General features: G+C 33.0%; 2 protein-coding genes across 3 annotated transcripts; both read right to left on the bottom strand.

Annotated features, from left to right (window-relative positions):
• Positions 1–20075: 20075 nt before the first annotated feature.
• Positions 20076–44445, bottom strand: LOC134852887 (caspase-3-like). The gene is made up of 6 exons (XM_063868732.1): positions 44155–44445; positions 43783–43995; positions 25199–25286; positions 24554–24833; positions 23147–23271; positions 20076–21518 (listed from the first exon to the last, which is right to left on the bottom strand). The coding sequence occupies exons 1-6, from the start codon at positions 44164–44166 to the stop codon at positions 21127–21129; spliced, it is 1110 nt and encodes a 369-aa protein (XP_063724802.1). The 5' UTR covers positions 44167–44445; the 3' UTR covers positions 20076–21126.
• Positions 44446–67964: 23519 nt separating this feature from the next.
• Positions 67965–93339, bottom strand: LOC134853009 (metastasis-associated protein MTA3-like). Of its 2 annotated transcripts, XM_063868923.1 has the most exons (14): positions 93267–93339; positions 92029–93036; positions 85966–86099; positions 84127–84244; positions 81647–81886; positions 78395–78564; positions 76352–76519; positions 75914–76042; positions 75422–75674; positions 71248–71345; positions 70553–70670; positions 69766–69930; positions 68933–69076; positions 67965–68569 (listed from the first exon to the last, which is right to left on the bottom strand). In XM_063868923.1, exons 2-14 carry the CDS (start codon positions 92167–92169, stop codon positions 68189–68191), a joined length of 2259 nt encoding a protein of 752 aa, XP_063724993.1. In that variant the 5' UTR covers positions 92170–93036; positions 93267–93339; the 3' UTR covers positions 67965–68188. The 2 variants fall into 2 exon arrangements, with proteins under 2 accessions (XP_063724993.1, XP_063724992.1); XM_063868922.1 differs by having other exon boundaries at positions 92029–93333.
• Positions 93340–103248: the final 9909 nt, after the last annotated feature.

The following is a 103248-nucleotide window of genomic DNA, read 5'->3' on the forward strand; positions in this document are numbered from 1 at the left end:
GAATAAATCGCTTAACTTGTTCGAAATTAAATTATAACTTCGAGCCAGTTTTTCTCAGCGCCTGGACAGTTTTTTCAATGTTTTTGATATTGATTAAATCACGGCTGAAATGACATCAATGTGATACAACCTTCGATTTCAATACATCCCAATGATCTTTTGCGTCACGATAATTTTGCTTGGAAAACAGAAATAAAATTAGGAAACAAACTAAAACACACCCGACAACAAAGATATTCCACTTTTCCAGTAGTCGTAACAAGTACACACATTAAATGAAGAAGAATTGAAAAAGAAACTAATTCAAAAAAAATTTAGACAATTGCATTACCTTATCTGGCATATAAACTGGAATACAGTCGAATGGGCCTTCAAAAATGCAATAACTACTACAGAAAATTGGTTTATCAATATTTGTACAAAAGTTTGATCAAGAGATCTACAGTGCTGATTTAAATTAACCGGACAAAACGCGTCAAAATTTCTTCTCAAATTGGGTTGTGAGTTTAGGTGAAAAATTATGAATACAAAACTTGCTTGAAATTTTAGCAGAATTAATATAGTGTAATTTGTTTTGCGAAATTCGGGTCCGAAATTTTACCCCAAAAATGGGTCATTTTAGCTTTTCTTAGTTAATCAAAAATTACGCCAAAAATACCCTTTTGATCACAGACATAATTATAGCAAAGTGAGCCCCTTACGTAGCCCAACAAACTTCAGGAAAGGTATTATCTCCAAAAAAGTGTAAAAATTGGTCTATTTTTGTTTGATAGACAAAAAAGGTTTTTTTTTTACTATATAAAACACCAACTTTTTTTTAAAAAAAACAATTTTTAAATAATTTGCAATTTTTTTTGGAAAATCAATCTTTCTTAAAGTTTGTTGGGCTAAGTGAGGGGCTCACTTTGATTTTTTTATGACTGTGATCGACAGGGTATTTTCGGCCTAATTTTTGATTAACTAAAAAAAGCCAAAATGACCCATTTTTGGGGTAAAATTCCGGGCCCGAAATTCGCAAAACAAATTACAGCACATTGATTCTGCTAAAACTTAAAGCAAGTTTTGTTTTCATAAGTTTTCATCTAAACTCAACCCAATTTGAGAAAAATGCGTTTTAAATTTGTTTATTTCTATACAATTAGTTTTGCTAGTTTTTAAAAATTTAAACGTAGATGTTTAATGGTTTCTTGATTAAAATTATGTGTAAATTTAACAATAGCTTCTTGTTCGAACAAGACTTTAGCTCCAAACTCATCTTTCTTTTGAAAAACATACAATGCGAAAGAAGTCACACAACCGATGGAAGTCAAAAACCTAACCACTTCTTTGTCTTGAAGAGGCAAGCTTTCCTTCAACAAAAAGAAAAATTAAATCAAGATGACAACCAGATCTGCGGGTAAATAAATAAAGTTTTTTTAAATATCTTATTCAGCATACTTAATCTTGCGAAAAAAAAAATATTTTACTTGTATTGGGCGACATTGAAAGTGCAACAGCAGCTTTTTGATGAGCCAGCAAATCTTTCAGGTTGTTATGTTTTTTAAAATTCGAAAAAAACTTTATGTTTGCTCTGATACACTAGCAGACAAAGGTAAACGCAACTTCACGTTTTTATTACCTAAAATAAAATTAATTGAATGGAAAACTTTGAACAATAAACAACTAGATTTCTAAAAAACTTTCACATCAATCGACAGCAAATGATCTAAACTACTTTACCTGATAGTCTCAATTTTTTATTTGAAGCATTTGCCAGTTTTTTCACCATATGAAATATGTTTTCTGTGGGAGTGAACACTTTTTCAAATAAGCGGATTAGAAAAAACTCGATCATGCCTTGTGAAACATGTTAAACCAGAAAATGCAGTTAGCAGTGTGACAATTTCCCTCAAATCTTTTCTTTCCTGCACTTGCGGGCAAAATTAAGCGCAAGTTCAGAATTTTTTTTCTGCAAAAAGCCAGTTTTCAATCTACCATTTGAAATTGTTATCTTTAAAGTTCAGTAAAAATTTTTACGTTGACCGTGAGAAAATGATCAGATAAATAACAAAAATGAAATTATCAAAAACGAGTTATCCAGATTTTCACACTGATTATTCCATTTTCTCTTTGCATGAACAATTGTTTTACTCCGCTTACTCGAGAAAAATTTCACTAAGTTGGAAAGTTAGTGCACATGAGGAAAACTTGTATTTTCAGATCCCGATCACATAATTATGTCATTGAAACTAAATATTGAACCTTTTTGATCCGAAATGTACCATAACTACTCAAAATTTTCTCTTCTTCAGTGAGAGATATAAATTTAGATGATGTTTTCTTGTGCGGCTGAAAAGCTTTCGAAAAAATGGCATTATATTTTCAAAATAGTGCTTTGTGTAGTTGTTTTTTAAATGTTTGTGCTTTTTGATATTTTCTCAGAACCTAATCAGGTAGATCACAACCTCGTCTTGCATCATGAGAACGATTAGTTTTTAACTTAAATGCAACACGCACTGTAGATTTGAAATTTTGTAAATATAGAAAATTTAATGTTTCAACTAACTTCCTAAAGTTTTGAAAATATCGAAAGTTTAATGTTTCAGCTAATTTTCAAGCGTCGTGAAGTTAATTTTTGAATTCATCAATACTTCCATTTGAAAAAGGTAGCAGAACCGTTCAAAAGACTGTTACTTTTTATTGTACCTACAGACTTTGCCAATCTTAGATTGGAGTTCCATTAAAGTTAGGCTTCAATAGAGTAATTTTTTTTCTCATTGACAATTATTTGAGTTTAACCCAAGAAATTCAAAACCGTATTTTTTTCATGTAGTTTATAGTCTGCTTTTTTTCCAACAGAAGCCAAAAAGATCTGGGCTTCAAAAACTGCTCACGATTTGGTTAATAACTACAATTCTTTTCAAGACAATTTTTTTAGTAGTTGTGAAGGAAATGGTTTTTTTATTTGAAGTCAAATGTTGCTGGAATTGATGGAATTTTTTCGAAAAACAGAAAAAATTAAACTTTTTCTGTTCAAAATTTTTATTCTTGAAATAAATTTGCAGGTTGTTTAGCTGATTATATGAGTATGAAAAACACAACTATTTCAATCGAATTAGCCTTGTTTATAAGTTGAAACACTTTTTTGCACAGTAGCCATAAACTGAAAATGTTGAGTTTTGCAGAACAAATGATTTTCAGAGACAGTTACAGGACTAAAATGATTTTAAGACACGTACATAAAACAAACTGGCAAAACGAAAATAATAGTTCCCTCTTTAAAGCTAGTTTAGCCTTAAATTTTCTTTTATTAATTGAATTGGGGTTTTTTGTAGCCTAATTTTTTCACCAGTCACTATTTCGTAGCCTTTGGGAATCAAACTGTGCTGTGTAAAGTTATTTTATTCAAAGCTCTGGCTGCTCAATTTTTTTCCGATGTCATTAACTTTCATTTTTCAAGAAAAGATTACCTTTTCAAATACGGTGTAGAGCTTACAAGATTGTTAAATTGTAGCAAAACCAAAGATTTTGCTAACTTTTGAAATGAATTCAATAAAAATTGAAGGCGTCTAAAGAAAATTTTTTCTTGCGGTTAAGGGGAGTTTGAGTTTTATGGAACCAACTCAAAATTGTAAGTTCTGTTTCTGGTTGTTTTTTTTTCTGGTTGTTTTTTCAGGTATTGTTTTCCAATAGAAGCCAAATTGAAACTTATCTAGTTTTCTCACGGTTTGATTACTGCCCACCAACAGTTTTTAAAAATTCCTAAATACCTGAGATTGAAATCTCCTAGCTTTTTTGATTAAAAATGCCTTTTTTGGCCTGTTTTTTGAAAAGGTTGTCTGCGGCACTGAAAGTTTGGCCGATCTAGGGTCTCCATAGTGGTTTGGGAGAGCTCAGTAAATCAATTTGGTCTGCCTAAAAATTGGTCGAGAAAAATTTCATCAATTTTTTAAAAATCCCCCCCCTCAAGAAATTCCTAGATCCGCTCCTGTTCCTACTTTACTTTTTTCATTTTCCTTTTTTCCTTGGTGATTTTTGATTTCACTATAATTGAATTCAATTTTGCATTTTTTTTTCTGATAACCTGCCCAAAGATATGAAAAATTCGGAAAAAGTGTTAACTAATCACAGTTCCAAATTTTTAGTTATTCTCATTGTGACATTGGCAACTTCCTCAACTGTGATCCAATGCCTGAAAAACTTAAATGATCACATTTCAGTTCGCAGAATTTGCACATTTCTGAACAGAAAATCTTGCAAGGAAGTTGTTCGAAGAATATCAGCCTTCGGGTGTACAGAAAACGAAATACAAAATGCTTCTAGTCAATGTGTTAAGACGAATAATGTATCTGAAATGGTCGAGTGTTTACGGACAAAATGTGTCAAAGAAGGAGGAAGGTCACTTTCTAACAAAAGAAGTGAGATTTCATTTTGTCGCTGATCCTAGATTTTCTAACTGGTGGGGGGGGGGGGGGAGTTTGGCGAGAATTAAGAAACGAATTAAATTAAGATTTTACAATGCATGCGATGGATTTGTTAAAGGTTTTCCATTTTTTTGCCATAATCTAATTCGTCCGCTTATTACGGAGAAAGAAAAAAACGCATTCAACATGAATATTGAAGTATATTTAGGTCACCATAACAATTTCAAAGTTGTCAATAAACTCAAACTTATTGCAAAAGTGTTTACATTTGTTATAATTGTTTCCTTTTCAAACGTTTTTGTGAGTATTCGATGAAATCTTCCATTCTCTGAAAGTGTGTCGACCCTTTGAAAATGCGGAATAACTTTGTATTTGGATGATTTTGTGTTTTTTTCTTATTCATATCTATCTTTTTTTTTGTTTTCCACGTAAAATGAAAAATGTTCATCGGAATGGGTTGAGTGATATAACATATTGAAGCCCTTTCACTCGTGATGGGAACGAAGTTAAAAAATTTCAACACCGAAGGTGCTTGCGACCGGTGAAATCCCAAGTACTGACTTAAATCAGCGATATGCTATGGGTTGCGTATCTAAACACTCTCAACCCAATGACTCCAAATAATGAATTTATTCGGTGTTATTTTTCCAAAACTATGATCCCAAAAATTGTTTGCTGGGATATGTGTCCCAAATATTAAAAGTTGACATCCACCGATCTAGTTTACCAATGTTTTAAGGTTTTCTTTTTCAAAATTTTGAAAAAAAGATCTTACTAATAAAAGATCTTACTATGAAATAAAAGATCTTACTATGACTAGACCAGAATGCTACAGTTTATTTTTGAAAATATTTTAGTGGTTTTGAGAAAACGAAGCCAAGGCGTGGATTGCGATTACTTGCGGGAGAAACGATGGAAAAAGGACATACTTTGGAAGAAAGAGGAAATGGTGACAACGCTTGCTGCTTTGACGACAGTTATCAGCAAAGAGATTACTGTAATGCTTGCTATCTGATATCTTCAGCAGCAAAGCTAATTGCTGTCATGATGCTGATTAAAATGTGTACTAATTGATTTAAAAAAACCGCAGACATCATTTTCAAACAAAATCTAAGAGTTAGGGGCACATATTCAAATTCAGAATCTAAATTGCAGCGCAAAAATAATATATTTTATAATATGTTGATTAAAACGCTTTTTACAAAAATCAAATTAGAAATTTTATAAATTTTCTGAACACAAATTTGGTTATTAGTTTCTGGTGCTTTTGTACATTAGTATCATTTTATAAAATGTGCTTGAAAACAAACTCTTGAATCGTTGTGAGAACTGCAAGAACAATCAAATCAGTTCTTAAGAAAGTTGTAGCTCTTGTTGCTCCCTAGCAGTTTTATGATTTGATCTTTCAGATACCTAATTAAATTGTGGCGCTTTAAGAAGAATTAAATTGTATCCTTCAGTCAGTTACAGGGCATACTGAAACTTAATTTGATTCTAAGAATATTAAGTATGTTAAGCGGTAATACGTTCTTTGAATTGTGAGATCTTGTCAGACTAAAATTGAATTGTAATCTGATTAAATTAATTTTTTCTTCAAATCTAGGACATATAGTGAGTCATCCCGGGAATTCTACAGGAAGATATTGAAAAATGATTGTTACGTTTTTTTCTATCGGTAGACCAGTGTTTTTTTACGTATATTTACGCAAATTTGTTAAAGGCTATCAAAACTACAAAAAAAATTTTTTTCCTTTTATGAATTGGCAGTTCTACATCAAGTATTCAGCGCCAATAAACACACCGTTGTTCAGTGATTGCTCAGCAATGAAACATCGCTAAATCACCGCTTATCGAGCCCTAAAAATGAATTATCATTCAATAATAAAAATTTCTTGAACTTTTTTTCTGAGATCAGACTTCTGTTTTATATCTTTTACACACTTTTAATCAATTTTTAGTAGAATTGCAAAAAAAGTCATGTGAGTGTTTTGTCTCAAACTTTTATGGCCAAAAAATTTAAGCAAAGAAAAAGGATATCAAAATTGTTTTATGGATGTAGGGCTTTGAATAGACATCGATTGCTGGTTCTGGTAACGAAGGGTAAGGTGCTCTCCAAAAAGACATTCCTAAAAAGTTATTATCAAAATCGATTTAGAAAGTTAAAACTTAATCTAAAAAGCAACCGAACAATTTTTTGATAGTAAATTTTCATAACAAAGTAGCATCTGCACCATCCCTTTTCTCCAAACAATTATTTCCCTGTAAACAAAAATATTTGAAACAGAAAGGTATATATTGAAGAGCAAATAATTGTTACTAATGAAAAAAACCTATAAGGGTTTTTAATATCTTTCATATAGGCATTTGCCTAAAACAAAAAAATAATCAAATATAATTTTTGATAAATTTGGCAGAATTATGTAACGATAATGAGGTAAAAAAAAACGATTTTCCAGAAAGAAGACGCGAAATTTACGCGCGAAATTTCTTTAATTAGCGATCAAGTTTAGCATCGTTCTATGATCTCAGAGTACTAACACAATCAAAGGAAGATTCAGTAAACATCTCTGCTGACTGTTTATTTTTGATTTTTACGAAAACTTTGATTATCATTGGTACGTTTTGCTGACTTTAAGTCTGCAGTAGATTTGAACAGTAAATTATGATTAATCAATTTTTGTTGGAACTCTAAGGAAATGTTTTAGGCAAGTCACACTTCAGAAGCTCCTTTAGATAGAGTACTTGCTTTCTGACACATTAAAAATAACTGTATCTTTTTTATCTGTCATTCGCTAGAACAAAAAACAGCAGTTCACGAATGATTTAATTGTTTTGTTGTTCAGCAAAAGTAAACTTTAAAAGATCTCTCTAAATGAAAAGACACTTAGGCTAAAATTATCTTAACGCCTTTATCTTAAAATCAATCTTTTCGGCAAATTTTGTAGAAGGACTGACAAAACATTGGAAAACTCAATTTTTTAAAAAAATTGTTTTTGTTTTAAGTTAAAATGCATTTTATTGGTTTTAACATTTTTTTCAGGTCAATCCTCTGCACAAAAAAATTATTGTGTAGATTATTTTCCTTCTATTTATTCATATAATTAATGGGCGAGCAAGTTAAGAGTTCCATTATTCACAAAATCCATATAAAATCAGTGATCATAGGCGGTTTATAAGCGGTATATAATCTGAACATTATTTGGAGATAATTTGAGTGTAATCCTCTGATATCATTTATTTATAGTGCGTAAACATTTTGTTAAAGAAAAGAGGCCTGGATTTTGATAACGTTTAAAACAAAACAATATAGTGCAAAAACTATCAAAATAATCAATTATTAAAAGTTATTAAAAGTTTTTTATTTAAAATAACAAATGAAACAAAAATCTGTATTTTTTATCCCATTTGTCTCCGCGGCCGGTTCATAAAAATTGTTTATGAGATTTAATGCTCAGAAACTGTTTCAAGCTAAATTAAATTAACCCCTCGCTATAGTTTTTAATATTCAGCGGAACATAGCTGCTGAATGAAGACCCTATTGTGCTGGAAAAGTCATAATTGAAATTTAAAAATTGGAGTTTTCGCATTCAAAACTTCGCTCGACACATAAAATGACAGTAAGATGTTCCCACATTTTGTGCAGATATAAACTCTTTGTTTCTGTTAGCAGCGATATGGTTACCCGGGTGACACCCATAGACCGAAAATGCTAATCATACAACTCCATATACAAGGTCTATGAAAAAATGGTAAAAGAACAAGGTTCCTACAATTTGCTAAAATGATGTCATCGAATTTTCAAAAAATTATTTTCTTGTTACTTGCGTAAAATTTGGTGTACCATGCTAAAAAAATACAATTTTCGTAAAAAAACGCTGACCATACAATTTTCCATTCATTTGAAATTCCGAATTTGTCCCAAAATTAGGACTGCTTTTTCTCAACCGCAAAATGAATTTTTTACTCAAACAAACATATCCAAAAAAAATATGCAAATTTAAATTTTGTGTGAATAACGCAGTCCTGAATACAAAAAATTGACCTTTCTTGCGTTTTTCTGCATTATTTTTTTCAAAAACGCTTAAATTTCCTACTTTTTGCTTGGCATGTTTATGTAATTCTTGAACAATGTCTGATTATTTAAAAATTCTAAATTTAAGAACTTTCATCTTGGAAACTTTTATACAGTTCAGCTCGTTTGCTATGTATTGTAACTGCAAGAAGGTCAAACCTTTCATAAATCTATTTTTGAGTAAACGTTGGTTTTCATCACGTGTGTTCACTTACAATCACATTCCAAAAAATTTGACAAATTAAATTTTTTTTAAAATCACTCTTTGTAGGTTTATGGAAAATTACTATTCACTCAACTTCAATTAATGAAAAACCACTAATCATAAACATCATTCAATTTTCTGTCTTTATAGAATTGCATGAAAAGTTTATGATTAACATTTTCCATGTAGGAAAGTTGTATGACTAGCATTTTTGGTCAACCCATGCATTTGTGAAGTTTTGGACTTTCCAAGGTTTTTTGCTCAGTCCACTCCAATTCATATCTTAAAGGGAAACCAGCAAGGTAAAAGCTCAATTTCAGTTGGCTGAAACTGAGTTTGCTGCTAAATGCTAGCCGGACAGCTGGTTCATTTTAACAATGAAACGTTTTCAAGTTATTTTGAGTGGAATAAGTATGATTCAGACCAGTCTCGGATTGCAACAGAGAGAGCTGATGCCATTTGAACCGGAAACTATAAGTTTATAAAGACAATTCTTAGTATGACAAGGCCAGAATTTTACCTATCTTTTTTGAAAACATTTTTAGTGGCTTTTACTTAGCCAAGGCGTGGATTGCGATTATTTACGCGGAAAAGATGTAAAAAAGACTTACTGCATAAAAAAGAGGAAATGGTGGCAACGCTTGCTGTTTTGAAGACAGTTATCAGCTAAGAACTAACTGTAAAGCTTGCTATTCAATATCTTCTGCTGCAAATATAATTGCTCTCTTGATATCAATCAAAATTTATGTGTACTTATGATTACAAAAGCAGCAGACATCAGTTTAAAAACAATCCAAAAGTTACTGGCATAGAATGACATTACGAATCTCAAGTTCGATTCGTTAAAATTATCTTTTAAAAGTCGATTAACGTAATTCAGGCTGTTAGGTCGCGATTATTTTTCAGGAAAAATCCTAAAAAATTTTCGGGCTCAAACATAACTTTTGCGGTTTGACCATTAACTTCTTTTTAAATTCAGTTCATTACATTTGTTGAAAGAGCGAACTCCACCATCGAGCAGCAAAAGTGTAAAAGTCGAGAAAATTGTGATCAAAGTTAAGTATCAAAAATGGAGTTTAGTTTTTAGATTTCCCAGCGAAATGAAAAACCTATCAATTCAATCCATTAATCCCATGAATTTTTCCTAAAAGAACATCTACTTTTTATTCAATTTCTACAATTTTTTTTCTGTTTACTTGCGTTCATGAACTCTTTTTCAAATGTGTGTGGGCTATCTTTATAGTAAATTGATTATAGTGCTTTTTTAGATTCATTATTACACATGAAAAAATTGATCTGAACACAAAATTGATCATTGTTTTCGGCGCACTTTTGGTCTTTTACTAAATTATAAAATCTGGTTGAAAATCAAATTCTTGAAAGGTAGTGACAAACTGTAAAAGCTGTCAGATCAGTTCTTTCAAAATCATTTGAGCACTTTTTTCCGCATTAGAAAATTTATGATTTGACCTTTCAAAAACTTCTACATGTATATACCCGGTTCCCTTAGTCTATGGAAAAATGCTAGTCATACAAATGTCATGAACACAAATGGTAGAACACAAATTTGCAAAATGAATTTAACCGAGTTTCAAAGGTATTTTATAGTTGTTTTGGTATCGAAATTGGTGTCTCTTCATACAAAAAAGGAAACAAATTGGTATGACAAAAATGCTAATCATACATTTCCATATATGGAAACTGTATGATTAGCATTTATTTTTTAATTTTTTTTGTGAAAAAAAAGCTTTGAATAATTGATTCAACTGCTGACAAAACATTTAAGCGTTGTTTGGGCTGCTAAAACTGAAAACTTTGACTTTTTATTGTTTTTGTTTCTAAAAAAAAACACTAGTCATACAATTTCCATATATGGAAATTGTATGACTAGCATTTTTTTGATGGCGAAGTAATTTTGAAATTGCCCCCAAATTTTTTTTGTGTATTTTTTTCAACCGCAAATTGATATTCGTATTCAAACAAACATTTTTTTGAAAAAAAATTTTCTACGCAAAATTTAATTTTTTGTGTGTATAACGTAGTCCTGGATATACTAATATTGGCTTTTTTCCTTTTCTTTTCATATATTTTTTTCATAAACGCTTAAGTTTTCTCTTTCTTTCGTATGACATGTTTTTGTATGCCTTGATCAATGTCTGGTAATTTAAAAATTCAAATTTTAAAAATAATCTTCTTTGAAAATGTTTGCCAAATTTAAAAGTTCGTTATTTTCGGTATAATATTTGTGTGACACAAAAATAAAACATTTCAGGCTGTTTGAAATGCATTTTTAAGGCGAGACGGCCAAACCTTTGGTTACTACGTTTGATTAACCAAAGTGTATGTCATTTGTGTTCGGTTACGAACACAACCAAAAACTTTTTAGAATTTATGGAAAAATGCTAGTCATACAATTTCCATATATGAAAAAATACTAATCATAGATCTTTCATGCATTTTTCTGTACTTATAGAATTGCATGAAAAGACTAGCATGACTAGCATTTTTCCATATATACGGAAATTGTAGGGCTAGCATTTTTGGTCAACCGGGTAAAAGATCTTATACTATAATAACAATTTATTCCATATAATTGTGTAGGCTTAAAGGTATTTTGTATAAAATTTTTTGAAACGTGAGATCTTTTTAGTCCATTATTGAATTCTAATCGTATCATATAATTGTTTTTTCAATTCTAAGGCAAGGAGTGAGGCATCACCGGGTTGAGGTCCCATAAATCAGCTACGCGAGTTCTTGAAAAGTTCATCTTTTGTTTGTAAACATTTATTGCTGATTCAGTGCTTTTTTACTGTGATGTAGATGTGTTGATTGCTATAGAAAACTAAGAGAACTTTTATAACATCAAGGTTTCGGTGCTAATAAGTACAAAGTTGGTTTGTGAAATCAGCGATGAACCATTGCTAAATCCCCCCTATTTCAGAATTTAAAATAACTATCATTTAATAGCAAAAACATCATCAGCACGTCTTTTCTGAAGTTACTACATTTTTTATGTCAGATGACCAATTTTGCGCTTGTTTCTTAATTTTCGAATCGAATTGAAAGAAAGTTCTATTACGCATCTTGTGCCGGCTCAAAATGGCCAAAAACAGCTAAAATTTCTGAAAAAGATATCAAACTGAATTTTGTGGATATAGGGCTTGCGAATGACATCGTTTGATGATTGTAGCAAGCATCATACATTAAAATAGTCCCGAATCAAGACATTCCCAGATTTAAAAAAATAAAAACGACTTCAAAATTATTCTTAAAAGCCACCTTTTTTTTCGAAAAACCCTCATGAAGGAGTAGCAGCCGCACCACCAGCCCCCCAAAAAACTCCGTATAAACAAAGTCATTTAAAACAAAGACATATATTGATCACCAAAAAGTGAGAGCAAGATCATCAAATATATACTTAAATTAAAATTGTAAATATTAAGATGTAAGAGAACCAATGCTCCAGCAAAAATGCTGCAAATATGTGAGAAACCTTTTCATTTTTTTCATGGCTATCAAGTTTGATATTTTATTTAAACTTAAAATTCTAACTCAATCAAAAAAGATTATGTATCAGGGAAACATCTCTGTTCATTTAATTTCTTAAGATTTTTTCACGAATTCTATTTGAAGGTATGTGGTAAGTTTTGCTCTTTTTTTGTGGAACACCTAATTCTCTGATTCAACCAATTTTTAATGGAATTCCAAAGAAAATTCAGCCCAAGTACAAATCAGAATTTTAGGTAGATTGAATAGTTGATTTTTGATAACATTCTAATTAGTAGATGTTGAGGTTAAAGTGGGGGAATCATGGCTGACTTGATGTATTAGGATACGTTATAGAATTCTGGTCAACCATGCTATGTATCAAGATCAATTATAGAGTCTACAATGTAGTAAGATAAGGAATAGACTTGGTAAGGTTTCATGCTTTGTGTGGTGGTAAGAGATTGGTAAGAAAAATGGTATTTTTTAGATTTTGTGTAGAAATGTCTAGTTTTTTCGCAAAAACTCCGGCGCGCGTTTTTTAATTGCTAATTATCACTGGTTAATTACGTGTTGATTTTGGAATGAAGGTCTTATAAATAGTTCTTTGGTACATGGTAAGTCAATGGTAAGAATATCAAAAATTTAGGTTTTTTCATTAAAAAATTGAATTTTCTTTCAAAAAACGTCAAAACACTATAATATTCTATTTAAGTCAAGCTATGACTTGTTTTAAATAATATTCATATAATGGACCTAGCTTAAATCTGCTTCGAGAAAAGACAAATTTCATGATGTGAGAAAAAAAATAAAGTCACAAATAAATATAAAAGTCACTGCGTCGTATTCAAAAATTGCAGCATTTTTATGATAAAAATAATAAAACCAACAAATTACTGCATCGTACACAATTTTTTACATGGCATCATTTCTTATAAGTTCAATGGTTTTGTATGAATTCCATCATCTTGAACTTGTATTTTTGGATACAAATAGCTAAGTCTTTTCTTTGTTTGCCACAATATGGTTCGCGGTTCTGAATCCTCTATATTTTAAGATGTTAGGTTGATTGCTCACCAAGTTTTCTCCTCTACTTCGACATGGGGCCGTCTCCAAAACCTTCTAGAATTTGTTTTTTCAACATTTACTACTGAACTTGAATTTATCTGAGTCGTTGTCATAGCAGCAATATGTCTTGCTACACATTTAGAGCATTTCTGTGATCTAAATTCTTGTTCGAAAAGTCGCGGCTCCCGTTTACCGTTCTTTTTGTGTAAATAGCAACACGTTCGAGGGAAGAATATAGATTTTGATTCCGCCTTGGAAGAGTCTCTGCAGTCATTTTCTCTCATTTCTTCACAAAAATCTCTCTTATCTGGCTGGATACAGTGGTAAAATTTTCTATACAAGAGTTGAGTAAAGCAAGTTTTTCTCCATCCTTAATTCTTTAAGCTTCGGTACATCACAGAATTTGTCAAAGAAGTTATAGTCGCGCTCCAACAGGATCAGTTTTGCAAACTGCAGTATGAAAAATCCAACAATTGTGGGTTCTCTGTGTTCAATGGTCGCTTCAGCAATTCGAACTCATATAAGTTTTCTCAACTGTGTTCAGTCTTTTAAACAGTGGTTAATTGATTGTCTTATGAGTTTTGTTGTCGTTCAGATAATTTATGATTGTATGTCCGGATCTATTCATGATCTGATATCCACACGAGGAACTACCCTAAACTTTCATTGTTTTGGCTACAACTCCTGATAAAGGGTGTTCATCTCCTTCTGCTTTAGCATCAATCAAAATTTTTGAAACAATTTTGTGGAGTATACAGAACAAAACGGGAATTATTGGTGCACGGCAAGCCAAATTCCAAATAAAAATTGAAGATTTCTTTCAGTTTTCGTGTTTTTGAAATTTGAAAGAAGTTTCGTAAAATCTGGAACAACTAAGACACACTGATGGCTGGCAAAAACAGATTCATCTTTCATTTTTGCTAGAAGTGAGGTTGTAGAAAGAGGTATTTTCTAAGGAAATTTGAATGGGCTCTGACATGATTTTTAATTATGTCCTTGGTTTTGAATTTTTTCTACCTATCACACTCCCACATTTCTTGAATTTTGTATCAATTCCCTTATTGTATTTTCGTTGCATATCATTCATCTCTCTCTTCTTGTTTTCTCGCTCAATATCCTGATCTATTAAGGAGGGACGAGCTTCTTGACAGGGACAGATGTGGTAGTAGCATCCCATTGATTCGAATACTGTTTTACAGTGATCACAATAACCATCAACATTGAAACAATCGATTTTTTTCTATTTATCAGATGTGAAAAAACTCTCAATTTTACATTTTGGTCTTGTTTCCTGGTAAAAAGACATGACCATTTTCTCAAAGTTGCAAAATTGGTTAAGTCTAGCCTCGAATTTCTGCATATCCGTGTCAAACCCCATCTCGACTAGAGTCCGGTTGACGTATCTTGAGACATTGACAAGGGTAAAGCTGACTTGTATACATTCCAACGATTGATTTACAAACATTTGAAGAAACTCTGATGAATATTTTTCAGTTTCAATTTCTGATTATAGTTTTTTGAGTGAACACAATGGAAGACCCCCCCCCCCCCCCCCGTCATGTCTTCTCCTATTTTATCACACAAATTTGCAAAATGGACAAAAATTGTAATTTGTAGATTTGTGTAGACAAATGTTTGCTAGATTTGAAAGATTACACCAAAAATTTAAAATATCTATCCCCTTGCTATGATAAAACTGAATAAAAATTTGCCTTGTTTCTAGGGCTGGAATTACCTCCTTGTTTTTGTACCAATGGAAGAAAAATTTGACTAAAGGATTATTGTTTCTAAGTTCAAGGAGAAAGGCTTCATACGGTGGTAATTCGGGAAAATCAAGCTTGTCTGGGTTGTCAAACCACTCATAGGGGAAGAATCCTTACGTTTTGCTAACTTAATAGGCTTTGAGAAAAGAGTCTAGGGTATTTCCTCACCCAGAAATTTCATTATGTCGAGAAAATGTACATCTCCAAACTCAAAAATTTTTCGATTTTTTGTGAATGATGTTTTTTCTTCTTTATCGCGAATCAAACAAGGGATTAAGTAGGACTTGATCAAGTTCCAATCATATCACAGCCATTAAATCCAAAAGTAAAGTATTTACATATCTGTCAAAATGTTGTTTCAAACAAATGAGTCGATTTTTCTGAACTCCCAAGAATTGTGCTGACTTATCTGCTTCTTCCGAATCTTCAATGCGTTCTTCTTTGTACTCAAATATTTTACTTGAATAATTTTTACCTCGTTTGGTTAGCTGATCAAAAATCTTCTTCATTCGTTCTTTGACAGCTTCTTCAATATCCTGAAATTTTGTTCTCATCTCTCTAACTTTTTCAGCCAACAGTTCGAGGTTGCTTAAAGTCAGTTATCAAGTTCTTTGGATCCTTGTAGTACAAAAAGATGGGTTCGTCAACCGAATTTGATAATATTAAGAAAGAAGTTGGAGTATGTGTTCCAAGCCAGCTTGTGGTTTGTGTTTCTGTTAATTCTGTAGGAACACAAGTCGACTCAGAATCGAAAACTGTTAGATTATTGAAAAACTTGTTTTTTTTTCAGAAACTGAAGATTGAATTCTTGTAGCTTCCCAAACAAGGTTTCGGGTAGCTCATACACGTTCTTGGGATAAATATGTCTCACTCAGGAGATGCTGCTTGAAGTGGTCTGATTTGTGGAGAAAGGTGTCACAGCCAGGGCATCGGAGGCACTTGAAGAAACTATCTGTATCATTTGTACGATTGATATTATTGTTAAAACTCAGTAGGTTAACGGTTTTATCAATCAAATTTTCCAAAACTTTGTCGAGCTAATTTTCCTACATATTCTCCTTCTTGAATATCGAAATCGTATGTAAAGATGTTTCTTTGCTCAAATTTTTTGACAACATCAAGGTCTTTAGTGGAACTCCACGAAAACCTTAGAGATCATGACTTGACTTTGATTCAAATTCAGTAAATTAAACTAGAAGGGTGAGAGTCGAATTCATTATGTCCGTTCATGCACATGGGCAAGCGCGGAAAAGACACGAATGATCTTTTTGTGGTTCCTTGTCTTTGTTAGATAAAAGACAGTTAACTTGCGTATGTCGTAGTGAAGGGAGTGCAGACATCCCATTGGGATATTTTGAGCAAAGAGGCAAAAACTGTAACCTGTATAATCAACTTGAATCTCCAGCTTGTGTTTTGACGTTCTTGGGTACATTGCTCTACAATATCTAATTTTTCATCCTTTCCTTGGATTGTTATCAAATCCGGTTTCATACACAGTGAGTGCGATCTTTTAAGCAAAGAGTTGTTTTCATGGGTATAGAATTATCGATATTCACCAGTCTCACTTTTTTGAAGAACAAAACCCAAAGCAATATTGATTTTTGCGGCAGAATCGAGCTTATTGAAGACTCGTTCAAGCTTCTCGTTAACTCACCATTGGACAGATAGCACAATAACAGTTTGCACACTTATTAGAACCGATGCACAAATGAATGATAGACCTGTTTCCCTGAATAGGAAGAATCTCTCACAATATGTAATTAAACCTCGATCAATTGCAATAACAGATTTGTCAATATATCTAGCGAACAACATTCAACCGAACAAAACCAAACACACAAAAACCGCTCTTACTCACTATAAAAACCTCTCAAAACTACTGAATTTAGATGCAGCTCAGCTCCTAATGTTTTAACACCATTGACGAGAACATATTTTATGGGTTGAACGATCGGAAACGCAGATACCAGTAATTTTCTAAGTAGTTGTCAATATAGCCTGGTGGTCCTTTTGTCGCCAAAAAACTAAATGTTTCAAAAATATCGTATTGCTTGGATAAAGTTATATCAATTACTGATATAATATTGAGTTATCATGTTTTGTGGTTTGTAACAACCCTGTTTTTTGTCTGAAATTTGAGACTACGTTTTTTCTTCGTTAGTTTTTATGCGGATTAGGTTAGCTCCATTTGTATTGAGTGAGATCAGAGTAGCGCTGAATCTTTCTGCAAGGAAGCCTGGTCGTTTTAAAAAAATCAGTTCGGGTTTGTGCAGTTTTCTTACGCGTTTAGTTTCTCGCTGAGATTTGTAAAATTTTCCATAGGATGCTTTTTATTAAGAAATAATTTAACAGCTGTAACAAATTATGTAAGCATGGAGTGTTTGATTATTTTCATCTTTGATACTTATTCGAACATTCAACCAGGAGAATTAAACAAGTCCCAGCGATTTATTTAGTGAAAACCCAACGCATCAACCAGAATAAATAATTTAAAAAAAATTAACCACATTGAAGAAATTGACTCATTGAATTCAATTGTAGAGTTTAGCTCACCTGAAAAAATTTTTAGTTTATCTCTGAAGATTTTAAATTGAACAAAAAGTTTTTTTTTTTGCAATACACTATGCGCTTTATAGATTCGTAATATAAAGCTGAAATAGTACTGCGAACCATTTTTGCGATGCAAAATAATTGAGAAAAGCTAATTGATTAATTTGCTTGTAACTGATCGACTACCTTTTTTATAGCATTTGTAGGGAATTTCGACGATCTTACTTTTTTCATCAAGAGTTTTATTAGCAGTTTTGTTTTTTTTTAGTGTCTTGTTTTTGCGAAAAATTTGCTATCTTAAATTTTTTTGCGATGAAAAAAAATTAAGATCGTCGAAATTCCCTGCAAATGGTATAAAAAATTTAAGATAGCAAACTTTTCCAAAAAAACACTAAAAAAAGAAAACTGCTAATAAAACTGTGTGGGTGTTTCTAATCCGTAATACAGGATCAGAATCATTTTTGAGATTTTTTGCTCTTGTTCAAGCGTATGCTTTCAATAATTTCCAGACTGTGGTTATAATGTTTCGAACAAAAAAAAATTCTTTTGCAATAAATCTCTTAATTACACATTTTAGCCATTCACAATTTTGTGCAGAGATTAATCAGCTATGATAAATAAAGTAATATAATTTGAATGTGTTTTATGCGGTGTTCAGGTAAATATCTTAAACAATTAGCTGTTCCTTCATCAAACTTGTCTAGCAAATTGCTAATTGTGTCCTATGATATGAGTTACCGCTATTTGCCTCTGTAAAAATTGTACTGCATAGCGGAAAGCTTCAAGACTGTTCTTTATTAAAGATTATTTTAGTGTGATATGAACTTTTTTCAAAACTTTTGTTGGAAGAGTTATTATCGGAAAAATCACTATCTTGAATACTTTTAACACACTACGTATATCACATAAGAAATGAACTTCACTCAAAATTAGAAAAAAAATATTTAGCAGATGGCTACGATTCATGAATTTTGAAAGTCTCAGAGGTTGAGAATCTTGCTCTGTTTTTTAGATTATTTAGAATCTATGTTCGCCCCTTAAACTGAAAAGTACAAATTCTACAAACTGGGACCCTTGACGCTTTTATGTATCACGTCTGTGCAAGGACTACGCTGTACAGACGTTGTAAAACGTAGAAAATTTTGCATGCAAAAAAAAGAATTTTGATGGTAAAAGTAGTTCAGCGACTAAAATGATAGCAAGTTTTGAAAGTTTTGAAAGTTTTGTAATGAAAAAAAAAGCTAGTCATAAATTTTCATAAAATCACGAACAAATTTTTTTAACATAAAGAAAAAATGTATCATACAATATAAAAACTTTGAAAAGTTCACGTTTGGATTCGCTTAAAGACATTTGTCTTCGGTATGAACACTTCTTTGATAAAAGAAACTCGATAGTATGGAAAATTTATTTTTCTTTGGTGAAAAAAATGTCTTAGTCGTTTTTTTTTGGTATGAAAAATTCAAACCAGACTATGTGATAGAGAAAAAATAATAATTTTGATCATTCTAATTTTTTATAAAATTGAATTGAATTTGAAATTGATGTTGCGTCTAAAGTTTGAGAAAAAATTCATTGTACTTTGAATTTTAGACATTTTTCCATACAGTCCCTTTATGAAATTTTACGATAAGCATGAATTGATTTGAATTGTATGATACAAATTTTTCGTGTATGGAGGTCAACTCGGGATAAAAATGAAAAAAACTTACGGTTACAAAGTAACCGCTCTGTTCATGTCACTTTCTCCATCTAAAATTTAAGCATTAAATACGGAGATCCGCATACATTTTAAACAAGAACTTACTTCTTAGTGCCATACTTTTGAATAATTTGAACCAAGTTTCAGAAGCAGAGATAAGTTACAAGGCCAACCTGGGCACTAGATAGTGAAAAGATAGCAGGTCATTGTTCAAAGTATGCAGGTCATTGTTCAAAGTATACAGGACACTGAAATAAGTCTTTAAACAAGCTAAAACTTTGTCGACAAGAGAAAGAGGAAGCACAAGAACAGTAAAAGATCAGAAAAAGCGGCCTTGTTGCGTATTTCAATTTTCATTACCAAAATAAACAGTTTCCCGGGTTGACGAAAAAATGCTTATGTTGACGCTCTCAAATGAGAAGTTTTATAGTTTTTCTGTTCAGGCGAAGCACAAAAAAATTACAAAATGCTTATCATACAATTCCAAACTATGAAAAAAATCCTTATCATACCTTTTCATACAATTCCATAACAAAACACCAAATAAAATTCGCATGACAAGTGTTTTCCATACAATGGAATTATATGACATGCTTTTTTCATTGTCTCTAATTGTATGACAAGCTTTATTTTCACGTAACTTTTTGGTGTTTTGCTTTGTTTCTGTATTTCACCTAAACACAAAAATTAAAGATTTTTGATCTCAGAGTCTCAACAGGTGATACGCCATTGAATTCAGATATAACTACGTATTGCTAAAAATAACTACATATTGCTAACTACGTATATCGCTTATTAATTGAAACTCACTCAAAATTAGAACAGAAAAGTTACAAACTTGTATTTACAAAATAATTTACATCACTTAATAATTATTTACATCACTCAATAATTGAAATTCACTCAAAATTAGAAAGAAAAATTTTTAAATTTGTATTTACAAAAAAATACAAAATTTGTATATGGATACAAGGCATCTGTTTTGAAAAACTCAGAGGTTGGAAATCGTGGCCTGACTTTGGCCAGATTGAGGTTCTATATTATCCCCTAAAGCTGAAAAGTAAAAAACTGCCATCACAGAGAACCTTCAATGTGACCCTTGATGCATAAAGTCTGCGCGTGGAAATTTTTTTTTTGTGAAAGTAGTTTGGCGACTAAAATGGATTTAAAATTTTTGCATGGAAAAAATGAAAATCTTATGAGAAGAACTTTCTGCCCAAATTTTAAAAAAATTTAATGACCATTATGTTCTTTTTCAATTGAAACCGATTGTAAGCTCATTCAAATGTAATTAAGAACCCTTTTTGGTAGGATTTTTGAGCAAAATGAAAGAGTGGATAAAAAGCTAATCATATTTCATAATTGCGAATCTGTGTGATCAAGGTTTTTTCCGTAGAACGCATGCATGGAACTGTGTGATAATCTTTTTTGTACGGAGTTGTATAATAAGAACTTTCGTTGTATGGAGTTTAAGCCGGTTTGGCCTCGTGTTTGTCCGAACACTTTCAATTAGACTCACAAAAGAATCATTTCACAGAATTCACCACTATGAAATAGGGTAACTCACCTTTTTAAATAAAAACTACATATATTATGATGAACGTTTTCTCGCGTAGACGGTAGCAGCTGGGCAATTCAGTGAATTGATTTTATTTAAAAAAAAAATTGTTTAAAGAGTTTGACAAAGCATGGATTTTAGTTATCGAAAAAGGTTGCGAACAGAACCTGTCAATTGCTAGTTGAAATCCCTTTTTTATATCAAAATTGAAAAGATTTTGATTTTCAGGATAGTTTGATGTGCCAAAGTGGTTAAAACAGAAAAACACAACAAACTAAAAACGACAAATCTCCTAATGAATAGATTGTGCATGGTTTCATCAAAACGACTCGTTCTTGGTATCATCTCCTGTGGACTTCTTTACAATATCTGGAAAAAAGAAGAACTTTGTCAGATGGTTGTAGTACAACGGATTTTGCTTCACTATTTTAGTCACGGTTTTTCCATTTTCCTTTGTCCTCATTTCCAAATCGAGCATCCCAACGTCACGAATTGTCGCAGTCATAATTTGTGTCAGGTCGAGCTTGTTTCCATGTGCTCTGACTCTTTTCACTAGATTCTGTATGAAAAACGAGCCATCCGTTTCCGGGTTTCCGTGTAAGCGATAGCTTCGGTAGGGCGTATTGGATGATAACGCCACGAAAATATCTGCGAGTGATCCAACTTTGTTTTCGTTGGGGCCATCAGATCCACAGTCAGCGGTTGTGTCAACTGAAACATTTGTCAGATCGAATTTCAGCTAACAAAAACATTAGTATGCTGACAAGTGCAACAATAAACTAGAATGGCGCGGCGCAGAAAAAAGTTATCCCTTTGTCGGTACTCGGTTTTCTTCGCTATTGCTAGGATTCAAAATTACCGTCGCGACCGGAGCGATATAAAACATATGCCTGAGTTATATGTCACTTCATTGAGCGGAACCAAAAGAATTCTGCGCAAGGTTTCGTGATTCAAAAAATATGCCATTTTTTTTTAGAAACGATTGACCAGAAGAAAGCGTGATAACCATCAAAATAGGATAGCTTTGTGGTGTAAACTTCATCATTTACTAAGTGTTTGGTCGAAAGCGTTTGATTAAAACGTTGCTGGTGTGAGTGTCAGTTTTGTTTTATGTTTAAAATATGATTTATAAGGTAGCTGTACCTGATTTAATTGCTACGTTTAGATTTCAGTAAAGTTTTCAATAACTTGAAAAAATAAAAAAAAAGTCATTACGAGCCTATACATTTTATTAATAGACCTGTATAAGAATCTGAATTACTTTCATTGACTCCTTATATTTTTAAAACTTCTTTTGTTACTAGAAAAGATCAAAACTTTTCCTGAAAAAAAAAACAACTGAAAAAAATTAATAAAATTTGTTCTCGGAGCATATCAAGATTTTCCCTGAAGTCATCACGACCTGCATAAGAGTCTGAACTATTTTCATCGAGTTTTAATAATTTCATAACTTCTTTTGTTATAAGAGCATATCGAGACTTTACCTGAAATCATCACAAACTGTATAAGATTGTGAACTACTTTCATCGGCTCTTACTATTTTTCAAAAAATCGTTCAATGTATTTATACGAATAACTGCACTACATATAAAAGTTTAAATGCATTTATTTTTTACAGAATATCATGAGTTTTCCTGAAAAAAAACGACTAAAAAAGTTTGTTTATAGATTATATCAAGACTTTTCCTGAAGTCATCACGACCTGTATAAGATTCTGAACTACTTTCACTGACTCTTAATAAGTATTAAAAAATCGGTTAACTGCACCTTTTAGATTATTTTTTTTGCCTTGTATTCCTAACAAAAAACATAAAAAAATAATTTCAACTAAAAATCACAAATATGCACTAGTTCGTCTGTGCATATATAAGTATAAATGCATTTCCTTTGTTATTAGAGAATATAAAGACTTTTCGTGAAAAAAAAAACGTTATTAGAAATTTTATAACTTCTTTTGTTATTAGAGCAGGTCAAGACTTTTCCTGAATTATGAATTTGTGCAAATATGAACAAATGCGCATAAGTAGCTCAGATTCTTATACAGGTTCATCAGTCAACTGATTTTTTCAAAGTTTTTAAGAGTCAGTAAAAGTAGTTCTGTATAAGATTCTAAAAAGAGTAAAAAGAGTCTGTATAAGAGTTTGCATAAGAGTAAAAGTATTAGTTCTGTATTAGAGTCTAAATTACTTTCATCAATCTTAAATTTTTTTAAAAAAAAAGTCGGTTAATTGCTTCATATAGATCAATTTATTGCCTTAGGTTCAGTTGTTATGACTTCGGATTAATTTTAGAGAATTTTGTACCCTCACCAATACCTTCAATTCCTAAATAGGTTGTACCTGCTATATAATTGGGCAGACGATCCATTCCGAGGTCCAATGTCGTCCCTTGACACGCTTGAAAGAAAAATAACTTGGGTTTTTCTTTCCAAAATTCGTTTTTAACGAACTTTTCAATAATATCGCTGTTTTGAGGATCAGATTAACATTCATACAGATAATTAAAGGTAAACTTACAAATTTTAAATACACGTTTTCTTGCGTTTTTGAGGCTCTGTCTTCGATTGTCCTTTTTTCAGTAAACCGCAGTATTAATACTTCAATCCTTTTTTCAAACAAAAGAACTATTCAAAATCAGTTCCCAAATGGATGGAAAATTTTTTTCGGTTGTGCAAAAGAGCTGTTAGAAAAAAATAACTGAATTAAACTCTGATATTGATTACCTTTTGGCTTACCGATCCTTAACGTTCACTGTTTTTTGTAATGCTACTAATTTACTTAATTTTTCCAATTTTTGCGCTTAAAATTACTATCCTGGTTTGACAAAGATCTTATAAAATTTCAAACCATGAAAAAATTTTTGTCAGTTAACTTGAGTTTAATAAAATTTATAAAAGTAGCCAAATCAGCTTTTTTTCGACACATTGTTTGTTTGAAAACAAAAACGAATCTTTTGCCTTTACATTTGCCACAAAAACCAAATAAAAAACACTCATTTTTACAATAAGAAGTTGAATGGTTGAGGTTTTCTCATTCTACGAAAAAGTTTGTCATTCAACTTTTCCATTAGAGAAAATACAAACAGTTTCACTTTGAAAAATTGTGTTTTTAGTATACTTTAGCGTTCATGGATACCTTAACAGTTGATGATATTTTCTTGCATAAAAATCCATGCGGTCAGGGGCCGTTATCGCAAAGTTAAACTGCATTTTCTCATGTTTTCAAATCAAATAACTGTTAGAGTATTATATACACTATATATTATATATTATATACACCTATTATATACACCCATAAATATATAACAAAGACCTAAATTTTTGTATTGGGCTAGAAAAATTTATCTTAGAATAAGTCGGTGGTTGATAGAGTTTGATTTTATCTCTAGGCAAATGCTTTTTTTACTTAGAAGAAACTTGTGATTTTTTGATTTTGAATGATTTTGATTCTGGATTTATTCTGTGAAAAACTCAGCCAGTACTACGTTATCTATAGTAGGGATCCAAAATTGTTTGAAAATTTTCCCACTAAACTGTTCTTTTGAGCCTAGATTTGAACTTGCATGAAGAAAAAAATTTCATGTCACAACTTTCAAAAAATAAAAATGCATGATCACTATTTTTCACTCCCTGTATGAAACTGTATGAAAGACATTTTTTTGTATGAACATCCACCCAGGGCATTCATATTGTTTTGATTTCCTAACAGACTCTTCCTTACGCAAAGCGATTTCTGTTAATTTGATCCCTGATTTGCAATCTTAAGTTCGATTCCAAGTCGTTTCCCGAGATGCATCCAAACCCTCCATGAGACATGATGAAAAGAAGAACACATCCAAACGTCTTTTCTGAGTTATTCTTTTTTGCTACAGCTTTAATTGTTTCCTCCATTTCGGAAACTTTCAGATTATTTGTCATGCCTTTCTCATATATTTCAAAACCCATGGATTCCAAGAGTCTAATCAGTTCATCATAGTCATGACTAGATCCATGTCTTTCGGCAGACGTCCCGTTTTCGTATGTCTGACCTTGAAAAACATTTTTTGAACTGAAAACTGCCAGAACAAAAATTATCATTTTAATTAGTATATCCTTGAAAAAAAGATACAATGTTTGTCAATAAAATAATATCCAATTAAAAAATTTACAAAAATTTCAGCATCGAGATCGCTTTTTTCGTAGAATTATATTTCTTTGAAATTGATTGTAAACACATGTCGGTAAGGACATAATCTGATGTTCATTCTAAGGCAAACGAAATAATAAACAAAGTATGAGAGCTTAATGATTAAAACATACCTTTATTAGCGAATGTAGCAGTTTTGATCAGTTTTGGCCAGAAAATTGTCTTAAGATTTTTTGAATATGAAAACAATTTGAAAATGAGATTGACCTTTGAACTCGTTGTTTATTACCAGTGCTATACCGGGCGAATCTCCTTCCAGGCTATACACAAATTCTTTTCCAAGCTCTGACTCGATCTATAAAAAATAAATAAGTTCTTCAGATTTATAAATAAAATTATTAGCAATTCATCTAGAAAATCAGATCTAAAAAAAACAAGCGGGAAGAGAAGTAAAAGAACCAAAAAGTAAAATCTGATGCTTTGATATGCTAGGTTCCCTTCAACTTATTTTATTTTTCATTCAAAAAATTAGGCTTGAAAATCAAAATAGTAATGTTTGTAATTGAATTGTTTTTATTGTTTTTTGAAACAGATCTCGAGCGTGAAGCTCTCTTTAAATTCATGTTCAATCGGTATCAGATTGTCGGCTGTGTTTTTCTTCTGTTAGTGTCGTTTAGTTGTTGTTCAAATACTATGATCGTTCATTGGGAAACGAATCAATCGGCAGATAAGGTCTGAAAAGCTGAAACATATAATAGTACTGTTTTTAATGATTTTTGGAAGATTTCTCAAATGTGGTTCGTTGTCTTAATTCGCGTTTCATTCGGAGTCAGACTGTAGACTATCTTTTTTTTCTCTCGCTAATGCCATTGAGTTGCTCCTGGTGAACAGTGATCCTTCAATGGGAAATTCTTCACTCGGCGTTTATATGTACATAACATGTTTGTATTCATGTTTGTATGTATGTATGTATGTATGTATGTATGTATGTATGTATGTATGTATGTATGTATGTATGTATGTATGTATGTATGTATGTATGTATATATGTATGTATGTATGTATGTATGTATGTATGTATGTATGTATGTATGTATGTATGTATGTATGTATGTATGTATGTATGTATGTATGTATGTATGTATGTATGTATGTATGTATGTATGTATGTATGTATGTATGTATATATGTATGTATGTATGTATGTATGTATGTATGTATGTATGTATGTATGTATGTATGTATGTATGTATGTATGTATCTATGTATGTATGTATGTATGTATGTATGTATGTATGTATGTATGTATGTATGTATGTATGTATGTATGTGTGTATGTATGTAAGTATGTATGTATGTATGTGTGTATGTTTGTTTGTGTGTATGTATGCATGTATGTATGTAAGTATGTTTGTATGTTTGGATATTTGTGTGTATATTTGTAATTTTGTCTGTTTTTATGTTTGATGTAGGAAGGTATATTTGTAATTATGTTTAAATGGTTTTATTTATGCCTGTGTACATGTATGAATGTATGTATGTTTGTATATAAATTTGTTTTTGTGGAAGTATGTTGGTTTAAGTAAAAATGTCTTTGTGTATCTTGGACAACTCATGTTAGCAATGAAATTTTTTATAATTGACTAAAATGCTTTCATTCCGTTTTTTGAAAAATGGAGTTGGGGTTTAACTGATTTCTGGATAAACTTTAAAGAGTTTTTGTTTCGGCTTACTTTGTTTTTCAAATGAGTGTGTTTGTGTTGTGTCCTTCTCTATTGTTTGTTCAACAGCTTCTGAATCAAAAATTTTTCATCGTGAAGCTTAACAAATTGTGCAATGATTATTCGAGCAACCATAAAAATGTACCTTGCTTACGAGTTTGCTGATCAAAATATCTCTGATCATTCTTACAGGTCACTCATATTCCTCTGTAGATTAAAATATTGTATTTCACATGACCTTGAACATTTTCTAGTTGAATTCTCCAATCAGAAATTTTTTTTTTTTTGAATTTTAAAAAAATTGGTTTCTTTACAAATATTAGACAAAAAATTGCAATTATTAGACTAAAAAAGTAGATTTGAAAAAAAATTGTGTTTTCTTTCGACTGTTTTATCTAATTGATTTTCTTTAGAATATGTTTAATGAGACTTTGCGAGGAACAATACAATTGTGTGACGTATTACTGGTAAATTTAGGATTACTCTCTTACTCAAAACTACTGAAATGAAAAAGAATAGAACTATAAATGCTTAGAGTCAAACTTTTTTTTCTCAAATAGAAAATCTAAATTTTTGAATATAATTTGCTTTGTACAATATTCGACCATCAAATTTCGACCATTCAAATTATTTTAGTTTCTCTATTCTTTATCTGTAAATTATCTATATAATCGCTGCTATAAACCAATTGTCTCCAACAATTATTCATTTTGATTTTTTAAAACTGTTTATTCTCCTGAGGAGGTGTTAGTTGATAATTTTGCGGTCTTGAGAATATTCGATATGGGCAGAATTTAGTTATACTGAGTATTCGTGAAATAAGTTAGAAAGTATTTGGTTAAATTTTAATTTTTCTGAATGAAACCACTTTTTCTAACTTATACAAAGTAGGGTGGTAATTAATTTGTAGTTAAATTATAATATTTTTTCAATAGGTTGCATACATTCGTAAATGACTAAAGAACATTGTTGTGGGGCTGCATGTAAGCAAAATTAAAAAAAAATTTGACAAATGCAATCGTAGCTACGAATAGTGCCGCGCCATTCTGTACTTTTGATGATTTTCATGATGTCAAGAAAAAGGATTGACAAGTTAAAAAGAAATCTGTAATTGCGATGGGCTGTTTGATATCCCTGTTGGAAATTATTTTGAGTTAAATAATAGTATGAGCTTGTATGGTTTATTTTGATGTAAAAATGGATTTTGTAAAGCATTCAACTTTTTTTAGTTGCTTCGAAAGATTAGAATAGTTGAATTGATTTTGCTTTCTATTTTGCTTGCATTTTTATTAAACTAAAACATAATGGTCAGTTTGCGGCAAAAGTACAGTCGCTATTGATTAAAAAAATCTCAGTTAACTGGTTTTTAAAATAATTATCATAATTAGCATTGTTGGTGTCTCGATTAATGCGATGAGAATGATGTTTATTATAGATGATTGAAGTAGTGTTTTAATGTTTTTGGGCAGGTAGTGTTTTAATAAAATGAGAGTACCGATTGGTGAAATTTGATTTCAATGAAGTTTTAACATCTGAACATTAAGAGGTTAAGTGTATGATAAAGTGAGTATTGTGGGAAGTTTGAATGGTGAAAAGCGGTATCCGCCTTCAGTTTCAAGCATTAATAATCGATTATAATCGATTATTTTTTTCCGAATTATTCAATTAATTCTTTTGCAGAAAAAATCCATTATAATCGATTATAATTGCATATAATTTCTTTTGTTTGCCCATTTTGTCTTCGACCTTCCACCCTAAATGTTTATATTTTAAGCTTTTTTAGACGTTGGCTTACGTGAAAAATGGGAAAATTGTTTTAACAGTATTCAAATCAGTTCAGATTGTAGCGTTTTTTTTTTCATTTCTTCTTGATTATAGTTGTTTCATTATGCACATTTTAAATTTATGACAACCAAAATATTAGCACACTGCTTTAATTTCATTCTTTTTTCAGAAGAGTTGTATTTCACCTACCGCATGTTTCTTTCAACTATTATGAAGGGATCACTATGAAACTTTTGTTTCGTGGTAAAATTTTGTGTTCAAATGAGCCAAAGAGTGACAATACATCTCACTTTAGATGTTTTTCACAAAAAAAGGATTGTAATCTCTTATAATAGATTATAATTGATTATAAAAGATTATAGGAGATTTTCGGAAAAGCTATTATGAATTATAATTGATTATAATTTATTATAATGTCACGAAAAATGTTATCATTGTAATGGATTATAAATCGTATAAACATCTAAACTGGGCGCTTATAATTAATTATAACTTTGATAGTTTTGACAATTGTATTTGTAAAACAATCTTTATTTTCTCTTTTTACTGAGTGCGGGTATTGTGGTGTTTTGGGTTGAAAAATAGGTTCTGGTCGACTATGATCCTAACAGTGATTTGTCTGGCAAGTGCTGATTTTTTCTGTAAACTTTGAACGCGGTTATATTGTGATGCTGATGTGTTTAATTTAGTAGATGTAATAGTCGTTGTTGTTGTTTATACACGTGACGTATCAAATAAACTTTTGGAGTTCCTCTTCTAATTCTGTGTCGGACTGAGTGTGAGTGTCAGGTTACAGACGATTGGTCCTGGACTATATATCTTTGCTGCAATTGAGGAGAGTAGTTGGTGTGTCGCAAAGAGGGAATTCTCAAGTGGGGCGTAGAGGGGGTTTGTGCTATCGTATTGTGATCGGAAGAAAAAGACGAGTCCATTAGCTCGCCAGGAGAAAGCTTTTTATTAGTCTGGGATCGAAACCAAAAAAAAACAGTAGTTTATATACGTTGCTCGATGACGAGGAAAGGAAGGTTGGTATACATTTTTCTTAGGGTTCCGGCCTAATTTTCAATTGTGGGCCGAAAATAGAACTGGTTCGGATCTGCATTTTTGGTGTTATATACTCTTTTCTAAATGAAAAAATATGCTCTAAGAAAAATAAAGTTAGGTTTGAGACTTTTCCTTTTTTGTAAATACTATGGTAGTCTTAAAAATCAATGAATCGAGCTTTGACGCGCACCAAGCTAAATTATAAGATTAAGAAGCTGTTTTGAAGTGGTATCTGAGGAAAAATTATGTATTTTCTTGAAAAATATACTTAAGTTTTAGGTGTTTAAATCTGAAGTACATGATTTCTGTAGTAAAAAAAATTAAAGATTTTGGTCGACGGACTGTAATTGAGTTTCATCCAAAATTGTGAGCTACTCTCGGAGCTGTGGTGTCGCTCATTGTGTGGTACAATGTCTGATTTTGAGTACTTGCCTATAGATTTTAAATCTTTATTCATGTTTGTAGCTACTTTTCGAACGCTTTTTGGAGATAACATTTGAAGTGTTTCCATCTTTGTTGAATAGGCTGCGAAACAAAATAAAACAAGACTGCTCGAATCAGGTCGAAGCTCTGAATGTTCCGACTGCCTTTTAAGCTTTATGAAGCAGTAATAACATTTACAAAATAAATGAAAAAAAAAACTATATGAAAAAATTTTCTTTTCTTAATTTTTAAATTTTTTTCATTAAAACCATCCCCCCACACGCCATATAAAGTACAAAAGGACAAATTTCGCCCCTTGTAGCAAATGAATTATGGCAAATAACTTTCTTTCAACCAATTCGGAACGATTTCTAAAACATCGCGCGTTAATTGTCCCAAATTGGCCAAAAAGTTAAAACTTAAACCCCCATAACCTTACAAAAAATGATCACAGGTGAAATATCTTTTCAAATTTGAGCTCAGGACAACAATACCTTTTGAATGATATTTTAAAAAATCCGTCAAAAATGGCTAGTTAAAAAAAACGAAATTTGTCCGAAGAGAAAAAAACCCAACCCGAGCACAAATATTCCGTCACTTTCGTATCGAAAGTCGGAACAACAAGACTGCTCGTATCAGGGCGAGGCCCTGAAGGTTCCGACTGCCTCTTACGTTCTATGGAGCAGTAATAACATGGAAAGTTACAAGAAACAAAATAAAATGAAAAACAAAGTTCCTAAAATTTGAAGTTTTTTATGGAAATCATCGCCCCACACGCCATATAAATTACAAAAGGATCTCGCGAATTGTATTAAATCAATTATGGTGAATACGCTGTTTTCAACCAATTTGTAACGATTTCTAAGGCGGATTAAATCTCCGCTTACGCGTCAATAGCGCGAGCATATCACGCGTTAATTGTCCCAAATTAGCCAAAATGCCAATCATTAAACCCCGTAACTTTACGAAAATTGATCACAGGTGAAATATCTTTTCAAATTTGAGCTCAAGACAACACTACCTTTCGAATGATTTAAGAAAATTCCGTCAAAGTGGCTAGATAAAAAGTCGAAATCTGTCTGAAGAAAAAAACCCATTCCCGAGCACAAATCTTCCGTTACTTTCGTATCGAAAGTCGGAACAAAAATGACAGTTTTAATTTTGTGTTTTTTAAAATTGCTTGATATTTTTTGTCATCTACGTGTTATTTTTCCGAATGGTGAGTGTTTTCAGAACCGGATAGATGTTGTTGTATACGTGGGCTTTTGTTGTTTTTAATTGTAATCCGGTTTTTATGCCTGCAGTAAAAGATGCAAATTGTTTTGGTTGTTTTGGTTTAAGTAAAAACGTCGATGTGCATCTTGAATAACTCTTGTCAGTCCTAAATTTTTTACATTCGACTTATATGTCTTCATAATATGTTTTGAATAATGGAGTTGGGGCTTACAAAAAGTTTCTTTATGTGGATAAACTTAGTTTGCGATAGTTTGCATTCAAGTTGTTGTACTTCTATATGGCTGTCTTTGAGTTGTCTGGCGTTCTGTGTTTTTTGTTCAAGTAAATTTAATTCAAAAATCAATTGTCGTAGAAGTTAATTTTTCGTGCAAAAGTGTTTGCTGCTTGACATCTGGAGCAATCATACAATAGTACCTTATTTACGACTTGTTGCATCACAGTATCCTTGATCATTTTTATAGGTCACTCGTATACCTTCGTAGACCATTGTATTGTATAATTGCATCACATATATGCAAAGTTTTTCTAATTGAATTTGGAAATCAAAATACAAAACTTCTGAAGTTTTTTGGAAGAAGTGGGTTCATTTGTGGGGGTGATAATAACTTAACTAGTTTTTTGGTATGTGAAGCAGAAGTTTGGGTTAACGAGAACTGGTTCGGATCGGCATTTTTGGCGTTTTTCAAATGGGAAAAACCATCAATCTAAAAAGGTAGTTATCGTAATTTCATTCAAAAACTCTTCGTTTTATTTTTTTAATTTGCTTTGAAATGTGTTTTGTTTTACTGTTTTATAAACAAAACAAATGAGTGAGGTGATACTGTTAAATTTGTGATTGCATTCTTTTAGTGAAACTAAGAAAGTGAGTACTATAACTGCTAGAATCAGTAGTTATTTTAGATAAAAAACCGAACATTTCTTGAAATCTGTTTATTTGGTAAATGAGTCAGAATTGAACTAATCAGAAATTGAAAAACGGTTTCGTTTTTTTTTTGCCAAAAGTATTTCTCAGAATTTCAGGAGCTGTTTTTATTAACACTTTTACTTAGTTCTTTTTTGATGTATATAGCGATCATAGAAAAATTTATATTCAATCTTAGGTAGAAATTGGTTGTACGCTTTTGACTGCGTCATTTCCTCAGGTTTTTTTTCTCAATTTTTTTTGCTAATGTGGAGTCCCTCATTGTTGTGTCCGTTGTCTGGTTTTGAATATCAGATTTTCCGGCTATTTGAACCAAAAACAAAAAATATTGATGTCAGAATAAGCAAGAAATAAGACTACTTAAATTATTTTTGTTCACTTTGACATCCCTTTATACAAGAAACTGAATTATACAAGCAAAAATCTTCACAAAAAAGACTCGCAGAATTAGAACTCCTTAACAAATTGTGCGAGCTGTAATGAATTGAATGTAATTGTACAACCAAAAACCCTAGCAATATTAAAAACCCCTCGGACAATTAAAAAGCCCTTATCTATTGTAATTATTAGAGTAACAAAGGTACATTTGAAAAAACTATGGTTGTTACTTTTGATAGTTTCGTCTCAATCTAAATATTTTTCTTTACATTGTGCTTAATGATACTTTTCAAAAAACAATGCAATTGCGTGATGTGCTACTGTTAAATTTTTGATTACTTTCTTAGAACTACTGAAATAAAACGGAATAGTACTATATGTGCTAGAGCCAGTATTTTTTTCTCAGATTACAAAAAAACTCATTTTTTGATGAATAAAGAAGTTTCGTACTTTTTGACAGTGGTATAATTGGAAAAATGTTGCCTTGAAAACTGAATTGGAAAAGATTGCGCCAAATTGCAGACCTAACTATTGTATTATTTTTATTGAAAATGTGAAATTTTATTTTTGTTGAACTTTGGGAAAATTCGATAATAACAAAAACAAATGACAAAAAAATTATTATAAAGAAATTAAAAAAATTTAATATGAACAATTTTTAATTCTGAAGACATTAGAGACTGTCTCAGTCTTAGTCTTTGAGAAATTGAAGCTGAGTTTCATTTTTTCTGATAATTTTTTTAGACCTTTAGGTGTGGTGTTAAATCATTTTTGAAGTCTATGGTAGTCAGAGGAAGCTTTTGGGTGAAAATGGATCGTTTGCCTCTGATAGTGTAATATTTTCAAAGAGTTTTTCAATTTTTGTCTAAAAATTTTGATGTCTACGAGGCGATTTGGAAAACATTTCGCTCCAGGCTTATTTGATTTCAGTTGTAAGTGTTGTTCCCAAATGAAATAAAGCTTTTTTGTTAAATTCTCCAAAGTTTATCATATGTGCAGTGGTGAAATTTCAGTTATGAATTGATCTTTTTTTTTGCATTTTCAGGATGATTTGATGGTGATTCTTTAAACTTGCAAAGCGTTTGTGATGTTTCTATCCTTTGATTTAAAATTTTTTTGCTCAATTTATTTTGATTTTAGTTCGAATGTCTTCTTTTCTTTATTGTTGTTTTTCTTATGGTCAGATATGTGTCCTTGGGATGCTCTGAATGTAAATTGTATGCGTTTAGCTGGTGATTGTGACTGTGATTGTAACTGCGAATGATTAAATTGCTTTATTTCGCAAAATTTACTTTCATTTTAGTAGCAGAGCATTATTAGCTCTCTTTTATATGAATTTATTTGTCTCAAAATGATTCATTGTTTCATATGTGAATTCAGTGTATCGAATTGATTCATTGTTTCGTTGTTTCATCTGAGAGTTTTCGTTTTTATAGGTAGCTTTGTTAATGGTTTGAGTTTTGTAAACATTTTTAAAATGCATTGACTTTTGTTATAAGAACATAAATTTGTAATATCGAGTCTGATGCTGGGGTAAATCTAAAAGAAAATTAAGATGTGTTTTTTTGTCTTTGACGTAATTCCTGCTCACATTTGTGTATGTTTTATTTTTAGTATAGTTTTAGAAAAACCATTTTTTAAACGCGTGAGGCAAGTTTTTGAAAATTTGGGTGATAGAAGTCATTGTCATGATGTATACTTTTGGGTAAGTTGTAATACTCTTGGTGAGCTACAAAAACCTTGCAAATTTTTGTCGAAATCGCGTGAACTAAAATTAGTTTTCTTGGTTTTTGGTTCCACAACTAGTTTATAATGCAGAAGCACAAAGTTTTAGTAACTTTTTTGCCTCGGAAAAATGTTCTACATATCTTGACCACTCATGAAAAAAACTTTCGTTACCATTGAGTAAAGATCTAGTACCTTCCTTTTAATTTCTGTTTACTTCTAACTTTGTGTTCCGGAGTTCACAGGGTGTACTAGGTTTCATCGTATTAAGATGTCTACTGATTTCGTGTTTATGAAAATAGAATGGTCAGAATATTTCATTTCTCGAAGTTTCTGTCTTAATTTGATTAATTTGGTAATGCTAATAAGGAGTTTGATGTCTTCTGAATTGTTGACTTTGCGAAGTATCCCGATTTGATAGATGAGTTTTCTAAGGTCTGTTGTCGTGCATACTTTGATCTTTTTTCATCAATCTGTAGTAATTCTGAGTGATTGCAATAATTTCTGATCTTTAAACCTTCCTTTCTACTTTAAAGTTTTGTGAATTAGTTCTACTGTTTGCTCTATATCTATTGTGTTTATTTATAATTTGACGATTTTCATCTGAAAAAATTTGGTTCTGTTCTGTCGGTCTTGCGAGTGTGATCAACTCTAGATGTTATACCTATTTTATATCCTAGATCTGCTGTCATTGAATTTCTTCAAGTTTTTGGGTTCCATCTGTTTCCGTCAAAATATGATATTGATTATGATCTATATCTGTTGTTGTAGTTTGATAAGGGAATCGTTTACTCTAACTGTTCTTTGACGACTAGCTGGGTTTTAGTTTTTCCATGTTTTTGAGAAACAATCGATTTGCGAGTTTTTGTTCTTACAGGTTTTTGTTTAATTTTTTGTTTATCTTTTCAGATAGCTATGCTATGCCACACAATCAGAAATATGAGCACCAGCTAAAAAAAGCTTTCTATTTTAACTAAGGGTTTGTTACGTCTTGAGATGTCGAGGTATTTCGTTGTTTGGTTTGATAGTTTTTTCAATTCATGTATGTTGCTTCCTTGTGAAATGGGATTTTGTGAAACTTGTGGTACATATTGTAATTTTTTGTTTTATGTTTTACTTTGTTTCATAAAAATAATTGCGCGCTCGAGTAAATTGCACTAGTTTTCCGAAACCTAGGTCCAAATTATTGCTTTTCTGAAACTTAAATTCGGTTTTTTGAAGAGTGTGCGATGCTCCATTTTCAATTTGTAATCGTTTCTATTTTGCATTTAATTTCATATTTTTGCTGAGAAATTTGTGTTTTCATAGTCAAGTATTTTGTAAGAGTATTCTTGTCTTATTACCGTTAGTATTCTCACTGCTGAATGCACAATTGATTCGATCGTTAAGCCGTTTGTTTTTTCATTAAGCAAACTTCTTTGATGTTATTTTTGTTTACAGAGTCAAACTATTTACACTGGTCTAAACGTCTATGTCGTTTTGTATGTTGGGTTGTTGGGGTCCACTGATTTCGTGTTGCTGCAAGTAAAATGGTCAGGATGTTTTGTTTCTCGAAGCTTCTGATTTGTTTTGATAGATTTGGTAGAGGTAATGGGGAGTTTGACGTCGTCTGAAGTTTTGATATCCCAATTTGATAGAGGGGATGGGTTTTGACTGTAGATTTCTTGCAATGACCTTTTAATCATTTCTAATTTTTTGAGTTTATTGATTTTTTTCTCGGGTGTTTCTTTTTAAGTGAAATTACAAGTCCGCGGCGTGTGAGCCAATTTGTTTTTCTTGATTTTTTTTATAATTGATTTCGCTAATATCACTAACTTTGATTTTGAGTTTGTTGGTTTATAAGGTTACCTTGCTAGATGATTTGATGGTTAGCTGGATGTTTTTGTTGTCCAAGTTCCATTTCCGTTATGGGTATATTTCAAATTATCATGTATCGAGGCGGACTTTTTTCCACTTGATGTTATCTGAAAAAATTGTTTTTAGTTCTTTCTGTTGCGCTTGACTGTTGAAAACAAAGTTTTAGGGCCAATTATTCCACATTAGATTTTTAAAATAATGACTTTGCGATGATCGTGATTGTATCTTTTCTTGTGACTTTTTGTTTGAACGTATTTTTGCTGTTGACTGTGAAACTGACTGAATTATTAATGGTGGCGTGTTTTTTAATTGTTTCTTTTCAATTTAGAAAAAAAAGTATTTGGGCAAAATTACAGGATTAAACTGTAATGCTTCTTGAGTTGCGGTGGTCTTTTAGCCTTGGGAAAACTGTGTTATAGATAAAAGCAAATGTATCTTTAGTAAATGAAACAGTTCAAAGAAATTGCATCTTCAGTTATTGCAATGAAAATTTTTACTGCTTCATTGATTTTGTTCGAGGGATGTTGAAGAAAAACTTTTCTTTATAACAAACGTACTCTGCCTTGTTTCTGAGTGTTACTGATTTTGGTTTTTTTTTGTAAAAACCTTATCTTTTGTACCAAATAGTTTACAAAAAACCATGCTGGCTTTTTTAAATTTTGCTGTTGACTGTAACATTTTGCGTTTCGTGCGTCTTGTCTGGGTCCTGGACGACTTCGCGTTGTGTCTTGGACGACCTCGAAGACGTGATTTAAAGCTTTTTGAAGATTGTTATTTTGTTTTTTGCTGCAAAGTGTATTGATGGATCCGGTGGGCAGGGATAAGTATATTTTGTGACTTTATAAATAACAATGAATCAAAACAATGAGAAACAATGCATCAAAACAATGCGTCATCAGTAGGAACAAAAAACAGCTTTTATGATGTGATAGTGTTTTCCTTGCTGAATTTTTTTTTGAATTCAATTTCATCTGTTCGCATAGTGTTTTCTATCATTTGAACTTCGGGACTTTGGTTATATCATGTTTGCATTGGTTTTTCCTGCCTGGAAGATATGTTCATCAATCTTGCCAAAAGTTTGAAAAGTTATCCGTTTCTATCTGCGTTTGAAGTATCTCGAATGGTAGATTTTTGTCTGTAGCTATTGTTAAATTGGCTTTACTCAAATTTGATTTTCCTTGGTACTGTTGCTAAAACTATACTTCGAGCTTTATGGTTGATCACGAGCTCAATTGATTAGCAATTAATCTTGTTGACCTAAGATTTTTGTAATTTTTTTACGGCTAATTTCACTGGTTTTGTGTCTGAGTTTGAATAAAAAAAAGATGTGCACTTATTTCTATAATCTCTCTATAACTATGCATAATTTGTTTCAGAATATGATCGTTTGTGTGTTTTTTTTTCGTGGAGTGTGAGTCGAAACCAATTGACTGCTGAAAATTTTCAAAATAAGGACTTTGTTTAATTTTCTGAAAAACTCTGCTTTTGCTTTCACATTAAAGATAAAGACTGCGCGAGATATTTATCTTAATAAATACCATCGTTTTTTGTGTTTCTGTTTTTTTTTTGTTTTTTTTTCAGTTGTAGTTTTCTCAATTAAAAATTGAAAATTATACACGATGGGTTGGAGAACTAATGTTGGAACAGTTTGGGAATCTTACTGTCCAAAATTGAATCTTTAATTGATAAAAATGGCTCAATTTTTGCGCATGTTTTTTTGAAGAATAAGTTGTCTGTCATGTTTGAAATTGAAGTTTGAAAACTTTCTTCGGATAAAATGAGACTTGGAAATTTAATTGTTTTATTTTAAAATAATCGACTTCATTTTTTAATGTCTTTTTTGAGACCCGCTGATTGAGATTTTAAGCAAGGTCCGGCTAACTCATAGAGTGATTTCAGATTGAAAAACAATTGTCTATTTTGTCAAGCTGTTATATTTTCAACCAGATAGTTTCATGCAATTTCTATGGTTAATTCTCATATCAATCTTACTATTTTTTTTTAGTTTTCAGTGAATACTAAGAAGGACCCTATAAAAAGTTTGACGGTGATCAGTTTTATCAGTTATTCTCTAAAAGCTTTCTGACTGCAAACACTCATGATAAAAAATTTGCAAATTAAAAAATATTTATGGAAACCGATTGATTAGAAACCAATTTCAGAGCAAAATTTTTAAAGCAATAAACAAAACAGAAAGTCCGAGCAAAACCCAAGTTATACCATCTTACGCTGGCTGACAATAATTGCTAATCCTTCAACATCCCTAACTTGAAAACTGCTCTCGTAAAAACAATTCTATCTCAACTTTATGATAAGCTTTTTGCATAAATAGAAATTGAATTACTTCCACTTTCTATAAGAAGTTACATGAGATCATTCTACAGTGTTGTGATGTCTGAAAGCAGAATAAGAAAGGTTTTTCTCAAAGTTAAGAAATCATTGGCTAGGTGGAAATTACTTCTCAACTAGTATAATATTAGTTTTTCAATGTAAATTAATGTGATTTTTTTTTAAAAAAAATAAAATGAAAAGAGAAGTTTAAAAAAGTCAAAAAAGTTTTAGTCCTATCCTGAAAATCAAGACATGCTTAAAACTTGTTTAACCATTCAAAAAAAAAGAAAGAATAACTGTGATTTTGCACAAAACAACCAGTGTGATAGTCATAAAATAATGATTGATCCTTCAACAATAAATGAAAAATAAGTTAAGAACTTCCACTTTGATTAAGAATACAATTAAAAACTCTCACTTTGATTCAATAGTTATCCAAAAAGATGTGAATCTTATAGTTGTATATAATTCTCCAATCTACATAAAGATAAAACCCTCTATTTCGAAGCCATAAACTTTTGAATTGTTTTATGAGCTTTTTTGATATTTTTTGTTCTGGCATTTCCTGTAGGGAATCAATTGATAAGCATTTTTGCTTGCATGCAGTCTCTCATCTCATGGCAAAGTTTTTTAAATTGTTTGGAGCTTTCAATAAAAAAAATACGATACTAAAATTGTGATTATAAAGCATTATTATATCTTTTTGGTGAGGTTTTATGCGAAGAACCCATCAATACCCTCGTTGATCAAAAATACTTTTTCCAGATTGTAATTGTCGCGTCTGGACAAGAATTTAGAATTGCTGTCAAAATCTAGAAACAAGCGGATTTATAACCTGGATATCAGTTGAAAAAAGTCAAAAACTAGTCGTTGTTCAATATGGTAATGAGAAGCGAGTCAGGACAAAAAAATGATGCCATCTGGAAGATAGTCAAGATCTCAAGCAAAAATTTCACGGGTGTGGTGGATGTGAATTGTCTACCAAATAATAGAAGGAAAATGAATAATTCTCAATTAACATTGATCATTGTCTAGGTAAAATCTCTACAGAGTCAGATGCCTGTTAATAGTGTGATTTTTAAAGTCTGCTTAATCGCTGCAAAAAATAACACTCTCTCGACTATATATAATTGCTCAGTCATTCTATTGATATTTCTATATACTCAATTACCGAACTACTATGAGCGTTAATTTACCTGATGTGTGTTTATTACTATGTGTTTATTATGAGTGAATAGATTGTTAATTTTTGCACCTATTCCAGTTCAAAAAGTAACACTCTCTTGACAATATAGTTGCTCATTTATTCTATTGATACTTCTATGTACCTATTTTTCTGACTATTTTAATTCAACTTTTGAATAAGTCAGTGTAAGTCAAAGTTTTTAAGAGATGCCACTTGGCGCAGCCAGCAAACTTTTCATTAGTGAAACCGACGGAACTGTTTCTTTTTTATGAAGAAAACCGACATCTTACCCCCCATATCCTTGTGAGATATGGGAAGGACAAATTTTCTTAGCCGTAACCCTCAATGAGAAATGTGACCCCAATATTCTTCTTCAAACCTAGCTTCGATATTCAACGACGCACTGAAGCAAGAACATCTGATGTCCATCCAAGCCAACACAACTTGCAGAACCGAATGAACAGAGCACTAGAGAAGGGAAACTTTAACCCAAAATCTCAATCAGGTCAACAATCTTGCAATCAAGCTCTGCCATGTTACTTCTGCTAAAAAGTTTCATACCAGAGCATAAACCGAAAAGCACCACCATAGAAGACAAATGTCGAGGATGTGAGGGAAGAGGACACTTCACCGAGTTTTAAAATAGCACACAGTTAGCCAAAGTTAAACAGCGAAAACCGAAGTTCATTCTGACCCAAAAATCTCAGAATCTTCACAGCAGACGGAAACAGTAAAAATCTCGATGTAATAAGCCAGAGTTAAAAAGAAATGTCTCAAGGGTACATTGATATTTGAGAGAATCACTGCTAAGCGCTACTATCGACACAAGAAGTCCTGCATTTTTTGTTAACATACAAACGGCCAAATTACTATTAGCAAAATATCTCAATGCAAGCATCTGATCTCTAAACCAGAGCCTAACTATAACTGCATATGTCGACTACAACCATGCCATAATTCATTTAATTTATATATGGGACATTATAAGTAGAGGTATTTATTTATTCAAACGTTGGCGAATCAAAGTCGAAAAAATCTTGATTTCAGAAAACAAGACCAGATGCTTGTTATGATAAGATCTACGACCAGATCTAGTTGTACCAGTGCCCAGAGATAGTTAGTTCAACACAGAACACATCAGATTCAGAAATCACCATATCACCATCGCGTTAATCCCAATCAAGGAGATCAACAAAGATGATTGATCGATCAAAGCTGATAACGACTAGCAATTTGCTTGAGGGAACCGTCATGTTAGAACTTCACATGACGCATGCAGGGTAAGAGCCGATTTTTATGACGCCGCTTATTATGGTCACCAAAGATGCACAGAGATATCATCGATGTCTGCCACTTCTGCAAATCATTCTCAGCGTATGATTGAACCTTACAAAAACCACCGATTCAATTTTTTCTTCAGAACCGTTGTTGACAGATCTATCCAGATCAAACGAAGAATTTCAAATGGATTTCGCAGGAAGTTTTATTGCTTCAACAGGAAGAAACTCTTTGCTTAATTGCAATAGTTTTTTTTCTCATCAGCTTTAAAATACATCAAATACTTTTTTCTCATCAGCTTAAAGTACCCATCAGTTACAAAAAGCTGAAAGTTAAGGAGTAAGAAATTACTTCCATTTTTGAATGGTTATTTTTGCTGAAATACTATTCCAAAGAGCTTGAGAATTGATCAATGTTCATATTTAAAAGTTCAATATTAGCCGATTTTCTCAAAAAAGATCATTAAAATTTTCTGCTCACCAGAGGACAGAAACAAATCAATGATGAAATTCGTTTCAGAAGATAATCGTAAAAGGCGACACGCTTTTAAAAGAAAACTCCATTCAAACTTGACTAAGGTCGGAAACCCAGTGCTCAAGATACGACCAAATACAACAGAAAACAATGAAGCTGTACGCAACATTTACGAAAATCAAGGAGAGGGACTCTCCAAATTTGGTAGTCAGATATACACTCTCGCCGATGGTACTTTGCAACATTCCCAGCGGTGAGTTCATCGATCTTATAATATCTTCAAGCTGTTTGCCAGTAAATGTTTGCATTATCAAGAGTGTATTCAGAGCCACAAAGTAGGGAACCGCCACAATCAGCGAGTCTTCAATATAGTCAGTGCCCTAAGAAGCAGGGAACAAAGAAGGAAACAGCCACGCGGCAACAAAAACTGTTTTCAAATTTGTCAGTGCCAAAAGAAGAAGGTAGCAGAGCTTCGCTAGCAAAGATAGTACAAATAAAAGCAACCAACTCGAAGAAAAAGATCAGTATAAAGATACTTAAGAAACGACAAGAATCTCTGGATGAGAACACCGATTCAATTAAGAACTTAGACAAAAAGGCGAATACTTTCAGTAGTGGAAACTCAAAAGGAAGGACGAAGAGACAAACAAGTCTCCCGGGTTGACCAAAAATGCTTATCAAACAATTCTCATGAATAAGAAATTTATTTTCGTGCAATTCCATACAATTCCTTACGTACAGACTATGATAAACATTTCCCATAATGGAAATTGTATCATAGGTGTTTTCTCCAAAGTTGTTTTTGTTGCTGAATTTATTTTCTGGCAAATTTTTGGTTGTGTTTTCAACTGAACAAGAGTGACAGCGACCTTGGTTACTCAAAGCACCAAAGGTTGGACGGTCTTGCATTAACCATGCATAGAAAACGACCTGAATTGTCTTCGAGCTGTCTTTTATAAATGATATAACAAAAGTAACAAACTTTTATTTCTTGGCGAAATTTTTTAAATTTTTGAATTTTCAAATTATCAGACCTTGATCCAGGCATACATAAACACGTCATACAAAAGAAATAGGAATTTTCAGCGGCGTTTTTGAAAAAAAAAATGAGTGAAAAGAAAAAAAGCCAATATTATCGTATCCAGGTGTACGTTATAGTTATGCACACAACAAATTAAATTTTGCATGCAAAAAAAATTTTTTTCGAAAATTGTTTGTTTGCGTACAAAACTCGGCGCAAACAAACAAATTTTTTTTGTCACCAGTCTGTTCAATTGTTCTCAAAAAGCCGCAGAAATGGTTTATTTTTTTTCTATTGTTTTTCGAAAATGTTGGAAAATTGTATGACAAAGCATTTTCTTCATACACTTGATGTATGGAATTGTATGATAATGATTTTTGTTGCGTGGAAACGTATTATAAAAATTTTCGGTGTATGGAGGTCAACCCGGGCTAGTAGGGAAGATGCCAACTACTCATAAGCTTTGAGCGCATCGGAAAATTCCCTGGGAAAAAAAGAAAGAGACCCGGTTTTTGGTGGTCCTTTTTCTGTGAAAAATGTGGAAGACAAGATGCTACATACAGTACCATTTTCGCCCGGGGTCATTGCAACTGCTTCTGAATCCACGTCAAGAACATCACCACGCAGAAAAACGAAGGTGCCTAAATTCGCAGCTTTAAAGCCAGAAAAATTTCAAGGGAAAAAAATGTTAGAAAATTTTTCAATATTTCTTAACTTTTTTATTAAAAATTTTATAAATACTAACTATGTATGAATTTTTCCTTGAGAGGGATACGTTGAAAAGGTGAACTGTGTTATCAAATAGTTGAAACTTGATATTGAAAGTTATTTTAACATTAACATTAATCATTGTGTAAGTGTAACCTCTATGAAGTTAAACCCCTGCCAATCGTGTATATGTCAACGTAATCGGAGCAAAACCAATCACTCTCTCTTCATAGCGATTGAATTGTTATAGCTGTTCATTTGTTAGCTTGATATTGTACGGTACTGTTTACTTCACTATTAAAATTCAATCAAGGTTTTAGGAGATATCACAACAATGAACAAAACTTTTTTTCATATTCGGTGATATTCGTGCATATAAAGTGAGTTTAAAATTTTAATTCGCTCGTCATGTTAAACAATTCAATCACAACAATTGAATTGAAACAATTGAATACGATACAAATCTCGGGAAATGCAAAAAAAAACTTCCCGTAAAGTTAAACTATGAAAATGTGTTCTGTACTTTTTCTCTTTTTGATTTCAATCTCATATAACGCGTAATCCGAACATAAATTTAATCACAATTTTGGTCCCGGTCATTATATCAATGTTTCAACTTTTTCACCTGGAAATTGCCTCAAAACAACTACTCCACTTACATTAGGGCGAACTATCTTTTTTTATGTCATGTCACTTACGGTTACTAAAATAAAAGCATCGAGTCCTTCTCTTTACAAACTGACTCACAATGAGTATTCTCACCACTTGTCTTGTTGAATTGAATTTGGCTGCCTTGTACTGGCTGAAATCACTCTGATAGTCCTCATTCTGACTTTGTTCTGAGCCGTACGAAACGTCTGGAGCATCCGTCAAATCTGCATCGTTTTCGCTTTCGCTCAACACATCCCCCTGCTCCAGATGTTTCTCAGTTTCCTCGTCGTATTTGCTTCGCTTGGAGCAGTTTGGACCATCTTGCTGCACAGAAACAAATTTAAATGAAATCGAGTATTTTAAAACAACGCTAATTTTTTTTATTTAACTTTTAAAAGAAAAACTGAATAAGAAATCGATTATGTATATATCCGTTGTTTTGAAAATTGTGAAAAGAAAACAAAAGAAAAAGTGTTTACGTACCTTATTGTTCATGACGCCGGATTTTGTTTTGTTGATTTTTTCTTAGCTTTTTGCAGGTGAACGTCAGATTTTTTTGTAGCACACTATAGTGGGAATGCGTTTGCGCTTTTTTATAGTATGTTGTTAAATGCAATAGTGAAACGATTGCTTTTTACTGGGACTGCGTACGAGCAAAATTAAACCAGTTATACTGTGTAAAACGAACATTTCTTGCTACATGACGCATAAGAGCAGCATAAAGAATCTTGCAAACTCAAATTTAAAGAGAAATTTTTTCTAATAGTATAGATTTGAACATGCATTAGCCAATTTTTATTGTATTATTTATTCAATAGACAAATCTTACTGTATGAAACATCCGCGTTAAAAGAAAAAAGAAAACGGTTTTTGCTACATGAGTCATACAAAAAGGATATAAAATCATAGAAAAAGGAAATTGGAATAGGAAGAAACTAACTTTTTAGTGAAAAAGTTTGTTTGAACATGCAAAAGGCAGTTTTCCTCTTTTTTTGTTCAAAAGACAAGCTTTACTGTTTAAAACAGCAGCAATAAAAACGAATGGTTTTTGCTACATGAGTCATAAAAACAGGATATGAAATCTGTGATGTTAAAAATTAAAGAGTAGTTTTATTGATATTATACATTCGAACATGCAATAGTCGGTTTTTCATGGTCCAACTTTTGAAATAATTGTTGGAATGTCTAGTCTTGGTATGGTTCTTTTCATCCTGTCAAGATTCAACTTTTCAGCTAGCAATTTTCACGGATTTATATATAATTGGGAAAGTTTTCATAAACTTCAAAAAACTCGAAACGCGAGATGAACAATAAATATTTTTTATGAATGAAAAATTACCAAAGTACGAAGCAGAAATCAAAGCCTTGGCCAAAAACAAGGGTTCATAATGTCACCAAAAAACGTTCTGTATCTATTCTTGTCACGAAGAGCATCAATACCTTTGGATTTGTTGCAGTGATTATAATTGCTGAGTTATTGAATGAACGCAACCTAATAAAAATAGATGTGAGCATGAAACAAAAGACCGAGATGGGCTCCACATCTTCAGAGAAAGCGTACATATCAACTGAAGCATATCAACTAAAACAACAAAACTGCTGTGGGAAAAGGAGAAAAGTCTCATGAAAGATTGAAATCCTTAAAAAGTGAAAACAATTTCAAGAGCAATAATTTAGGAGTATATGCTACAAGCAAAAATTTTGTGTTGTTTGAACCGACTATAATTGTTAAGATTTCAAGTAAAAAAAATTTTTTCTTTGAAAACCTGTTTTTGATTCGAAAATTAGAACCACTAACATAGTCTCTGCAGTCTGAGTTTTTCTAGCCCATTTCAATACATTTAAGCTTTTTTTGTCGATTACTTTTAGCGCTAAGAGTGATGTCCCTCCCGAGCTTCAGACAGAAAACACATAAGTGACAAATTTGCGAGAGTTAGCACTAGTTCAAAAAAAGGAAAACCTCCATGCATTGGGTAACCTTGCGATATTCAAAAGTTGGCTCAGCTAAACAGTTATTCAGCAAAATCGTTTATTTTTTGTATGAAAAACAAAAGTGTTTGTGTACCTTGAGATAGTCGTGGGGTGGCTCAAATAAACCATATTTGTAAATTTTTAAAGAAAATATTCTAAATTTTGCAACATAATTAAATAAAAGAAAAAGTGAGATGAATGTTTGTATACTAATGAAATGTACATGAGTATCTTGAAATATCAGCAGGGTATCTCAAATTGAATAGATTTTCACTTCATTGGAAAAAAAATGAATACGCTGATGTTAAAACTAAAAAAAATCTGAAAAGAATATGACACCTGTTTAAAAATTGCAAATGGTTTCTCTGCGATATCCGCGGAGCAAATTTAAAAACAGGAGTTCATAGCCCTTGATCTCCTTCACTCGTTGTATTGCTTGACAAAAAAGTCTTCAAAGTCCACCGATAAAAAGAAACATAGAACCATAGAGAAATCAACATTTTAAAAGGTTAATTCGATTTCAATAGAGGGTTATTAAGCCTCATGTGTTATGGATTTTAAGTTTTCACAAACTTATTAGGTTTTAGCAAAACAACTTAGGAAATCACAGGCGTGTCTTTTCACTAAAATTGATTGGAAATTTAATGGTTCTGCAAATAGTTAGATCACTGAAGGAAAACATCAACCAGCTGCAGCTTTAGGGGGGTAGGTTAGCTTGTTCATAACTTTTACCGCGTTAGCAGTTTCATCTCAGACCAGTATCAATTTTTGACTATCAAAAGTTTAAAAAAACTGATTTTTGAGATGGTATTTTTTAGCCATAACGTGAAACTGATTGGCTCAATGAAGAGCTTGACAAAATCTTGCATGGAATTGATAAAGCACGCAATGATAAAAATGTTTTTTTTTTGGATTCTTCAATATAGACCATTCATAACTTCAAACTAAAAATTCATGCAAATATTGTCTCAGAGCTTTAATTTCAAAATTTTCAAAGCAGTTCAGTATCAACTTGCCAAATGTCAAATTGCAAGATGTGGTGTACTCAAGTTTGCTACAGTTGTTAATGAGTAAGATACAATAATAACAGACCGTTCAACAGTAATCAAGTACCTGGAACAATCAAAAAAGAATCTCTCGAAGAAATTGTCCAAGCAGAAGCAAAAAAGAGTTCTGGCCTTAGAAAACTGGAGTAATTGAGAGGAAAAACTTAAAATTCTTTATTAATTACAAAAGAACGACGATGAAATTACAAACTTAGATTGGAAGTAGTCCTTTCAATTTTTTCATCGGATGATTGCAACTAACTTAAACCATTTCAATCCAGCTGAAAGTAGAGAAAAGCAAAACCAAAAACCTGAATACCTTATGAAATAAAAGAAAGGCTAGCGCAAAAAGGAGAAGACCATAGAAACTACACTAGCTCAGTAACTGACAACCATAAAGCGAAAAATGCAAAAACTAGAAATGCATTACAGAGCCTGATAGTCAAGAAACGCAAAAAACAGTTGCCAAAACAAATTTTTAAATGACGCAAAACAAAACACGGGATTTATTTAAAAGACTTTTGAAGAGTTATCAGGTAAAGGCAAAAAATCTGGTTCTCTAAGACAAGAAAAAAAATTTTAATCAGTTTTGCAACTAATGGGAATCATCTCGAATTACTCATCATAATAGATCTCCATAAAATTTTGTCTGATATAGACAGGTAAAAAAAGCAAAAGCAAAAAAAATTTTCAGGACAAAAAGTTTTTCAGGACTGTCTTTAGTTAGTCTTCGTAATACCGATTGATACAAGTGGAACAGAGAAAGATCCAGATAACTATAGAACAAAATCTACTTTTTCTCAGAACAATTTTGATTTCTTTGATGAACATGGTGTACATACTAAATGGTCAACAATAGATACTTTGGTAAAATTCATAGAAGACATCAGAAACGATTGGAACCGAACCCCAAATTAACACATGCATCTTTCATAAATCTCAAAATGCTGTTGAAAAGCTGAAAAATGCGGTCTACGAAAAGCTGAAAACTGCGGAATACATGGTTCCCTTCAGGCATTGTTGCAATCATTTTCGACCAAAACATTACAAGTAGTCAGAAGAGGCTCTAAAATAAAATATAAAATATTTACTGTGGAGTTTCAAAAGGGGTCAGTACTTGGACCACTATGTTTCTATTTAATGATAAAATTTTTACCAACGATTTTAAACTCTAGTATGCTAAAACAATTATATGCTGATGATACAGCAGAGAAGTAAAATGATCAGAATTTACATCAAAAAAAGTAAGTTGTATCAAAAATAGGAAATTGGTTGAAAATTAATAAGCTAATTCTGAACCTTGACAAAACAAATGACATACATTTCAACGGAAAAGATTCATAGGAGTAGATGAAACAAAAGTGTGACCCGATGATATTAAAGAAGGTCTCTATACTAAAACTTGAAGCAATTACTTAGACTCATTCTAGGTTCCGAGTTCATACTGATTTCCTTGTCAACAAACGAATTTTTTTCAATATTTCAAGGGTTGCTCTACAGGTTACATGACGTACTAACAACAGCTCAACTAATCGAAACCTAACTCAGTCATGCTCAGCCAAAATTGCAATATGTGGTTATAGTGTACAGTAAAACTCTCAAAACATCACTGCAAAAACTTGAAAAGAAAAAAAATCAAACTCTGAAAGTATTTTCGAGAACTGAGATAACAGTCAGTAACATATTCTGAAAAAATCTACGAGATACGCTCAGAAAAACAATTGCACACATATGAGCTATTTCAAAGTTTAGTTCACTTTTTACGTAATTAACTGAAAACTGACTTCCTAATAAACTCAATTTTGGACTTAGATTAACGTACTGAATGGGAAAGAATCAAAAAACTAAACCAACTCATAAACTTACTAGTAAACATCCTTAAAAAAAGTGTATGGATTGGATGTTGTTTGAATTTATTCAAAGATTTTTCGCAGACTTTGCTGATACAATCAGCACTCTTAATCACAGCCAATTGAAACTTTTTCTATAAATTTCCCAATTTAAGCATCACAAATAATGAACAAATGATAGCTCTTTTTATCGAAAAGTGGGTTGTAGGGCTTGGACAACAAAATGTAACCTATACTTGAAATTTCATAGTAACCAGGGGATTATGAAATTCTTTTGCCTACTTAAATCATCACTTGACTAGGTCTACAGGGTCTTTTGATGTATGTCCTTGCATATCAGAATTATGTAAAGTGACAAATGTCTCTATTGAATATTCTCCGATATGTAAACAAGTTACTATTAATAATTTGGACCTCAACTTTTTTATCGTCTTTTATCGACCGATATTTTTTTGTCGAACAATGCAACTTCATTACGAGGCCAATCTGTGCATTCTGTGCGTTGTAAACTGATTACGCACAATGCCAAAACCAGATTTGTCGCAGAATCCGCAACAATGTCAAAATTATTTGATCTTTTTTAATGTTTTGGATTCAACAAACAAATAAATAAAACAATGAACCTCTCAAAATCATTCCAAAAATAGGCGAATTTGCGGAATCAGCAATTTTATTTGCGGAATCCAAAACAATTTATGGAATCTACAATCAAATGATAAGACCTGTGTATAGTTACATTAAGCTGTTGCGGAATCCGCAACTGTAAGTGGAATCCGCAAATTTTAGGTGGAATCCGCAAGTTTTAAGTGGAATTCGCATTTTGTTTGCAGATTCCACTTAAGTTTGCGAAATCTGCTTACATTTTGCAGATTCCTTTAAAATTTTGCGGTATCCACCTACAGTTGCGATATCCAGAACATTTTGCTGTATTTGCTTGTTGCGGAATCCGCAAAAAAACAAATGTGCCGACAAAATTTACCGTACAGGTACTTGAACGCGGAATCCAAAATTTTTTGTAAGTGGATTCCACTGACATTTTGGAAAAAGTTTGAAAATTTGTCTCTGAAATCCAGGAACATACAGAGACGAAAGTGTTGGCCTCGTAATGTTACGTCAAAAAACGAATATTGGTCGACCCATACCGTCAAAAAATATTTCGACAAAACTTAATTCAGCCCGGGAAACTTTTAAGACCTCTGCGTGCAAGAATTGGCTTTTTAGCCTCCTATTGAGTCATTTTAAGCATAAAATGTTTTAAGCAAACGTTTCTTCATGCTAAAGGGGGACAATAAAATTCGAGTTCATTTTTCTATGCTTGTATTTCAAGAATTCAGCTAGGGCAATAATTGTCTACAGACGTCTGTTCGGCTCAGTTGTCGCTTGCTTTATATGGTCTTAAGCTAACTTAATGGCGCCAGTTGTCATTTTCAACATGATCCTTCTAAGTTGGTTTTCAGTCGAGACATGCGACTTTTAGGAGATATATATATTGTTTCCGACTTTTGTGATCGACTTTGACTGCCTTTTGTAAAAAAAAATCACATTTGTAATAGACATCCATGCTATGGTTGCCAAAAATGTAAATGTACTGAAGAAAAACGACTTCAGCAACAAACAACAAGTTGGTCGTTCCTTTTTTTTCCGATTGTAGCCTAAACTCTGGCTCTTTTTTTTTCTGGTTATATCCTAAAAGAGTGGAAAATTAACATGATGAAACTGGACGAATTTTTAAACTAGTTATTAAGTCAAACTGGATCAACATTTTTTTCTTAAAAATGCCAGATTGATATTCAAGGTTGAACCAACTTGGAAAGATAAAGGAGAAGTAAACGACAATTGAAACGTATCGGTTCTCATTTTTTTCCAGATTTAAGAGAAACAAACAGATAAAAAAGCAGAGCAGATGGCATGGTTTTTTCATCGTTTCATGCGCCTACCCAGTTTTTCTTGTTTTTAACAATTTAATCATATTCGGCGGACGCTTAGTTGTGCTCGCTAAGATCGTTTTAATATGTAAGTAGACGAAATTAGGATGAAGAGTTGGTAAATTTACTCAAAAACATTTTTCAATTGAGTTACTAGAGGCCCAAGAAAAGCTGGAGGCGCCCGTTTCATTGTTCAAATTTGGTGCTCTGATGCAAGACGAAATGGGTAATTTCAAAAATTGGTTTTCACCTGATTCCTTAGCTGTTTCTTTGTTAAAATTTTTGAGAAATTGGATTTTTTCCAAGGACAAACATTTTTCTCTTATACTTTAAGGAGTAGCCGCGTTTGCACGGAGGCTTCCCGCAGCCTCATGTCTCAATTTCTTTTTTGATTACAGATTCGACTGGGTTATTTTGAGAAAACCGCAAAAGTTTCAATAAGCAGACAAGAAATCAAAAGTCAGATTTTTCTGAGGGCCATAACTTTGAAAAAAATTCTTTGTAACTGTTTAAGCAAGGGAGTTTCTGTGAACATTTTTACTGATTGAATCTAAAATAATAAATTAATTCGTAGGTCAGTTTCGTCAAATAAGTTTAACAATCCCAACTTGAAATTGGGGAGGGGCATATCTTTTCGGTTAAGAAAAAGAGGGGCTAACCGCTTATGCAGGGGATTTTCTCCTAAATTCTTTTGATTGAACCCAAAATTTCTGATTTGAAGGGATAGTTTTAGAGAAAAAACAAAAAACCACAATTTTTGTTTTTCCCGATGACGATGATTTTTTTGACAAAAAAAAAGAATTGAGCGTAGCCTCTAAAATAGAGAACCACATAGTCCGTTCTTTTCCATCAGAATTGGGAGTGTAGTTTTGAGAAAAGGAAACGAAAAAGTTCAAAAAACTTTCAAAACTTTTTGTGCAAAAATATGGGCGTAGCCACAATTGCAGAGAAGTTTTCCACAACATAACTTGACTAAAATAACATTTTTTCTCAGTTATGTTTTTCTCGATGACGATACTTCACTAAAAGGAACAATGGGTTGTTGAAGATATTTTTGTTTCAGTGACTTATTAGGAATAAAAGTCTCAGTTGTAGGTATATCAAAGTAAAAAGACAATCCCATCTTAGATTTAAAATGATAGTGATACAAACAGATAAATTAGAAGGGATGATTAAATCGAAAAGAAAAAAATATATATAATACACAACTGTTAATTGTTACCAACGATGAGGGAGTTTTTTTAATTAATTTAATACATTTCTCTCCCACAGTGTTTCGCTTGGGATTAGTTGAGAGAAGCTGGGAGGAAGTTAGTATCTCGCTAATCGTCTAGAAACGGGTTCGATGTCCCTTGTCCGTGGAAGAAGTTGTCCGACCCAATGGTGGTTGCTTGTTGTTTCTTGTTTGTTAAAATCAATTCATTTAATTTAAAGAAAAAGATTACTGAAAGCTTAAATTACTTAAGGAATATATACAAAAATTGCGATAAGAATAGATGGAATTTAGAATTTTACACAAAGAACAAAAGAAAAGTAAGAAAAAGTCAACCGTCTGTTTGGGCGAAGAAAAGAAAGGCCTGATTTGCTTCGTCGAGTTGGTTTATTCTGTACCTGATTTTTAGATTTCAGTCCTCCTTTGATCGCGTATCCTCTTTTCGATCCGAAGACATATATTAAAAAATCACTGTTTTTTTTACTGAAGGGAATCATAATATTTTCATCTGCTTAGCTACATATATATTCAGAGCGGTGGGATACATATGTTTCCAATGCCAAAACAAACGGCATTTTCCGCCTTGATTATCTGTTCTCTTGATTAACCGTTAAGCTTTTTGGAAAGTTTGGCCTTTTTCATAGTTATTAAAGCTGATGGTTTAAAAAATTGTATAGATTTTGGCAAATTAAATATTTGGATTAATTTTTGAAGTTTTAAATCAAGTTGCTCAATGGAAATCTGAACCGGATGTTCGCTTTCTATGACCTTTTTATCTCAAGGAGTGAACGAATTAAAAATAGAAAAGAGTCTACTCAAAATTGGAACTGACTTTTAAAATTTTAAATAAAACACAATTATAACACAATTATACAAAATTGTACAGAATTACAGCTATTAAGTTATACCCAATTACAACAAAAGCCTTCTATTTTATTGCAGCTTTTGCAATACTACAGCTCGCTCGCTATTTTAGATTAACAGTTGTGAAAACAACATAACCCCTCAATTTTTGCATTGATTCAATGGCTTTTGGTTTTACACCTCTTTGGTAAGGTTTCATTTTATGTACTTATTAGGCGAAAAAAAAATCTACAAAAAAATTGAATTGTACAAGCTGAAAAAGGTTTTTAAAAAACGGATATTTGGGCACTAATTAACCCCTATTTAAAAAATTTTCACCTGCGTTTCCCACAGGCATACTAATGCTCACCATTTCTAGGTAAAAGGTTTATAAAAAACCGGTGGGGGCACATATACAAAATTATCATCAATACAAATGGGATTTTTGGTGTTTGATTAGACATCGCTTGCATATTTTTTTCCCGATTTTTGTGTTTTCTCATTCTGAAAAAATGTTCGAGAATAAAAACTATTCAGAAAGAAATAACATGATTTATAAAAGTATCAAAGGGTGTTTTAAGGTAAAAAACAAGGGTATTTAGCCATGGGAAAATGATTACAAGCGTTGGAATACTCATAGTTTATATGACAGATAGGGCAATTTGTTGTTGATGGAGGAAAGCAATTACTGCAAGTTTTTTGAACCGGTTCGCTGTAACAAAAAAAAATTGAGGATAAAAGTCAGCGTATGTTTCATTCCCTACCCGGATCATATCTTCGATTTGAACAAAACGTTTTCTCATCTAAGACAGCAACTTATTGAATGGAAAGTTTACACCTAAGACTGAACTAATTGATATGAAATTAAAAGAAGAGGTTTGGGAGAAGTGTTTATTTGGAGTTTTTGATTTTTTTTCTTATCTCCAGACAGACAGGTCATTTAGATGCCATATCTTTTTTTTCAAATTAGTTCAAATCAAAGAACTTGATACGATATAAAACTTGCGAAACAAAAAATTGAATGACAATATTTGATACTTGGTTTCATCAGGCTGGTTTCATAAGGCTCATCACTATATAAACTATATGAAAATATACAGAAACTAGAAACTTTCAGCTATTACAAAAGAGCGCTGTAATCTCATTGGATGGATAACTGTTTCATCGTAAAAGTTATCTTTTTATTCAAGTTTCGAAGTTTTGCATTGAATATCTTTGAGTCAACAACCTGGATAATTGATTAAGTGAAGGAAAATAGCCCATATCAGGGAAATGAGTGAATGCACCACAGTTCTTCCTCAGAAAAGTATTCGTTATATTTGATAAATTTTTCTGTATATACTTTTCGATTGGCCTGAAATTCAAAATTTTTGCAATATTATTTACGGTAAGTGCCGGCTCATGTATTTTGAGCATCTTATTTTCAATTCGCAAAAAGATAGGGTTCAAAAAAATACAGCATTTCCTTTCGAAAGCCTTAATATGAGAGGTTTTGAGAAGTAAGGATGGTTTTTTACGACTTTGAATTGAAAAACTGAATAAAGCTTGCAAATATGTAAAATTAGTTTCCGGAAATCTTTCAACTCCGATTAGCCGATAACGCCAATTTGGAAAGCGAAGTAAGGGAAAATCACTTGATTCAAGATTATAAATGTTTTTTTTTCTTCAGACAAATTTCAACCTGACGGGTCTAGAAAGAAGTTCGATTATTGAGAAGACGGGTACTTTTCAATTATCCCACGTCTCACGAATCAATGTAGTCTTAAGAAACAGTAAGCATCGGGAATTTTTACCTGCTGTTAAGGTGTCAAAATATCTTTCAATTTGACGTATAGTTGCCTATCGATGGTTTTTTCCGAAACAAGTTTTTGTTTTGCTTATGTAACGCCAATCACAAAAGTGTTTTCCTTCTACGGGTTATACGATTATAGCATATAATTTATTTCTTATAATGGAGTAACTTGCTATGTAACTCTCGTTTGTTAACTCTGCTGCTGACAATTTGTGATTATTTTGTAACGTTTTGAATTACATATTTAGAATAAACGGCCAATCTGGTGTATCAATTAGCAATTAAACAATTTACACAAAAATCTGAATTTTTTATTACGCTTCATGTGCGTCGGTTATGGCGGTAATAAAACTTTTTATGATAAATTGTATACACAAAAATTAAATCCTCAGCGCTGTGACTTGAAGAAAGGACCAATTAATTATACTTGGCCTCAGATGAACCAATTTCTATTTTTTGAACAATCTCCTAGTCAACAAGCAGAAGTATTGTTTGGCTGTTAGTTCCTATTTCAGGTTTTTAGCTGCTGTCATTCTCGTAAACAGACGACATGAATAATCTGGAGATAGTATTAGAAATCTAAAATCGAGGTCAAAATACCGACTATAAATGTTTAGATTTTTTTAAGTTTTCTTCTGAAACAGATAAATTTAGATAGGAGCTATGAGGTTCTTGCCTTATGGTTATTGTGCACCGCCTCTTGATTGTGTTCTGCTATTGTTGCAATTGTTGCAGTTTGGTCAGTTTTATCTGAGAGGTCGGCATTCATGCCAGATTCAATTCTAATGTTTTGTTGTAATAGGGAAACTGTAAGAGCAAATCGTTCTCCCATATTCATCAATATACTACAACTTGGGTAAAGTTTATCGTTCATTTGTCGGTTATGAACTATTTGTTTTTGTCGTGTGCTATTTATCGTGTGTTATGAACTTGTCGTTTTTTTCGTGTGGTAAAGTTTCAGTTAAAAACCGACAGAAAGAAAATTTTATAAATTTTACCTACTTGTACTGTCCAGAAGCTCAAAATAAGATAACTTATGTCAATAAGTTCTTTAAGTTTTGATAAAACAAACGGATTTTTTAGCAGAACATTAAGTGAAAGAACAAACGCAAAATAGACTGCAGTTTTTTCAAGAAAAAAGAGACGAAACCAAAAATCCTAAAAAGTCATTTATGAAGAAATCTGATGAAAGTAAAGAGACTTGATAAACTTTTTGGATTAGTACCATTGCGGCGGTTGAAGCGTCGAAATATGGAGAAACCATATGTCGTTTTGTGTGGCAGGGTTCTTTTATTTTTTTTTAAGAATTAATGCTGATGCGGTTTTATGAATGACGTTATCCCGAAAAAAAGTTTTCAGTTGTTTTGAGGTATACATGCCTGCGCGTCGTAAATCGGAAACGAGAAACTTTTCAATTTGATCAATATCATGCGGAGCAAATACTGAAGGAGTTTTTAAAAGAATAGGAGCCGGCATTAAATTGTACTAAAATGAAATAACTTCTAAGCCGAGTTGAAGTTTTTTTATAGTCACCAATCCAATGTATTTTGTTGGCTAAGGAAGTTTTCGGCGGTTGGATGGGTTGGATAAAAAATGTTTGTCCATCTCAATAGATCGGTAAGCAATCAAAAAGTTTTCAAAATTTTTACGAGGGAAATTTTCTCTGGGCAAGGGCATTGGCAACCAAAGAATTCGTCAGTTCCAAAAATATAGACCGAGTTTCACTTAGCATATTTTCTGCTAGTCTTGTGTTTTGTAAGGTAAGCATCAGCATGTTTTCTTTTCGAACTCACTTTGGCTCTTGTGAGGTTTTTGTGATGATAACGTCAAACAATGAGACAGAAATCTAAATAATTTGGCTCTGTTTGCTTTTGAGTTGTTTTATGTTCGTATAAGACTATTTAAAAATTGTTTCGATTTATTTATTGTAGGTAGACGGGTAGCCGATGTAGTCAAGAGTTTTCTAATATAAAATAGAACGAGTTTATTAGCTTAGTGAAAAAATCACATGTTAAATAAATGAAAAAAAAATTAAGATTTTGAAAGATTGATAGTTCGATACAAGTAGGCCTTGCAGGTATAAACATTAAATCGCTAAAATCAAATGACCACATATTAAACAATAACGGTTAAAAATGATCAATTTTCAATCAATTTACACTACATAGAACAGTCTGGTTGTGGGTTGAAAAGTTTCAAACTTTTAGAAAGGATTCTTTTTTCTCAGAATCTACGAAAAATTTCAATTATTTTTCCTTTTCAATTATCAGTCAGTTCATGTTTTCAATGGAAATGAGAAAAAAATGTTTGGGTTTTTTTCATTTGATTTATAAAAAACTGATTCTTAAAGCGCTCTAACACATTGTGGGCATCCATAGACACAGCTACCAACACCGGGATTATTTGTGATATTGAGGAAAAACAATAAAAGACAGTAAATTCAATGATTTAGGTAGACTCGCATTTTAACATGCAAAATGACATTGAAACTGACTTTTGATAACCGAAGAGTCTTTTTACAAATAATATTTCAAAAAATGTGCATTTAAAGATCATATTAAGAAAGTGCATTAGATTTCATCTTTAGATATCCTTCTTCTTCGAGTTCGTTTTTACTAATTCGGTTCCATACGCAATGCAAATACAAGGGCACTTGTAGTCTTAGGTTTTATTGTTCTTTTTCAAACTTTTCTGGTGTGTTGTGATAGTAGGCAAAAGATACCAATACTTTGGTTTTCCACTTTTTTTCCACGTGTCCTCCCACCAACTTCCTCGCTTTTTCATGTTTCTGATTTGTGGGAGCGGCACTCGTGCAATTTACTGGATAATCGACTCCAACAGTCACGTTGAACATTGTTATTGTAATCGAGATATTGATCCAAACAGTTGAGCGGTTTCAGGAAGTATCAGGCGTGATCATGCTCTTTAGTTTGAGAACAAACTACAGGAAAAGCATTGAAACTAAAGCAAGTATTAGAACATCTGTGGTCAAATACAAGTCGTTGTAATCACAAAGTTAACCACACTTCAATTCGATGACAATTTTTGAAGTAAGATTGTACTCGTTTCTGGTAGCGTTCACATCTCCACCGGTTTCCACTTTGCTTGCGGGGAAAATCAAATTTCCCGGAATTTTTCTAATGACTTGAAGTACTAGTAAAGATAATGCCGCTTTTAATCCCTGATACCATTTTTTTCGACTGAATGGCCGAGCGTCGCGAAATACATCTCCAGCAGGAACAAAAACATAAAAATGTAGAGCAAATCAGCGACAAGATTTGTCAGCGGTGCTAGCGTGCTCCGGTACGATTCTATGCATCTGAGTTTCTCGTAGAGCTTTTCGGCTTTTTGAGTTTGGTTCAGTTTACCTTTTATCATATACCGAGATTCTCAAAGACATTTTTTCTTATGCGGATATTTCCGAAAGATGGTCTTCCGAATTGCTTTTTTTTCAGCGGTTCGATTATCATGTCTAAATCAATAATTGACAAAAATAAGTTTAAGCTGGAATTCGTTTGTTGTTTTATATTAAAATTAGATTCAAAATGAGCCAACCCAGACACCTGGTAGTATAATGGCAAGTTTTAAAGTTTTCTGATCATTGTCGAATAAAGGGTTCTCCCAGGTCCTTTAAACCGTAGCAACTCCACGTTCCATGTTTACAATAACAGTGAAAAAAATATTAACGGGTCCTCTTTCACAAATTTGATAACTGCTAAGGCCTAGCCGCACGGTTGATCCATCTTAGGTAATTGCGTGCTAGATTTTAGAGGATCAATCTGCGGTCCGTATAGTCGCAAGATCAGTGACTATGAAATAAAATCTAAAGCGTAGCCGAAAATCTACTGCTATCCTAAACTTTCCTTTCGGCAATCAGTTTGCTCATGCTTTCAATATGATTTTTTTGTCGACTGACCGATGAAAAATGGACTCTGAAAGCGCTGTAAAAATTTTGGGCTTTCACGCCATAACCATTTAAACAAAAACCCGGAGTAGTTGTGATACTGATGAAACAAACGATTAAAAAACATTAAAATCAACATGCAAATTAACTTGAAAATTTACTTTACTTTTGATAGAAAATTTTTACAAGTAATATTTCAAATTGTGATATTAGAAATTATGTAAGAAAGGACTTCTTCGTCTTCTTTTTCGTCTTCTTTTTCGCCTTCTTCTTCACCTTATTCATCTTCTTCGTTTTCTTCTTCTTCGTCTTCTTCTTCTTCGTCTTCTTCTTCTTCTTCGTCTTCTTCTTCTTCGCCTTCTTCGTCTTCATCTTCGTCTTCTTCTTCGCCCTCTTCGTCTTCTGCTTCGTCTTTATTTTCATCTCCTCTATTTTTTTCGATACGCAATGCAATAGTGATTTTTTTTTGTGGTTATGCATTGAGCTGTAACTCTGTCAAATTTTTTTGCTGTGTTATGGAAGGGGCACAGTGGTAACAGATACCAGAAATCATCTTTTTTTTTTTTTCAAGGTGTCCTCCCCTTAACTGCATCTTTTTCTTATGTTCCGGATTGTTCTCATCTATAGGTTTGGCAATCTGGCAAGATTCTGAAGGATTGAATCCAAGCGTTCGGACAAACATTTTCTTCCATAAATTAATCCAAGCAGTTGAGCCATTTCGTTTATCCCTAGAGGAGCCCTTCACATTGTATACCTCCTGTTCTTTCCACTTCACCAGTTTGAACCCTGACCTTAATTTGCAACTAGCACAATCGGATAGTTTGCACTCTTTGTTCATCTTGCTACCAGCCATTCTTTTGTCATTCTCTGCGAGCTTGTCATTAATTTTTTCTTCGACTACCTCCATCTGATTTTCGTAATAAACTTGAACGCATTCGAAATTTTCGCCGTTTTCAATAGCAACAAGGCCAACTTTTTTTTTTTACCTTTCTCCATTTGTGTGAGATTTTTGAGCAAATCACAAACATTGAATTTGGTCGCCGAACTGATTGAGGAGGGACCACCTCCATAAACCGTAACCGTTAAACACCGATCGATCACAGATATCAATGTTTGCAGTTTTTCTTCTGCTTGGTTGTCGAAATTATTGTCTGCTGCTCTGCTGAAAAATCAGAAAACAGTCAGTTCGAGAAAACGTCTCATTAATTGAACATACATTAAAATTGACAAACTAATTGAAAGGAATCTCAGTTAGATTTTTTTCTCTTTATTGGTTATTTTGGATATCCATAAAGTGTATTTAAACAATGATTAAATCATAGTTCGAGAACAAAAGTAATACTTTGTTTTACGCTGAAAAACCAAACTTTTCTCGATAACTTTTCAGCAATAAGAAAACCAAACGCCGAAGAAAAACGCCGAGTTTACCAGGGTTGACCTCAGACGCTCATCATACAGTATTCATACAAATCCATACGAACAGAATCTACTTCGAAAACTTGATTATAAGCATGTTTCATAGAACATTCGACTTTTCAGTAGGACTTGAGTGTTTTGGCAGGAAACAAAATAATCAAGGTTTTTACTTTTACAAAATCCTGTAAATGAAGTGGCAAGAATCACAAGTTTAACTGCAATTGAAGTTTTGCCAAAGAAATTAAGGATTTAAAAACTGCCAAGGATTATAGCTATAAACTGTAATCTTTTATATATTGCTAGTAAAAACTTCCTTCAAAAAATTGGTGGTTGAAAACTGTAGCCTATTTAATTGATAGGTTGCAATTTGTTTTACCATCAAAAAGAAAAAAATTATAAAATTTCCGTTCACACAAAAATCATAGCATGTTTTATTCATTTCTGCCAGAACTTCAGCCTGGACTAAGTTTTAGACAAAAGTGTCAAATTTACTCTGAAAACAAAAAAATCAAACCAGTTTTTCTTGGAGCGAGTTTTTAAGTTTTTTTTTTTTTAGAATCACAAAAAATGTGGCTGTGACAAAATATCACATTTAAAACTCCTAGGAGTTCTTTCGAGGTAACTCTCCATAAGTTTTTCCACTCTCCGGTATTGAACGAAGAAAACTTTTCCATAAAAAGAAATAAAAAGACGGCAAAACAGTAACTCGAAGAAATGCAGCAAAATTAATTGAATCAAACTCATCGGCTGAATGAAAAAGCGTTCGATGGCATGAAATTGTAAAAGACTTTCTGGTCAATAGTCAGATAACTTGTGACACAACAAGTAGATGGTTAAAACATGAAGACACACAAGAACTGGTATGCACAATTCGGAAGGGCAACCGAGAGCTTGATTGGAAGCCGAAAAATCATCAGCAAAAAATCAATATCGATGTGTTATATTTATATATACAACTAGATGTATCAAATTGAACGAAAACAGTTTTAAAAAAAAACATGATCAGAAAACAGAATGCAAAATTACATCTGAACACAACAAAATTGCGGTAACAGAACAGAAAATATCTCAGCAGAAAACCTTCAAGCCGAAAAAACTTAACAAAAATCTTTTGAATTCCCCTTTCCCCCAGAGCACACAACAAAAATTTGGGGTCACCAAGCGATCCTATAAGGGGCCACTTGGTGGAGATTTAAAAAACCGAAATCGATCAAGCCAAAAAAACATGAAAAAAGCCGAGAAAAAAATTTAAAAACTTTAAGACTTAGAAAAAATTATGAAGTCACTCTTGTTCTCAAAATATCATCTGTTCAAAGACAATAAAAGGGTGCTGTAATACGCAAAATAATGCAAATCTATCGCTTTTTTGATTTGTGCATTATTTAGTTTTGAGCTGAAGGCACCCACCCTACCTTCGCATAAAAAAATTTAAATAAATTAATTAAAAGACACTGTGTATAGATGAAGCATTTCAAAGAAATCGCGAAAAACCTAGACTTCGAAAATTTGTGAAAAGAAATAATTAGAATTGTGTTTCTAATTAGTCAAGTCGTTTTTGCCTTAAATTGTTAGTAGGTAATGCTCAAGAGACAAGAATTTAGTTTCTCGATGAGCAACCAAAGCTAGCAATTTTTTTGCGAGTATTCTTCGAAAAAAAGCTTCGAAGTATAGCACTACCGAACACATTTTTCAACATACGGCGTACAGTGACCTGAATATCAATTACACTATCTACGTAGCAACGAAATCAGTCTCACAAATGCATGTTTAGGGCAACTGAATACCTTTAAAGGCAAAATTTCCTCGTAAATTCAAGGTTATTAGTGTTTTACTTGAATCCTGTCAGCGGCTATTGGCAAACACAAATGAATGTTTCGCTGGGAGTTTTCTGTATTCCCTCATCAAAAAAAAACGATGCCACCAGGCCGATTTAAAGTAGGCCAAGTTTTTTAAGCGGAAACAAAAGAAAACAAAAAACGAAAATATAAATTATATAAAAGTTCTCAAGTCCCCTCAGCATCAAAATTTTTATCGCTCATCACTTCGAACAACATAAAAATTGTTTACTGCAAGAACAAACGATTCCTAGGTCTGGCAACTGAGCCAAAAATACAAAAGCAGAAAAAGAATAGGCCGAAACTTTTCTGACCGGAAAGTTTACATTTCGAAAAAAAAACATTTCCTGGTCACATTCAAACCCCGGACCTTTGCAGTCTCCGACTTATTAAATGACTCAAAGCTAAATGTCCGGGAGACTGTGAAAAATTGGAAATCATTATGAACCAAGGTACCATCAGGAGTAGATGAATCCTGTGAACAGAGTTTAGGGAAAAAAGTCAACTACCAAATTGCGATACACTTGCAATGGTAAAAAAGCGAATTAGCTTCAGTTTAATACACACACAAGGCAGCGAAATTGCAAACGAGCAAGAAAATGATAAAAAGGTGTCTTGAAAAGAAACAAAATGTTAAATTATAGCTAATATGAAATTCCGCATGATATAATTTGAAACGATGTAAGCTGAATGCAACAGCATAAGCTTCGCATAAAAAATTCGTAGTGAATTAAACTACACTGTGTATAAATAAAGCATTTCAAAGATCTCTCAAAAATTTTTGATTTCGAAAAAATCTGAAAATACACTAAGAGGTATATGACTTTATTGAAGCAAAGGGATTTTGCAATACTTTGTTCGTAGAAAATGCTGAATGAACAAGATTTTGTTTCGTCATTGAGCCACGAAAACAAGCATTTTAGTTTGCGATTAGTCCTCGATAAAAATTGCTTCGAAGTAAAACACTGCACTTCGCATTTCCAGAAACATAAATGTACACGTAACGATAGCTCTGCTACCTTAATAATTCTCCATTGTTTTTTGTTTTTAAAATACGGAATACAGTGATCTGAAAATCAATTACACTTTCTAAATTAGCAACAAAATTCACTTCACAAACGCATTTTTAAGGCAACTGAATCCCGTTAAAAGCAAAATTTCCTCATAGAATCTAGTTTAAGAGTATTTCACTTGACTCCACTCAGCGGCTCTTTAAAGAACACAAAGGTTTCGTTGAGAATTTTCTAATCTTATCAAATTAGACTCATTAGCAGTTCATCTGAATAACTTAGCACCACATAAAATTTCAAACTGCTTTGAAAAATTGGAAAAAAAACATGAGCTTAGGTACATTTCACTGAGAGTTTCAGCATAGATAAACTTACCTCAAAATTATTTTTCGAATGTTGTAACTACGGGTCCTATAATGAACAATTTGATTGATGGTTTTCGAAGCAAAAAAATGAGTTTTTATAGAAGCAACTATATCAGAAATTTCTACTAAGACAGACGACAGAGAAGTGCTACTGTAAAAATGTGAATTGAATTGAAAAGAAAGAAAGAAAGAAAGAAAGAAAAAAAGAAAGAAAGACAGAAAGAAAGAAAGAAAGAAAGAACGAGTTTTTTCTGCAATTGTATAAAAATGAAAGATATGCAAAGAATGCAACGTTAGACAATATTAAATTTATATCGATCAAAATTTATACAACAGAAGTGGATAGACAAAGGGCAAGGTCAATGCCCACTGAGAGTCTGCCCAGTGCTTACTTAACAAAGTAATTAAAAATGTACTAATTAACAAAATGTATTAAAAATATTTAACTTATGGGTTACTTGAGAAAAAATGATAAAAAGAAGTTTATGTGAATCACATCAATGTACTTACTGTAATTTACGTATAAAGCATGAGGGCGATGCGCCATTGCACTCGGAGTCAGAGAATTGCAGAAATCAAAGAAAAAAAAAGGAAAAACTCGAACTTTTTCAGTAACTCCTAAAAATTAGAAAATCGTCAGTATCCTGAGAGCTAGCACCTTTTGAGAGGTCATAATTCTAATTTAGATTACCAAACTGTATTGGTGGTCTGATAATATTTAACTAGCTGTCCAATGAGTTCTTTATTGGTGAAGAAAGAGAGAAAAAAATTGGAAATTTTCTGAAAAATAATAAAATCGTCGATATATAAATCTAGTAACAATTGAGGAGCCAGAAGTTTTTGAGAAAACTCTGAAAAATCTTAAAATTGTCGATGTCTGAAAACCAGCAACTTTTGAGGATTCATATTCCTGGGCTAAACTCATAAGGCAATTTGGGGGTTTGATAGAGTCAAATAACTAGGATTGTATAATTAAAACGAACAAGCGAACACTAATTTTTAAAAACAAGGGTTGTTAGATCAGGATTTCCCATAAAATAGTTTTTTTTTCAATTTGTGACGGTGGCATGTCGTTTTCAACCAGTAAGATACATAGTTTTGAACCCATATTTTTCATTGATTAAGTATTTTGTTTATTTCTGCAGAAAATTTTTTGATATAGCAATCTTTTTTATCTCCTAGTACTATTTGGATTTTGAAACGGCGTAAGTATGGTTCAAACACTGAGTTGAATGTGACCAATTTAAAGAGCGTATGCAAAACTTCAATAAGTCATATAAAGCTCATAAACAGTTCGTATTTTGTTTTCAATAAAGTCACGGGATACGCAATCAAATTTGAGCTTAAAATGTATCATACCCAAACTTTTTCTCAGGCTCATAAAAAGAAGGTTGACTGTAGAAAAACTAGTGCACAGAAAAACAAGTAGACCAGATTGTATTACAGGTTTTATGTCTGCATTATGAAATATTAATTAAATAATTTAATGTACAAAGTGATGCATTTTTGAGACAACGCCTGCCTAATTTATTACTGAGTTTATCAACCTGATCGGAAAAGCTTAATTTACTATCAACAATTACTCATGCATGAAATTATTTCCGAAACAGACAAATCTCTTATATGTATATTTAAGTTGTTAGAAGCCCCTCTGTTTTTGAAAAAGCTTCAGTTAAGTCTTATATGTATTTAGGGTGAGTTTGTTATAATGCAAGCATGTAGTTAGGTTCGTTATGTCATTTTGAAAAAGGTCAAACAGGCGTTGTGAGATACGACGTTTATATCGTCATTAAAAAGAAAATTATATTTGGTAAAATTACAACCAATAAAGAAGCAAATTTTGATTCTTTAAAGCTCAAACACTGAAGGCAACTACAGTAGAAATTGTTCAGAACAAAAAAAAAACTGATTCCTAGATCTGGCAACTAATCCGACATAAGCAGGCAAATAATGAGCCAAAATTTTTCTAACCAGGAATTTTTACTGTTGAAAAAAGGTCCTGGTCAGATTCGAAACCAGGACCTTTGCTGTCTTCGAAGTATCCTTTTCCCCAGGCTTAGTGCGCAGGAAACAGCAAGAAATTGGATTTCTTTGTGAACCAAAGCACCACCTGGAGTTGATGAGTCATGTGAACAAAGTTATTCACGGGAAAAAAGTATAGTACCCGATTGTTGCAAACATAATGAAAACTGAAACTATCTTCAGTTTAATACACATGCAATGCTGCAAATTCGGAAACAAGCGAGAAACGATGAGAGTGTGGTTGCCTTCAGTGTTTTAGCCCAAGATTGCCCTCAGTTATTCAGCCCAAGGTACCTTGAGTCGATGAGTCCTGTGAACAAAATCATTTACGGGAAAAGTATAGTAACCGACTGCAATACCCTTGCTTGTCCCAAGATGAGTGGAAGCTGAATGAATCTTCAGTTCAATGCACAGGCAATGCTGCAAATTCGCAAACCAGCAAGAAAACGATACGGATTTTTGCATTAATTTGCTCGAAGAAATATCTCGAAAAACAAGATTTTTTTCGTCAAGGAGCCACCAAAAATATTTTTTTTTTGTTTACGGGTAATATTCGAAAAAAAATGCTTCCAAGTATAACACTACCATCTGCATGGTCAGAAAAACAAATGTAAAAGTAACGCAAGATCGGCTTGCTTAAAAACGGACCTTTGCTTATAGTTATTGTTAATATACTGATTACAGCGATCTGAAAATCAAGTAAACTTTCCATACTACCAATGAAATGGTCTCAAAAACGCATGATCAAGGCAACCGAAGTCCTTTAAAAGCAATAATTCTTCAAAAAGTCTAGGTTAGAAGTAAGAAAAGATTTTATTTTGTCCATGAGCAGCCAAAACAAGTATTTAAGTTTGCGAGTAGTCTTCGAAAAATGCTGCGAAAAATAGTTTTACCGAAAATTAACACTTTTTCAATATACGGAATACAGTGATATGAATATCAATTACACTATCTGAAGTAGCAACGAACTCAGTCTCACAAACGCATGTTTAGGGCAACTGAATACCTTTAAAGGCAAAATTTTCCCTTAAATTCTAGGGTTTTAGTGTTTTACTTGCATCCTGTCAGCGGGTGTAGGCAAACATAATTAAGGTTTCGTTGAGAGTTTCCTGTATTCGCTCATCAACAAAAAATAACGAGGCCACCATGCTGATATAAAATAGGCCAAGTTTTCCAAGTTTGTTATGAATTTAATGAAGCAAAGAGTTTTTGCAATGATTTGTTCGTAGAAAGTCCTTAAAAAACAAAATTTTATTTTGTCAATGAGTCACCAAAACAAGCATTTTAGTTTGCGAGTAGTCTTCGATAAAAATTGCTAAGTAAAACACTAAACTCTGCATGTTCAGAACCACAAATGTACACGTAACGCAAGCTCTGCTAGTTTAATAGTTGTCCACTGTTTATTATTTTTTAATATACAGAATACAGTGATCTGCAAATCAATTAAACTTTCTAAAATAGCAACAAAATCAACCTCACACGCATGTTTAGGGCAACGGAATTCCATTAAAAGCAAAATTTTCTCATAGATTCTAGGTCAGGAGTATTTTGCTTGACTTCACTCAGCGGCTCTTTGCGAGAAGAACCTTTGATTTTGTTGAGCGTTTTCGGTTAATACTAAATGGGCTCAGAGATTTTAAAATAAGACTCGGCTCTTCAACACTGCTTCTGAATAACTTGATTAATTTATAAAATTTCAAAAATGCATTGAAAAATTGAAAATAAAACGTTTGGATAGATACAGTGAAACAATTAAAATGGTTTTCATGGCTTTTAAAAAGGGTCTTTATAAACAAGTCAAACAATTAATTAAAATTGCTTTGAAACAATTTAGTTTTTTACCAAAAAGGCAGCAACGGGCCCTAACGGGCCGAAATTTAATAAATTCCTTGTTTATCGGGCCGCCAACGGGCTCGACTTGAATTATATCGGGCCGGGCCGGGCCGGGCCTCAATTATGGCGGCCCGTTAACAAGTCTGCATTTAACATAGATAAACTTACGCCATGATGAGTTGTCAATTGTTGTATTTAAGGTTCCTGTAAAGAACAACTTGGTTGTTGGTTTTAGATGCAAAAACTTTTTTAGAAGTAACTAAATAAGAAACTTCAACCAAGATAAAAACTAATACTGCAAAACTATGATTTGAATTGACAATAATCATGTATTTTTTTTTACTGAGAACGAGTTAAAACAAGTTAAATTTAAAAAAGTAAAATGTATTGATGTTTCATGGACATCGAGCATATTTTGGAATGACTAATTTTCGCTTCTATTTTGTTTCTGTTTTTTATGCAGCTTTGCAGTTACCAATTAATCATAACAAAACAAGTCATCATGAAACTGCTACCGCAAAACTGCGAGTTGAATTGTCCATTACTATGTGATTTTTTTTTTCAACTGTGAACGAATTAAAACACGTTAAAAACGAAAGTAAAATGTACTGATGTATCGTGGACATTGAGCATATTTTGAATGACTAATTTTTGCTAGCTATTTTGTTTCTGTTCTTCATTCAGCTCTGCAGTTACCAATAAATGATAACAATACAAGTCGCCATGAAACTGCTACTGCAAAACTGTGATTTTAATTGACCATTGTTATATGATTTTCTTTCTACTGTCAACGAGTTAAAACAGTGAGCAACTATTATGACTAATTTATGATATTTTGTTTCTGTTCATTATTCAGCTCTGCAGTTACCAATCAATGATAACAATACAGCCGGCATAACACTGCAACACTGTGATTTATATTGACCATAAGTAAATGACTTTTTTTCTACTGAACGAGTTAAAATAAGCTACTATTAAAACAGAAGGTATAAGGTACACCTTCGCAGTAAAAGCAGTAAATTAGCAGAGCGTTGCATTTAAAATTCGAATTTTGCTGCAATCTGATTGGCCGAAAATTCGACAACTTTATCTACTTAACAATTGCCCTTTCTTGAATGGGGGAGGCAATTGTTTAGTAGATCACAAATTGGCAACTAATTTTAATTCAACAACATTCTCGTAACCTCTAATTCCATTCTGGCAATGCGTTGTGATCTTATTAAATTTGCGCACAAAATAAAACATTTTCTTTTGCACATTTCAAATGTAAGGTCATTCATTAAAAAATTTTTATAAGTACCTCTAATAAATGAAGTTCTACTTCTTTTTTCATTAAACAATATATGTGATACAATATTTTATATTTGGGAAAGAAGTTTTTATTTGCTTCTACGAAATCATATATAGTTTTTTCTTTTAACTAAAGATATCAATTTGATAGAAGAACTTTTTTCCGCACTTCTTTCGTATTATCTTGAAAACATCAAGTTTTTTATCCTCGACCCATGTCGGGTAGGGCCAAAACACAGGGTCTGCGTCCGCATTTTTTCTGCTGGGGAACTGTCAACAAGTTGCGTAACTTCATCGTTTTCTCAGTCTGCATATAAATAACACCATCAGCTTGTTCCAGCCAATTTACTCTTTTAACTTTCGCCGCACATATTGGCAAAGATATACTTGGTAGTTTTCGTTTGAGTTGACTCGATCCTGCAAAGTTTTCAGCTTCTAGTTTGATCACCTTTTCTTCAAAGTTTCTGATCTTTTCAATCAGTTCGTCTGTTATTTTGACCTTCAGTTTTGCTCTTTCTGCTTTTAGCGATTTCGGAGTATTGCAGAGGGCTTTTATTTCGTCAACGTTGAAGTTTATCATAGCCTGGAACACATAAAAGCTCTAAATTGTGAAACTCGTAATGCTAAAAGCACAAAAAAAAAATTTGACATTTTGGCTTCATCATTTTGAACACCCCTTCCCCCAGCAAATTTCAACCCCTCCATAATAGAAAAATCACAGCCTGAATGGTTATATTTTTTGTTATTAAACTGGAGTCTAAAAAAGGAAAAAGCTGAAAATTTGCGACTTAGGATTGCGAAATATTTGTTCAAAATTAACAAAACACTGTTTTTACGAAAAAAAAAATCGATAAGTTATGTTCCCAAAAAGAATTCGCTTCAAATACATTTAAAATAACTTCAAACTATTGTTGTTTTTAACCAATAAAATAACTAAATAACGTACTTGTTTCTGAACTGTTTCGTGGTCAAATTCAGCGCAAGGTCGTCTGGCCAAAGTTTTCATAGTGTTGTAAAGAGAACTGAATTTCCTTCCATATTTGGACAGAGGAGTCGTGACTAACAGGAAACAAGTTCTCGATTTGATCGCCTGAAAAATAGGGTCGTAATAGTTTGTTATAACCATCATCCAGTTTAGTCAAACAAATTCAATGTTTTTTTTCCTGACAGTAAGTGTATTTCTTTGTGAGCCCAAGTTTACTCAGTTTGCAAATGAAATCCTTTTCAAAATATTTCTTACAACTACACAGAAGCCCAACTAACCAAATGATAATAATCAAAAAAGTTTTTCATAGTTGAAGACATTCTAATTGTTTCCATAAGCACCAGTAATATACATTTTGCAATAAAACACCACAAAAAACCTAAAGCTAAACATTTCCCTAGCTTGTATTTATTTCCACTTTTCAAAATTCGAAAAAAAAACAATCGAAAAAATTCTAAATTCAAAATTCACTTTTCAAAATTCGAAAAAAAAACAATTTCAAATGACAGAAAGACTAACTCTCCTGCAAATAAGTATCTTTGTTAGTGAGCACCAGTTGGTTCATATACAGTAAAGTAACAACTATAACTACACGCTGTACTTTGCAGCAAGTTTGTTTCAAATGAAAGACTAAATTTTTTTTACAAACAAACAAACGACCGAGGTGAACAACTTGAAATCTCCAAAACGTTATCTTGCCTGTATGTAAGTGTCTTTCTTAAGTTCAGGTTTGTTTAAATGTAGAAACAGTTTGACAAACTATTAACTTGTAAATATAATGAAAACTTGCTCGCCTGTACATAAGTGTCTTTTTTAGTGAGCACCAGTTGATGCACTGTGGCCAAGTGTCTGTGCAGTTGGTTTCTACTCTTGAACTCCTTCTTCTCGCACTGACTGCCTCTGCCCACCACTGTGCAAATGTACTCTCCGTGTGTAGCCATGTGGTTGATTAGGCGCTCCTAATCAAAATATAATGTTATTAAACTAGGATAGCTGTTACTTTGGTTGAATTATAGTAAATTAGGTATATTAAAAATAGCTTTCCCAAAAAAAACAATTATTCCATTGCGATGATTATTTGTGACAGCTGATGTTGCGGGTGGGAAAGTTTACAAAAAACCAAAACGCACCCAAAGAGTAAGTCCTCTTCATTATCAGTGTTGACAACAATGAAGCTTCGGAAAATATATTAAAACTCGTCTCTTTGTCCCCTTCCCATATTTATTTTGAAAAAAAAATTACCGTAGGAATTTGATTCAACATTTAAGACCAATTAAATGGACCGTTTCGAGAAAAAAACATTGCCAAACCAAAAAAAATGACTTAAGAAAACGAGTGGCGGTAACGTGGTGATCATCTCTTTCTCAATAGTAAGTGCACTTTTGTTGCGATGAGGCGGCAACATTAACACGCAGCTTGCAGGAAAAATTTCATGCATTTTTGGATCAGGCGCACAACAATACCTTTTTCATAAAAGTTTGAACAATACCGATGTTGATTATTTCCACTTTCCATTGTGTACTAATCAGTCTGATACTTTCTTTCAGTGATAAAAATTAGCCCTTAAATCTTAACTTTCACCTGTCTGTTGAATAGTTTCGCACAGTTTCTGCACTCGTATTTCGCACTCTCAGCACTCCCTGTTGCACTCTGCACTATGTTGCCCTCGTAGAAATTGGGCTTCACTAGTCCGCCGTACCTACATTGCAAAATGAATTTAGTAAAAAAAGTAGTTTTAAAATATTAAATTACGGACGGCAGTTATTATTAGAATATTAAATAAAACTTTGCCATCGATTTGGCTTAACTTTGCATTTGGTGGTCAATCTACGAATCCCATATTGTACAAAAAATTGTTGTCACATAGAAAAAATTTCGCAATAATTTTACTCATTCAATCCGAAAACAAATGTGTTAAATCGCTCACACTGAGGCGAAGCTGCGCTTTGCAAACTAGCAAAAAACGACAAAAAGCAGCTCTTTAAAGAGAAATAAGAAAAAGCAGAAATAAACCTCAAACCGGCAACGCGACGGATTTGAACAAATGCCACCAAAATTGGCCACGGACGCATAACAGGCGACGAACACAGCCAAAAACGAACCAGAGAACATATTTTATGAAAATTCCAATGCTACAGATTGTGATTATAGCAAAAAAGCGGCTCTTTTCCAGTCAGTCATCACTATGATTTTTTCTGAAATTCAATATTTGAAAATCTATTTAATATGACTTTTTTGGCTATTAACTGCATTAAAACGTTTTCTTTGGCTCTCACTTTTTCCAGTAAGTCCAGCAGTCGCCACATAGTCTGCACTGGTTGTTTGGACCCCAGAGAAACCAGTCAGTAGACGAGGACTCTTCTATCTCACATCCCTACAGAACAGAAAACAACTAAACTAATAATGAGATTTGATCTGAATCGGCCGAAAACAGAACTGGGGGAGTGCCTCATGCGTAAAGGATCGAATTATCAAAAGTTTTGTCAACCAATCACAGCTCAGTATTTAACGATTTGAAATAAGTAATCGATACACTCAGTCAGTTTCGGACAGTTTAAAGGGCTTAGATTGATTGATAATTTTAGCACATTTTGTCCTTCGCGCATGAGAATAGTCCCCAGTTGAACTTGTAACTTCCATTTTAAACTAATTTTTGGTACCATTTCATCAAATAATCCCATATTTATTGTATTTTTGTTATATTAGATGACAGTTTGATGACATGGTAACAAGAGGTGGTTGAAACAGGAAGTTACTAATTTCATTTAAAACAGATTTAGATCAATTTTAAAATCTGACTTAAGTTTTTAAAATATTTTTCCTAAATTAACTGAAAAAGGATAAAATATAAAAGAAGATAGAAATCAAATACAATGATGGATGATAAAAATAACTGGTTAAAAGTCAAAAATTATTCTCGTTGCAACTGTAGTTCAAATTGCTCCGGAGATGGAACTTATTATCTTATTCTTCAAAACTTGATTGAAATTTTTCGATATAAATTTGACATACTAGTATATGCCGAATAACGAAGAACTGTATAAATAGATATCGTAGATAAATAAGTTCATCGATGAAAACTTCAGCAAAAATGTTTATAAGCCAAGTCTTCGATTTCAATTAAAACCAAATGCAAAATGTTCTTTATTAAATCACTAACAATTTGGAACTTCAGTAACTTTATTTCCGATGTTGTCAGCAAAATCGAAGCTTTAACAAGAAAAGTAAATCAGCTCTAAAAAGGAAAGGCATGAGAACTAAAACTTTTTTACCCCCTGAAACAGAACATCAGCGAACTCATACAAATCATGAAATCTCTTTACTACATTTGGGCTACTCATTTTGCTTTAAATAAACAAGAACTGCTAGACTTGACCACGACACCGCTTATTTGCATACAATTTGGCATCAAAAATATTATCTAAACATTATCATCTGACAGTTTAAAAGCAGTGATGAAAGCAAACAAAAAAACTGGTTTATTTTTTGTTTCGAATTTTACGGGAAAAAAATGAATGCACATACAGCTCTTCGAATTTCAACAATAATTTATGACTGGTGCTTTTTTTGATAAATGAAACCAGCAATGCTCTGTAATGCTCCTTTGGCAGCAAATTGTATCAAACCCCACCTCTGACTCATTATTTTAAGAAAGGAACCAAACTCAAACCCAGGAGCTGCCAGGGAAGCTATTTTGAATAGTATGACAGTATATATCACAGCCTCTCCTACACTTTACACTTTAAAGTGCAGTCCTTTCTTTGTCTTTACATGACTTCATCAAGACTTCAATCGTTCGCAATTGAAATGAAACACCGAAATTTCGAACCTGTTTTTCTCAATACATAGACAACTTTTTGAAAAAAATTATTGTTGTGGAATCATGACTGAAAATGCGTTGATATAAAAACCCACTCGACCTATTCAGATGATCATTTGTGATACCTGATTTTGCGTGAAAAACCAAAAAGAACAACACAACTAAAACACACCCGAATACAAAGTTCTTACCCGTTTTCAATGGTCGAAACAAAAAGGTTGTAAGACTCTGTTCACTTTCTTACGCCGGCATGTTTTCTTGGAGTTTAGAACAGCAAAATAAATTTAACACAGCGCTGCATAAGAAACTTGCGATTTACACTTGCGATGTATTAAAAACATACAAAAACATACAAAGTTGAATAAAATTATGAACAAAAATAGGTCTACCAAAAATCATTGAAGGCAAAAATTCCAGAAATTTGAATATTAAATTAGCAACGGAGCAAAACTTACAAAAAGTAAACAAATTCGACAATCTTTGAGCAAACACTTGAATAAACTTGAATAAATGATTATATAAAAATCTTGAAGTTTTAAGTACCTCCTGAGAAAAATATGATTATACTAGAGGTCAGCTAAAGCTGGAAATACCTGTTTGACTCTTTTTGAACTTCAGATTAAGAAGGGTAGTTTTCGAGAAAAGTCAATAAGTTTGAAAAAACGGTCAAAAAACTTGACTTTTGGAGGGTAATAACTTGTTATATAAAAACAATTGGGCACAGCCGTTTATTCAAAGAGCTTTCCACAACCTGTTCTACCCATTAAAACCAAAACCTCAGATTTGGGAGGGTGATTTTGGAGAAAAGTCAAAAATTTTCAAAAAAACGGTCACAAAATCGAAAAATTGTTTTTATTTCGAGAGTCACTATTTATTGTATGGAAAAACTTGGGCGCAATCGCTTATGCAGGGGAGCTTTCCACAACCCGTTAAACTTTTTGAAACCAAAATCTCCAATGTAAAAAGTAGTTTTTGAGAAAATTCTAAAAGCTTTTAAGAAACGGTCGAAAAGTCGAAAATTTGACTTTTCTGAGGGCAATAACTTTTTGTGTAAATAAAAAAAACTGGGGGAGCGGCTAATACAGGGTAGCTTCTCACAACTTGTTCTATCCATGAAAACCAAAATCTCAAATTTGGGAGGGTAGTTCACGAGAAATTGTAGAAAACTCCAAAAATTCCTCGCACACACTTTTTCGAAGGCTGTAGAAAATGAAGTAAGGTGAAAAAAAACTAAAGGATTATACAGATAACCACAGGCACCATTTTTTTTCGATAGAGTAGTTTTTGAGAAAAACTAAATTTTTGAAAAAAAGAAAAGTTTTTCCAATGTCTAAAAAAAAAACAAAAAAAAAACCCGATCCCATTCATTTTCAAACAGGAATAAAAAATTGTTTAACTTTAGTCTCATCTGAAACTACATTGAAAAACACTTGCAAAAACTGAAGAAACATTGAACTTGCAAACACTTGAACAACACATGCACTACATTGAAAATGTTGTCATGAAAAACTTTGAACTATAAAATATATTTGTGCGATCCGGAGCAAAAAAAAACAAAAAATACAACGAAAATTGCTTACAGCACAAGAAAAAATCAGTAACGTAGCAGCTAAGACGACAATCTTTGAGCAGACACCAGTTGAGCCGAAAAAAAAACTTAATTCATGGAAAAAAAATATTTAAAGTTCGCCTAAGATTCTAAGCTGAACAACACTTGCTTCTGCTATGAATTTTGTTAACAACACAAGCAAAATCCATGATGTGGCAATTTAGTTGACAAACCTTGAGCAGACAAATGAAAGGCTGACAATTCAATTACACGAAATTTGTTTCAATTGCATAAAAACTAAAAAATTAGGGTCTGGACGAGACGCGAGCCCCATATCTTAGGATTCAAAGGCGACAGTTTTACCCTTAGGCCAATTGGGAAGGAACTTGAAAGGTGTTACTGTTCAATATTTAAGACACGGAGGCGAAGCGGTACGACAATAAAAGCATCACGAGCTAGCAGACAGGAAAGGAGAGCAACTAAGTAAACAAACGGAAACATTTTCGGTAAATCCACAACTAAAAAACTTCAAAAGCCTGGAATGCTGTTTTATTTGCGGAAAACACGTCCAGAAACACATTCCATAGCGTCTAAAAAAAACTCAAAAACAAAAAAACTGTTGTCATGAAAAACTTTGAACTAAATAAAAAAAATAGGAAAAAATAAGTTAATTAAGTAGAATTACAAATTGCAAAATGAAATTATAAAAGGCAACTTACATGGAAATTGCGTACAGCAAAAAACCTAAGATGTGGCAACTAAGCCGACAAAACAAAAGCAGACAAATAATCAGCCGACAAATTTTGGAGAATATTTCCCATTTAAAAAAAATCAGGTCCTACTCAGATTCGAACCCACGACCCCGGCTATATCTGGCGCATTCGCTACCTCCAGTCTAAGGCTACCTCTTTAACATTCTATTTTTGCTTGTTTGTTGTTTCAGACGCTACAGTTAAACATTGAATGGTTAATGAATTAAATAAATATATCATTTTGACACGCTTACTATGAATAATGGCCGTTCACAAATTTATCCTTCAGCTTTTTTCTTTGCATGAACAAATTGAATAAGCGAACTCACTTCGCATATGACCCTGTGCATAACTTCTGCTGTCCCCCCAATACTGTTCCCTGTCGACCCCCTTCCTCCTCCTTCCTTCTGATTGGTGCTGCTCGCTTGTGTCTGTATGGCAGTTGTGGTTGTTGTTCTGTTGGGGTTGTTTACGGATGAGTCAGAGGGAATGTAGACCTGCTTCAGTCTCTGGTCAACATCAGCTGCCTTCAGTCTCTTCTGTCTCATGTACCTGTCTGTAGTCTTCCACATGTAGTAGTATCTGCACATACAACAAAATACTATTTTAGCCCAAAAATAAATTATTATCATATACAATCACGCACCACGCTCATTACTCAAAAAATATGAAAAAAATTGGGCATGTCTTAGTGCACTTAAAGTTCGCTTCTGTAAAACGAGGTACAAAAATACAATAGTTGGAGGCTTTGTGGGCAGTTTTGACCTTTTTGATCGCAAAGTTTTCTTTGCAACTGTAAATGATCAGCCCCCCTCGCTTACTCTATGATGGCGTGTAGTGTCTTCCAGGGAAACATCTGCTGTTGGATGGAGAGGAAGTCCTTGCCCATCTTATCAAGTGCCTCCTCGAACAGATTCGCCTCATACACAGACCACGCCTCCATCTCGTCCCTGCATATTAAAGTTAACTTTTTTTAGTTGGCTCAACAGTTGGTTCAATTTATGGATCTAATCCCAAAGAAATGAGTTCAAATTTTGATCAAATTTCATTGCTATCTTGGTAAATTACTTTTATTTTTTTTTTCCAAAATCAAGTTTCTCCATATTAAATTCTGACTTTTTACTGATTAACGTCAACGTCACTTTTCGAACTCATTATGTGATAATTTTTCGATTTTTTAAAGTTAACAAAAGCTACGATTATATGTAGAAAAGTGCTTTTTTCAAACATTTTGCCGTTGCTTACACACATTAGCCTACCGTATGAGGAGTGGTCCTTTCTCTGTGACCAGACTGAGCATGATGTCTGTGAGGCTGTACTTGTGTCGGCTAATTTGACTGTAGGCCACCTGCACACAAGTGTCTCTACTGGCACTACATGCACTGTGCAACAGTCCAGGGTCCTTCGAGTTACCATAGGAGAGAGACCTGGATAAAAAAGTAAACGTGATTTCGGTGAGGAAATCAGCAGCACCGTGGAATCTCTGTGAGAAGGGCCAAATCACTGAAATAAACTAGAGGCCCAGCTAAAACTGGAGGTACCTGTTTGATAATTTTTGAATTTGTTGTACTGATGCAAGAAGTAGATAATTTCAAAAATTTAAAAAACTGGGCTTCACCCAAAACTTAAATTGTTGCTCTATTAAAACATGAGTGAAAAATTTTTGCGATTTTCGAATTTTCCCACAAACTTTTTTTGTACACATTTCCCGTGGTAGCTGAGAAGAAAAGTTAGTTTTTCAAGTTGTGTATCAAAATTCTGACACAGAATCGAAGTTGCACTTCGCATACACAAAGAAAATTATGACCGATAACACTACTGGGAAAATCTGAATAAGTACAACTTTGAGTCCACAATATTTCTTAAGTGACGCACGCCAATAATGAGTCTACATAATTGCTAAATGACACAAGCCAATTACGAAGCATTAGCAGTACCAGTCAATTTGAAAAAAAAAAGAAATTTACCGACTAAAATGCCTCAATTTATATAGCGGACGCATTTTAACTAGTATACGAAAAAGTTTATTAAAAACATACGACCCTGTCCAGGTTCGAACCCTCTTATTTTGTTGCGGGTCTCCTTCCCTACCTCTACGCTACAGATCCATCATATCTTGAAGCTAAACTGCTACTAGAGGCCCAGCTAAAGCTGGAGGTACCGGTTTGATATTTTTTAAATTGTTGTACTTATGCGGGATGAAGTAGGTATTTCAAAAAACTTAAGCATTGGGCTTCACCCAAAACCTTGATTGTTGCTCTATTAAAAAACGAGTGAAAAATTTGTAGTTATAGAACTTTTCCACAGAAACATGCTTCTTGTTCAAATTTTAAGGCGCAGCATCTTATGCACGGACGTTTCTCACAACCTGTTGCCTTGATTAAACCCTTGATATCAGATTGAGCTGTTTTCGAGAAGTCAAAAAGTTTCAAAAAAAAACGGACAAGAAATCAAAACATTGACTTTTCTCAGGGTCATAACTTTTGTGTAAAAAAATTGGGCGTACATGTTTAATCAGAGTAGCTTCCAAAAACTTGTTCTATCCATTGAAAACAATATCTCAGATTGGGGAGGTTAGTTTTTGAGAAAAGTAAAAAAAAAACATTATTTTCGGAGGGTCATAATTTTTGTGTGAAAGAAAAATTAGTCGTAGCCGCTTTCCAATTGGTCGTAGCCGCTTTCCACAAGAGAAAAGGAGCTTTCCACAACCCGTTTCACTCATTGAAACCAAAATATCAGATTAGGGAGGATAGTTTTTGAGAAAAGTCAAAAAGTTTCAAAAAATAAAAAATTTGACTTTTCTGAGGGCCACAATTTTTGTGTAAAAAAATTGGGCGGAGCCGCTTAAATAAGGGAGCTTCCCACAACCTGTTGTATTCATTGAACTCGAAGTTTCAAAGAATCTCAAAAAAAAACCCGATCCCAATATTTTTTTCATAATACCTGTTTTTATAAAACAGGAACTTAAAAAAGGAAAGTCAACCAGTTCTGGACAGTGTAATACAAATAAATGAAACTATTAAAATAGAGCAAACATTTGCTTCCCGTGTTAAGTAGGATTTGTGCTGAGCAAGCAAAACATTCCACTAAAAACTATTCATAATAAAGCCTGTAAAAAACTCACGGGGTGTTTCAAGAACCCAACTAACTCTTTCCAATGATAATAAGTCAAGTTACTAAAAAAGCTGTAGGCCAAAACATACCGAGTTTTCTTTAATGAGAGTCTATAATTTATTGGGGTTCTGTAATGTAGCGGGGGATATTATGGAAAAACCTCCATACTTGTACCCTTATATACTCACATGGAGTGGTCTCTCTGAGCGTGGTTGTTGTAGTCTATGGCTCTGGCCATAGTGCCCACTGCCTTCACTGCACTCACCACTCCCTCCACTTCTCTCTCACTGAGTCCCCCCTCGGGGTGCCACACTTGCTCACACAGTGGGTCTGGTCTGTACGTAGAGTCCAGGGGAATCTACAAAACTTCAATATCTCGCTACACAATTAAGTAACTGTAAATTCTTGATTTTAATGGACTGCTAATTTTTGCGCATAAATGTTTAGTGTCACTCTGCGATCGTACATCCTTGTGTCTGTTCCAGACTGATTGTAGGCAGGGGCGGATTGGAGGGGGATTGGAAAAACAGACATTAGGAACAAAGACAGTTGAAAGAGTCAACTAAACGCAAGTAAACCAAAAAATGACTAACTTATTGTTTGAATTAATTTAATTTTTCGAAATTCAAAAAAAGAGCATTATGGCTCATTGAATTTCGAGACCAAATTATGATTGATATAATCCATGTAAAATCAACCCAAAATGAGAAAAACTGAGTTAACATAATCAACATTAAATTCAAAATGTTAACATAATCAACATTTGAATCAACATAAATGCATTAACATGTATGAATACACTTCTGTATTTATTAGAGCATTTCAAGACAACTAGCGTGTAACGCACCTCCGATGCTTCGAATTTTTAACAACTCAATTTAGCCGCATATATTGAAAATAAGATCTATCCTTTGAGTATACTCTAACAGCACCAAATTACAGGGTTCGTATTAACAAATTTTGAAGGTTTTTCATTCAAGTTTTTTAATACAAATTATGAAAAACCATAAAATTTAGTGAAGTTTTGTTTAAGTTCTTTGAAAAAACTCAAAATAAACTAAGAAACGTCACATCTTATAATCCAGAAGCAATTGAGCAGTGGCATTTGGACGCAAGATTTGCATCTTCTGAGAGTACTCTTACAGTACCCAACTACAATGTTACTTAAGTTTTCTAAAAAAATTTGAAAACCAGAAAAAAAGGCACACCTCAAAAACTACCAAGATTTGAGCAGTCTTATTTGAGGACAATATACGCAATCGTTGACAGTACTCCGACAGCACACAACTACAGGGTTGGAAATTTCCATTTTGTGATTTTTTTTGTAATTTGAGTTTTCTGAACATTTCTGAAAAAATTACAAAAATCGTTATCTCGTAAGCTGAAAAACTTTGGACATTCTCAATTGGAAGCCAAACTCACCACCCCTGAGATTACTCTGACAGCCCCCAATTACAGCTTAGAAATTTCAGATTTTGAATAAGAGGTTTCATTTAAGTTTTTTGAAAAAAACACAAAAAAACGTCATATATGGAAAACTAAAAGGTTTTAAGCTGTCAACAACAACAAATGTTATTTGGAGACAACAATTGCAACTCCTGACAGTACCCTGAGAGAGCCTCACTATCGAGATGGGAACTTCAAATTTTGTGAAATATTTTATACTTAAATTTTCGGAAAAAAATCCCAAAAAGGTAATATCTCGGAAGCTGCGCAATGATATTCAGAGGTCAGATTCTCAACCCATGAGAGTACCCTCACAGTTTCCAACAACACGACTGAGAACTCTACCAAGTTTTGGAATTTTTTAAAATTTAAGTTTTCTTGAAACTTTTCGAAACAATCATAGAAAACGTCATATCTCAAAACCTACAAATAATTGAGAAGTGATATTTGGAGGCAAGATTTGCGACCACTGAGAGTACCCTTACAGCACCCAAATATAGATGAAAAATTTCAAAAATTGAAAAAATTTTTCAAATTAAAAATCTCGAAAATTGCCGTATCTCGTGAACTAAGAGGATTTATTTATTAATATATGGAGACCAGAATCAGAAAACCCGGGAAAACTGACAACATCCCACTATTGGTTTGCTAACTTCAAACTTGATGAAATAAACACTGAATTTAGACGGGAAAATCGAAAAAACCTTAACCATTGCAATATACGATATAGCTTAAACGCGTAAAAATTCTTTTGTTAAACATGCAAAAGTACTACGTTCAAAAAGCTTAAACAAGGCGAGATAGTGAAGCCCGCATTTAAATATATAATAGATTTGTATATCATATATCATCAATGCCAGTATAGGTGGAAATTGCTTCACTTAAAAATTTAGCCAACTGACAGTTAGAAAAGAGGAATAAACGCAAAAAAACTGACGTATTTTTTTACAAAAAAAAACTTAAAGAAAAAATTAATACCTTTAAAGATCTTTGAATTTTATATAAAAAAAAAAATACGATTAGTGATTTTTTGGTTGGTACTCAAACTAACCCAATTTGAAGAAACTGGATCAATCGGTAACTTTTTAATGGAGATTGAGCTAGAACAGAAACCTAACATTCCGCATCTATGAAAAGCATGCATGATTTATCTCAAAAATGTAAAATGAATCGCAACCGTAAGGAGTTTGACTACCACACCAAAAACGGATACGACAACAACCTTTCTCTGAATTGTTCCTTGTAAAAGGAACAATCAATTTTAATTTCTTCCGCTCTTTTCGGCGCCAGTTCTCAAAACTTTCTGAGCCGATTTTTTATCCTTAAGTAGCAACGTTCTGCATTACGCAAAAAAAAACTTTTAAAAATTTGGCTTCAAATTAGAAGTAAGCGTCGAATAATAATACAAAACACTTTTGCTGTTCGATAGTGGAATTTGATTTCCCTTCAACAAAGGAAATAAACTGAACTTGAGAAAAAATAAAAAATCAAACCGCAAAAAAAAGAACGGGAAAAATGATCAGCACCTATATAAGAATCTAAACTATATTCATCGACTCTTTAAAGTTAGTTAATGGAAAGCCGAAAAACTTTCAATGAATGCAAGAAAATTGGAAAAAAAATTGACTGACTTTTTTGAATTTTTTTATAGCTTTCGATAAAGAAAAAATATGACCTTAAAGCAATTTAAATTAAAAAAATCTTTTATCATTGAAACTTTTTGTGATATAATTAGCCCAGATTGAGAAATTTGGATAAAAAAATAAAGGCTTGAAGTCAGAATATTAATAGCTTTCAAACTGCATGAAAAATTTTATCACATCCGAGCACAAATATTCCTTCACTTCTTCGAAAATCGGAACAATAAGTATTCAAAAACATCATTTGAGTCTCGAAAGGGAAATTAATGTGATGAACAATGAGCTGGCCTCAATTCAATTTGGAAAGAATATTTGACAATTAAATCGATGCATGAAATCGTATAATTATCTCACCTGTGTGAAAGCAGGCACCTCCGCCTGGAACCGCATCCCAACTCTCATCTCCCCCCTGTCCGCCTGTAGTGTCTTGTGGGTGGGGTCGAACACTAGAGTATAGAAGAAGTGGTCTTGTCTTTTCAAATACGAGGCCATACTCTCCACTTCTGATAGTAAGTGGACACTGCATTTGCCTCTTATGTATTGGGCCGGGACTGTCTCACTTTGACGGGAGAGGAACAGCTCACGATGACGCAGCTAAAAAATATTAGTAATTAGAATGTTTGGTGCTTCTATAGATTTCAAGACAATTCAGATAATTTTAAATTATTAAAGAAGCAAAGCAGAGCTTCATTATCTTAGGATAAAAGCCATGTTAAGCCGCAATATAATTCCTGTTTTGAAAACAAAAATCACAAAAAAATCAAGTTTCAAGACTAACCAGGATCAACTCCAAAATCCTGAAACATTTTTTTGCCAAACTCACAACAAAGGTGATGAAATCAGTTGAGAAAAATCAGTTCTATAAACTGAAATCAGATAAAAGTAGAATTAAGCCTCCAAGTAACTAAAACTTTTCCTTTGTGACGGATCCGATCTAGCGACCTCGAGATTAGGAGCCCAAAGTCCTACCCGCTCGGCCACAGCCGCATAACGATCAACAAAAACTAGCCACAAATAGAGCAGTTAACAGTTGCTATGAAATTTCAAATGCTACAGATTTGATTATAGCAGAAGTGCCATAACTATTGCATAATGATTATAGCAGAATACAGTACGCTCGCTAAAGCTCGCAAGTGTAACCATAAATTATGATAATTCAGAGTTTTAAAACAAAAGATTTTATTCACTGCTGTGACTAAGGAGTGAATTGAAAAAAAAACAAATAAAACATGAACCGTAGAAAAAGAATTTAGCAAGAAAATGACATTTTTTTGCCCGCCAATTATCCGCATCATTTTAAAAATAATTGAAAATTTTTTCAATTACAGCAACAAATGTTTAAATCTGAGAAAAATCTACGCTTTTGAAACTTAGCTGACAAACAATAAATAACACACATCATTTTAGCTTAAAATAACATTCAATAATTTCAATATTCAACATTCAATTTTTAAAAAAATGCTTAAATCAGAAGAAAATCCGATGCTGTCAAAAGTTAGCCGACAAAAAATAACCAGAGAAACGATAGCCTGACAACAAAAAAAAACCGCGCACAGAACTTCCAATTTCAAGTAAGTAAGGCTCCTTACCGCACTCGAACACCAGACTTCGGTCGCATCAACAATGAGTGTATTTTCGAAAGAAGAAGTCGATCACGTTTCTCGTGACCTTTACACTCTTGCTGTTCGATAGTGTAGTTTACCTTCCTTTTAACAATGAAAATGCACTGAACTTGAAAAGAAATCAAAAGTCAAATCGCGAAAAATTTAATTTGAAACTGAACACATTTCAGGACTTTTTCAGAAAAAAGCGGAAACTGGAAGTAATAAGAAAAGTGAGACACTGTAAGCAAAATAATTCACGTGCACTTTTCACGGGACAAAAAGTGCACGTGAATCCAAGATTCCCGCTCGATCAATTGTTACACATTGCTGCCTTTTCCGAATAATCATTTAGTATGAGTTGTCCTTTATATGGAAAATGCGCAAGTAGTCGTTTTCGACCAAAAATCGCTTTCAACGAAGTGTTCTCTCACAAGGTAACTTCCCAAAAAGTTTTTCGCGATAAAATGTCAATCAACATTTGAATTGACAATTTGACTAATTTTCTCACATTGTTCACGAAAAAATTGTTCCCGATTTTTCCAAAGCAACTGTTGCATGAAATTTATGCCATTTGGGAAATTTTTCATTTTTATGCCATTTGGGAATTATGCCATTTGAGACGTAATCCTCTCACAATAGTACTCGCCTAATACAGCCAGCCTCAGTACTCAATTATTTTACCCTAGCTAATCGCAGAGTTAATACTGTGACTGAGCATTGCTTCGTTTATTGTCAAAGGCATTTATGCACTACGAAATCTAGTTTAGAACACGTCCAACAATCAAACGCCTGTTCAAATACAATTTTTCGCGTTCCAAACCATGACAGGTTCTGCATACACAAAAGACCCCTCTCAACTACTTTAAAGGTATTTGTCCCATGTAGAATCATGCCTTCAATCATTCTCTCTCCAATCATCAATTGTTACTTTTTCAACAAAATATTTAACCAGTTGTGGTCGCTTTCAATAGCAAATATTTAAGTACAACTGTAATTCTACCCAATTGTTATCCACATGAAACCGTAATTACGCTTGAAAAAAGTAAAACCACTGCTTACCTAACAACAAAATTTAATGACCCAGACTCATCCGCCTCCTCTAAGTGGGACCGGCTGCGGCGAAATGGATGACATCTCTCTCCCCCACGGTTGGTCTTGCACTGAGCAGGACCGGGGGCTGACAATTTTTTTTTAATTTTAAGTCAATTGGGGGGTCTCTTAAACTTTCACCTGGTGTTTCGTTTCGTCTGATATGAGTTCAGTAGACTGAACTATTTCGTTCTCCTCCTCCAAGTACGCGTAATGTTTGTCGGCCATCGAAATCAAAGAAGAGGGCATATCCCGTCTCCTAAAACAAAGTGCAAATATTCAATATATAATTATCTGCAATTCTCTTAGAAAAAAACGTTCAAAAAAACGAACCACATCAAATTGAAACCAGAATTAACAATAAAACTGAGTTTTAACTTCAGTTGGATAAGTGATAAAATATAATCGCTCATGTCTCTGAAAATGATTTCAGATTATCCAATCGTTAATATTTCTTCAAAGAAAACTCTGTATGCAAAAATTCTAAAACTAAATCGAAATTGACAGATTGCGCTTTAAAATTATCTGTGTATGTCAGAACTTTTTACACAGAGGCAAAGCGGAGCTCCGCACCACTTGCAATTAAATACAAACATAAAAAACATTAGAATTCGAAAAATAAAAAACGTTGAAAAAACTAGCTCTACCAAAATATAGCTGAAAGCGCTTAAAAAAACAGAAAAAAAAATAAAAATTTGACTAAGAGTAGAAAAACTCGAAATCAAAGTGAAATCCATGCTTAACCAAAAAGGAGAAAAAAAACAGTACCAGATGAAACAAATTCCAAATAAACGGGAAAAGAACCGACGGAAACCATGGCGAAAATCACGAGTTCAAGAAAATTATTTGAAAACAAACTACCACCGGAAATGGACTACACCTATTTAGTACCTAAATGAAAATAGTTTTATTTGAATTTTAAAGAAAATGAGCATGTCTGAAATTTACCATTCCTACACATTTGACTATTCTGTGCCTAAACTTATTTAAGGGATAAATTAAGTAGTCGATTGCAATACCCTTGCTTATCGCAAGGTTAACAACTCTTTAGGGATAGAAACAAAATATTCTGCCAGAACAAAATTCGAAAATTCAATTATCATCAGAAGAATGAACAAAAATGAACTGAAATGCACTAACACTAGTTGTTGTCGGTCCGACAAGCGAATTGGCTTGAACTTTGACATGCAAATTAATTACACGAATATCATCACACTTAGTCTCTTTAAGCAACTATAAAAGTTGTATTTCCTTCTTAGAAATCTGAAAGCAGTAATTTAACTTCAAACTGCGCGAAAACATTTTGAATTCAGAAATCAATTTTTCACCATTTCAGCCCGTAAACATAGCCATCAGACAGTTGTAAAAGATTCCTGAATGCAAGGAAACATAAAAAAACTGACTTAAATAAGCTCAATTTTCTAATTTCAAAGTAACAAATATATGGCCTTAAAATTCTTTCGATTTCTAGAAAAACTTATGCTAGACAATTGTTCAATAAAGCCATCCCAATTTGCGAAAACTGGATCAATAGGTTTTTTTTTCATTTCGCTGGAAAATCTGAACATTAAATTCAAGTTTCGAAAGTAGAAGTTGATCACGTTTTTCGAGACCTTTACGCTTATGCTGCTCGATAGCGGAGTTCGTTTTTTAAACAAACGAAATGAAAAAGAAATCAAAAATTAAACTGCGAAAAATCAAATTTAAGCGTGAGCAAATATCAAGACTTTTTCCTGAAAAAAAAACAAACAAAAAAAGAGACTAAAACCTAGATAAAAGTATTCAACACATTCATGCCTCAAAATCTAATCAACCTAAAAACAAATTTTTGACCGATTGAGAAGCTCTAAGCCATCGATATTGCCAAAATGGTTATGCATGGGTTCTACAATTGGGCCTTAGCTATAAGTGCAGCTACGTCAGCAAAACTCTTCCAGTCTACAAGACAAGGGATAGGGGGAAAATTATCCAATCACCAACCTGTAGAAGCACTGCACCTTCACTTCCACCTGAGCCCCTCCCCCTCCCCCAGATGTGCTTCCTGTAGTGCAATTAGTTCCACTTCTGCTTAGCTCCTCTACTTTCCTTATTTGGTATGGCTGACCCGCGTGCACCTAAACAAAAAAGTTTATTTGAAACGACATTACAAGAGTCATCCAATCACCAGGGAAGTTTACTAGCACGAAAAAATTAAACTGAAAGGCAAAGGCACAAAAATTTGACTTTTCACAATATATAACAAAATTTTCAAGTTCAAGATGAATTCATTCTCAAAATTGATATCGAAGGAGCTGAGTATAACGTGATCGAAAAATTCCTGGACGACAAAAACTTCAAACTCGGGGACACATTTTTCCTCGAGTTTTACCACTAGAAGCCGAGTGTCCAGCCAAAAACCGAAAAAGGGTCTTCGAGGGCGAATAAAGTAGGAAAAAGTTGACTCGACCTAAGAAGCGCAGTCCTGGAAAAGTTTAAGTGTTACCCTAGTCGATAGCCAATAGTTATCTTGCAAGATTCTTGACAAGGTAACTATTGGCTATCGACTAAAGTATTCTTCTAAGGGTGTATTCTTCTAACTGTAATAGTACTGCAATAGGTATTGGAAGGAACGCTTGCGAAATGAAATTGACTATAATATGCTTTTTTATTCGGTCACAAAAAGCATGACGATAGGGTTGTTCGTCTACGACTATTGTTAAATAGTGCGGAAGGCTGAAAGACACGAAAGTTACTTTAAGTGTACGCAGCGATTCACTAAATCCAAAAAAGTTTTTCCTGAGAAACAACTACGAAAACTAAATGCTGCTATTAGATAGTTAGGCAGACAAGATAGTTAGGCAGACAGATTAGCAAAACACAAATTTAACAATTATTTTTTTTGGAAAACAAAATAATATCATTTACTGAATTGTAGCATAAAAAAGTCGCATAAAAGATGCCACAAAATGATCGAAATATTCCTTAAGACGAAATCGATAAAAAAAACTATGAACAGGTGACTGAGCTTCGAAGACTTCAAGAGCTAGAGAGAAACATATTTCAAACAGTTCTATGTCACCATCTGTCAATCAACAGATACACTGGTGCTTCCTCTAGATCCTTATCGACACGCAGCTTATAAATGCTTAGCTACTCCCATTGTATCAATACCATCAATAGAAAAATCGCGTGTGATGCTGATTGAACTTTTTTCAAAGCGAAAAAGACTCGAGGGATATAATTCGAGGGAGCCGAAAAGGAGCTTCGCTATTACATCAAGCTAGACATCTAGCCCTTCTCTTATGCAAAAGGACTCCAAGTGAAACTACAATCAGACAACAGTTTTTTATTTAGACAAGAGTGATGGCATGGCCAGTATTTTTAACCAGATAATTAGCGAAGCAGTTTATCCCAGTTGTCTTAGAACAGCAAAAATAGTTCCTATTTTCAAAGAAGGAGACAAGTCTTTTCTATGCAATTGTGAAAGACCTATTTCTTTAGTTTCTGTTATAGGAAAAGTTTTTGAAAATCTATTATCGAAACGAATAATTAATTTTTTCAATAAGTTTGAAGTCTTAAGCAATAAACAGTTTGGATTTCGCAAAAAACACTCTACAGTTGATGCTATTGTGGAAACTTGAGAGATTCTTATTGAAAGCAACATACTGATGAATTGACGCACTGCACACTATCTAAAGCTCTAGATACTGTTGATAATAACACCCTTTTTCACAAAAGTCACCTTTACCGGCTCACCTTTTTCACCTTTACCTATTTCTTTAGTTTCTGTTATAGGAAAAGTTTTTGAAAACCTATCATCGAAACGAATAATTAATTTTTTCAATAAGTTTGAAATCTTACGCAATAAACAGTTTGGATTTCGCAACAAACACTCTACAGTTGATGCTATTGTGGAAACTTGAGAGATTCTTACTGAAAGCAAAATACTGATGAATTGACGCACTGCACACTATCTAAAGCTCTAGATACTGTTGATAATAACACCCTTTTTCACAAAAGTCACCTTTACGGGCTGAGAGGCGTTCCTCTTTATTTACTGAAATACTACCTCAGCAAAAGAAGCCAGAATGTTTTTCAATTGTTCGACAACAGAAGCTTCATTGTGGGGTACCTCAAAGTTCTGTTTTGGGTCCCCTGCATTTTCTTATTTATATCAATGATCTTCCAAGCATGCCACAGCACAGCGAACGCATTCTTCATGCGGATGACAGTAATATTTTTGGAATACTCAACGGAATTAACGAACTTAAAACAGATTTGGAATTAATTTACCAAGGGATGGAAAAGAAACTTACAGCAAACAAAGGAAAAACAGAAATAATGATTAATGGAATAAAAAAATTTGAAAGTTTTATCTGAAACCAAAACACGATAGAACTACAAAGTGCAGTTAAAACCTAGGATTAATTTTGCATCAAAATGTTACCTTCAACTAACATATTAAATCAGTAAGACAAAAATGCAATCGATTCATTCATTTTCTATCAAACAAGACAGTTTCTCAGCTCATCTATTCTCATTAGAATTTACAAGCAGTTTACACAACCAATATATCAATATGGTGTATTAGTACAAGGAGTTGCCAATAAAACCACTTTAAAAATTTTCAAGTACCACAAACTTTTTAATTCGAATTGCGTTTCGCCTCAAAAAAACTATAAAAAATGCTGAGAATTTGCTCAATCAACGAATTACACGTATACGAACAGCTGAAATTACCCTCTAAAGTAAAAAGACGACACCATGAAAATAATAACGTGAACAATTGTATTTCAAAACAAGAAGTAGACAAATCACTCGTTGCCACTAGAAGAATAAAATCATTAACAACAAAAAAATTAACATGAAATAACAAAAAAATCTGTGCGAATACGGACACTATCTAATTCTCTAATTAATTTCAATATGAAAATCATTAAAGAAATTTCAATCGAGCCTAGAAGTCTATAGACAAACTTATGCATAAAATCAGAGATACTTATTTAATCGAATGCGCCTACTTCAACAAATTGTTTTGGTAAAAAAAATTTCGGGTAGTTTTTTTTTAATGGACTATAAGCGACCGCCCAAAAAAAACATCGTATTAATTGAAATAAAGCAAATCAATTAGATGCAAGATAAAGGAAATGTAAGATTTTGAAATTTGATTTGTTTTTCTTTAAATCTATTATCTTTTTTCTGTATAGATGTTACTTCGATAAAACAATCAGGTCCATATAAGACAGTACTTAAAAGAAAGTTCTCAGCGGCGCTGAAATAGGTTGAATTACCTTCTGCGCTTGCTCAAATCAGTGCTCTATTAATGATAAGTTCTCTATATTGTTGGATAATTGCACTACTTGAAACAAACTTCTTTATATTCTACTGCTGCGCTTTGATGCTTAAATTTGAATGCTGCGATTCTGACTATTCTGATGTTTTTCTTCACTTTTTTGTGGACTTTATTCCATTATTTTAAATTCAAAACAAATGTTTGCAAGTTCATTAAATCAAAAATAAACTCCTTGAGATTTCCATAAACCCCTAGCCTATCCATACTCAACTAACACTTAAAGAAAACATTTATATTGAAAAAGTTTGATTAATGATTTTTCTATTTCTGTATTTTCACTTTAGTTTCTGAGTTAGTGAAAACACTTTGAGTGAAAACAATTCTTCTTGATCTAACAATACGTAAGGCCACTGTTGTTCTACAAAATATGCGCAGAACTAAGAAATCAATTCAGCACTAAATAAGCGCTGAACGATATAATTCAGCGAGATTACGAAAAAGGGATAATTATTTTAAGTCAAATCAATTGTCAGTTAAAATGCTGATATCAAACTCCGTTAATTCAATTATTAAAAAACAGAGAGGAACGCATTGTGCTCTCAGAAACATTAATAAAACAAATTTAGATTTTCTCATCCTCTCGTCTTTTCCAACTCTGCAGCAATATTCCAACTTAGATCGGAGACATTATTTTGATCATGCATTGCATGTGTTCTCTTAATGGAGAAATACATTGACAAAACTCGTTACAAGTCAAAAATCAAAATTTTTAACTATGTATAAATAATTCATATTGAAGTATTCAAATTCCTTTCAAAAATTTTGCCCCCAGTGCTAATCTCTATATCGCAATTAAATTGAGACTCAACTCAACTATCACAGTTCAAATGACAGGTCATGTAGAGAAAAGGCTATTTGTAAAAGACTATTCTGGAGAAAGAAAGTAACGCAACCATACAATTTGCTAATATTTTTTGTTCAATCTTTACTTTCCGCATTGAACTTCAGATGAGAGTTTTAGATTTTTCTAATCTGCTACTACTTCCTCTAAACCGATGTAAAGTTTTAAATAATTAAAGAAGAAATTTCAAATTATAGCCTAGAAGATGAGTATGGTTAGGCGTGAGAAGCTTTTTGAAGTTACTATATATGTTTTTTCAACTATGGCAAGGCAAAACTTTGTTTCATTTTTCCGTTTTAGTTAATCTAGCTGCGTTACTGCATTTCACCCGCGTATTTTCTACACATTGAAAATATCTTTCAATCTGTTAAAAGAGGAGCTATGAACTAAGAAATGTTAATAATGAAACATAAAGAAGCCATTGCCTTAAACTCTCAGCAACCAATCAAAATCATAGCAATTGGGAGAGAATGAAGAATTGATAAATTTTCAACCGATGTTAAACCACTTCACATCTAATTGAAATCTAATTCAATTCTTCAAGTTGATGAAAATACAAAGAAAACTTGTAATCATTTTTTAATCAGCTGTAGTATCAATTAAACCACATACATTTTCTTTAAAATGGAATTATCAAAAATACATTGGTGGACAAAATTGAAAGCAAATTCAAGTTTTTAAGGTTTAAAAAGCCTAACTTTACGAACCATTCTGAACAAAATTAACTTTTTAAAAACTTTTTTTACATCGCCGACAGAAAATGATCTGAACTACCCTCCCTGAAAGTCTCAAATTTGATTTAAAAGCAATTACCAGTACTTTTTTGTTCTGCAAAAGCCAGTAATTATTGTCTGTGCTAGCTTTTGCATCGTAGTAAAGTCTTTCTCGAAAAAGTGGAGTAAAACAAGTTGTTCATGTAACGTGAAACATTCTCAGCGAAAAAAAATTGAATTATTCAGTGTGACAACTTTACTAAACTCAACTGTTTCTTAAAATTTCACGCGTTTTGAAAAACGTAGAGCGGGTGATAAGAACTTGTATTTTCAGAACCGGAAAAAAAACAGGTAAATGCATCAAATTAAAACTTGAGACTTTGAGAGAGGGTAGTTCAGATCATTCGCTGTCGGTCGATGTGAAAGTTTTGTGAATTTTCAAAGTATATATGGCTCAAATTGGTCCTTTGAATTTGCGTTCACACTAGTGCATGAAAATTAAGCGCAATTCAGGATTTTACCTTTTATAACGCCTGTTTTTGATGTCCATTTAGGACATTTTCCTTGAAATTCAGTAAAAAATTTACATAGACAGAGCAATTAATAAAAGCTAGCCTCTACTAAATTATCAATAGTTGGTTTCAAAGACTTACTAATGTGTTCCGCTTCTGAAACTGCCAATTTTTCTCATCTGCACTAAGTTAGAAAAGCTAAAACGTCCGAGTTTAGTAAAGTTTTCACGGTAATTGTTTCCATTTTCTCGCTGAGAATGTTGCACGTCGATTGCACAACTTTCTTGCTCCGCTTATTCAAGAAAGAGTTCACTACATTACAAAACTAAGTGCAGATGAGAAAATTGGCATTTTCAGACCCGTATTACAGTGATAAGTCTTTGAAACCACTTTTCAATAATTTCATAGAGGGTAGCTCTGATCATTTGCTCTTCGTCTATGTAAAATTTTACTGAATTTCGAAGGAAGCGTTGCCCAAAATGGACATTAAAAACTGGCATTTTAGAGAGTAAAGTCCTGATTTTGCGCTCAATTTTGTCCACTAGTGTACATTTTCAAAAAAATTTCTGACTGACTTTTATATGAGAACATAAGTAGTTTTGCGGGACCTTACTTCTAAACAAGTTACCAAATCAGATAACATACCTCAAAGTATACATAGTCCCCCACTCTGTACATGTCATTACTCAGCGCGCCAATTGCACCCCCTACTCCACCTCCCCCTCCCCCAACGGCAGTTGAGAATGCCGAGTGAGCTTGACTGTTGGGAAGAGAAATAGGTGGCATCTCACCGGGATAACATCTATGGAAAGTGACTCTTAAATTTCGATGGCTGTTGAGAATGTGGTTCGAAAAATATTCGATTATTATTCTGAATTGTCTGTAATATCAGATCAGATCAATTCAAATGCGGTTTTTCAACAGATCAGTTGAAAGGTTAGATCAAGTCACATCGGGGTTACACGCCGAAATTGGGCTCAAGAATTAATATCGTTAATCCGAAACATTACCAGTTGTTTCTAAACGAGATCTTTTCTATCAACAAAAAGTAGAGAATATTAAGACAACTGAGTCTTAATTTGGAAATTGTAACAAAGTAAGAAAGATTTCATTAAACTGTTCACGACTTTTTGCTAAACTTTGAATGAAATGATTTCATTCAGAGTGTAATAACTGAATTTGGGATTTTTTCAAAGCAAAGCTGACGTTATAAACTTGAGGAAAAAAACTTCAATCACGGTTATGATATAATTGACGCAACGCTGTTCCAAGAACGAATCTTGCTGTCAATTCAAAATAGTAAATGAATATCAGAGAAAGATCGTCGCTGTTTTTTTGTTCACGTTCATATATGAACAGCTTCTAGACAATTCTTGCATACAATCATTTATTCGGTATTGTATTTCTGAAATTGATCTTCAATTTGGTCAAAACCTGTTATAAGCAAACTGAATTTGTTTTGAACTAGAGAATAATGAAGATTAATTCAGTAGTACTTAACTATCTGCAGTGACTCTGATCATTCGCTAATAGATCTGAAGTGACTCTGAATTTTCTGATCATTCGCAAAATAAAACTATGATGGAGCCGCATGCAGGAAGTTTCATTTCACAACTCAGGGTTCGAATCTGGTTGGGAACTCAGCTTCAATTGCTTTAAAGAAAGAAATATTTAATTATGTTTTTTTTTCAGTTATCAAATTCGCTTTCGTTGTCAAGCTCTGAGATTCCGAGAAACTTGATCTGTATCTTTTCAGATTGATTCGAAATTTTTTAGAATATAATAGAATAGAATTTAGTTCTACAATTGTGAATATATTTCAATTTTTTTTATTTTAAATTTTAATAAATTAGATTTCTTTCATGTGTACAGTAAAGCAACACCGCCAAGGATAGCTGTTCAGATTTGTCATTATAAACTAGGCCATTAATTTAGAGATGAAACATATTTCAACCTGAAAACAGATCCTAGCCTCAAACACTATACCATTGTATGCAAGGTGGATTTATCGGTACTCGATACCGTCACGACACAATATGAAGCTCTTTGGTACTATAGAGGGTATCCATTTGCAACCGCCTTGCCCTAAAAAGGAGGGCGACAGTTCGAAACAGGCGACAATTCGTAAGAGGCGACAATTTGTACGCAGAGGCGAAGCAGAGCTTCGCACCACTTGCGATAAAAAAATGCAAGTCTCACAATCAAAACATCGAAGGTGTTGACCTGTATTAATAAACAAACTAGAAAGTCAAATATTGATTTTCAAGAAAAAAAAGCTACATTTTTTAAATTAAAAAATGACTTTTTCATGTTAAAGTTTTCTAAATTTGTTAAAAGGGTGATTCAGACTAGCAAAAATCTCTCGTTCAGTCGTTATAATTACAACAAATAATAAAAGAAAAAAACTATTGAGGAAATGAGCCGACGGAATTGAAGCCGACCGATCTCGGTATCCCAAACTTGTTATACTATTAAGCAATGGTTGTTATTTTGATAAACCCATAAACCTAAATTGATTGACCAAAAAACAAAAAAGATGAAAAAAAAAAACACTTCGGGCTTGGTTAGTCTTCATTTTTCAAAAGAAAAAGCTAAATGGAAAAAATGGGTAAGAATCTAATAAGAAAACAGTTTGAAAGAACAAATATCGAAAAACTAAAAAAAACTGAATTAAAAAATAACTAGTGAGTTATTTTATCTGCACCGAAAATAATTCTATAAGTACACCTAACCGTAAAACGAAAATCAACATATGTTTGAAATAATTTTGTTGCTTGAACTGAGAAAACATAGCCAACTGTCAGTTGGAAAAGAGTAATGAACGCAAGGAAATTGAAAAAATTAACTTGTTTTTCAAATTTTTGAATTTCGAAGAAAAAAATGGATGGCCTCAGAGCTCTTTGAATTTATAGAACAATTTATGATGGACACTTTTTTACTGAAATTCCCTCATTTTGAGAAAACTGGATCAATAGCTAAAACTCACATTTCGCTGGGAAATCTGATAACTAATTTCCATTTTCGAAATTAGAAGTCGATCACGTTTTTCGTGACCTTTACACTTTTGCTGTTCGAGTGAAGTTTGCCTACCTTTGAACAATGGAAATGCACTGAACTTAAAAAGAGATCACAATTCAAACCTCGAAAAATCTATATTGAGCGTGAACAAACTTTAAGACTTTTTCCGAAAAAAAATCACCAAGACCTATATAGGAGTATTCACTATGTCAATTGCTCTTAAAAAACAAAAAAAATCAAAAGATTTGTTTTGTTTTTTCAATTTATTCAAAAAGTAAAGATTGATTAAAAATTAACGTAACACAACTAAATGCCGCGTCGTAACTGTATTGAGCTAATACAGTTATTACGCATTCTGTTATTTACAGAATACGTAATTCTAGTACCAAAAAAATCTAGTACCCAATTGCAATACCCTTGCTCATCGCTAAGTTAAACAAGGCATTGGCAAGTAGAATACATCCAGCACGAAATGAATAACGCGCATGATTCAAGGTTCCCCGCTCAACCTACTGTTACGAATTGTCGTTTGTTACGAATTGTGACCTGTTACGAATTGTCGCCTGTTACGAATTGTAGTCTATTACGAATTGACGCCTCAGGGGAGCCAATACCTAGCCAAAATTCTAGTACCCGATTACAATACCCTTGCTTATCGCTAGGTTAAACAAGGCATTGGCAAGTAGAATACATCCAGCACGAGAGGAGCGCTGAGCGTGAATCAGTGTTTCCAGCTCAATTTACTATTACTAATTGTCGCTTGCTACTAATTGTCACCTGTTTCTAATTGTCGCCTGTTACGAATTGTCGCCTAACGGGAGCGAGCGAAAACCACAGCAACGTCATCGTAGCCAGTTTTTTTTCACAAAGTCAATGAATATTTAGTGTTTTGAATATTTAGTGTTTTGGGAGAGCTCGAAAAATCAATCAACCAAAAAAAGTCTTCTTATAATTTTTTTGGAAAATCCCCTCCAGAATAAATAATTTAGTTCCTGGTTGCAAATTATTGCACTGACCAGATAAAAATAGCTTATTATTCGCACTAAATTGTTCTGTGACTAGTGGTTCCGAAATCCAAAATGAGAGAGAGAAGACACTCATGAACAATGAATTGAATTGACATCAATTTAAAATTAAAGCTACGACAACTGAAAAGTTAAGAGACCACGTAGTTATTGCACATCATGTTTATGAAATGTTTTTTTTGATATTTCATTTTGTTAAAACTAAAGGCATAGCAAGCAGATTCAATAATAATGAATCTTAACCGAGTTAAGCTCATTTATCATTTCCAATAACGATTGATTAACGATCCTTGTAAAAACTTGTCCTGTTGAAAAATTTAAAAAGCAATTCAAATGATTCATATGATATTTCCCAATAAACTACTTATAAGATTGGGCTTTTCGAGTGGTATCAGAACTATTTTAGATGCACCAAAACATTTTCAAAAATTGCAGAGAATGGCTTTTAAATCTACTGTTTTCAGATAACACCATGTTTGCTTCAGGTATCGGAAAATATTTTGCTGCTTGCTGCGCCTAGTTTTAAAAGAAATAATGACTATTTTTGTTCAAAGTTGATGCAAAAGTTATTGACAAACTTCATCACTGATAATTCCATATTGATGTACTTTACAGATTCATTAAGAACTATTCTTTGCCCTCAGAATAATTTCTTGCCGATTACTTCTACATCAAATAAGAAACAAAAAACCAACTATCGGAAAATTTGCAGCTTTCCTACTAGTTTTTTTTGCTATTCCGGGTTATCAACGCAAAATATAAGTTACAAGTGAGACAATGAGAGTTCTCAAATCGACAGGGCAAGTTTTAACTAATCTGATACGCTGTAAGCAAGTTCCGATATTTGTCTGAATTAGCAAATAGGGACATTTTAAAGTTGGAAGAAGTGAAATGCATAATTTATAATTAGATATATCACATATGTACACATTTACAGAAACAGCAATGATGATGACGAGAGGGGTATGAAGATGAGGTTTTGGCAATTGAACACAAACAAAACAGACAAACTAACCAACTCTGTCAATAAATGGCCAATTAAAACGGTTGATTTTTGTTTGACGCCTCAAAGTTAGGAAATTACAAATTAAACTCGCATTTGTTTCCCGTTTCGATTAGATTCAATCACTCAGATTCAAAAATTTTGATCTTGTTTACCAGACAATATACCAAGGTTAAATTTTGTCCTTTCAACAAAAAAGACTCTGGTCCTTCATAACTGAAGAATAAAAAAAACCTGATGAACGAAAACATCTGATTGGCTAATAGAGTATGAAGAATTTTTCCATCATTCTCTAAAACCCAAAGCATATTACAAAATCTTTATATCCTTTCTCATTTATCAAATTTCAAGCCAACTTTCCGAGAAAAAGTACAAATTTTGCCGGTATATAGAATTATCGTCGCCGCGCATTCGCTGAGCGCATGATGGCGAATAAAAAGCTCGAAACAACTATTCAATAATTTGTTCCGACTCAAATTCTCAGATAAACACACATTACAGAAAACCTCAATTACAGACTAACATGTGTTCATTTCAATTTATTGCACATTTAATCTAACGCTGCACGCGAACTTTGATCATTATTTAGTCATGAATTTAGTTAATTATTGCACTGAGCTTCATTAACGCACTGTTTTATTAATTGCACTGCGTATTATTATTGAATAACTGCAATGATTTCACGCCTACAACACAGAACATGTTCCAGATTTGGCCTTCTGTTTTTGCTCTTTTGCAGCCTCGCCTTGGCCTTTCTCTTCGCCTTTCTGGCCGTCGCCGTTGTCAGGTTGCAAGTTACTGAAACCAACAGATGAAATAATTACTACAAAAAGAATTTCAAGTATCCTACACCGGGGCGAAATTGAAGTTCGAAAACTCAAGCCAAAATATAGCCAACAGAAATTTGAAAATTTGGCTAGCCGAAACATAATAAGCAGAATAAACAAAAAAAATGATATTATGACAAAAGTGAGCTTACAAGTAACATCAAAAAAAAATCTATTAAAATATGTATCTACATAGAGGCGAAACTTCGCTTCGCAAACACTACCAAAACACTAGTCGAAGGCACCTTTTCAACGCGGGAAAAAATGAAGGAAATTGAATAAAACCATTTACAATGAATTTATAATAACAGGAATAAAAAATAGGCTCCAGGTTGAAACAGAACCCCGTACCCCCGTTTTCCCAAGCATGGGCTTTCAGGCTGATCGTGCAGAAACCGTTATTGCGTTTGAATTAAAAAAAAAAACACAACATCTCACTTTCAAGTTCTTGATAGTAAATTTGTGTACTATTAACCGATTAAAATACCTTGGCGAATTGCAGAAGAAAGAACTCGACTCAATTGATTTGTTTTACTGGATTCTTCTATGGAATAACTGGACGCCTATATTCTGGAATGTTCCAGATAAATCACAATGTGACTGGGTGCCGACTAATGTGTTCGTCATTTTGAGCCTAAGAGCCGCGATGTAAATAAAACTGCTACAAAAATTGCAAAACAGCAAACTACGGGATGATATTATAACAATCATGAACTGTTAAGACTGGCAATTTTTTCCTAAAATGAATCCCCAATTAAAAAAAAAGCTGGATCTTTGGGAACATTTTCACTCCGCTGTTAAATCTAAAAATTAAAATCCATTGACGAAACTAGAGACCGATCACGTTTTTTCGCGCCATTTGCACAACCGTAATTGGAGAGCGTAGTTTGTCTCACTTTTGGCAAATGAAATTCAAATGATTTCAAACATTGCATGTGAACATAAGTGCTTAAATGAATGGATTAATTTGCATGACGAAATTCTGCAATTATTAGATTATTTTAAAACTTTTTCCTGAACAAAAACAAACACAAAACTCTGCAAGACCTAGTTAAGGGAAAATAACTACGTTGGTCAGACAAGAGATATGCAACAAACATCAAAAAAATGGAAGACACTTGTTCTATATATTTTTACTCAACTACCAACTGACAATTTGATCTCTTGGTAATGACGCTGCCCACCAATCATAATATTGCGGGTTCAAAGTGCACGACCGTTATAATAAGCTAGGTTGGTTCTTTGAAAATACTTCGGAGAATTCTTTCTATTCGTTCTTGAAAGAAAAGCAACCCCCACCTCAAAGACCAAAAAACTCTTTTGCTACTCAAACGAATCAAATGAGGCCACTAAACCCGTAAAACATTAGCCAAAATATCTTAAGCCGAATAAAAAATCTGATATTAAAACAGAAGTGAGGTTACAAGTAGCATTTAAAAAATCGATTAAAACATGTATCTACACAAAGGCGAAACTTCGCTTCGCAAACACTACCGAGATGACTAGGGAGGCGAAACTTCGCTTCGCAAACACTATCAAAACACTAGTCGAAAGGACCTTTTCAACGCGGGAAAGAATGAAGAAGGAAATTGAACAAAACCATGTATAATGAATTTAAAATAGCAGGGAAAAAATTGGCTCCAGGTTGAAACAGAACCCCGAACCCCCCGTCTTCCCAAGCATGGGCGTTACCTCCAGGCTGATCGTGCAGAAACCGTCATTGCATTTGAAATTTAAAAAAAGTCCAACATCTCACGTTCAAGTTCTTGATAGTAAATTTGTGTACTATTAACCGATTAAAATACCTTAGCGAAACGCAGAAGAAAGAACCCGACTCAATTAATTTGTTCTACTTGATTCTTATATGGAATGTGTCTAGGACAACAAGCCGACGGGACTTCAAGCCGAAGGGACTTCAGGCCGAAAATTAAACTTTACAAGCACCTCAAATCAATATTTTTTCATCTGTAAAACGTTGCTTTTCAAAATCGTACGCTAATTTAGTCCATAATAAGCATTATTTATGACAATGAATCATTTAGGATTGACATCCGTTAATAATATCAGCCGATTTTTGAAATGCATAAATTATGAACAAGAAATTTGCCTTCAACCGTGTTTATTTTTCAACTTTCCTAAACATCATTTGGATGTTTAAATTTTATGAAAACGCTAATAAATACCGACTAAAGATCATGAAAATGAAAAAAATCTTCCGATAAGTGTTCAAATTGATCTTATTTCATGACTTAAGGAGAATATTTTCGGCTTGAAGTTCCTAATTTTACGATTCGGCTTGAAGCCCCATCGGCTTGATGTCCGGCACCCAAATGGAATAACTGGACGCTTATATTCTGGAATGTTCCAGATAAATCACAATGTGACTGGGTGCCGACTAATGTGTTCGTCATTTTGAGCCTAAGAGCCGCGATGTAAATAAAACTGCTACAAAAATTGCAAAACAGCAAACTACGGGATGATATTATAACAATCATGAACTGTTAAGACTGGCAATTTTTTCCTAAAATGAACCCACAATTTAAGAAAACTGGATCTTTCGGAACATTTTTCACTCCGCTGTTAAATCTAAAAATTAAAATCCATAGTCGAAACTAGAGACCGATCACGTTTTTTCGCGCCATTTGCACAAACGTAATTGGAGAGCGTAGTTTGTCTCTCTTTTGGGAAATGAATTTCAATTATTGCATATGAACATAAAGGCTTAAATGAATGCATTAAAATGCATGACGACATTCTGCAATTATTAGATTATTTTAAAACTTTTTCCTGAACACAAACAAACACAAAACTCTGCAAGACCTAATTAAGGGAAAACAACTACGTTGGTCAGACAAGAGATATGCAACAAACATCAAAAAAAAGGAAAACACTTGTTCTAAATATTTTTACTCAACTACCAACTGACAATTTGATCTCTTGGTAATGACGCTGCCCACCAATCATAATATTGCGGGTTCAAAGTGCACGACCGCTATAATAAGCTAGGTTGGTTCTTTGAAAGTACTTCGGAGAATTCTTTCTATTCGTTCTTGAAAGAAATGCAACCCCCACCTCAAAGACCGAAAAATTCTTTTGCTAATCAAACGAATCAAATGAGGCCACTAAACCCGTAAAACATTAGCCGAAATATCTTGAGCCGAATAAAAAAACTGATATTAAAACAAAAGTGAGGTTACAAGTAACATTTAAAAAATCGATTAAAAGATGTATCTACACAGAGGCGAAACTTCTCTTCGCAAAACACTAGTCGAAAGGACCTTTTCAACGCGGAAAAAAATGAAGGAAACTGAACAAAACCATGTATAATGAATTTATAATAACAGGAATAAAAAATAGGCTCCAGGTTGAAACAGAACCCCGTAACCCCGTCATCCCAAGCATGGGCGTTACCTCCAGGCTGATCGCGCAGAAACCGTCATTCTATTTCAATTTAATAAAAAAAAGCACAACATGTCACCTTCAAGTTCTTAGCAAAGTTTTCGTGTTTTATTACCCGATTAAAATACCTTGGCGAATCGCAGAAGAAAGAACCCGACTCAATTGATTTATTATACTTGATTCTGATTTTAAAAAATAACTGGACGCTTATATTCGGGAATGCTCAAGATAAACCAATGTGTGCTGGGTGCCGACTAATGGGTGTGTCATTTTGAGCCTAAAAGCCGCGAAGTAAAAAAAATACTACAAAAATTGCAAAACAACAAACTACGGGATGATATTATAACAATCAGTGATGTGATAACAATATAAGGCTTCGGTAAAATTTATAACTAAGTTGAACTGGCGCGCCTGAAAACTCTGACACACTAAGCTAGACTTTTTTTTTACTTACGGGTCATTGGCGTTTGCGTTATCACCAGCACTGTCCACGCCGTCAACACCATCAACCCCACCGGGTGTCTCCGTCGGCTTGTTGTCGCTCACTGGCTCAACCGGCGTCTGTTCAACAGGCGCGTCTCCCCCAGCGGCCGACTTATCATTCTCAACATCTGCCATTTTTCGATCCCAAATTGACTCGATTTGTTTTTTTTGTAAGTCTTTCTCAGAAGTATTTTTCTGCTTCTATTTAATATTTCAAGTGTAATATGTACGTGCAAAGTGTGTAGTTATATAACACAGTGTTGTAATACAGTCTACTGTACAATACAAACTAAACCTGAAAAAAAACTCATTCATAATTAATGCTTCCTTCGCCGACAGAACAAAATATCTCGCGTTTTACCAGGAAAGTTGACTATGGCATCCAAATTCATGACATTATTTAGCTGATTTCTGAATTGATCCGAAATCTGCTAGAAAACTTTGAATACAACGGCCTCAATTAAACCCATCAAAAGATGGCTTGATTTTTTCATCATAACCAAATTAGAGTTACTCGCCTAATGGAGGAGCCGGTCCAATTGCAGAACGAGCCGAGCCTGATAACTAAATACGATAATACATTTGCAACTCAAATCATTCACACATTCACCGCCTTTACTTGAGCAGAGATGTTGAGCAACAAATTTCGAAAAAAGCAAAACGGAGCTCCGCAACACATTCGACATTTAAATTCATATGCCTAATTGAAAAAAGAAACACAGTCAACAGAAGTTGGAAAAGATCCAACAGAAGAAAAAAACAGACCTGTTTTTCAAAAAAAAAATTGAATTTCAAAAAAATATTGGCCTTGAAGCTTTGAAGTTCAAAGCAATTTATAATTAACCATGAAAACTGAAACTATAGGTAAAGTAACTATCCGCTGCAAAATCTGAAAATTAAAATAGACTTTCGAAAATGAGAATCAATCACGTTTTTGTGACTTTTACACTTTTGCTGTTCCATTGCCAAGTTAGCCTTCTTTTAACAAAAGAAGTGAACTGAACTTTAAAAGAAATCAAAAGACAAACAGCAAAAAACCAAATTTGAGTGTGAACACAATTTATAACTTTCTGAAAAATATTGATTAAAAATATACCACGACCTATTTGAGTCTTCAATACGTTCATAGATTCTTTGAACAAAAAAGGAAAACCGTTTACCAAAATAGCTGTTCAAAATTGTTGGTTAAAAAATAACAACTCGTTAGAAAAAAAGCTCAAATATTTCATCAAACTTTTTTTGCAAAATGGCACAAAAAAGCTAGCGTCTGCTCAATTGCTCAAAAAGCTAGCGTCTGCTATAGCACTCGACCAAATGCCACGCTGTACATGTACACAGTTGGCAAACTTTATTAAGAAAAACTTCAAATGAACCGTTTTGCAGTGCAACACATTCTCAGAACTTGTTTTAAATTAGTGTCTTTTCTTGCGTGTCATGTGGCGATAGAACCATATGAGCGCGAACCATACAATGCAAACGTGTCTTCGCAAAAAAAATTAAATGCTAACTTTTTTTAAAATTTTTTGCAATTAAAATTTTAGATATTTTTTGAGCTATTTTTGCAAAAGATGCGCTAAATGATGCTTCCAAAACTAGTTTTCCTTTGAGTAAAATCAAGTTTCTTTGAGATTAAATAACTTATTTTCATTTAGAATGAACATTACTCGATCGCTTTACTCGTTGAAAAATTGACAAAATTTCAAAAAATGTTAACCATTTTTTCTCGACATTGGGACAACTTTCTGAAAACTCTTTAAGATCGTTCAAATCACAACTGAATTGGCTTTAATAGCAATTGTAGTAATTGATATTGCGTGAAAAGCAAGAAACTAAAGCACTGCTGAATACAAAATTCCACCCCATTTTCAATGGACGAAACGACGAAAAAAGGATCTCGAAACAAAAATCCGAAACTTTTTTCAACAAGCTACTTTTAAAAACTTTTTTGAAAGCATTACGCATTTAACAACGGCACGCAACAAAATTGACAAAAAGGAGCATTAAAAGAGCAAGAAAGTATAAAAAAAAAGAAACTAAAATGCAAATATTATGTCATGTTCCCTTGACAGCTCGCACCTTTAAATACTTGTGTTGTTAGTTAGTTAATCTT

Source organism: Symsagittifera roscoffensis, chromosome 8 (genome assembly GCF_963678635.1).
Source record: "Symsagittifera roscoffensis chromosome 8, txSymRosc1.1, whole genome shotgun sequence".
Classification (NCBI taxonomy): domain Eukaryota; kingdom Metazoa; phylum Xenacoelomorpha; order Acoela; family Convolutidae; genus Symsagittifera; species Symsagittifera roscoffensis.

Coding starts and splice junctions, on each gene's coding strand:
- LOC134852887 (XM_063868732.1), bottom strand. Junction 25,287..43,782: donor TCAATTCAACAAGACAAGTG/GTGAGAATACTC, acceptor TATTTTTTATAG/ATCGAGTCAGAGCTTGGAAA. Junction 24,834..25,198: donor AATAAACAACGAGTTCAAAG/GTCAATCTCATT, acceptor ATGTTTTTCAAG/GTCAGACATACGAAAACGGG.
- LOC134853009 (XM_063868923.1), bottom strand. CDS start 92,169: ATGCCACCTATTTCTCTTCCCAACAGTCAAGCTCACTCGGCATTCTCA. Junction 76,043..76,351: donor AAAGGACCACTCCTCATACG/GTAGGCTAATGT, acceptor TTTAATATGCAG/GGACGAGATGGAGGCGTGGT. Junction 70,671..71,247: donor TGCTGGACTTACTGGAAAAA/GTGAGAGCCAAA, acceptor TTTGCAATGTAG/GTACGGCGGACTAGTGAAGC.